The sequence below is a fragment of the Scyliorhinus torazame genome, chromosome 25 (genome assembly GCF_047496885.1).
Source record: "Scyliorhinus torazame isolate Kashiwa2021f chromosome 25, sScyTor2.1, whole genome shotgun sequence".
NCBI classification, from domain to species: Eukaryota; Metazoa; Chordata; class Chondrichthyes; order Carcharhiniformes; family Scyliorhinidae; genus Scyliorhinus; species Scyliorhinus torazame.
The window spans coordinates 2,052,330-2,190,741 of NC_092731.1; the positions used below are offsets into that span (position 1 = coordinate 2,052,330).

General features: G+C 54.1%; 1 protein-coding gene across 2 annotated transcripts; it reads left to right on the top strand.

Annotated features, from left to right (window-relative positions):
* The first annotated feature begins 40,532 nt into the window (after window positions 1-40,532).
* On the top strand, window positions 40,533-104,111 carry shkbp1 (SH3KBP1 binding protein 1). 2 transcript variants are annotated; one of them, XM_072489890.1, is made up of 18 exons: window positions 40,533-40,679; window positions 53,647-53,700; window positions 57,216-57,261; window positions 57,369-57,442; window positions 68,263-68,321; window positions 69,505-69,585; window positions 70,548-70,712; window positions 72,883-72,976; window positions 73,162-73,352; window positions 83,172-83,287; window positions 83,369-83,456; window positions 85,831-85,947; window positions 92,013-92,183; window positions 92,662-92,817; window positions 99,432-99,528; window positions 101,412-101,596; window positions 102,488-102,620; window positions 103,032-104,111. In XM_072489890.1, exons 1-18 carry the CDS (start codon window positions 40,624-40,626, stop codon window positions 103,612-103,614), a joined length of 2,466 nt encoding a protein of 821 aa, XP_072345991.1. In that variant the 5' UTR covers window positions 40,533-40,623; the 3' UTR covers window positions 103,615-104,111. The 2 variants fall into 2 exon arrangements, with proteins under 2 accessions (XP_072345991.1, XP_072345992.1); XM_072489891.1 differs by having other exon boundaries at window positions 72,886-72,976.
* Window positions 104,112-138,412: the final 34,301 nt, after the last annotated feature.

A 138,412-nucleotide genomic window follows, 5' to 3' on the forward strand; every position in this document is an offset into this window, starting at 1 on the left:
CCTCCTTCGCCTCGTTTCGCTCTCTTTCACCCTCCTTCGTCTCGTTGCACTCTCCCTCACCCTCCTGCCTCTCGTTTCGCTCTCTTCCACCCTCCTTCGTCTCGTTTCACCCTCTTTCACCCTCCTTCGTCTCGTTTCGCCCACTTTCACCCTCCTTCATCTCGGTTCCCTCTCTTTCACCTTCGTTCGTCTAGTTTCGCTCTCTTTAACCCTCCTTTGTCTCGATTCGCACTCTTTCACATTCCTTCGCCTCATTTCACTCTCTTTCACCCTACTTCGTCTTGTTTCGCTCTCTTTCACCCTCCTTCGTCTCGCTTCGCTCGCTTTCACCCTCCTTCGCCTCGTTTCACTCTCTTTCACCCTCCTTCAACTCGTTTCGCTCTCTTTCACCCTTCTTCGCCTCGTTTCGCTCTCTTTCACCCTCCTTCGTCTCGTTTCGCTCTCTTTCACCCACCTTCCTCTCGTTTCGCTCTCTTCCACCCTCCTTCGTCTCGTCTCGCCCTCTTTCACCCTCCTTTGTCTCGTTTCGCTCTCTTTCACCCTCCTTCGTCTCGTTTCACTCTCTTTCACCCTCGTTCATCTCGTTTCGCTCTCTTTCACCCTCCTTTGACTCGATTCGCACTCTTTCACATTCCTTCGCCTCGTTTCACTCTCTTTCACCCTCCTTCGTCTTGTTTCGCTCTCTTTCACCCTCCTTCGTCTCGCTTCGCTCGCTTTCACCCTCCTTCGCCTCGTTTCGCTCTCTTTCACCCTCCTTCGTCTCGTTGCGCTCTCCCTCACCCTCCTGCCTCTCGTTTCACTCACTACTACCCTCCTTCGTCTCGTTTCACCCTCCTTTGACTCGTTTCGCTGTCTTTCACCTTCCTTCGCCTCGTTTCACTCTCTTTCACCCTCCTTCGTCTCATTTCGCTCTCTTTCACCCTCCTTCGTCTCGTTTCGCTCTCTTTCACCCTCCTTCGTCTCGTTTCGCTCTCTTTCACCCTCCTTCGCCTCGTTTCGCTCTCTTTCACCCTCCTTCGTCTCGTTTCGCTCTCTTTCACCCAACTTCCTCTCGTTTCGCCATCTTCCACCCTCCTTCGTCTCGTCTCGCCCTCTTTCACCCTCCTTTGTCTCGTTTCGCTCTCTTTCACCCTCCTTCGTCTCGTTTCACTCTCTTTCACCCTCGTTCATCTCGTTTCGCTCTCTTTCACCCTCTTTTGACTCGTTTCGCTGTCTTTCACCTTCCTTCGCCTCGTTTCACTCTCTTTCACCCTCCTTCGTCTCGTTTAGCTGTCTTTCACCCTCCTTCGTCACGTTTCGCTCTCTTTGACCCTCCTTCGTCGCGTTTCGCTCTCTATCACCCTCCTTCACCTCGTTTCGCTCTCTTTCAAACTCCTTCGTCTCGTTTTGCTCTCTTTCACCCTCCTTCGTCTCGTTTAGCTGTCTTTCACCCTCCTTCGTCACGTTTCGCTCTCTTTGACCCTCCTTCGTCGCGTTTCGCTCTCTTTCACCCTCCTTCACCTCGTTTCGCTCTCTTTCAAACTCCTTCGTCTCGTTTCGCTCTCTTTCACCCTCCTTCGTCCCGTTTCGCTCTCTTCCACCCTCCTTCGTCTCGTTTCGCTCTCTTCAACCTCCTTCATCTCGTTTCGCCCTCTCTCACCCTCCTTCGTCTTGTTTCGCTCTCTTTCACCCTCCTTCGTCTCGTTTCGCTCGCTTTCACCCTCCTTCGCCTCGTTTCGCTCTCTTTCACCCTCCTTCGTCTCGTTGCACTCTCCCTCACCCTCCTGCCTCTCGTTTCACTCTCTTCCACCCTCCTTCGTCTCGTTTCACCCTCTTTCACCCTCCTTCGTCTCGTTTCGCTCTCTTTCACCCTCATTCGTCTCGTTTCACTCTCTTTCACCCTCGTTCATCTCGTTTAGCTCTCTTTCACCCTCCTTTGACTCGTTTCGCTGTCTTTCACCTTCCTTCGCCTCGTTTCACTCTCTTTCACCCTCCTTCATGTCGTTTAGCTGTCTTTCACCCTCGTACGTCACGTTTCGCTCTCTTTGACCCTCCTTCTTCGCGTTTCGCTCTCTTTCACCCTCCTTCACCTCGTTTCGCTCTCTTTCAAACTCCTTCGTCTCGTTTCGCTCTCTTTCACCCTCCTTCGTCTCGTTTCGCTCTCTTCCACCCTCCTTCGTCTCGTTTCGCTCTCTTCAACCTCCTTCATCTCGTTTCGCTCTCTCTCACACTCCTTCGTCTTGTTACGCTCTCTTTCACCCTCCTTCGTCTCGTTTTGCTCGCTTTCACCCTCCTTCGCCTCGTTTCGCTCTCTTTCACCCTCCTTCGTCTCGTTGCACTCTCCCTCACCCTCCTGCCTCTCGTTTCGCTCTCTTCCACCCTCCTTCGTCTCGTTTCACCCTCTTTCACCCTCCTTCGTCTCGTTTTGCCCACTTTCACCCTCCTTCGCCTCATTTCACTCTCTTTCACCCTCCTTCGTCTTGTTTCGCTCTCTTTCACCCTCCTTCGTCTCGCTTCGCTCGCTTTCACCCTCCTTCGCCTCGTTTCACTCTCTTTCACCCTCCTTCATCTCGTTTCGCTCTCTTTCACCCTTCTTCGCCTCGTTTCGCTCTCTTTCACCCTCCTTCGTCTCGTTTCGCTCTCTTTCACCCACCTTCCTCTCGTTTCGCTCTCTTCCACCCTCCTTCGTCTCGTCTCGCCCTCTTTCACCCTCCTTTGTCTCGTTTCGCTCTCTTTCACCCTCCTTCGTCTCGTTTCACTCTCTTTCACCCTCGTTCATCTCGTTTCGCTCTCTTTCACCCTCCTTTGACTCGATTCGCACTCTTTCACATTCCTTCGCCTCGTTTCACTCTCTTTCACCCTCCTTCGTCTTGTTTCGCTCTCTTTCACCCTCCTTCGTCTCGCTTCGCTCGCTTTCACCCTCCTTCGCCTCGTTTCGCTCTCTTTCACCCTCCTTCGTCTCGTTGCGCTCTCCCTCACCCTCCTGCCTCTCGTTTCACTCACTACTACCCTCCTTCGTCTCGTTTCACCCTCCTTTGACTCGTTTCGCTGTCTTTCACCTTCCTTCGCCTCGTTTCACTCTCTTTCACCCTCCTTCGTCTCATTTCGCTCTCTTTCACCCTCCTTCGTCTCGTTTTGCTCTCTTTCACCCTCCTTCGTCTCGTTTCGCTCTCTTTCACCCTCCTTCGCCTCGTTTCGCTCTCTTTCACCCTCCTTCGTCTCGTTTCGCTCTCTTTCACCCACCTTCCTCTCGTTTCGCTCTCTTCCACCCTCCTTCGTCTCGTCTCGCCCTCTTTCACCCTCCTTTGTCTCGTTTCGCTCTCTTTCACCCTCCTTCGTCTCGTTTCACTCTCTTTCACCCTCGTTCATCTCGTTTCGCTCTCTTTCACCCTCTTTTGACTCGTTTCGCTGTCTTTCACCTTCCTTCGCCTCGTTTCACTCTCTTTCACCCTCCTTCGTCTCGTTTAGCTGTCTTTCACCCTCCTTCGTCACGTTTCGCTCTCTTTGACCCTCCTTCGTCGCGTTTCGCTCTCTATCACCCTCCTTCACCTCGTTTCGCTCTCTTTCAAACTCCTTCGTCTCGTTTTGCTCTCTTTCACCCTCCTTCGTCTCGTTTAGCTGTCTTTCACCCTCCTTCGTCACGTTTCGCTCTCTTTGACCCTCCTTCGTCGCGTTTCGCTCTCTTTCACCCTCCTTCACCTCGTTTCGCTCTCTTTCAAACTCCTTCGTCTCGTTTCGCTCTCTTTCACCCTCCTTCGTCCCGTTTCGCTCTCTTCCACCCTCCTTCGTCTCGTTTCGCTCTCTTCAACCTCCTTCATCTCGTTTCGCCCTCTCTCACCCTCCTTCGTCTTGTTTCGCTCTCTTTCACCCTCCTTCGTCTCGTTTCGCTCACTTTCACCCTCCTTCGCCTCGTTTCGCTCTCTTTCACCCTCCTTCGTCTCGTTGCACTCTCCCTCACCCTCCTGCCTCTCGTTTCACTCTCTTCCACCCTCCTTCGTCTCGTTTCACCCTCTTTCACCCTCCTTCGTCTCGTTTCGCTCTCTTTCACCCTCATTCGTCTCGTTTCACTCTCTTTCACCCTCGTTCATCTCGTTTAGCTCTCTTTCACCCTCCTTTGACTCGTTTCGCTGTCTTTCACCTTCCTTCGCCTCGTTTCACTCTCTTTCACCCTCCTTCATGTCGTTTAGCTGTCTTTCACCCTCGTACGTCACGTTTCGCTCTCTTTGACCCTCCTTCTTCGCGTTTCGCTCTCTTTCACCCTCCTTCACCTCGTTTCGCTCTCTTTCAAACTCCTTCGTCTCGTTTCGCTCTCTTTCACCCTCCTTCGTCTCGTTTCGCTCTCTTCCACCCTCCTTCGTCTCGTTTCGCTCTCTTCAACCTCCTTCATCTCGTTTCGCTCTCTCTCACCCTCCTTCGTCTTGTTTCGCTCTCTTTCACCCTCCTTCGTCTCGTTTTGCTCGCTTTCACCCTCCTTCGCCTCGTTTCGCTCTCTTTCACCCTCCTTCGTCTCGTTGCACTCTCCCTCACCCTCCTGCCTCTCGTTTCGCTCTCTTCCACCCTCCTTCGTCTCGTTTCACCCTCTTTCACCCTCCTTCGTCTCGTTTTGCCCACTTTCACCCTCCTTCATCTCGGTTCCCTCTCTTTCACCTTCGTTCGTCTAGTTTAGCTCTCTTTAACCCTCCTTTGTCTCGATTCGCACTCTTTCACATTCCTTCGCCTCATTTCACTCTCTTTCACCCTCCTTCGTCTTGTTTCGCTCTCTTTCACCCTCCTTCGTCTCGCTTCGCTCGCTTTCACCCTCCTTCGCCTCGTTTCACTCTCTTTCACCCTCCTTCATCTCGTTTCGCTCTCTTTCACCCTTCTTCGCCTCGTTTCGCTCTCTTTCACCCTCCTTCGTCTCGTTTCGCTCTCTTTCACCCACCTTCCTCTCGTTTCGCTCTCTTCCACCCTCCTTCGTCTCGTCTCGCCCTCTTTCACCCTCCTTTGTCTCGTTTCGCTCTCTTTCACCCTCCTTCGTCTCGTTTCACTCTCTTTCACCCTCGTTCATCTCGTTTCGCTCTCTTTCACCCTCCTTTGACTCGATTCGCACTCTTTCACATTCCTTCGCCTCGTTTCACTCTCTTTCACCCTCCTTCGTCTTGTTTCGCTCTCTTTCACCCTCCTTCGTCTCGCTTCGCTCGCTTTCACCCTCCTTCGCCTCGTTTCGCTCTCTTTCACCCTCCTTCGTCTCGTTGCGCTCTCCCTCACCCTCCTGCCTCTCGTTTCACTCACTACTACCCTCCTTCGTCTCGTTTCACCCTCCTTTGACTCGTTTCGCTGTCTTTCACCTTCCTTCGCCTCGTTTCACTCTCTTTCACCCTCCTTCGTCTCATTTCGCTCTCTTTCACCCTCCTTCGTCTCGTTTCGCTCTCTTTCACCCTCCTTCGTCTCGTTTCGCTCTCTTTCACCCTCCTTCGCCTCGTTTCGCTCTCTTTCACCCTCCTTCGTCTCGTTTCGCTCTCTTTCACCCACCTTCCTCTCGTTTCGCTCTCTTCCACCCTCCTTCGTCTCGTCTCGCCCTCTTTCACCCTCCTTTGTCTCGTTTCGCTCTCTTTCACCCTCCTTCGTCTCGTTTCACTCTCTTTCACCCTCGTTCATCTCGTTTCGCTCTCTTTCACCCTCTTTTGACTCGTTTCGCTGTCTTTCACCTTCCTTCGCCTCGTTTCACTCTCTTTCACCCTCCTTCGTCTCGTTTAGCTGTCTTTCACCCTCCTTCGTCACGTTTCGCTCTCTTTGACCCTCCTTCGTCGCGTTTCGCTCTCTATCACCCTCCTTCACCTCGTTTCGCTCTCTTTCAAACTCCTTCGTCTCGTTTTGCTCTCTTTCACCCTCCTTCGTCTCGTTTAGCTGTCTTTCACCCTCCTTCGTCACGTTTCGCTCTCTTTGACCCTCCTTCGTCGCGTTTCGCTCTCTTTCACCCTCCTTCACCTCGTTTCGCTCTCTTTCAAACTCCTTCGTCTCGTTTCGCTCTCTTTCACCCTCCTTCGTCCCGTTTCGCTCTCTTCCACCCTCCTTCGTCTCGTTTCGCTCTCTTCAACCTCCTTCATCTCGTTTCGCCCTCTCTCACCCTCCTTCGTCTTGTTTCGCTCTCTTTCACCCTCCTTCGTCTCGTTTCGCTCGCTTTCACCCTCCTTCGCCTCGTTTCGCTCTCTTTCACCCTCCTTCGTCTCGTTGCACTCTCCCTCACCCTCCTGCCTCTCGTTTCACTCTCTTCCACCCTCCTTCGTCTCGTTTCACCCTCTTTCACCCTCCTTCGTCTCGTTTCGCTCTCTTTCACCCTCATTCGTCTCGTTTCACTCTCTTTCACCCTCCTACTTCTCGTTTCACTCTCTTTCACCCTCCTTCGTCACGTTTCGCTCTCTTCCACCCTCCTTCGTCTCGTTTCGCCCTCTTTCACCCTCCTTCATCTCGGTTCCCTCTCTTTCACCTTTGTTCGTCTAGTTTCGCTCTCTTTCACCCTCCTTTGTCTCGATTCGCACTCTTTCACATTCCTTCGCCTCGTTTCACTCTCTTTCACCCTCCTTCGTCTTGTTTCGCTCTCTTTCACCCTCCTTCATCTCGCTTCGCTCGCTTTCACCCTCCTTCGCCTCGTTTCGCTCTCTTTCACCCTCCTTCGTCTCGTTGCGCTCTCCCTCACCCTCCTGCCTCTCGTTTCACTCATTACTACCCTCCTTCGTCTCGTTTCACCCTCTTTCACCCTCCTTTGACTCGTTTCCCTGTCTTTCACCTTCCTTCGCCTCGTTTCACTCTCTTTCACCCTCCTTCGTCTCATTTTGCTCTCTTTCACCCTCCTTTGTCTCGTTTCGCTCTCTTTCACCCTCCTTCATCTCGTTTCGCTCTCTTCCACCCTCGTTCGTCTCGTTCCGCCCTCCTTCACCCTCGTTCGTCTGGTTTCGCTCTCTTTCACCCTCCTTCGTCTTGTTTCGCTCTCTTTCACCCTCCTTTGTCTCATTTCGCTCTCTTTCACCCTCCTTCATTTCGTTTCGCTCTCTTTCACCCTCCTTCGCCTCGTTTCGCTCTCCCTCACCCACCTTCCTCGCGTTGCGCTCTCTTTCACCCTCCTTCGTCTCGTTTCACTCTCTTTCACCCTCCTTCATCTCGTTCCGCTCTCTTTCACCCTCCTTTGACTCGTTTTGCTGTCTTTCACCTTCCTTCGCCTCGGTTCACTCTCTTTCACCCTCCTTCGTCTCGTTTAGCTGTCTTTCACCCTCCTTCGTCTCGTTTCGCTCTCTTTGACCCTCCTTCGTCTCGTTTCGCTCTCTTTAGCCCTCCTTCATCTCGTGTCGCCCTCACTCACCCTTCTTCGTCTCGTTTCACTCTCTTTCACCCTCCTTCATCTCGTTTCGTTCTCTTTCACCCACCTTCGTCTCGTTTCGCTCTCTCTCACCCACCTTCGTCTCGTTTCGCTCTCTTCCACCCTCCTTCATCTCGTTTCGCCTTCTTTCACCCTCCTTCGTCTCGTTTCGCTCTCTTTCCCCCTCCTTCGTCTCGTTTCGATCTCTTTCACCCTCCTTCGTCTCGTTTCACTCTCTTCCACCTTCCTACTTCTCGTTTCACTCTCTTTCACCCTCCTTCGTCTCGTTTCGCTCTCTTTCACCCTCCTTCGTCTCGTTTCGCCCTCTTTCACCCTCCTTCGACTCGTTTCGCTCTCTTTCACCCTCATTCGTCTCGTTTCACTCTCTTTCACCCTCCTACTTCTCGTTTCACTCTCTTTCACCCTCCTTCGTCACGTTTCGCTCTCTTCCACCCTCCTTCGTCTCGTTTCGCCCTCGTTCACCCTCCTTCATCTCGGTTCCCTCTCTTTCACCTTTGTTCGTCTAGTTTCGCTCTCTTTCACCCTCCTTTGTCTCGATTCGCACTCTTTCACATTCCTTCGCCTCGTTTCACTCTCTTTCACCCTCCTTCGTCTTGTTTCGCTCTCTTTCACCCTCCTTCATCTCGCTTCGCTCGCTTTCACCCTCCTTCGCCTCGTTTCGCTCTCTTTCACCCTCCTTCGTCTCGTTGCGCTCTCCCTCACCCTCCTGCCTCTCGTTTCACTCATTACTACCCTCCTTCGTCTCGTTTCACCCTCTTTCACCCTCCTTTGACTCGTTTCGCTGTCTTTCACCTTCCTTCGCCTCGTTTCACTCTCTTTCACCCTCCTTCGTCTCATTTTGCTCTCTTTCACCCTCCTTTGTCTCGTTTCGCTCTCTTTCACCCTCCTTCATCTCGTTTCGCTCTCTTCCACCCTCCTTCGTCTCGTTCCGCCCTCCTTCACCCTCGTTCGTCTCGTTTCGCTCTCTTTCACCCTCCTTCGTCTAGTTTCGCTCTCTTTCACCCTCCTTTGTCTCATTTCGCTCTCTTTCACCCTCCTTCATTTCGTTTCGCTCTCTTTCACCCTCCTTCGCCTCGTTTCGCTCTCCCTCACCCACCTTCCTCTCGTTTCGCTCTCTTTCACCCTCCTTCGTCTCGTTTCGCTCTCCCTCACCCACCTTCCTCTCGTTGCGCTCTCTTTCACCCTCCTTCGTCTCGTTTCACTCTCTTTCACCCTCCTTCATCTCGTTCCGCTCTCTTTCACCCTCCTTTGACTCGTTTCGCTCTCTTTCACACTCCTTCGTCGCGTTTCGCTCTCTTTCACCCTCCTTCGCCTCGTTTCGCTCTCCCTCACCCACCTTCCTCTCGTTTCGCTCTCTTTCACCCTCCTTCGTCTCGTTTCGCTCTCCCTCACCCACCTTCCTCTCGTTGCGCTCTCTTTCACCCTCCTTCGTCTCGTTTCACTCTCTTTCACCCTCCTTCATCTCGTTCCGCTCTCTTTCACCCTCCTTTGACTCGTTTTGCTGTCTTTCACCTTCCTTCGCCTCGGTTCACTCTCTTTCACCCTCCTTCGTCTCGTTTAGCTGTCTTTCACCCTCCTTCGTCTCGTTTCGCTCTCTTTGACCCTCCTTCGTCTCGTTTCGCTCTCTTTCGCCCTCCTTCATCTCGTGTCGCCCTCACTCACCCTTCTTCGTCTCGTTTCACTCTCTTTCACCCTCCTTCATCTCGTTTCGTTCTCTTTCACCCACCTTCGTCTCGTTTCGCTCTCTCTCACCCACCTTCGTCTCGTTTCGCTCTCTTCCACCCTCCTTCATCTCGTTTCGCCTTCTTTCACCCTCCTTCGTCTCGTTTCGCTCTCTTTCCCCCTCCTTCGTCTCGTTTCGATCTCTTTCACCCTCCTTCGTCTCGTTTCACTCTCTTCCACCTTCCTACTTCTCGTTTCACTCTCTTTCACCCTCCTTCGTCTCGTTTCGCTCTCTTTCACCCTCCTTCGTCTCGTTTCGCCCTCTTTCACCCTCCTTCGTCTCGTTTCGCTCTCTTTCACCCTCATTCGTCTCGTTTCACTCTCTTTCACCCTCCTACTTCTCGTTTCACTCTCTTTCACCCTCCTTCGTCACGTTTCGCTCTCTTCCACCCTCCTTCGTCTCGTTTCGCCCTCTTTCACCCTCCTTCATCTCGGTTCCCTCTCTTTCACATTCCTTCGCCTCGTTTCACACTCTTTCACCCTCCTTCGTCTTGTTTCGCTCTCTTCCACCCTCCTTCGTCTCGTTTCGCCCTCTTTCACCCTCCTTTGTCTCGATTCGCACTCTTTCACATTCCTTCGCCTCGTTTCACTCTCTTTCACCCTCCTTCGTCTTGTTTCGCTCTCCCTCACCCACCTTCCTCTCGTTGCGCTCTCTTTCACCCTCCTTCGTCTCGTTTCGCTCTCTTTCACCCTCATTCGTCTCGTTTCACTCTCTTTCACCCTCCTACTTCTCGTTTCACTCTCTTTCACCCTCCTTCGTCACGTTTCGCTCTCTTCCACCCTCCTTCGTCTCGTTTCGCCCTCTTTCACCCTCCTTCATCTCGGTTCCCTCTCTTTCACCTTTGTTCGTCTAGTTTCGCTCTCTTTCACCCTCCTTTGTCTCGATTCGCACTCTTTCACATTCCTTCGCCTCGTTTCACTCTCTTTCACCCTCCTTCGTCTTGTTTCGCTCTCTTTCACCCTCCTTCATCTCGCTTCGCTCGCTTTCACCCTCCTTCGCCTCGTTTCGCTCTCTTTCACCCTCCTTCGTCTCGTTGCGCTCTCCCTCACCCTCCTGCCTCTCGTTTCACTCATTACTACCCTCCTTCGTCTCGTTTCACCCTCTTTCACCCTCCTTTGACTCGTTTCCCTGTCTTTCACCTTCCTTCGCCTCGTTTCACTCTCTTTCACCCTCCTTCGTCTCATTTTGCTCTCTTTCACCCTCCTTTGTCTCGTTTCGCTCTCTTTCACCCTCCTTCATCTCGTTTCGCTCTCTTCCACCCTCGTTCGTCTCGTTCCGCCCTCCTTCACCCTCGTTCGTCTGGTTTCGCTCTCTTTCACCCTCCTTCGTCTTGTTTCGCTCTCTTTCACCCTCCTTTGTCTCATTTCGCTCTCTTTCACCCTCCTTCATTTCGTTTCGCTCTCTTTCACCCTCCTTCGCCTCGTTTCGCTCTCCCTCACCCACCTTCCTCTCGTTTCGCTCTCTTTCACCCTCCTTCGTCTCGTTTCGCTCTCCCTCACCCACCTTCCTCGCGTTGCGCTCTCTTTCACCCTCCTTCGTCTCGTTTCACTCTCTTTCACCCTCCTTCATCTCGTTCCGCTCTCTTTCACCCTCCTTTGACTCGTTTTGCTGTCTTTCACCTTCCTTCGCCTCGGTTCACTCTCTTTCACCCTCCTTCGTCTCGTTTAGCTGTCTTTCACCCTCCTTCGTCTCGTTTCGCTCTCTTTGACCCTCCTTCGTCTCGTTTCGCTCTCTTTAGCCCTCCTTCATCTCGTGTCGCCCTCACTCACCCTTCTTCGTCTCGTTTCACTCTCTTTCACCCTCCTTCATCTCGTTTCGTTCTCTTTCACCCACCTTCGTCTCGTTTCGCTCTCTCTCACCCACCTTCGTCTCGTTTCGCTCTCTTCCACCCTCCTTCATCTCGTTTCGCCTTCTTTCACCCTCCTTCGTCTCGTTTCGCTCTCTTTCCCCCTCCTTCGTCTCGTTTCGATCTCTTTCACCCTCCTTCGTCTCGTTTCACTCTCTTCCACCTTCCTACTTCTCGTTTCACTCTCTTTCACCCTCCTTCGTCTCGTTTCGCTCTCTTTCACCCTCCTTCGTCTCGTTTCGCCCTCTTTCACCCTCCTTCGACTCGTTTCGCTCTCTTTCACCCTCATTCGTCTCGTTTCACTCTCTTTCACCCTCCTACTTCTCGTTTCACTCTCTTTCACCCTCCTTCGTCACGTTTCGCTCTCTTCCACCCTCCTTCGTCTCGTTTCGCCCTCGTTCACCCTCCTTCATCTCGGTTCCCTCTCTTTCACCTTTGTTCGTCTAGTTTCGCTCTCTTTCACCCTCCTTTGTCTCGATTCGCACTCTTTCACATTCCTTCGCCTCGTTTCACTCTCTTTCACCCTCCTTCGTCTTGTTTCGCTCTCTTTCACCCTCCTTCATCTCGCTTCGCTCGCTTTCACCCTCCTTCGCCTCGTTTCGCTCTCTTTCACCCTCCTTCGTCTCGTTGCGCTCTCCCTCACCCTCCTGCCTCTCGTTTCACTCATTACTACCCTCCTTCGTCTCGTTTCACCCTCTTTCACCCTCCTTTGACTCGTTTCGCTGTCTTTCACCTTCCTTCGCCTCGTTTCACTCTCTTTCACCCTCCTTCGTCTCATTTTGCTCTCTTTCACCCTCCTTTGTCTCGTTTCGCTCTCTTTCACCCTCCTTCATCTCGTTTCGCTCTCTTCCACCCTCCTTCGTCTCGTTCCGCCCTCCTTCACCCTCGTTCGTCTCGTTTCGCTCTCTTTCACCCTCCTTCGTCTTGTTTCGCTCTCTTTCACCCTCCTTTGTCTCATTTCGCTCTCTTTCACCCTCCTTCATTTCGTTTCGCTCTCTTTCACCCTCCTTCGCCTCGTTTCGCTCTCCCTCACCCACCTTCCTCTCGTTTCGCTCTCTTTCACCCTCCTTCGTCTCGTTTCGCTCTCCCTCACCCACCTTCCTCTCGTTGCGCTCTCTTTCACCCTCCTTCGTCTCGTTTCACTCTCTTTCACCCTCCTTCATCTCGTTCCGCTCTCTTTCACCCTCCTTTGACTCGTTTCGCTCTCTTTCACACTCCTTCGTCTCGTTTCGCTCTCTTTCACCCTCCTTCGCCTCGTTTCGCTCTCCCTCACCCACCTTCCTCTCGTTTCGCTCTCTTTCACCCTCCTTCGTCTCGTTTCGCTCTCCCTCACCCACCTTCCTCTCGTTGCGCTCTCTTTCACCCTCCTTCGTCTCGTTTCACTCTCTTTCACCCTCCTTCATCTCGTTCCGCTCTCTTTCACCCTCCTTTGACTCGTTTTGCTGTCTTTCACCTTCCTTCGCCTCGGTTCACTCTCTTTCACCCTCCTTCGTCTCGTTTAGCTGTCTTTCACCCTCCTTCGTCTCGTTTCGCTCTCTTTGACCCTCCTTCGTCTCGTTTCGCTCTCTTTCGCCCTCCTTCATCTCGTGTCGCCCTCACTCACCCTTCTTCGTCTCGTTTCACTCTCTTTCACCCTCCTTCATCTCGTTTCGTTCTCTTTCACCCACCTTCGTCTCGTTTCGCTCTCTCTCACCCACCTTCGTCTCGTTTCGCTCTCTTCCACCCTCCTTCATCTCGTTTCGCCTTCTTTCACCCTCCTTCGTCTCGTTTCGCTCTCTTTCCCCCTCCTTCGTCTCGTTTCGATCTCTTTCACCCTCCTTCGTCTCGTTTCACTCTCTTCCACCTTCCTACTTCTCGTTTCACTCTCTTTCACCCTCCTTCGTCTCGTTTCGCTCTCTTTCACCCTCCTTCGTCTCGTTTCGCCCTCTTTCACCCTCCTTCGTCTCGTTTCGCTCTCTTTCACCCTCATTCGTCTCGTTTCACTCTCTTTCACCCTCCTACTTCTCGTTTCACTCTCTTTCACCCTCCTTCGTCACGTTTCGCTCTCTTCCACCCTCCTTCGTCTCGTTTCGCCCTCTTTCACCCTCCTTCATCTCGGTTCCCTCTCTTTCACATTCCTTCGCCTCGTTTCACACTCTTTCACCCTCCTTCGTCTTGTTTCGCTCTCTTCCACCCTCCTTCGTCTCGTTTCGCCCTCTTTCACCCTCCTTTGTCTCGATTCGCACTCTTTCACATTCCTTCGCCTCGTTTCACTCTCTTTCACCCTCCTTCGTCTTGTTTCGCTCTCTTTCACCCTCCTTCATCTCGCTTCGCTCGCTTTCACCCTCCTTCGCCTCGTTTCGCTCTCTTTCACCCTCCTTCGTCTCGTTGCGCTCTCCCTCACCCTCCTGCCTCTCGTTTCACTCATTACTACCCTCCTTCGTCTCGTTTCACCCTCTTTCACCCTCCTTTGACTCGTTTCGCTGTCTTTCACCTTCCTTCGCCTCGTTTCACTCTCTTTCACCCTCCTTCGTCTCATTTTGCTCTCTTTCACCCTCCTTTGTCTCGTTTCGCTCTCTTTCACCCTCCTTCGTCTCGTTCCGCCCTCCTTCACCCTTGTTCGTCTCGTTTCGCTCTCTTTCACCCTCCTTCGTCTTGTTTCGCTCTCTTTCACCCTCCTTTGTCTCATTTCGCTCTCTTTCACCCTCCTTCATTTCGTTTCGCTCTCTTTCACCCTCCTTCGCCTCGTTTCGCTCTCCCTCACCCACCTTCCTCTCGTTTCGCTCTCTTTCACCCTCCTTCGTCTCGTTTCGCTCTCCCTCACCCACCTTCCTCTCGTTGCGCTCTCTTTCACCCTCCTTCGTCTCGTTTCACTCTCTTTCACCCTCCTTCATCTCGTTCCGCTCTCTTTCACCCTCCTTTGACTCGTTTCGCTGTCTTTCACCTTCCTTCGCCTCGGTTCACTCTCTTTCACCCTACTTCGTCTCGTTTCGCTCTCTTCCACCCTCCTTCGTCTCGTTTCGCTCTCTTCAACCTCCTTCATCTCGTTTCGCCCTCTCTCACCCTCCTTCGTCTTGTTTCGCTCTCTTTCACCCTCCTTCGTCTCGGTTCGCTCGCTTTCACCCTCCTTCGCCTCGTTTCGTTCTCTTTCACCCTCCATCGTCTTGTTGCACTCTCCCTCACCCTCCTGCCTCTCGTTTCGCTCTCTTCCTCCCTCCTTCGTCTCGTTTCACCCTCTTTCACCCTCCTTCGTCTCGTTTCGCTCTCTTTCACCCTCATTCGTCTCGTTTCACTCTCTTTCACCCTCCTTCTTCTCGTTTCACTCTCTTTCACCCTCCTTCGTCTCGTTTCGCTCTCTTCCACCCTCCTTCGTCTCGTTTCGCCCTCTTTCACCCTCCTTCATCTCGGTTCCCTCTCTTTCACCTTCGTTCGTCTAGTTTTGCTCTCTTTCACCCTCCTTTGTCTCGATTCGCACTCTTTCACATTCCTTCGCCTCGTTTCACTCTCTTTCGCTCTCCTTCGTCTTGTTTCGCTCTCCATCACCCTCCTTCGTCTCGCTTCGCTCGCTTTCACACTCCTTCGCCTCGTTTCGCTCTCTTTCAACCTCCTTCGTCTCGTTGCGCTGTCCCTCACCCTCCTGCCTCTCGTTTCAATCACTACTACCCTCCTTCGTCTCGTTTCGCTCTCCCTCACCCACCTTCCTCTCGTTGCGCTCTCTTTCACCCTCCTTCGTCTCGTTTCACTCTCTTTCACCCTCCTTCATCTCGTTCCGCTCTCTTTCACCCTCCTTTGACTCGTTTCGCTGTCTTTCACCTTCCTTCGCCTCGGTTCACTCTCTTTCACCCTCCTTCGTCTCGTTTAGCTGTCTTTCACCCTCCTTCGTCTCATTTCGCTCTCTTAGACCCTCCTTCGTCTCGTTACGCTCTCTTTCGCCCTCCTTCATCTCGTGTCGCCCTCACTCACCCTTCTTCGTCTCGTTTCACTCTCTTTCACCCTCCTTCGTCTCGTTTCGCTCTCTTTCACCCACCTTCGTCTCGTTTCGCTCTCTCTCACCCACCTTCGTCTCGTTTCGCCTTCTTTCACCCTCCTTCGTCTCGTTTCGCTCTCTTTCCCCCTCCTTCGTCTCGTTTCGATCTCTTTCACCCTCCTTCGTCTCGTTTCGCTCTCTTTCACCTTCCTTCGCCTCATTACGCTCTCTTTCACCCTCCTTCGTCTCGTTTAGCTCTCTTTTACCCTCCTTCGTCTCGTTTCACTCTCTTTGACCCTTCTTCATCTCGGTTCCCTCTCTTTCACCTTCGTTCGTCTAGTTTTGCTCTCTTTCACCCTCCTTTGTCTCAATTCGCACTCTTTCACATTCCTTCGCCTCGTTTCACTCTCTTTCACTCTCCTTCGTCTTGTTTCGCTCTCCATCACCCTCCTTCGTCTCGCTTCGCTCGCTTTCACCCTCCTTCGCCTCGTTTCGCTCTCTTTCAACCTCCTTCGTCTCGTTGCGCTGTCCCTCACCCTCCTGCCTCTCGTTTCAATCACTACTACCCTCCTTCGTCTCGTTTCACCCTCTTTCACCCTCCTTTGACTCGTTTCGCTGTCTTTCACCTTCCTTCGCCTCGTTTCACTCTCTTTCACCCTCCTTCGTCTCATTTCGCTCTCTTTCATCCTCCTTCGTCTCGTTTCTCTCTCTTTCACTCTCCTTCGTCTCGTTTCGCTCTCTTTCACCCTCCTTCGCCTCGTTTCGCTCTCTCTCACCCACCTTCGTCTCGTTTCGCCTTCTTTCACCCTCCTTCGTCTCGTTTCGCTCTCTTTCCCCCTCCTTCGTCTCGTTTCGATCTCTTTCACCCTCCTTCGTCTCGTTTCGCTCTCTTTCACCTTCCTTCGCCTCATTACGCTCTCTTTCACCCTCCTTCGTCTCGTTTAGCTCTCTTTTACCCTCCTTCGTCTCGTTTCACTCTCTTTGACCCTTCTTCATCTCGGTTCCCTCTCTTTCACCTTCGTTCGTCTAGTTTTGCTCTCTTTCACCCTCCTTTGTCTCAATTCGCACTCTTTCACATTCCTTCGCCTCGTTTCACTCTCTTTCACTCTCCTTCGTCTTGTTTCGCTCTCCATCACCCTCCTTCGTCTCGCTTCGCTCGCTTTCACCCTCCTTCGCCTCGTTTCGCTCTCTTTCAACCTCCTTCGTCTCGTTGCGCTGTCCCTCACCCTCCTGCCTCTCGTTTCAATCACTACTACCCTCCTTCGTCTCGTTTCACCCTCTTTCACCCTCCTTTGACTCGTTTCGCTGTCTTTCACCTTCCTTCGCCTCGTTTCACTCTCTTTCACCCTCCTTCGTCTCATTTCGCTCTCTTTCATCCTCCTTCGTCTCGTTTCTCTCTCTTTCACTCTCCTTCGTCTCGTTTCGCTCTCTTTCACCCTCCTTCGCCTCGTTTCGCTCTCTTTCACCCTCCTTCGTCTCGTTTCGCTCTCTTTCACCCTCCTTCATCTCGTTTCGCTCTCTTCTACCCTCCTTCGTCTCGTTCCGCCCTCCTTCACCCTCGTTGGTCTCATTTCGCTTTCTTTCACCCTCCTTCGTCTCGTTTCGCTCTCTTTCACCCTCCTTTGTCTCGTTTCGCTTTCTTTCACCCTCCTTCATTTCGTTTCGCTCTCTTTCACCCTCCTTCGCCTCGTTTCGCTCTCCCTCACCCACCTCCCTCTCGTTTCGCTCTCGTTCACCCTCCTTCATCTCGTTTCACTCTCTTTCACCCTCCTTCATGTCGTATCGCTCTCTTTCACCCTCCTTTGACTCGTTTAGCTGTCTTTCACCTTCCTTCGCCTCGTTTCACTCTCTTTCACCCTCCTTCGTCTCGTTTAGCTGTCTTTCACCCTCCTTCGTCTCGTTTCGCTCTCTTTGACCCTCCTTCGTCTCGTTTCGCTCTCTTTCGCCCTCCTTCGCCTCGTTTCGCTCTCTTTCACCCTCCTTCGTCTCGTTTCTCTCTCTTTCACCCTCCTTTGTCTCGTTTCGCTCTCTTCCACCCTCCTTCGTCTCGTTTCGCCCTCCTTCACCCTCCTTCATCTCGTTTCGCTCTCTTTCACCCTCCTTCGTCTCGTTTCGCTCTCTTTCAGCCTCCTTTGTCTTGTTTCGCTCTCTTTCACCCTCCTTCATCTCGTTTCGCTCTCTCTCACCCTCCTTCGTCTCGTTTCGCTCTCTTCCACCCTCCTCCGTCTCGTTTCGCCCTCTTTCACCCTCCTTCGTCTCGATTCGCTCTCTTTCACCCTCCTTTGTCTCGTTTCGCTCTCTTTCACCCTCCTTCGTCTCGTTTCGCTCTCTTTCACCATCCTTTGTCTCGTTTCGCTCTCTTTCACCCTCCTTCGTTTCTTTTCGCTCTCTTTCATCCTCCTTCGTCTCGTTTCGCTCTCCCTCACCCACCTTCCTCTCGTTTCGCTCTCTTCCACCCTCCTTCGTCTCGTCTCGCCCTCTTTCACCCTCCTTTGTCTCGTTTCGCTCTCTTTCACCCTCCTTCGTCTCGTTTCACTCTCTTTCACCCTCGTTCATCTCGTTTCGCTCTCTTTCACCCTCCTTTGACTCGTTTCGCTGTCTTTCACCTTCCTTCGCCTCGTTTCACTCTCTTTCACCCTCCTTCGTCTCGTTTAGCTGTCTTTCACCCTCCTTCGTCTCGTTTAGCTCTCTTTCACCCTCCTTCACCTCGTTTCGCTCTCTTTCAAACTCCTTCGTCTCGTTTCGCTCTCTTTCACCCTACTTCGTCTCATTTCGCTCTCTTCCACCCTCCTTCGTCTCGTTTCGCTCTCTTCAACCTCCTTCATCTCGTTTCGCCCTCTCTCACCCTCCTTCGTCTTGTTTCGCTCTCTTTCACCCTCCTTCGTCTCGGTTCGCTCGCTTTCACCCTCCTTCGCCTCGTTTCGTTCTCTTTCACCCTCCTTCGTCTTGTTGCACTCACCCTCACCCTCCTGCCTCTCGTTTCGCTCTCTTCCTCCCTCCTTCGTCTCGTTTCACCCTCTTTCACCCTCCATCGTCTCGTTTCACTCTCTTTCACCCTCATTCGTCTCGTTTCACTCTCTTTCACCCTCCTTCTTCTCGTTTCACTCTCTTTCACCCTCCTTCGTCTCGTTTCGCTCTCTTCCACCCTCCTTCGTCTCGTTTCGCCCTCTTTCACCCTCCTTCATCTCGGTTCCCTCTCTTTCACCTTCGTTCGTCTAGTTTTGCTCTCTTTCACCCTCCTTTGTCTCGATTCGCACTCTTTCACATTCCTTCGCCTCGTTTCACTCTCTTTCACTCTCCTTCGTCTTGTTTCGCTCTCCATCACCCTCCTTCGTCTCGCTTCGCTCGCTTTCACCCTCCTTCGCCTCGTTTCGCTCTCTTTCAACCTCCTTCGTCTCGTTGCGCTGTCCCTCACCCTCCTGCCTCTCGTTTCAATCACTACTACCCTCCTTCGTCTCGTTTCGCTCTCCCTCACCCACCTTCCTCTCGTTCCGCTCTCTTTCACCCTCCTTCGTCTCGTTTCACTCTCTTTCACCCTCCTTCATCTCGCTCCGCTCTCTTTCACCCTCCTTTGACTCGTTTCGCTGTCTTTCACCTTCCTTCGCCTCGGTTCACTCTCTTTCACCCTCCTTCGTCTCGTTTAGCTGTCTTTCACCCTCCTTCGTCTCGTTTCGCTCTCTTTGACCCTCCTTCGTCTCGATTCGCTCTCTTTCGCCCTCCTTCATCTCGTGTCGCCCTCACTAACCCTTCTTCGTCTTTTTTCTCTCTCTTTCACCCTCCTTCGTCTCGTTTCGCTCTCTTTCACCCACCTTCGTCTCGTTTCGCTCTCTCTCACCCACCTTCGTCTCGTTTCGCTCTCTTCCACCCTCCTTCATCTCGTTTCGCCTTCTTTCACCCTCCTTCGTCTCGTTTCGCTCTCTTTCCCCCTCCTTCGTCTCGTTTCGATCTCTTTCACCCTCCTTCGTCTCGTTTAGCTCTCTTTCACCCTCCTTCACCTCGTTTCGCTCTCTTTCAATCTCCTTCGTCTCGTTTCGCTCTCTTTCACCCTCCTTCGTCTCGTTTCGCTCTCTTCCACCCTCCTTCGTCTCGTTTCGCTCTCTTCAACCTCCTTCATCTCGTTTCGCCCTCTCTCACCCTCCTTCGTCTTGTTTCGCTCTCTTTCACCCTCCTTCGTCTCGGTTCGCTCGCTTTCACCCTCCTTCGCCTCGTTTCGTTCTCTTTCACCCTCCTTCGTCTTGTTGCACTCTCCCTCACCCTCCTGCCTCTCGTTTCGCTCTCTTCCTCCCTCCTTCGTCTCGTTTCACCCTCTTTCACCCTCCTTCGTCTCGTTTCGCTCTCTTTCACCCTCATTCGTCTCGTTTCACTCTCTTTCACCCTCCTTCATCTCGGTTCCCTCTCTTTCACCTTCGTTCGTCTAGTTTTGCTCTCTTTCACCCTCCTTTGTCTCGATTCGCACTCTTTCACATTCCTTCGCCTCGTTTCACTCTCTTTCACTCTCCTTCGTCTTGTTTCGCTCTCCATCACCCTCCTTCGTCTCGCTTCGCTCGCTTTCACCCTCCTTCGCCTCGTTTCGCGCTCTTTCAACCTCCTACATCTCGTTGCGCTGTCCCTCACCCTCCTGCCTCTCGTTTCAATCACTACTACCCTCCTTCGTCTCGTTTCACCCTCTTTCACCCTCCTTTGACTCGTTTCGCTGTCTTTCACCTTCCTTCGCCTCGTTTCACTCTCTTTCACCCTCCTTCGTCTCATTTCGCTCTCTTTCACCCTCCTTCGTCTCGTTTTGCTCTCTTTCACTCTCCTTCGTCTCGTTTCGCTCTCTTTCACCCTCCTTCGCCTCGTTTCGCTCTCTTTCACCCTCCTTCGTCTCGTTTCGCTCTCTTTCACCCTCCTTCATCTCGTTTCGCTCTCTTCTACCCTCCTTCGTCTCGTTCCGCCCTCCTTCACCCTCGTTGGTCTCGTTTCGCTCTCTTTTACCCTCCTTCGTCTCGTTTCACTCTCTTTGACCCTTCTTCGTCTCGTTTAGCTATCTTTCACCCTCCTTCGTCTCATTTCACTCTCTTTCACTCTCCTTCATTTCGTTTCGCTCTCTTTCACCCTCCTTCGTCTCGTTTTGCTCTCTTTCACCCTCAATTGTCTCGATTCGCTCTCTTCCACCCTACTTAGTCTCGTTTCGCTCCCATTCACTCTCCTTCAGCTCATTTCACTCTCTTTGACCCTCCTTCATCTCGTTTCGCTCTCTTTCACGCTCCTTTGTCTCGTTTCGCTCTCTTTCACCCTCCTTCGTCTCGTTTCGCTCTCTTTCACCATCCTTTGTCTCGTTTCGCTCTCTTTCACCCTCCTTCGTTTCTTTTCGCTCTCTTTCATCCTCCTTCGTCTCGTTTCGCTCTCCCTCACCCACCTTCCTCTCGTTTCGCTCTCTTCCACCCTCCTTCGTCTCGTCTCGCCCTCTTTCACCCTCCTTTGTCTCGTTTCGCTCTCTTTCACCCTCCTTCGTCTCGTTTCACTCTCTTTCACCCTCGTTCATCTCGTTTCGCTCTCTTTCACCCTCCTTTGACTCGTTTCGCTGTCTTTCACCTTCCTTTGCCTCGTTTCACTCTCTTTCACCCTCCTTCGTCTCGTTTAGCTGTCTTTCACCCTCCTTCGTCTCGTTTAGCTCTCTTTCACCCTCCTTCACCTCGTTTCGCTCTCTTTCAATCTCCTTCGTCTCGATTCGCTCTCTTTCACCCTCCTTCGTCTCGTTTCGCTCTCTTCCACCCTCCTTCGTCTCGTTTCGCTCTCTTCAACCTCCTTCATCTCGTTTCGCCCTCTCTCACCCTCCTTCGTCTTGTTTCGCTCTCTTTCACCCTCCTTCGTCTCGGTTCGCTCGCTTTCACCCTCCTTCGCCTCGTTTCGTTCTCTTTCACCCTCCTTCGTCTTGTTGCACTCTCCCTCACCCTCCTGCCTCTCGTTTCGCTCTCTTCCTCCCTCCTTCGTCTCGTTTCACCCTCTTTCACCCTCCTTCGTCTCGTTTCGCTCTCTTTCACCCTCATTCGACTCGTTTCACTCTCTTTCACCCTCCTTCATCTCGGTTCCCTCTCTTTCACCTTCGTTCGTCTAGTTTTGCTCTCTTTCACCCTCCTTTGTCTCGATTCGCACTCTTTCACATTCCTTCGCCTCGTTTCACTCTCTTTTACTCTCCTTCGTCTTGTTTCGCTCTCCATCACCCTCCTTCGTCTCGCTTCGCTCGCTTTCACCCTCCTTCGCCTCGTTTCGCTCTCTTTCAACCTCCTTCGTCTCGTTGCGCTGTCCCTCACCCTCCTGCCTCTCGTTTCAATCACTACTACCCTCCTTCGTCTCGTTTCACCCTCTTTCACCCTCCTTTGACTCGTTTCGCTGTCTTTCACCTTCCTTCGCCTCGTTTCACTCTCTTTCACCCTCCTTCGTCTCATTTCGCTCTCTTTCACCCTCCTTCGTCTCGTTTCGCTCTCTTTCACTCTCCTTCGTCTCGTTTCGCTCTCTTTCACCCTCCTTCGCCTCGTTTCGCTCTCTTTCACCCTCCTTCGTCTCGTTTCGCTCTCTTTCACCCTCCTTCATCTCGTTTCGCTCTCTTCTACCCTCCTTCGTCTCGTTCCGCCCTCCTTCACCCTCGTTGGTCTCATTTCGCTTTCTTTCACCCTCCTTCGTCTCGTTTCGCTCTCTTTCACCCTCCTTTGTCTCGTTTCGCTCTCTTTCCCCCTCCTTCATTTCGTTTCGCTCTCTTTCACCCTCCTTCGCCTCGTTTCGCTCTCCCTCACACACCTCCCTCTCGTTTCGCTCTCGTTCACCCTCCTTCATCTCGTTTCACTCTCTTTCACCCTCCTTCATGTCGTTTCGCTCTCTTTCACCCTCCTTTGACTCGTTTAGCTGTCTTTCACCTTCCTTCGCCTCGTTTCACTCTCTTTCACCCTCCTTCGTCTCGTTTAGCTGTCTTTCACCCTCCTTCGTCTCGTTTCGCTCTCTTTGACCCTCCTTCGTCTCGTTTCGCTCTCTTTCGCCCTCCTTCGCCTCGTTTCGCTCTCTTTCACCCTCCTTCGTCTCGTTTCGCTCTCTTTCAGCCTCCTTCGTCTTGTTTCGCTCTCTTTCACCCTCCTTCATCTCGTTTCGCTCTCTCTCACCCTCCTTCGCCTCGTTTCGCTCTCTTTCACCCTCAATTGTCTCGATTCGCTCTCTTCCACCCTACTTAGTCTCGTTTCGCTCCCATTCACTCTCCTTCAGCTCGTTTCACTCTCTTTGACCCTCCTTCAACTCGTTTCGCTCTCTTTCACCCTCCTTTGTCTCGTTTCGCTCACTTTCACCCTCCTTCATCTCGTTTCGCTCTCTTTCACCATCCTTTGTCTCGTTTCGCTCTCTTTCACCCTCCTTCGTTTCTTTTCGCTCTCTTTCATCCTCCTTCGTCTCGTTTCGCTCTCCCTCACCCACCTTCCTCTCGTTTCGCTCTCTTCCACCCTCCTTCGTCTCGTCTCGCCCTCTTTCACCCTCCTTTGTCTCGTTTCGCTCTCTTTCACCCTCCTTCGTCTAGTTTCACTCTCTTTCACCCTCGTTCATCTCGTTTCGCTCTCTTTCACCCTCCTTTGACTCGTTTCGCTGTCTTTCACCTTCCTTCGCCTCGTTTCACTCTCTTTCACCCTCCTTCGTCTCGTTTAGCTGTCTTTCACCCTCCTTCGTCTCGTTTAGCTGTCTTTCACCCTCCTTCACCTCGTTTCGCTCTCTTTCAATCGCCTTCGTCTCGTTTCGCTCTCTTTCACCCTCCTTCGTCTCGTTTCGCTCTCTTCCACCCTCCTTCGTCTCGTTTCGCTCTCTTCAACCTCCTTCATCTCGTTTCGCTCTCTTCAACCTCCTTCGTCTCGTTTCGCTCTCTTTCACCCTCCTTCGTCTCGTTTCGCTCTCTCTCACCCTCCTTCGTCTTGTTTCGCTCTCTTTCACCCTCCTTCGTCTCGGTTCGCTCGCTTTCACCCTCCTTCGCCTCGTTTCGTTCTCTTTCACCCTCCTTCGTCTTGTTGCACTCTCCCTCACCCTCCTGCCTCTCGTTTCGCTCTCTTCCTCCCTCCTTCGTCTCGTTTCACCCTCTTTCACCCTCCTTCGTCTCGTTTCGCTCTCTTTCACCCTCATTCGTCTCGTTTCACTCTCTTTCACCCTCCTTCTTCTCGTTTCACTCTCTTACACCCTCCTTCGTCTTGTTTTGCTCTCTTCCACCCTCCTTCATCTCGTTTCGCCCTCTTTCACCCTCCTTCATCTCGGTTCCCTCTCTTTCACCTTCGTTCGTCTAGTTTTGCTCTCTTTCACCCTCCTTTGTCTCGATTCGCACTCTTTCACATTCCTTCGCCTCGTTTCACTCTCTTTCACTCTCCTTCGTCTTGTTTCGCTCTCCATCACCCTCCTTCGTCTCGCTTCGCTCGCTTTCACCCTCCTTCGCCTCGTTTCGCTCTCTTTCAACCTCCTTCGTCTCGTTGCGCTGTCCCTCACCCTCCTGCCTCTCGTTTCAATCACTACTACCCTCCTTCGTCTCGTTTCACCCTCTTTCACCCTCCTTTGACTCGTTTCGCTGTCTTTCACCTTCCTTCGCCTCGTTTCACTCTCTTTCACCCTCCTTCGTCTCATTTCGCTCTCTTTCACCCTCCTTTGTCTCGTTTCGCTCTCTTTCACTCTCCTTCGTCTCGTTTCGCTCTCTTTCACCCTCCTTCGCCTCGTTTCGCTCTCTTTCACCCTCCTTCGTCTCGTTTCGCTCTCTTTGACCCTCCTTCGTCTCGTTTCGCTCTCTTTCGCCCTCCTTCGCCTCGTTTCGCTCACTTTCACCCTCCTTCGTCTCGTTTCTCTCTCTTTCACCCTCCTTTGTCTCGTTTCGCTCTCTTCCACCCTCCTTCGTCTCGTTTCGCCCTCCTTCACCCTCCTTCATCTCGTTTTGCTCTCTTTCACCCTCCTTCGTCTCGTTTCGCTCTCTTTCAGCCTCCTTCGTCTTGTTTCGCTCTCTTTCACCCTCCTTTATCTCGTTTCGCTCTCTCTCACCCTCCTTCGCCTCGTTTCGCTCTCTTTCACCCTCAATTGTCTCGATTCGCTCTCTTCCACCCTACTTAGTCTCGTTTCGCTCCCATTCACTCTCCTTCAGCTCGTTTCACTCTCTTTGACCCTCCTTCATCTCGTTTCGCTCTCTTTCACCCTCCTTTGTCTCGTTTCGCTCTCTTTCACCCTCCTTCATCTCGTTTCGCTCTCTTTCACCATCCTTTGTCTCGTTTCGCTCTCTTTCACCCTCCTTCGTTTCTTTTCGCTCTCTTTCATCCTCCTTCGTCTCGTTTCGCTCTCCCTCACCCACCTTCCTCTCGTTTCGCTCTCTTCCACCCTCCTTCGTCTCGTCTCGCCCTCTTTCACCCTCCTTTGTCTCGTTTCGCTCTCTTTCACCCTCCTTCGTCTCGTTTCACTCTCTTTCACCCTCGTTCATCTCGTTTCGCTCTCTTTCACCCTCCTTTGACTCGTTTCGCTGTCTTTCACCTTCCTTCGCCTCGTTTCACTCTCTTTCACCCTCCTTCGTCTCGTTTAGCTGTCTTTCACCCTCCTTCACCTCGTTTCGCTCTCTTTCAATCGCCTTCGTCTCGTTTCGCTCTCTTTCACCCTCCTTCGTCTCGTTTCGCTCTCTTCCACCCTCCTTCGTCTCGTTTCGCTCTCTTCAACCTCCTTCATCTCGTTTCGCTCTCTTCAACCTCCTTCGTCTCGTTTCGCTCTCTTTCACCCTCCTTCGTCTTGTTTCGCTCTCTCTCACCCTCCTTCGTCTTGTTTCCCTCTCTTTCACCCTCCTTCGTCTCGGTTCGCTCGCTTTCACCCTCCTTCGCCTCGTTTCGTTCTCTTTCACCCTCCTTCGTCTTGTTGCACTCTCCCTCACCCTCCTGCCTCTCGTTTCGCTCTCTTCCTCCCTTCTTCGTCTCGTTTCACCCTCTTTCACCCTCCTTCGTCTCGTTTCGCTCTCTTTCACCCTCATTCGTCTCGTTTCACTCTCTTTCACCCTCCTTCTTCTCGTTTCACTCTCTTACACCCTCCTTCGTCTCGTTTTGCTCTCTTCCACCCTCCTTCATCTCGTTTCGCCCTCTTTCACCCTCCTTCATCTCGGTTCCCTCTCTTTCACCTTCGTTCGTCCAATTTTGCTCTCTTTCACCCTCCTTTGTCTCGATTCGCACTCTTTCACATTCCTTCGCCTCGTTTCACTCTCTTTCACTCTCCTTCGTCTTGTTTCGCTCTCCATCACCCTCCTTCGTCTCGCTTCGCTCGCTTTCACCCTCCTTCGCCTCGTTTCGCTCTCTTTCAACCTCCTCCGTCTCGTTGCGCTGTCCCTCACCCTCCTGCCTCTCGTTTCAATCACTACTACCCTCCTTCGTCTCGTTTCACCCTCTTTCACCCTCCTTTGACTCGTTTCGCTGTCTTTCACCTTCCTTCGCCTCGTTTCACTCTCTTTCACCCTCCTTCGTCTCATTTCGCTCTCTTTCACCCTCCTTCGTCTCGTTTCGCTCTCTTTCACTCTCCTTCGTCTCGTTTCGCTCTCTTTCACCCTCCTTCGCCTCGTTTCGCTCTCTTTCACCCTCCTTCGTCTCGTTTCGCTCTCTTTCACCCTCCTTCATCTCGTTTCGCTCTCTTCTACCCTCCTTCGTCTCGTTCCGCCCTCCTTCACCCTCGTTGGTCTCATTTCGCTTTCTTTCACCCTCCTTCGTCTCGTTTCGCTCTCTTTCACCCTCCTTTGTCTTGTTTCGCTCTCTTTCACCCTCCTTCATTTCGTTTCGCTCTCTTTCACCCTCCTTCGCCTCGTTTCGCTCTCCCTCACCCACCTCCCTCTCGTTTCGCTCTCGTTCACCCTCCTTCATCTCGTTTCACTCTCTTTCACCCTCCTTCATGTCGTATCGCTCTCTTTCACCCTCCTTTGACTCGTTTAGCTGTCTTTCACCTTCCTTCGCCTCGTTTCACTCTCTTTCACCCTCCTTCGTCTCGTTTAGCTGTCTTTCACCCTCCTTCGTCTCGTTTCGCTCTCTTTGACCCTCCTTCATCTCGTTTCGCTCTCTTTCGCCCTCCTTCGCCTCGTTTCGCTCTCTTTCACCCTCCTTCGTCTCGTTTCTCTCTCTTTCACCCTCCTTTGTCTCGTTTCGCTCTCTTCCACCCTCCTTCGTCTCGTTTCGCCATCCTTCACCCTCCTTCATCTCGTTTCGCTCTCTTTCACCCTCCTTCGTCTCGTTTCGCTCTCTTTCAGCCTCCTTCGTCTTGTTTCGCTCTCTTTCACCCTCCTTCATCTCGTTTCGCTCTCTCTCACCCTCCTTCGTCTCGTTTCGCTCTCTTCCACCCTCCTCCGTCTCGTTTCGCCCTCTTTCACCCTCCTTCGTCTCGATTCGCTCTCTTTCACCCTCCTTTGTCTCGTTTCGCTCTCTTTCACCCTCCTTCGTCTCGTTTCGCTCTCTTTCACCATCCTTTGTCTCGTTTCGCTCTCTTTCACCCTCCTTCGTTTCTTTTCGCTCTCTTTCATCCTCCTTCGTCTCGTTTCGCTCTCCCTCACCCACCTTCCTCTCGTTTCGCTCTCTTCCACCCTCCTTCGTCTCGTCTCGCCCTCTTTCACCCTCTTTTGTCTCGTTTCGCTCTCTTTCACCCTCCTTCGTCTCGTTTCACTCTCTTTCACCCTCGTTCATCTCGTTTCGCTCTCTTTCACCCTCCTTTGACTCGTTTCGCTGTCTTTCACCTTCCTTCGCCTCGTTTCACTCTCTTTCACCCTCCTTCGTCTCGTTTAGCTGTCTTTCACCCTCCTTCGTCTCGTTTAGCTCTCTTTCACCCTCCTTCACCTCGTTTCCCTCTCTTTCAAACTCCTTCGTCTCGTTTCGCTCTCTTCCACCCTCCTTCGTCTCGTTTCGCTCTCTTCAACCTCCTTCATCTCGTTTCGCCCTCTCTCACCCTCCTTCGTCTTGTTTCGCTCTCTTTCACCCTCCTTCGTCTCGGTTCGCTCGCTTTCACCCTCCTTCGCCTCGTTTCGTTCTCTTTCACCCTCCTTCGTCTTGTTGCACTCACCCTCACCCTCCTGCCTCTCGTTTCGCTCTCTTCCTCCCTCCTTCGTCTCGTTTCACCCTCTTTCACCCTCCTTCGTCTCGTTTCGCTCTCTTTCACCCTCATTCGTCTCGTTTCACTCTCTTTCACCCTCCTTCTTCTCGTTTCACTCTCTTTCACCCTCCTTCGTCTCGTTTCGCTCTCTTCCACCCTCCTTCGTCTCGTTTCGCCCTCTTTCACCCTCCTTCATCTCGGTTCCCTCTCTTTCACCTTCGTTCGTCTAGTTTTGCTCTCTTTCACCCTCCTTTGTCTCGATTCGCACTCTTTCACATTCCTTCGCCTCGTTTCACTCTCTTTCACTCTCCTTCGTCTTGTTTCGCTCTCCATCACCCTCCTTCGTCTCGCTTCGCTCGCTTTCACCCTCCTTCGCCTCGTTTCGCTCTCTTTCAACCTCCTTCGTCTCGTTGCGCTGTCCCTCACCCTCCTGCCTCTCGTTTCAATCACTACTACCCTCCTTCGTCTCGTTTCGCTCTCCCTCACCCACCTTCCTCTCGTTCCGCTCTCTTTCACCCTCCTTCGTCTCGTTTCACTCTCTTTCACCCTCGTTCATCTCGTTTCGCTCTCTTTCACCCTCCTTTGACTCGTTTCGCTGTCTTTCACCTTCCTTCGCCTCGTTTCACTCTCTTTCACCCTCCTTCGTCTCGTTTAGCTGTCTTTCACCCTCCTTCGTCTCGTTTAGCTCTCTTTCACCCTCCTTCACCTCGTTTCGCTCTCTTTCAATCTCCATCGTCTCGTTTCGCTCTCTTTCACCCTCCTTCGTCTCGTTTCGCTCTCTTCCACCCTCCTTCGTCTCGTTTCGCTCTCTTCAACCTCCTTCATCTCGTTTCGCCCTCTCTCACCCTCCTTCGTCTTGTTTCGCTCTCTTTCACCCTCCTTCGTCTCGGTTCGCTCGCTTTCACCCTCCTTCGCCTCGTTTCGTTCTCTTTCACCCTCCTTCGTCTTGTTGCACTCTCCGTCACCCTCCTGCCTCTCGTTTCGCTCTCTTCCTCCCTCCTTCGTCTCGTTTCACCCTCTTTCACCCTCCTTCGTCTCGTTTCGCTCTCTTTCACCCTCATTCATCTCGTTTCACTCTCTTTCACCCTCCTTCGTCTCGTTTCGCTCTCTTCCACCCTCCTTCGTCTCGTTTCGCCCTCTTTCACCCTCCTTCATCTCGGTTCCCTCTCTTTCACCTTCGTTCGTCTAGTTTTGCTCTCTTTCACCCTCCTTTGTCTCGATTCGCACTCTTTCACATTCCTTCGCCTCGTTTCACTCTCTTTCACTCTCCTTCGTCTTGTTTCGCTCTCCATCACCCTCCTTCGTCTCGCTTCGCTCGCTTTCACCCTCCTTCGCCTCGTTTCGCTCTCTTTCAACCTCCTTCGTCTCGTTGCGCTGTCCCTCACCCTCCTGCCTCTCGTTTCAATCACTACTACCCTCCTTCGTCTCGTTTCACCCTCTTTCACCCTCCTTTGACTCGTTTCGCTGTCTTTCACCTTCCTTCGCCTCGTTTCACTCTCTTTCACCCTCCTTCGTCTCATTTCGCTCTCTTTCACCCTCCTTCGTCTCGTTTCGCTCTCTTTCACTCTCCTTCGTCTCGTTTCGCTCTCTTTCACCCTCCTTCGCCTCGTTTCGCTCTCTTTCACCCTCCTTCGTCTCGTTTCGCTCTCTTTCACCCTCCTTCATCTCGTTTCGCTCTCTTCTACCCTCCTTCGTCTCGTTCCGCCCTCCTTCACCCTCGTTGGTCTCATTTCGCTTTCTTTCACCCTCCTTCGTCTCGTTTCGCTCTCTTTCACCCTCCTTTGTCTCGTTTCGCTCTCTTTCCCCCTCCTTCATTTCGTTTCGCTCTCTTTCACCCTCCTTCGCCTCGTTTCGCTCTCCCTCACACACCTCCCTCTCGTTTCGCTCTCGTTCACCCTCCTTCATCTCGTTTCACTCTCTTTCACCCTCCTTCATGTCGTTTCGCTCTCTTTCACCCTCCTTTGACTCGTTTAGCTGTCTTTCACCTTCCTTCGCCTCGTTTCACTCTCTTTCACCCTCCTTCGTCTCGTTTAGCTGTCTTTCACCCTCCTTCGTCTCGTTTCGCTCTCTTTGACCCTCCTTCGTCTCGTTTCGCTCTCTTTCGCCCTCCTTCGCCTCGTTTCGCTCTCTTTCACCCTCCTTCGTCTCGTTTCTCTCTCTTTCACCCTCCTTTGTCTCGTTTCGCTCTCTTCCACCCTCCTTCATCTCGTTTCGCCCTCCTTCACCCTCCTTCATCTCGTTTCGCTCTCTTTCACCCTCCTTCGTCTCGTTTCGCTCTCTTTCAGCCTCCTTCGTCTTGTTTCGCTCTCTTTCACCCTCCTTCATCTCGTTTCGCTCTCTCTCACCCTCCTTCGTCTCATTTTGCTCTCTTCCACCCTCCTCCGTCTCGTTTCGCCCTCTTTCACCCTCCTTCGTCTCGATTCGCTCTCTTTTACCCTTCTTCGTCTCTTTTCGCTCTCTTTCAACCTCCTTCGTCTCGTTTCGCTCTCTTTCACCCTCCTTCATCTCGTTTCGCTCTCTTCTACCCTCCTTCGTCGCGTTCCGCCCCCCCTTCACCCTCGTTGGTCTCATTTCGCTTTCTTTCACCCTCCTTCGCCTCGTTTCGCTCTCTTTCACCCTCCTTTGTCTCGTTTCGCTCTCTTTCACCCTCCTTCATTTCGTTTCGCTCTCTTTCACCCTCCTTCGCCTCGTTTCGCTCTCCCTCACCCACCTCCCTCTCGTTTCGCTCTCGTTCACCCTCCTTCGTCTCGTTTCACTCTCTTTCACCCTCCTTCATGTCGTTTCGCTCTCTTTCACCCTCCTTTGACTCGTTTAGCTGTCTTTCACCTTCCTTCGCCTCGTTTCACTCTCTTTCACCCTCCTTCGTCTCGTTTCACTCGTCAAAAAGAAAAAGGAGGCATTTGTCAGGGCTAAAAGGCTGGGAACAGACGAAGCCTGTGTGGCATATAAGGAAAGTAGGAAGGAACTTAAGCAGGGAGTCAGGAGGGCTAGAAGGGGTCATGAAAAGTCATTGGCAAATAGGGTTAAGGAAAATCCCAAGGCTTTTTACACTTACATAAAAAGCAAGAGGGTAGTCAGGGAAAGGGTTGGCCCACTGAAGGATAGGCAAGGGAATCTATGTGTGGAGCCACAGGAAATGGGCGAGGTACTAAATGAATACTTTGCATCAGTATTCACCAAAGAGAAGGAATTGGTAGATGTTGAGTCTGGAGAAGGGGGTGTAGATAGCCTGGGTCACATTGTGATCCAAAAAGATGAGGTGTTGGGTGTCTTAAAAAATATTAAGGTAGATAAGTCCCCAGGGCCGGATGGGATCTACCCCAGAATACTGAAGGAGGCTGGAGAGGAAATTGCTGAGGCCTTGACAGAAATCTTTGGATCCTCGCTGTCTTCAGGGGATGTCCCGGAGGACTGGAGAATAGCCAATGTTGTTCCTCTGTTTAAGAAGGGTGGCAGGGATAATCCCGGGAACTACAGGCCGGTGAGCCTTACTTCAGTGGTAGGGAAATTACTGGAGAGAATTCTTCGAGACAGGATCTACTCCCATTTGGAAGCAAATGGACGTATTAGTGAGAGGCAGCACGGTTTTGTGAAGGGGAGGTCGTGTCTCACTAACTTGATCGAGTTTTTCGAGGAGGTCACTAAGATGATTGATGCAGGTAGGGCAGTAGATGTTGTCTATATGGACTTCAGTAAGGCCTTTGACAAGGTCCCTCATGGTAGACTAGTACAAAAGGTGAAGTCACACGGGATCAGGGGTGAACTGGCAAGGTGGATACAGAACTGGCTAGGCCATAGAAGGCAGAGGGTAGCAATGGAGGGATGCTTTTCTAATTGGAGGGCTGTGACCAGTGGTGTTCCACAGGGATCAGTGCTGGGACCTTTGCTCTTTGTAGTATATATAAATGATTTGGAGGAAAATGTAACTGGTCTGATTAGTAAGTTTGCAGACGACACAAAGGTTGGTGGAATTGCGGATAGCGATGAGGACTGTCTGAGGATACAGCAGGATTTAGATTGTCTGGAGACTTGGGCGGAGAGATGGCAGATGGAGTTTAACCTGGACAAATGTGAGGTAATGCATTTTGGAAGGGCTAATGCAGGTAGGGAATATACAGTGAATGGTAGAACCCTCAAGAGTATTGAAAGTCAAAGAGATCTAGGAGTACAGGTCCACAGATCACTGAAAGGGGCTACACAGGTGGAGAAGGTAGTCAAGAAGGCATACGGCATGCTTGCCTTCATTGGCCGGGGCATTGAGTATAAGAATTGGCAAGTCATGTTGCAGCTGTATAGAACCTTAGTTCGGCCACACTTGGAGTATAGTGTTCAATTCTGGTCGCCACACTACCAGAAGGATGTGGAGGCTTTAGAGAGGGTGCAGAAGAGATTTACCAGAATGTTGCCTGGTATGGAGGGCATAAGCTATGAGGAGCGATTGAATAAACTCGGTTTGTTCTCACTGGAACGAAGGAGGTTGAGGGGCGACCTGATAGAGGTATACAAAATTATGAGGGGCATAGACAGAGTGGATAGTCAGAGGCTTTTCCCCAGGGTAGAGGGGTCAATTACTAGGGGGCATAGGTTTAAGGTGAGAGGGGCAAAGTTTAGAGTAGATGTACGAGGCAAGTTTTTTACGCAGAGGGTAGTGGGTGCCTGGAACTCACTACCGGAGGAGGTAGTGGAGGCAGGGACGATAGGGACATTTAAGGGGCATCTTGACAAATATATGAATAGGATGGGAATAGAAGGATACGGACCCAGGAAGTGTAGAAGATTGTAGTTTAGTCGGGCAGTATGGTCGGCACGGGCTTGGAGGGCCGAAGGGCCTGTTCCTGTGCTGTACTTCTGTTTAAGAAGGGTGGCAGGGATAATCCCGGGAACTACAGGCCGGTGAGCCTTACTTCAGTGGTAGGGAAATTACTGGAGAGAATTCTTCGAGACAGGATCTACTCCCATTTGGAAGCAAATGGACGTATTAGTGAGAGGCAGCACGGTTTTGTGAAGGGGAGGTCGTGTCTCACTAACTTGATCGAGTTTTTCGAGGAGGTCACTAAGATGATTGATGCAGGTAGGGCAGTAGATGTTGTCTATATGGACTTCAGTAAGGCCTTTGACAAGGTCCCTCATGGTAGACTAGTACAAAAGGTGAAGTCACACGGGATCAGGGGTGAACTGGCAAGGTGGATACAGAACTGGCTAGGCCATAGAAGGCAGAGGGTAGCAATGGAGGGATGCTTTTCTAATTGGAGGGCTGTGACCAGTGGTGTTCCACAGGGATCAGTGCTGGGACCTTTGCTCTTTGTAGTATATATAAATGATTTGGAGGAAAATGTAACTGGTCTGATTAGTAAGTTTGCAGACGACACAAAGGTTGGTGGAATTGCGGATAGCGATGAGGACTGTCTGAGGATACAGCAGGATTTAGATTGTCTGGAGACTTGGGCGGAGAGATGGCAGATGGAGTTTAACCTGGACAAATGTGAGGTAATGCATTTTGGAAGGGCTAATGCAGGTAGGGAATATACAGTGAATGGTAGAACCCTCAAGAGTATAGAAAGTCAAAGAGATCTAGGAGTACAGGTCCACAGATCACTGAAAGGGGCTACACAGGTGGAGAAGGTAGTCAAGAAGGCATACGGCATGCTTGCCTTCATTGGCCGGGGCATTGAGTATAAGAATTGGCAAGTCATGTTGCAGCTGTATAGAACCTTAGTTAGGCCACACTTGGAGTATAGTGTTCAATTCTGGTCGCCACACTACCAGAAGGATGTGGAGGCTTTAGAGAGGGTGCAGAAGAGATTTACCAGAATGTTGCCTGGTATGGAGGGCATAAGCTATGAGGAGCGATTGAATAAACTCGGTTTGTTCTCACTGGAACGAAGGAGGTTGAGAGGCGACCTGATAGAGGTATACAAAATTATGAGGGGCATAGACAGAGTGGATAGTCAGAGGCTTTTCCCCAGGGTAGAGGGGTCAATTACTAGGGGGCATAGGTTTAAGGTGAGAGGGGCAAAGTTTAGAGTAGATGTACGAGGCAAGTTTTTTACGCAGAGGGTAGTGGGTGCCTGGAACTCACTACCGGAGGAGGTAGTGGAGGCAGGGACGATAGGGACATTTAAGGGGCATCTTGACAAATATATGAATAGGATGGGAATAGAAGGATACGGACCCAGGAAGTGTAGAAGATTGTAGTTTAGTCGGGCAGTATGGTCGGCACGGGCTTGGAGGGCCGAAGGGCCTGTTCCTGTGCTGTACATTTCTTTGTTCTTTTGTTCTTTGTTCTTTGTTCTTTGTTTGTTTAGCTGTCTTTCACCCTCCTTCGTCTCGTTTCGCTCTCTTTGACCCTCCTTCGTCTCGTTTCGCTCTCTTTCGCCCTCCTTCGCCTCGTTTCGCTCTCTTTCACCCTCCTTCGTCTCGTTTCTCTCTCTTTCACCCTCCTTTGTCTCGTTTCGCTCTCTTCCACCCTCCTTCGTCTCGTTTCGCCCTCCTTCACCCTCCTTCATCTCGTTTCGCTCTCTTTCTTCCTCCTTCGTTTCGTTTCACTCTCTTTCACCCTCCTTCGTCTCGTTTCGCTCTCTTTTACCCTCCTTCGTCTCGTTTCGCTCTCTTTCACCCTCCTTATTCTCGTTTCGCTCTCTTCCACCCTCCTTCATCTCGTTTCGCCTTCTTTCACCCTCTTACGTCTCGTTTCGCTCTCTTTCACCTTCCTTCGCCCGGTTTCACTCTCTTTCACCTTCCTTCGCCCGGTTTCGCTCTCTTTCAGCCTCCTTCGTCTCCTTTCGCTCTCTTCCACCCTCCTTCATCTCGTTTCGCTCTCTTTGACCCTCCTTCGTCTCGTTTCGCTCTCTTCAACCTCATTCATCTCGTTTTGCCCTCTCTCACCCTTCTTCGTCTCGTTTCGCTCTCTTTCACCCTCCTTCGTCTCCTTTTACTCTCTTTCACCCTCCTTCGTCTCGTTTCGCTCTCTTTCGCCCTCCTTCGTCTCGTTTCGCTCTCTTCCACCCTCCTTCGTCTCGTTTCGCTCTCTTTCACCCTCCTTCGGCTCGTTTCGCTCTCTTTCAGCCACCTTCGTCTCGTTTCGCTCTCTTTCACCCTCCTTCGTCTCGTTTTGCTCTCTTTCACCCTCCTTCATCTCATTTCGCTCTCTTTCACCCTCCTTCGGCTCGTTTTGCCCTCTTCCACCCTCCTTCGTCTCGTTACGCTCTCTTTCACCCTCCTTCGTCTCGATTCGCTCTCTTTCACCTTCCTTCGTCTCATATCGCTCTCTTCCAATCTCCTTCATCTCGTTTCGCCCTCTCTCACATTTCTTCGTCTCGTTTCACTCTCTTTCACCCTCCTTCGTCTTGTTTCGCTCACTTTCACCCTCCTTCGTCTCGTTTCGCTCTCTCTCAACCTCCTTCGTCTCGTTTCGCTCTCTTCCACCATCCTTCATCTCGTTTCGCCTTCTTTCACCCTCCTTCGTCTCGTTTCGCTCTCTTTCACCCTCCTTCGTCTCGTTTCGCTCTCTTTCACCCTCCTTCGTCTCGTTTCGCTCTCTTCCACCCTCCTTCGTCTCGTTCCGCCCTCCTTCACCCTCGTTCTTCTCGTTTCGCTCTCTTTCACCCTCCTTCGTCTCGTTTCGCTCTCTTTCACCCTCCTTTGTCTCGTTTCGCTCTCTTTCACCCTCCTTCATTTCGTTTCGCTCTCTTTCACCCTCCTTCGTCTCGTTTCGCTCTCTTTCACCCTCCTTCGCCTCGTTTTGCTCTCCCTCACCCACCTTCCTCTCGTTTCGCTCTTTCACCCTCCTTCATCTCGTTTCGCTCTCCCTCACCCACCTTCCTCTCGTTGCGCTCTCTTTCACCCTCCTTCGTCTCGTTTCACTCTCTTTCACCCTCCTTCATCTCGTTCCGCTCTCTTTCACCCTCCTTTGACTCGTTTCGCTGTCTTTCACCTTCCTTCGCCTCGTTTCACTCTCTTTCACCCTCCTTCGTCTCGTTTAGCTGTCTTTCACCCTCCTTCGTCTCGTTTCGCTCTCTTTGACCCTCCTTCGTCTCGTTTCGCTCTCTTTCGCCCTCTTTCGCCTCGTTTCGCTCTCTTTCACCCTCCTTCGTCTCGATTCGCTCTCTTTCACCTTCGTTCGTCTCATTTCGCTCTCTTCCACCCTCCTTCATCTCGTGTCTCCCTCACTCACCCTTCTTCGTCTCGTTTCACTCTCTTTCACCCTCCTTCGTCTCGTTTCGCTCTCTTTCACCCACCTTCGTCTCGTTTCGCTCTCTCTCACCCTCCTTCGTCTCGTTTCGCTCTCTTCCACCCTCCTTCATCTCATTTCGCCTTCTTTCACCCTCCTTCGTCTCGTTTCGCTCTCTTTCCCCCTCCTTCGTCTCGTTTCGATCTCTTTCACCCTCCTTCGTCTCGTTTCGCTCTCTTTCACCTTCCTTCGCCTCATTTCGCTCTCTTTCACCCTCCTTCGTCTCGTTTCGCTCTCTTTTACCCTCCTTCGTCTCGTTTCACTCTCTTTGACCCTTCTTCGTCTCGTTTAGCTATCTTTCACCCTCCTTCGTCTCATTTCACTCTCTTTCACTCTCCTTCATTTCGTTTCGCTCTCTTTCACCCTCCTTCGTCTCGTTTCGCTCTCTTTCACCCTCATTTGTCTCGATTCGCTCTCTTCCACCCTACTTAGTCTCGTTTCGCTCCCATTCACTCTCCTTCAGCTCGTTTCACTCTCTTTGACCCTCCTTCATCTCGTTTCGCTCTCTTTCACCCTCCTTTGTCTCGTTTCGCTCTCTTTCACCCTCCTTCGTCTCGTTTCGCTCTTTTTCACCCTCCTTCATCTCGTTTCGCTCTCTTTGACCCTCCTTCATCTCGTTTCGCTCTCTTTCTTCCTCCTTCGTTTTGTTTCACTCTCTTTCACCCTCCTTCGTCTCGTTTCGCTCTCTTTTACCCTCTTTCGTCTCGTTTCGCTCTCTTTCACCCTCCTTATTCTCGTTTCGCTCTCTTCCACCCTCCTTCGCCCGGTTTCACTCTCTTTCACCTTCCTTCGCCCGGTTTCGCACTCTTTCAGCCTCCTTCGTCTCCTTTCGCTCTCTTCCACCCTCCTTCATCTCGTTTCGCTCTCTTTGACCCTCCTTCGTCTCGTTTCGCTCTCTTCAACCTCATTCATCTCGTTTTGCCCTCTCTCACCCTTCTTCACCCGGCATCAGCAGCCTTGCAGAGGAGCCTCTTTACGATGTGGAATCCCTTTTCTGCTTTGCCATTTGACTGGGGGTGCAGGGGTCTGGACGTCACGTGTACAAAGTTGTACCTGCTGGTGAAGCTAGACCATTCCTGGCTCGCGAAGCAGGGGCCATTGTCCGACATCACAGTGAGTAGCATGCCGTGACGAGCAAAGGTCTCTTTGCAGGCACGGATAACAGCCGATGACGTGATGTCGTGCAGGCATACAACCTCGGGATAGCTGGAAAAATAATCAACTATGAGAACATAGTCCCAGCCGAGTGCATGGAACAGGTCCACACCTACCTTAGACCAAGGGGACGTGACCAACTCATGGGGCTGAAGGGTCTCCGTGGTTGGGCCGGCTGGAACCGCTGACAGGTGGGGCACTTGAGCACTGTGTTGGCAATGTCCTCATTTATGCCAGGCCAGTAGACAGCCTCTCGGGCCCTCGTCGGCACTTCTCAACACCGAGATGGCTCTCATGCAGCTGCTCTAAAACCAGGTGATGCATGCTGTGTGGGATCACGATGCGGTCCAGCTTCAGGAGGACGCCATCAACGACTGCCAGATCGTCTCGAATATTATAGAACTGCGGGCATTGTCCCTTGAGCCATCCGTCAGTAATGTGGTGCATCACACGTTGTGGAAGGGGGTCAGCCGCAGTCTCACGGCGAATGTGGGTTAGGCGTTCATCCGTGGCCGACAGATTGGCGGCAGTGAAGGCCACATGGGCGTCGACTTGGCAAACGAACCCCTCTGGGTCGGACGGAGTGGTGACTGCCCTGGACAGAGCATCGGCCATGATCAGGTCCTTACCCGGGGTGTACACGAGCTGGAAATCGTATCTCCGGAGCTTGAGCAGAATTCGTTGTAGGCGAGGGGTCATGTCATTGAGGTTTTTTTGGATGATGCTGACCAGCGGGCGATAGTCGGTCTCCACAGTGAACTGAGAAGGCCATACACGTAGTCATGGAACTTGTAGACACCGGTCAACAGGCCTAGGCACTCCTTCTCGATTTGCGCATAGTGCTGCTCTGTGGGGGTCATGGCCCGTGATGCATAGGCAACAGGGGCCCATGACGAGGTGTCATCTCGTTGCAGGAGCACCGCCCCTATGCCAGATTGGCTAGCGTCCGTCGATATTTTAGTCTCCCTTGCAGGATCGAAAAACGCCAATACCGGGGCGGTGGTCAGCTTGACCTTGAGGTCCTCCCATTCACGCGTGGAATTCACGCATGGTGCGTGGGAAGCCACTGGAAGTCCATCGTCTTCCTAAGTAGGTTGCAGAGAGCCGTGGTGTGGGAAGCGAGGTTAGGGATGAACTTTCCTAGGAAGTTGACCATTCCTAAGAACCGGAGCACTGCCTTCTTATCCGCCGGCTTCTGCATGGCCGTGATGGCTGCCACCTTGTCCGCATCCGGCCGCACACCCAACCGGGAGATGTGGTCTCCTAAAAACTTGAGTTCGGTCTGTCCGAAAGAACATTTGGCTCTGTTGAGGCGCAGGCCTTGGTCCCGTATTCGCTTAAAAATGCGTTGGAGGCGACTGATATGCTCCTGCGGGGTGGTGGACCAGATGATGATGTTGTCCACATAGACGCGCACACCCTCGATGCCCTCCATCATCTGCTCCATGATGCGGTGGATCACTTCAGATGCTGATATGATTCCAAATGGCATCCTATTGTAGCAGTACCTGCCAAATAGAGTGTTGAAGGTACACAGCTTCCTGCTGGACTGATCCAATTGAATCTGTCAGAAGCCCTTCGATGCATCCAGCTTGGTGAATATGTTGGCTCGAGCCATCTCGCACGGGATCTCCTCACGCTTGGGGATAGGGTAATGCTCCCGCATGATGTTACGATTTAAATCCTTCGGGTCGATACAGATCTGGAGCTCGCCGGAAGGCTTCTTGACGCACACCATGGAACTGACCCAGTCGGTTGGTTCCGTTACTCTGGAGATCACTCCTTGGTCCTGGAGGTCCTGCAGCTGCTGCTTGAGGCGGTCCTTGAGGGGTGCTGGGACTCTGCGAGGTGCATGAACCACAGGCGTGGCGTCCTGTTTGAGCAGGATTATGTATGTGTAGGGCAGTGTACCCATGCCTTTGAAGACATCTCGGTGTTGAGTGATGATGGCACTTAGTTGCGCCCTGAAGTCCGCATCTTGGAAGTCAGACGTGTCCTGTGGAGAGAGGGAATGTACGCGCTGCACGAGGTTGAGGAGCTTGCACGCCTGTGCGCCTAGCAGGGAGTCCTTTGAGGAGCCCACGATCTCGAAGGGTAGGGTGACTTTTCGCGAGTTGTGCGTCACCTCGAGTTGGCATGACCCGGTGGCAGGGATGACGTTACCATTATAGTCGACCAGTTGGCAATTGGATGGAAGAATTGTTGGTTTGACCCCCAGGGTTTGAAATACTGACCATGCGAGGAGATTGGCGGAAGCACCAGTGTCCAGACGGAATCTGATCTGGAATCGGTTGACCGTCAGGGTGGCACACCACTCGTTGTCCGGATCAATGCTGTGCACCGACAGCGGCTGGTGTTTTCGATTCGGGGACAGCCTGTTCTTGGTTATGACAGCGACTCGAAAAGGCCTCCTGTCCTCGGTGTCACTGGTCTGAATGAAGTCAGGATCGGACTCGGTGATGGTGGGTTGGATTGCCCGAACATTCCTGCGAGGCTGGTTAAATCATTGCGAGTTGGCAGGCTGGGCTGCTCGACAGCAGGCAGCATCATGGCCAAGCCTGCCACAGCGTAGGCACTGTCGCGATTTTGCAGGGTATTGCCGCTTTAAGTGGGCGGAGCCACAGTTGCCGCACGTCGTGACGTCAGTGCGTTCGTTGCGCCGCCACGCATGTGTGGTACGGTCTTGCGTGGTGCCGGCCTGCGCATCGCGTTCCTCCACGTCACCGTCCCCTCGTTCATCACGTGAGGCCTGGGAAAGCGCGGAAAATGGCCGCCCTCCTCCATACTGCGGCCCGGGAGATGTTCGATCGTTTGAACCCGTTCCGCCTCATGGGTCCCTTGCCAGTTCAGCTGCCTGTATGTAGGAGTACCGGCTGGTGGCATTCTCATGCAGGACACAGGTCTCGATGGCAGTCGCCAGGGTGAGTTGCTTAACTTTAAGGAGCTGCTGACGCAGGGTGTCCGACAATCTGGTCGCGTATATTGGAGTCGGAGGTGGGCCCATAGCTGCAGGATTGCACGAGGATGCGGAGGTGTGTTAAATAGGATTGGAAAGGCTCGTCCTTACCCTGCAAGCGCTGCTGGAACAGGTAACTTTCGAAGCTTTCGTTGACTTCAACACTGAAGTGTGTGTCGAGTTTGAGGAGCACCTTCTTGTACTTGGTCTTGTCCTCGTCGTCCTCGAATGTCAGGGAGTTAAAGATGTGGATGGCATGTTGCCCCGCCGTGGAGAGAAGAAGGGTTATCTTCCTGGTGTCCGATGCATTCTCCCTGTCCGTGGCCTCGAGGAAATGCTGGAAACGCTGTTTCAATATCTCCCAATTTACCCCGAGATTGCCAGCGATGCGGAGCGGAGGCGGCGGGTTGATGTTCTCCATGCTGTGGGATGCCGGAATGCTGAGAAGTTGCAGGTCTCACAAGTGCTAGATTGCGGCCACTCTTTGTACCATGCCGTGTTGGGTGTTCTGGTTTACAAACAAGCCAACAATGCTGGAAGTGGTGTAACGCTATTTCATTAACTGTTCAACTTTGCTAACATACTGTAAACGTGGGTATAAGCAATACCAGCTTAACTGTGGACCCTTTCCTATCACTAGGTATGTGAGGCACTCAGCACATGGTGAATGTCTGTGTTACAGGCTATGAGCTCTGTGCTCTGAGCTGGCTGCTGCTAGAATGAGCGGGAACTCTCCTGTCCCCTGTCTTTATAGTGCGTGTGCTCTCACTGGTGATTGGCTGCGGTGTTCTGTATGCTGGTTGGTCCCACTGCATGTCCATCAGTGTGTGTGTGTATCTGCACCATAATGTACTAATGTATATTATGACAGGACCCAGGCGCTGTGAAGCAACAGTGCTAACCACTGTGGACCGTGCCGCCCATCTTTCTGTTTATTGACGAGGTGTATCATTGCGAACTCAAAATCAATTATCTTCAGACCATATCCTGTTCATTCAAGACATTTTGTTTTGTCTTGAATACCTTTGAAGGAACCTATCCCTTTGGGATTCAAACTGCTTGTTTCTCTCAGATTTGTTCGGTGAATTCTCAATGTCCTGTTGCTTTAAGAAATTCCGTCAGTCCGAGGGAGATGTCCCTTTAAAATGCAGACATTGCTGCTTGTGCAAAGTACTCTGGGAGTAAGGAAGTGGTTTGAATGACACCTAATCTGACCAATCAACTAGTAAACCTGAAAGATTTGAGCAGTTTAAAGCCAATCAGGGGCTGGTTACAAAACACCCGAAGTTTGCTGAGCTCGTTTGAAGACAAAGTTTGAGGAAGTTGGATAATTGGCCCTCTGTTTGCTGGGATGGTGTGAATATGGCAAATTTAACACAAACTGGAGAAATTATACATCTGAATGTGGGAGGAAAGAGGTGGGTAAAGCTGAGCATTCTAAACCCCTCTGATATCAGCTTGTCACTGGTGTAGATTCTGAGTCAGTGCCTGGAGTTGTTCAAATGTAAACTGCTTCGAAACAACTCCGTTCAGGATCTCATTCTTTCCGTTTGCTGTTTAATGGCTTCATGCTGGTCAGTAATGTCTGCGGCATTGCTTGGACAGCGACTGAGATTCACTCCCTGGAAGCAGTTACACTTCAGGAAACGGCTAAAATGGCAAAAGAAAGATTTGCATTTCCAGCATCATTCACAACCTCGCGATGTCATCAATGTGCTTTACAGAAAATCCGCACACAGCTGGATGTGAGAAATGATGTTGATGGAGTGGCTGGAATTCACTCCCTGCACCTCTTACAACATGAAGCTTGTATTTAATTCTCCGGCTGTGACATTCACGTATCCATTTTAAGAGTGTCACCAATAACCCTGTGACAGTGCGGCACTCCCTCAGTACTGACCCTCTGACAGTGCGGCACTCCCTCAGTACTGACCCTCTGACAGTGCGGCACTCCCTCAGTACTGACCCTCTGACAGTGCGGCACTCCCTCAGTACTGACCCTCTGACAGTGCGGCACTCCCTCAGTACTGACCCTCTGATAGTGCAGCACTCCCTCAGTACTGACCCTCTGACAGTGCGGCTCCCTCAGTACTGACCCTCTGATAGTGCAGCACTCCCTCAGTACTGACCCACTGACAGTGCAGCACTCCCTCAGTACTGACCCTCTGACAGTGCGGCACTCGCTCAGTACTGACCCTCTGACAGTGCGGCACTCGCTCAGTACAGACCATCTGACAGTGCGGCACTCCCTCAGTACTGACCCTCTGACAGTGCGGCACTCCCTCAGTACTGACCCTCTGACAGTGCGGCACTCCCTCAGTACTGACCCTCTGACAGTGCGGCACTCCCTCAGTACTGACCCTCTGACAGTGCAGCACTCCCTCAGTACTGACTCTCTGACAGTGCAGCACTCCCTCAGTACTGACCCTCTGACAGTGCAGCACTCCCTCAGTACTGACCCTCTGACAGTGCAGCACTCCCTCAGTACTGACCTTCTGACAGTGCAGCACTCCCTCAGTACTGACTCTCTGACAGTGCAGCACTCCCTCAGTGCTGACCCTCTGGCAATTCAGCACTCTCTCAGTACTGACCCTCTGACAGTGCAGCACTCCCTCAGTACTGACTCTCTGACAGTGCAGCACTCCCTCAGTGCTGACCCTCTGGCAATTCAGCACTCCCTCAGTACTGACCCTCTGACAGTGCGTCACTCCCTCAGTACTGACCCTCTGACAGTGCAGCACTCCCTCAGTACTGACCCTCTGACAGTGCAGCACTCCCTCAGTACTGATCCTCTGACAGTGCAGCACTCCCTCAGAACTGACCCTCTGGCAATTCAGCACTCTCTCAGTACTGACCCTCTGACAGTGCGTCACTCCCTCAGTACTGACCCTCTGACAGTGCAGCACTCCCTCAGTACTGATCCTCTGACAGTGCGGCACTCCCTCAGTACTGACCCTCTGACAGTGCAGCACTCCCTCAGTACTGACCCTCTGAGAGTGCGGCACTCCCTCAGTACTGACCCTCTGACAGTGCGGCACTCCCTCAGTACTGTCCCTCTGACAGTGCGGCACTCCCTCAGTACTGACCCTCTGACAGTGCGGCACTCCCTCAGTACTGACCCTCTGACAGTGCAGCACTGCCTCAGTACTGACCCTCTGACAAGGCAGCACTCCCTCAGTACTGACCCTCTGACAGTGCGGCACTCCCTCAGTACTGTCCCTCTGACAGTGCGGCACTCTCTCAGTACTGACCCCCTGACAGTGCGGCACTCCCTCAGTACTGACCCTCTGACAGTGCAGCACTCCCTCAGTACTGACCCTCTGACAGTGCAGCACTCCCTCAGTACTGACCCTCTGACAGTGCAGCACTCCCTCAGTGGTTTGGAGTGTCAGCATAGAATCATAGAATTTACAGTTCAGGAGGCCATTCGGCCCATCGAGTCTGCACCGGCCCTTGAAATGATCACCCCACCCAAGTCCACAACTCCACCCCATCCCCCGAACCCAGTAACCCCACCTAATCTTTTTGGACACTAAGCGCAATTTATCATGGCCAATCCACCTAACCTGCACATCTTTGGACTGCGGGAGGAAACCGGAGCAGCCGGAGAAAACCCACGCAGACATGGGGAGGGAACATGCAGATTCCACACAGACACACTGACTCAAGCCGGGAATCCAACCCGGGTCCCAGGAGCTGTGAAGCAACAGTGCTAACCACTGAGCTACCGTGCCGCCCCACATAGGATGTGTTGCAATCCTGCAGTGATGGCTGAACATAAACTCTGACTGGGGGCGGACTGCATGTGGAAATGTGGGGGGGGGACTGCATGTGAAAATGTGGGGGACGGGGACGGGACTGCATGTGAAAATGTGGGGGGGGGACTGCATGTGAAAATGTGTGGGGGGGGGGGGACTGCATGTGAAAATGTGGGGGGGGGGGGACTGCATGTGGAAATGTGGGGGGGGGACTGCTTGTGAAAATGACGGGGACGGGACCGCATGTGAAAATGTGGACTCCATTTTCACCACCGGCATTAACCCAAACATTAAGAACAAATGTAACTTTTACTTTTCAAATGTTGTGATGAAAACAGCATAATTAATTAGAAAAAGTGCAAGTCATGTTGGAGGGATATTTCCCACCTTGGATGGAAAGGAGGGTAAAAGGACGGGTCTTGTATCCCGTTTCTTTCAGTGGAAGGTGTTGAGGGGAAGGGGTGGGAGGGATGTTATGGGAATGGGTGTCAGAGAGGGAGATTGAAAAATAGCTTGGCATCTGGGTGGAGCTGTAGATGGACTCAACATTTTGTTGAAAATCAGGTGGGGCAGTGGTTTTCACTGTTGCCTAGGGCGCCGAGGACTCAGGTTCGATCCCGGCCCCGGGTCACTGTCCATGTGGAGTTTGCACATTCTCCCCGTGTTTGCGTGGGATTCTCCCCCACAACCCAAAGATGTGCAGGGCAGGTGGATTGGCCACGCTAAATTGCCCCTTAATTGGGGAAAAAAATAATTTGGAACTCAAAAAAAACACATGTTGGTGAAAAATACGTTTGGCTCAGGAGACTGTTAAAGTGTTTGAGGGGTCAGACGCACCACAGGTAAAGGTGGGAGCAGACTGGTCACAGGTTTGATGACAATGTTTAGTCCACCTGAGAGAAAAGAGTTTGGAATTTCCGAAGGGGGCAGGTTAGTGTGAGTGAGGGCAGCAGAGAAATACAGATTGTCAATGTCATGATGACAGTTCTCGATGAAAAGATCTGGAGAGAGTAAGAGTCCAGAGAGAGAGGTCCAAGTGAAAGAGAAATTCTGATGAAAGGTTTGAGGGGAAAGTCTTGTGGCCAGAAAGTGCGTTCGCAGTGACGATGAAGAAGAGGAGCTCAGCTTCCTATCGAGCTTGAAATTCACTAAAGCTATTGGCGAGGACGAGAGTTCAGGGTCAGGCAGTGAAAAGAGATCTAAAGGAGAGATGGGGTCAGAAATAGTGAAGGGAAAGAAAGATCCGGACGGTTTTGTTATCGCATTGGATGTGATGAAGCATGAAATGAAAGACAGAATGGGACAGCTTTGAGATAGAGCTGTAGAGAGTGGTCCAGAATGTGGATGTGATGGTCCAGAATGTGGATTACATAGATTACATAGAACATACAGTGCAGAAGGAGGCCATTCGGCCCATCGAGTCTGCACCGACCCACATTAATCCCTCACTTCCACCCAATAACCCCTCCCAACCCTTATGGACACTACGGGTAATTTAGCATGGCCAATCCACCTAACCTGCACGTCTTTGGACTGTGGGAGGAAACCGGAGCACCCGGAGGAAACCCACGCGGACACGGGGAGAACGTGCAAACTCCGCACAGACAGTGACCCAGCGGGGAATCGAACCTGGGACCCTGGCGCTGTGAAGCCACAGTGCTAATCACTTGTGCTACCGTGCTGCCCAAGATTGTGAATCTTGGGAAAAGGCAAGAAGAATGGTGAAGGGACACTGAATACCTTGGAGCCATCTGTAACAGTTGGTAGATATTAAATCCGAGGGATGAAATTTCAGTTGAGATACATGTGGAATAAGTGAGGCTGGAAAGGAGATGAGGAAAGGATTTGGCTTTGCAGAGATCCTGGCTGAGTATTTCCCCACGCTAGGATCACTGAGTGGTCGCTTGTGTTCCAACTTCTCTCTGGCTACATTCCAACAATCCTGGGATCTTCCTATTCTGTTTAAAACCTAATACTTTCATTGGCTGTTTGTGTGATCTGGATCAGAGGGAGGGGAGATTAAGCTTCAGTCACAATCCCAATGATTTACTTATAGTCTGAGGCCATTCAGAAACATCTCCTTCGCCTCTAGCCCCTTAAAACCTGAATAACTTCAAAATAAACAGAGGCACTAACCGTAACCCTAACAGAGGCACTAATAGATTAAAATTTGTTGGCTTGAAAGTTCAGAATTTCTTGAGTCCGTGTTCCTCGTGACCTCCAGCGTCCGTGTTCCTCGTGACCTCCAGGGTCCGTGTTCCTCGTGACCTCCAGCGTCCGTGTTCCTCGTGACCTCCAGGGTATAGTATAAAGATTGGAGCTGAGTCAGAGAGAGAGAGAGATGGTGCATGAGTATGTTCCTGTCCCTTAGCCTGGGTCAGAGAGTGTTTACAAATCCGCTCCCACTCCCACACAAATCCACCTCCTTGGGCCAGAATGTGCAATGGGGGGGGGGGGGGATGTCAAAATATATTTTACTCTTGAGGGCTACTATTTGAGTTTAGTGGTTACTCTTTGGTTTTCTGAGGCTGCTTAGATGTAAAGATTTAAGTTTGAACACAGGTGCTGCAATGTGCCGACTCGCGGCTTTTCGCAGTAAATTCATTGCAGTGTCATTTCGCAGTAAATTCATTGCAGTGTCATGTGAGAGTACTTTTAAGACATGGATGTTTAAGCAATGTACCTTTAAGAAAACAGTGATGTCAGAGAGTGGGTGGGGCTGAGGTCAGGTCAGCCATTTTGCAGTTTAATTTGGCAGGTTTTTAGTTTCAGTTTTGAAAAGAGCTGGGTGTGTGCCTGGCTGTTTTGCTGTGAGCTGATTAAAAGGAGAAAGCCAGTTTGAGACAGCAGCTTCAGAAGTTCTGGTTTGCTGGGAGTTGCCTGAAGGGAGAAGCCAGTTTTGAAAAGAGCTGGGTGTGTGTCTGTGTTTTGCAGTTTGCAGGGAGAAAGCAAGGTGTTGGAGCTGAAGTCAACCAAGCTAATATATCTCTGCCATTCTACAGAAAATATATATATCCTTTAACCTGATGTGATTTTGTTTAAAGGTGTCAAGTCTCTTGGAAGTTTGAAGGAACATTTTAAGGAATCATTTACTGTTGCAATATTTTCTGAGTTATCTTTGAAGTAAGGGGTGTTAAGAGATCCAATGTTTATTTAAGATGTTAAGTTGAGTTCATGGAATAAACAGTGTTTTGTGTTTTAAAAATCCACATGTCCATAATTGTAATCCCACACCTCGGGAAAAAGCCGTGTGCTCAGAAAAGCAACAAATCCATTAAAGGGGGAGGTTGGTTGAACTCCATGATACATTTTGGGGTTCTGAAAACGCCTCGCCCATAACAATTGGGGGCTCGAGGGGGATAAAAGTCTATCTATTGGATTGACTTTTGTGAACTTAAAGACAGTGAAGGATTGTTGCTTTTCCGGTGTGGTATTTTAGCAGGTGGGATATATTTCCAACTCGGGAGTGTGAGTGACTTGGAGGGGAACCTCCAGGTGGTGGGGTTCCCATGTCTCTGCTGCTCTTGTCCTTCTAGATGTAGCGGTTGTGGGTTTGGAAGGTGTTGTCTAAAGACCCTCCGTGACATCCTGCAGTGCATCTTGTAGATGGTACACACGGCTGCCACTGTTCGTCGATGGTGGAGGGATTCAGTGACGTGATGAGGCTTCTGGCGAGATTTGTGATGCTCGGAACGCCTCGCAATGTCTAACAAGATCTCAGAAGACTTCGCAACCTGGATGTCTCCCTCACTGAGTGAGATCCTGATTTACATATTTAAGTGAGCCACCCTGAGGCCAGGGAACAGACACCCGTGCCTGGGATACTCGCCAGGGTGCCGTTTACCCCTGCTCCACACAAACCTGGACCAGGATACCTCGCCAGAGCGCCGTTTAGCACTGCTCCACACAAACCTGGACCAGGCGTAACGATATCTGCAGAGGTCTCCCAGACCACTGGAGGCCCCCGGGTGGTCAAGCTCTGGGCAGGGTTGTACCCGGGAACCTTGGCACTGCCAGGCTGGTAGGGGCACTGCCAGCCTGGCAGTGCCCGAGTGCCAGGATTCCTGTGCCAGGGATTGGGCCCGGGGTGCCCTGCTCTTAAGAGGTGGGCAAGGGGGGGGGGGGGGGGGTGTCTGGAGGCCATGGTGTGTTTGAGGAGGGTGTCGAGAGATCGGAACGGCATTTAAAATGGCGCCCGGTCTCTGTTTTTTGCGGGTTAAATCGTGGCCACAGTATTAGAGTGGCTGGGTCCAGTTCAGTTTCTGTCAGTGGTAACCCCCAGGATGTTGATAGTGGGGATTCAGTGTTGGTAATACCATTGAATGTCAGGGGGTGATGGTTAGATCCTCTCTTTCTTTCTGGTCCCAGCAATGTGCCAGTTCCTGGAATTATTCATTCCCTGACAGTGGAGGAACCATAATGTAACTGGATAATATATGTTGGTGGACTGGCTGGTGACAACCTTTCTTGAATTTGTTGCTTTTTCATGAGCTGTTTGTGAAGTTTTGAAAGTTAATTTGCGAATCAGACCAACGTATTTTGACCTCTGGCATGACACAGGCTTGCTCACTTGCCCTGGGTCCGGGGTGGTGCGGCCTGGGTCCGGGGGGTGCGGCCTGGGTCCGGGGGGGGGCGGCCTGGGTCCGGGGGGGGGGGCGGCCTGGGTCCGGGGGGGGGGCGGCCTGGGTCCGGGGGGGGGGGCGGCCTGGGTCCGGGGGGGGGGGGGGGGGGCGGCCTGGGTCCGGGGGGGGGGGGCGGCGGCCTGGGTCCGGGGGGGGGGGCGGCGGCCTGGGTCCGGGGGGGGGGGGGGGGGCGGCCTGGGTCCGGGGGGGGGGAAAGGGGGCGGCCTGGGTCCCGGGGGGGGGGGGGGGCGGCCTGGGTCCGGGGGGGGGGGGGCGGCCTGGGTCCAGGGGGGGGGGGGGGCGGCCTGGGTCCGGGGGGGGCGGCGGCCTGGGTCCGGGGGGGCGGCCTGGGTCCGAGGGTGCAGGGGGGTGGGCACAGGAGCAATAGGTCAGAAGTTGTGATCATTGAGGGAGAACTATGGAATAGGGACAGTGGGGCTCTGAGGCAGAGCAGACAGGGAGAAGTTGCTGGACACAGCGGGTCTGGTGGCCTGAAGTGCATATGTTTTAATGCAAGAAGTATTACGGGTAAGGCAGATGAACTTAGAGCTTGGAACTATGATGTTGTTGCCATTACAGAGACCTGGTTGAGGGAAGGGCAGGATTGGCAGCTAAACGTTCCAGGATTTAGATGTTTCAGGCGTGATAGAGGGGGATGTAAAAGGGGAGGCGGAGTTGCGCGACTGGTTCGGGAGAATATCACAGCTGTACTGCGGGAGGACACCTCAGAGGGCAGTGAGGCTATATGGGTAGAGATCAGGAATAAGAAGGGTGCAGTCACAATGTTGGGGGTTTACTACAGGCCTCCCAACAGCCAGCGGGAGATAGAGGAGCAGATAGGTAGACAGATTTTGGAAAAGAGTAAAAACAACAGGGTTGTGGTGATGGGAGACTTTAACTTCCCCAATATTGACTGGGACTCACTTAGTGCCAGGGGCTTAGACGGGGCGGAGTTTGTAAGGGACATCCAGGAGGGCTTCTTAAAACAATATGTAGACAGTCCAACTAGGGAAGGGGCGGTACTGGACCTGGTATTGGGGAATGAGCCCGGCCAGGTGGTAGATGTTTCAAAGAACAAAGAACAAAGAAATGTACAGCACAGGAACAGGCCCTTCGGCCCTCCAAGCCCGTGCCGACCATACTGCCCGACTAAACTACAATCTTCTACACTTCCTGGGTCCGTATCCTTCTATTCCCATCCTATTCATATATTTGTCAAGATGCCCCTTAAATGTCCCTATCGTCCCTGCCTCCACTACCTCCTCCGGTAGTGAGTTCCAGGCACCCACTACCCTCTGCGTAAAAAACTTGCCTCGTACATCTACTCTAAACTTTGCCCCTCTCACCTTAAACCTATGCCCCCTAGTAATTGACCCCTCTACCCTGGGAAAAGCCTCTGACTATCCACTCTGTCTATGCCCCTCATAATTTTGTATACCTCTATCAGGTCGCCCCTCAACCTCCTTCGTTCCAGTGAGAACAAACCGAGTTTATTCAATCGCTCCTCATAGCTTATGCCCTCCATACCAGGCAACATTCTGGTAAATCTCTTCTGCACCCTCTCTAAAGCCTCCACATCCTTCTGGTAGTGTGGCGACCAGAATTGAACACTATACTCCAAGTGTGGCCTAACTAAGGTTCTATACAGCTGCAACATGACTTGCCAATTCTTATACTCAATGCCCCGGCCAATGAAGGCAAGCATGCCGTATGCCTTCTTGACTACCTTCTCCACCTGTGTAGCCCCTTTCAGTGATCTGTGGACCTGTACTCCTAGATCTCTTTGACTTTCAATACTCTTGAGGGTTCTACCATTCACTGTATATTCCCTACCTGCATTAGCCCTTCCAAAATGCATTACCTCACATTTGTCCAGGTTAAACTCCATCTGCCATCTCTCCGCCCAAGTCTCCAGACAATCTAAATCCTGCTGTATCCTCAGACAGTCCTCATCGCTATCCGCAATTCCACCAACCTTTGTGTCGTCTGCAAACTTACTAATCAGACCAGTTACATTTTCCTCCAAATCATTTATATATACTACAAAGAGCAAAGGTCCCAGCACTGATCCCTGTGGAACACCACTGGTCACAGCCCTCCAATTAGAAAAGCATCCCTCCATTGCTACCCTCTGCCTTCTATGGCCTAGCCAGTTCTGTATCCACCTTGCCAGTTCACCCCTGATCCCGTGTGACTTCACCTTTTGTACTAGTCTACCATGAGGGACCTTGTCAAAGGCCTTACTGAAGTCCATATAGACAACATCTACTGCCCTACCTGCATCAATCATCTTAGTGACCTCCTCGAAAAACTCTATCAAGTTAGTGAGACACGACCTCCCCTTCACAAAACCGTGCTGCCTCTCACTAATACGTCCATTTGCTTCCAAATGGGAGTAGATCCTGTCTCGAAGAATTCTCTCCAGTAATTTCCCTACCACTGAAGTAAGGCTCACCGGCCTGTAGTTCCCGGGATTATCCCTGCCACCCTTCTTAAACAGAGGAACAACATTGGCTATTCTCCAGTCCTCCGGGACATCCCCTGAAGACAGCGAGGATCCAAAGATTTCTGTCAAGGCCTCAGCAATTTCCTCTCCAGCCTCCTTCAGTATTCTGGGGTAGATCCCATCCGGCCCTGGGGACTTATCTACCTTAATATTTTTTAAGACACCCAACACCTCGTCTTTTTGGATCACAATGTGACCCAGGCTATCTACACCCCCTACTCCAGACTTTCAGTAGGGGAGCATTTCGGTAACAGTGACCACAATTCAGTAAGTTTTAAAGTACTGGTGATCAAGGATAAGAGTGGTCCTAGGATGAATGTGCTAAATTGGGGGAAGGCTAATTATAACAATATTAGGCGGGAACTGAAGAACATAGATTGGGGGCGGATGTTTGAGGGCAAATCAACATCTGAAATGTGGGAGGCTTTCAAGTGTCAGTTGAAAGGAATTCAGGACCGGCATGTTCCTGTGAGGAAGAAGGATAAATATGGCAATTTTTGGGAACCTTTGATAACGAGAGATATTGTAGGCCTCGTCAAAAAGAAAAAGGAGGCATTTGTCAGGGCTAAAAGGCTGGGAACAGACAAAGCCTGCGTGGAATATAAGGAAAGTAGGAAGGAACTTAAGCAAGGAGTCAGGAGGGCTAGAAGGGGTCACGAAAAGTCATTGGCAAATAGGGTTAAGGAAAATCCCAAGGCTTTTTACACGTACATAAAAAGCAAGAGGGTAGCCAGGGAAAGGGTTGGCCCACTGAAGGATAGGCAAGGGAATCTATGTGTGGAGCCAGAGGAAATGGGTGAGGTACTAAATGAATACTTTGCATCAGTATTCACCAAAGAGAAGAAATTGGTAGATGTTGAGTCTGGAGAAGGGTGTGTAGATCGCCTGGGTCACATTGAGATCCAAAAAGACGAGGGAACTACAGGCCGGTGAGCCTTACTTCAGTGGTAGGGAAATTACTGGAGAGAATTCTTCGAGACAGGATCTACTCCCATTTGGAAGCAAATGGACGTATTAGTGAGAGGCAGCACGGTTTTGTGAAGGGGAGGTCGTGTCTCACTAACTTGATAGAGTTTTTCGAGGAGGTCACTAAGATGATTGATGCAGGTAGGGCAGTAGATGTTGTCTATATGGACTTCAGTAAGGCCTTTGACAAGGTCCCTCATGGTAGACTAGTACAAAAGGTGAAGTCACACGGGATCAGGGGTGAACTGGCAAGGTGGATACAGAACTGGCTAGGCCATAGAAGGCAGAGGGTAGCAATGGAGGGATGCTTTTCTAATTGGAGGGCTGTGACCAGTGGTGTTCCACAGGGATCAGTGCTGGGACCTTTGCTCTTTGTAGTATATATAAATGATTTGGAGGAAAATGTAACTGGTCTGATTAGTAAGTTTGCAGACGACACAAAGGTTGGTGGAATTGCGGATAGCAATGAGGACTGTCAGAGGATACAGCAGGATTTAGATTGTTTGGAGACTTGGGCGGAGAGATGGCAGATAGAGTTTAATCCGGACAAATGTGAGGTAATGCATTTTGGAAGGTCTAATGCAGGTAGGGAATATACAGTGAATGGTAGAACCCTCAAGAGTATTGAAAGTCAAAGAGATCTAGGAGTACAGGTCCACAGGTCATTGAAAGGGGCAACACAGGTGGAGAAGGTAGTCAAGAAGGCATACGGCATGCTTGCCTTCATTGGCCAGGGCATTGAGTATAAGAATTGGCAAATCGTGTTGCAGCTGTCTCGACCCTTAGTTAGGCCACACTTGGAGTATAGTGTTCAATTCTGGTCGCCACACTACCAGAAGGATGTGGAGGCCTTAGAGAGGGTGCAGAACAGATTTACCAGAATGTTGCCTGGTATGGAGGGCATTAGCTATGAGGAGCAATTGAATAAACTCGGTTTGTTCTCACTGGAACGAAGGAGGTTGAGGGGAGACCTGATAGAGGTGTACAAAATTATGAGGGGCATAGACAGAGTGGATAGTCAGAGGCTTTTCCCAGGGTAGAGGGGTCAATTACTAGGGGGCATAGGTTTAAGGTGCGAGGGGCAAGGTTTCGAGTAGATGTACGAGGCAAGTTTTTTACGCAGAGGGTAGTGGGTGCCTGGAACTCGCTACCGGAGGAGGTGGTGGAAGCAGGGACGATAGTGACATTTAAGGGGCATCTTGACAAATACATGAATAGGATGGGAATAGAGGGATACAGACCCAGAAAGTGTAGAAGATTGTAGTTTAGTCAGGCAGCATGGTCGGCACGGACTTGGAGGGCAGAAGGGCCTGTTCCTATGCTGTACATTTCTTTGTTCTTTGTTTGTTCTTTGGTGTGGCCTGGGTCCGAGGGTGTGGCCTGGGTCCGAGGGTGTGGCCTGGGTCCGAGGGTGTGGCCTGGGTCCGAGGGTGTGGCCTGGGTCCGAGGGTGTGCCCTGGGTCCGAGGGTGTGCCTGGGTCCGAGGGTGTGCCCTGGGTCCGAGGGTGTGGCCTGGGTCCGAGGGTGTGGCCTGGGTCCGAGGGTGTGGCCTGGGTCCGAGGGTGTGGCCTGGGTCCGAGGGTGTGGCCTGGGTCCGAGGGTGTGGCCTGGGTCCGAGGGTGTGGCCTGGGTCCGAGGGTGTGGCCTGGGTCCGAGGGTGTGGCCTGGGTCCGAGGGTGTGGCCTGGGTCCGAGGGTGTGGCCTGGGTCCGAGGGTGTGGCCTGGGTCCGAGGGTGTGGCCTGGGTCCGAGGGTGTGGCCTGGGTCCGAGGGTGTGGCCTGGGTCCGGGGGGGCGGCCTGGGTCCGGGGGGGCGGCCTGGGTCCGAGGGGGCGGCCTGGGTCCGAGGGGGGGGGGCCTGGGTCCGGGGGGGGGGCGGCCTGGGTCCGGGGGGGGGGCGGCCTGGGTCCGGGGGGGGGGCGGCCTGGGTCCGGGGGGGGGGGGGCGGCCTGGGTCCGGGGGGGGGGCGGCCTGGGTCCGGGGGGGGGGGCGGCCTGGGTCCGGGGGGGGAGGCGGCCTGGGTCCGGGGGGGGGGGCGGACAGGGTCCGGGGGGGCGGCCTGGGTCCGGGGGGGGGGGCGGCCTGGGTCAGAGGGGGGGGCGGCCTGGGTCAGAGGGGGGGGCGGCCTGGGTCCGGGGGGGGGGCGGCCTGGGTCCGGGGGGGCGGCCTGGGTCCGGGGGGGCAGCCTGGGTCAGAGGGGGGGGCAGCCTGGGTCAGAGGGGGGGGGGCCCTGGGTCAGAGGGGGGGGGGCTGGGTCCGGGGGGGCGGCCTGGGTCCGGGGGGGCGGCGCGGGTCCGAGCGGGGGGGCCCTGGGTCAGAGGGGGGGGGGCCCTGGGTCAGAGGGGGGGCGGCCCTGGGTCAGAGGGGGGGGCTGGGTCCGGGGGGGCTGGGTCCGAGGGGACGGCCTGGGTCCGGGGGGGGGGCGGCCTGGGTCCGGGGGGGGGGCGGCCTGGGTCCGGGGGGGGGGCGGCCTGGGTCCGGGGGGGGGCCACTCTGGCTGACATTTGCTGATACTGTTTCTTTGAAAACCTTCAGGTTCAGTTCGTCACGACAGACTCTGACCTGGATCACAGACTCTTTCTTCTCGAGGTAAGACACTGGCCATGATTAAAGGCATCTCCTTTTCCAGTTTCAGTACAAACGACACTCCGCAACAGGGTTTTGTGATTGGTCATTTAGGACTCGCTTCTCCGGCCTCGTTACGACCTTGCTCGAGCAAAACAAGGCTGGTGAATAGCAGGCGAGGCCGAAATCGAGAACCGCACCAGGCGCCAAACAGTTCACGATGCAACTAGGCCACTCCCATTAGCGAAATCGGGATCTCGCCGGAGCGTGGCAAGAAACCAATTCTCACCACTAAAGACCTATTCTATTTCCATACAACTAATGGGAGCGACCTCCATATCCAGCGGCCTCCCGTCATTCAGCGGCCTCCCCAGCGAGTGATCACGCTGGCATCGATTAGAACTCCTTTTGAAAAACATGAACCTGACAGATGGGCTTCTGCGGGGAGCCGAGGAGGTGAGCAGCCATTATTACTCACAGGCAAAGAGCCCAGGGGCGCGGGGCTTGCTGCCCCTGTGCTCGGCAGGGGGTGGGTGGACCTCTGCAGGATTGGGGCGCTGGGCAGGAAACCCTTCACAGCACCACCATGCCAATCCCTGGATCATGTGAACCTGTTCTGGGGGAACTCCTGTCCCTGCCCGTCTGGCCCATGAACCACCCATATCCCCCGCTGACTGCCGAGGCCTCTGCCCGTGCGGCTGAAGGCTATCACTAATAGGGAATTAGCAATCGTGGTTAATTGAGCACTTCACGCACCCCAAGTGGATCCCCGTGGGTGGGCCATGCAGCATGTGGGGGTCATTGCCCAGCATCCCAATCACACCCAGATGCCTGGACACTGTGGGAGACAACACCACACACGCAACATCCGAACCCCCAGGAGATGGGACACAGCTCCGGGGACATGTCCATGGCCGGAGGGTGGGTGAGTACCACGGGGAGGGGGGATATGTCTGGGGAGATGGGCATGTGGTCAGCGGGAGGCGTTTGTCAGTCAGTAAGACAATAATAACTCCGGGTCCTCCGGGTGGAGGCCGGTGGTTCCTCACCTCTGCGGCGTCCACCAGCCTCCACGTGGGTGACCGCCCTGCCCACGGCCACACCGGTCTCCTCCAGGGCCCGCTCCTCGAAGGAGATGAGGATCCTGATGTCTGGCATACGACCGCCAGTCTGAGCCCTCTCCCGGCGATTGTGGGAGAGCTTTTCCTGAGGAGATGCACAGAGCATTGTTAGCCACACATGTGGTGGGGGAGGGGGTGAAGAAGGGTTTGGGGGGGGGGGGGGGGGGTTGAAGGGGGAGAGGGTAGAGGAAGGGTTGGAGGGGTTGAAGGGAGGGGGTAGACGCTCCTGTGGGGGGTGGAGGGTTGGAGGCCGGGGGTGGGGGGGGGGGGGAATACGGGGCAACTCACTTGTGCTGCCCAGTGTAGAACAGTGACCTTCACACTCCTTGAGCTGACTCCCACTGCCACCTCATCCCAGGCAGCACTGACTGCCGTGTGGCCCACCCTGCGGGACCTTCGGGGGAACAGGACTTCCCTCCTGGCCTCCACAGAATCTAGCAGCCTCCCCGGGTCAGCATACCCGAATCTTGGGGCCGGTCTCCTGGGCAGATTGATGTGAGCTGGCTGGGTTTAGCTGAGCGAGTGCAGCTTAAGTGCTGCTCGACCTTGTTAGCGGGGGGCTGGCGAGTGCGGTCCCGGTGAATCGGCCGACGAACCATAATTTTCGCGAGAAGCCCGTGCGGCCTCGGTAAGTGGACCAATTAATGTTGAATCATGTTGCCGGCCTCGCTGGACCGAGTACCAGGAAGCTCGCAGCAATTCCTGCTTGCTACAGCACTTTTTCAAATAATCTTTATTGCCACAAGTAGGTTTACCTTAACACCGCAATGAAGTTACTGTGAAAAATCCCTAGTCGCCACATTCCGGCGCCTGTTCGGGTACACAGAGGGAGAATTCAGAATGTCCAAATTACCTAACAGCTCGTCTTTCGGGACTTCGAAATCCTTCCAGAGAATCACCCCACTTCTTTTCCCCATTTGTTTCCTGCGTTTTAACATGGAGAGTTTTACTAATCCAGGTTTGCCATGTATTTCATCAAACTTCACCAAAGCAAGTCTTTGAATTCGAGTCCATCCGGTTCAGAATTGCTTGTGGATTAAGTTTGAAGTGAATGGGGCGTGTTTGTGTGCAAGAGGTGTGGCTGCTTGTGGGCCCTGAGACCGGGAGTGGTTGGGGCTGGGCGAGGGGAGCTGGGGCCGGGCGAGGGAGCTGGGGCCGGGCGAGGGGAGATTGGGGCCGGGCGAGGGGAGATTGGGGCCGGGCGAGGGGAGATTGGGGCCGGGCGAGGGGAGATTGGGGCTGGGCGAGGGGAGATTGGGGCCGGGCGAGGGGAGATTGGGGCCCGGGCGAGGGGAGATTGGGGCCCGGGCGAGGGGAGATTGGGGCCCGGGCGAGGGGAGATTGGGGCCCGGGCGAGGGGAGATTGGGGCCCGGGCGAGGGGAGATTGGGGCCCGGGCGAGGGGAGATTGGGGGCCGGGCGAGGGGAGATTGGGGGCCGGGCGAGGGGAGATTGGGGGCCGGGCGAGGGGAGATTGGGGGCCGGGCGAGGGGAGATTGGGGGCCGGGCGAGGGGAGATTGGGGGCCGGGCGAGGGGAGATTGGGGGCCGGGCGAGGGGAGATTGGGGGCCGGGCGAGGGGAGATTGGGGGCCGGGCGAGGGGAGATTGGGGGCCGGGCGAGGGGAGATTGGGGGCCGGGCGAGGGGAGATTGGGGGCCGGGCGAGGGGAGATTGGGGGCCGGGCGAGGGGAGATTGGGGGCCGGGCGAGGGGAGATTGGGGGCCGGGCGAGGGGAGATTGGGGGCCGGGCGAGGGGAGATTGGGGGCCGGGCGAGGGGAGATTGGGGGCCGGGCGAGGGGAGATTGGGGGCCGGGCGAGGGGAGATTGGGGGCCGGGCGAGGGGAGATTGGGGGCCGGGCGAGGGGAGATTGGGGGCCGGGCGAGGGGAGATTGGGGGCCGGGCGAGGGGAGATTGGGGGCCGGGCGAGGGGAGATTGGGGGCCGGGCGAGGGGAGATTGGGGGCCGGGCGAGGGGAGATTGGGGGCCGGGCGAGGGGAGATTGGGGGCCGGGCGAGGGGAGATTGGGGGCCGGGCGAGGGGAGATTGGGGGCCGGGCGAGGGGAGATTGGGGGCCGGGCGAGGGGAGATTGGGGGCCGGGCGAGGGGAGATTGGGGGCCGGGCGAGGGGAGATTGGGGGCCGGGCGAGGGGAGATTGGGGGCCGGGCGAGGGGAGATTGGGGGCCGGGCGAGGGGAGATTGGGGGCCGGGCGAGGGGAGATTGGGGGCCGGGCGAGGGGAGATTGGGGGCCGGGCGAGGGGAGATTGGGGGCCGGGCGAGGGGCGCTGGGGGCCGGGCGAGGGCAATGTGGTTGGTGGTGAGGTGTGGGACTGGTTGTGAGGCCGATGAGGCTCTCAGTTGTCCTCCAGTGAGTCTGGGTAATTGATCTGATGCTGTTGTGGTTTGCTATGTTTCAGCTTGCTGAGCGGACGAATCTCCACATTGAAGGATGAAACAGGAGCCGTGAGTAACACATATTCATAGAAACCTCAATACGCCGTAGATATTGATCCTGTGCACAGAATCGAACGATGCTTCAGGCTGAACCTCCTCTCTGCCATTTATTTTAGATATTCATCGATCGGGATCCAACTGTCTTTGCATCCATTTTGAATTTTCTCCGCACAAAAGATCTGGATGCCAGGTATGTTGCCAACGGGAGACGGGGGTAACAGTGGGCTAAACAGCTGGCTTGTAATGCAAAACAAGGCCAACAACGTGGGTTCAATTCCCGTACCAGCCTCCACGAACAGGTGCCGGAATGTGGCGACTAGGGGCTTTTCACAGTAACTTCATTGAAGCCTACTCGTGACAATAAGCTATTATTATTATTAACTGTTTGTAGGAAGGGTCCGAAACACAAGGGCCAAAACTCATCTCCATTTACCTGGGCAGCATTGTTATCTCATTCAAGATGGGTGTTAGTGGCAATTAACTAGCTAGTGAGTACCCCCTCCTCAAAGCAGAACAACCAATAAAGTGTAACTTCAACAATAATTTTTGAGGAAACTTTGTAATTGGATTCTCAGGGCAGCACGCTAACGCAGTGGTTAGCACTGTTGCCTCATGGCGCCGAGGTCCCAGGTTCGATCCGGCTCTGGGTCACTGTCCGTGTGGAGTTTGCACATTCTCCCCGTGTTTACGTGAGTTTCGCCCCCACAACCCAAAGTTGTGCAAAATGGATGGATTGATAACGCTAAATTGCCGCTTAATTGGAAAAAGTGAATCGGGTATTCTAAATTTATAATTTTAAAAAATTGGATTCTTGTTGTCGAAGATACTCTGGTACCCCAGTGAACCGTTCTGTACCTGTCCTGGGAGTGTTTGTTTTGGACAGTGTAGAGGGAGCTTTACTCTGTATCTAACCCCGTGCTGTACCAGTCCTGGGAGTGTTTGATGGGGACAGTGTAGAGGGAGCTTTACTCTGTATCTAACCCCGTGCTGTACCTGTCCTGGGAGTGTTTGATGGGGACACTGTAGAGGGAGCTTGACTCTGTATCTAACCCCGTGCTGTACCTGTCCTGGGAGTGTTTGATGGGGACAGTGTAGAGGGAGCTTTACTCTGTATCTAACCCTGTGCTGTACCTGTCCTGGGAGTGTTTGATGGGGACAGGGTAGAGGGAGCTTTACTCTGTATCTAACCCCGTGCTGTACCTGTCCTGGGAGTGTTTGATGGGGACAGGGTAGAGGGAGCTTTACTCTGTACCTAACCCCGTGCTGTACCTGTCCTGGGGGGGTTTGATGAGGACAGTGTAGAGGGAGCTTTACTCTGTATCTAACCCCGTGCTGTACCTGTCCTGGGAGTGTTTGATGGGGACAGTGTAGAGGGATCTTTACTCTGTATCTAACTCCGTGCTGTACCGGTCCTGGGAGTGTTTGATGGGGACACTGTAGAGGGAGCTTTACTCTGTATCTAACCCCGTGCTATACCTGTCCTGGGAGTGTTTGATGGGGACACTGTAGAGGGAGCTTTACTCTGTATCTAACCCCGTGCTGTACCTGGCCTGGGAGTGTTTGATGGGGACAGTGTCGAGGGATCTTTACTCTGTATCTAACTCCGTGCTGTACCGGTCCTGGGAGTGTTTGATGAGGACACTGTAGAGGGAGCTTTACTCTGTATCTTACCCAATGCTGTACCTGTCCTGGAAGCGTTTGATGGGGACACTTTTGAATTCATAGAATTCATCGAATTTACAGTGCAGAAGGAGGCCATTCGGCCCATCGAGTCTGCACCGGCTCTTGGAAAGAGCACCCTACCCAAGGTCAACACCTCCACCCTATCCCCACAACCCAGTAACCCCACCCAACACTAAGGTCAATTTTGGACACTAAGGGCAATTTATCATGGCCAATCCGCCTAACCTGTACATCTTTGGACTGTGGGAGGAAACCGGAGCACTCGGAGGAAACCCACGCACACACGGGGAGGATGTGCAGACTCCGCACAGCCAGTGAAACCAGCCGGAATCGAACCTGGGACCCTGGAGCTGTGAAGCAATTGTGCTATCCACAATGTTACGGTGCTGCCCCTAGAGAGGGAGCTTTACTCTGTATCTAACTGCATGCTCTCCCTGTCCTGGGAGTGATTTGATGGGGACAGTGTAGAGGGAGCTTTACTCTGTATCTAACCCCGTGCTGTACCTGTCCTGGGGGTGAACAGACAAAATAGGAAGGAGGTATTAATTCTTTGAACTAACATGTCTCCTCAATAACTTCATTGCCTTTCCTTCAGCCTCGATTATTGCGGCATGGTTTCTCGAAAGTGTTGTGATTATTGTCACAAGGGAGGGGTAACTGTTGTTTGGAAATTTAGATAGTTTAAGTAATTTTTATTGTGTTTGTTAGAGATGAGGCATAAGTGTGTTTAATATTTGTGTTCCTGTATTAATATGGTAAGAATGGCTTAAAGTTTCAGTTTAGCTTCATGTTAAATAAAGGTGCCCGCAAGTCTGTATGTTTAGTATCACTTTAAACTTTACCTACATTGGAATGAAGGTTTAAATGTTGCTTAGCAACTAGAGGTCCGCATCGAAAAGCAGAAGTACTTGAGTCAGTTTGGAGCCAGGTAACCCAGAGGCAAAAATGTTTCCACAGAAGCTGCTGGTAAAGGCAGAGACATACTGAGGGACAGTAAGCAAGTCCCAACAGAGCCCCAGAAACAAGGCAATGTGAGTTCCAGGAAGTTAAAGGAACAAACAGAAATCTGGAAAAAGGGTTTTGTTCAGTGAAGTCAGGAGCAAAGGAAGAGGTTTCCAGTTAAAAAGAGGCTGCAAGGTGCAGACGTGGACACGTCAGCCAACGAGAAGCCAGACATCTGAGGGGAAAAATGTTATTGACACCTTAATGCAGTCTGTGAAGCAGTTGTTCTTTTGGTGAGTCTGGGTATCTGAGCGATTATGTGCAAACTTGAATGCTCATGACGATCCAGGACACAGGAATGCTGAAAGGAGAGGTTGAAATTCTGGATGGGGCTCCTCGGTGAAGATATCCGAGAGAGAGAGAGCATTTTCTGGGACTAACATCCATTCTGATGGGTTTGCTGGTGCTGCTGGGAAGAGTTTAAACTACTTTGGCACAGGGGCGGCACAGTGGTTAGCACTGGGACTGCAGCACTGAGGACCTGGGTCACTGTCCGTGTGGTGTTTGCGTGGGTTTCACCCCCACAACACAAAGGTGTGTAGGGTAGGTGGATTGAACACGCTAAATTGTCCCTTAATTCGAAAAAATGAATTGGGTACTCTAAATTTATTTTAAAAAAGAATAGGGACACAGATTAACATAGAAAAGCAATCAGGCCAGAGGGATTACAGCAGTAGTAAGTTTCAAGGGAGTAAAACCAGGCTGGATGGCCTCTTCTTTTAATACCAGGAGTATTACTGCAGAGGGTGAAAGTTGAATTCAATAAAAATCTGGAATTACAAGTCTAATGATGACCATGAAACTATTGTTGATTGTCGTAAAAATCCATCTGGTTCACTAATGTCCTTCCGGGAAGTAAATCTGCCGTCCTTACCTGGTCTGGCCTACATGTGACTCCAGACCCCACAGCAATTTGGTTGACTCTTAACTGCCCTCTCAAGGGCAATTGGGGATGAGAAATAAATGCTGGCACAGCCTGCGACGCCCAAATTCCATGAAAAAATATATATATTTAAGGTGAAATGGATGTGTTAAGGGCGGTGATTGACACGTGTAATTATAATATAACTATCATAGACACGTGGCTGACTGAGGGCAGGATTGGCAGCTCAACATAGAATTATGTTAGGGTTATAGAATCTTCAGGCAAGACAGAATTATGTTAGGGTTATAGAATCTTCAGGCGGTAAAAGAGGAGAAGGCATTGCATTATTAGTTAAGGCGGCAGTAAGGAGAGATGATATCTTGGAGGGGTTATCAAATGAAACTTTGTGGGTAGAGTTTAGGAGTAAAAAAGGGACAGCTACATTGCTAGGTGTTTATTAAAGAGTTCAGCAAAGCCTTTGACAAGGTCCCACATGGGAGACTTATTAAGAAGGCAAATGCACAATGGATGCAGGGTGATTTGATAATGTGGATTTGAAGCTGGCTGAGCTGTAGGAGACAGAGGGTGATGACAGACGGCTGCGTTAGTGACTGGAAGCCAGTGAGCAGTGGGGTACCACAAGGATCTGTAAAGATTTAATCACCTGCTAATGCTCTCATTCCAAGCATTGTCTGGCATCTTTGAATCTGTCTATATATATATATGTTTCTGGAACAGACCTCTTCATTCACCTGAGGAAGGAGCAGCGCTCCAAAAGCTAGTGATATCGAAACGGACCGGTTGAACTTTAAGCTGGTGTTGTAAGACTTCTTACTAGATTACAAAAGCAGGTCATGTTGGAGTTGTATAGAACTTTGGGAGGCCACAGCTGGAGCACTGTGTGTAATTCTGGTCGCCACATTATAGGAAGGATGTGATTGCACTGGAGGGGGTGCAGAGAAGATTCACCAGGATGTTGCCTGGGATGGAACATTAAAGTTATAAAGAGATAAAGCCAGCAGGGTGGTGCACTGGTTAGCACTGCTGCCTCACGGCGCCGAGGTCCCAGGTTCGATCCCGGCCCTGGGTCACTGTCCGTGTGGAGTTTGCACATTCTCCCCGTGTCTGCGTGGGTTTCACCCCCACAACCCAAAGATGTGCAGGGTAGGTGGATTGGCCGTGCTAAATTGCCCCTTAATTGGAAAAAATGAATTGGGTACCCTAAATTTATTTTAAAAAATTATAAAGAGAGGTTAAATAGGCTTGGGTTGTTTTCTCTGGAGCAGAGAAGACTGAGGGGCGACCTGATCGAGGTGGACAAGATTACGAGGGGCATGGACAGGGTGGATAGGGAGCAGCTGTTCCCCTTAGTTGACGAGTCAGTTACGAGGGGGACACAGGTTCAAGGTGAGGGGCAGGAGGTTTAGGGGGAATTTGAGGAAAACCTTTTTACCCAGAGGGTGGTGACGGTCTGGAACGCACGGCCTGGGAGGGGGGGAGAGGCGGGTTGCCTCACATCCTTTAAAAAGTACCTGGATGAGCACTCGGCCGTCACAACATTCAAGGCTATGGGCCAAGTGCTGGCCAATGGGATTAGGTAGGCAGGTCAGGTGTATTTCATGTATCGGTGCAGACTCGATGGGCTGAAGGGCCTCTGCTGTACTATTGTCCCGTGATCCTGTGAAAGTTCTAAGTGTGTTAAGACAGTGGAGTTTTGAAATCCTCGTGTGAAAGTCCGAGTTCCAGGGAGATCAGATGATTTACGATGCGACAAGCACCTTGATGGGATGTGATGCGAAATTCACAGAGAACAAACAAAAGAACAAAGAAATGTACAGCACAGGAACAGGCCCTTCGGCCCTCCAAGCCCGTGCCGACCATACTGCCCGACTAAACTACAATCTTCTACACTTCCTGGGTCCGTATCCTTCTATTCCCATCCTATTCATATATTTGTCAAGATGCCCCTTAAATGTCCCTATCGTCCCTGCTTCCACCACCTCTTCCGGTAGCGAGTTCCAGGCACCCACTACCCTCTGCGTAAAAAACTTGCCTCGTACATCTACTCTAAACCTTGCCCCTCTCACCTTAAACCTATGCCCCCTAGTAATTGACCCCTCTACCCTGGGGAAAAGCCTCTGACTATCCACTCTGTCTATGCCCCTCATAATTTTGTATACCTCTATCAGGTCGCCCCTCAACCTCCTTCGTTCCAGTGAGAACAAACCGAGTTTATTCAATCGCTCCTCATAGCTTATGCCCTCCATACCAGGCAACATTCTGGTAAATCTCTTCTGCACCCTCTCTAAAGCCTCCACATCCTTCTGGTAGTGTGGCGACCAGAATTGAACACTATACTCCAAGTGTGGCCTAACTAAGGTTCTATACAGTTGCAACATGACTTGCCAATTCTTATACTCAATGCCCCGGCCAATGAAGGCAAGCATGCCGTATGCCTTCTTGACTACCTTCTCCACCTGTGTTGCCCCTTTCAATGACCTGTGGACCTGTACTCCTAGATCTCTTTGACTTTCAATACTCTTGAGGGTTCTACCATTCACTGTATATTCCCTACCTGCATTAGACCTTCCAAAATGCATTACCTCACATTTGTCCGGATTAAACTCCATCTGCCATCTCTCCGCCCAAGTCTCCAGACAATCTAAATCCTGCTGTATCCTCAGACAGTCCTCATCGCTATCCGCAATTCCACCAACCTTTGTGTCGTCTGCAAACTTACTAATCAGACCAGTTACATTTTCCTCCAAATCATTTATATATACTACAAACAGCAAAGGTCCCAGCACTGATCCCTGTGGAACACCACTGGTCACAGCCCTCCAATTAGAAAAGCATCCCTCCATTGCTACCCTCTGCCTTCTATGGCCTAGCCAGTTCTGTATCCACCTTGCCAGTTCACCCCTGATCCCGTGTGACTTCACCTTTTGTACTAGTCTACCATGAGGGATCTTGTCAAAGGCCTTACTGAAGTCCATATAGACAACATCTACTGCCCTACCTGCATCAATCATCTTAGTGACCTCCTCGAAAAACTCGATCAAGTTAGTGAGACACGACCTCCCCTTCACAAAACCGTGCTGCCTCTCATTAATACGTCCATTTGCTTCCAAATGGGAGTAGATCCTGTCTCGAAGAATTCTCTCCAGTAATTTCCCTACCACTGAAGTAAGGCTCACCGGCCTGTAGTTCCCGGGATTATCCTTGCTACCCTTCTTAAACAGAGGAACAACATTGGCTATTCTCCAGTCCTCCGGGACATCCCCTGAAGACAGCGAGGATCCAAAGATTTCTGTCAAGGCCTCAGCAATTTCCTCTCCAGCCTCCTTCAGTATTCTGGGGTAGATCCCATCCGGCCCTGGGGACTTATCTACCTTAATATTTTTTAAGACACCCAACACCTCGTCTTTTTGGATCACAATGTGACCCAGGCTATCTACACCCCCTTCTCCAGACTCAACATCTACCAATTCCTTCTCTTTGGTGAATACTGATGCAAAGTATTCATTTAGTACCTCGCCCATTTCCTCTGGCTCCACACATAGATTCCCTTGCCTATCCTTCAGTGGGCCAACCCTTTCCCTGGCTACCCTCTTGCTTTTTATGTACGTGTAAAAAGCCTTGGGATTTTCCTTAACCCTATTTGCTAATTACTTTTCGTGACCCCTTCTAGCCCTCCTGACTCCTTGCTTAAGTTCCTTCCTACTTTCCTTATATGCCACACAGGCTTCGTCTGTTCCCAGCCTTTTAACCCTGACAAATGCCTCCTTTTTCTTTTTGACGAGGCCTACAATATCACTCGTCATCCAAGGTTCCCGAAAATTGCCGTATTTATCTTTCTTCCTCACAGGAACATGCCGGTCCTGTATTCCTTTCAACTGACACTTGAAAGCCTCCCACATGTCAGATGTTGATTTGCCCTCAAACATCCGCCCCCTATGTTCTTCAGTTCCCGCCTAATATTGTTATAATTAGCCTTCCCCCAATTTAGCACATTCATCCTCGGACCACTCTTATCCTTGTCCACCAGTACTTTAAAACTTATTGAATTGTGGTCACTGTTACCGAAATGCTCCCCTACTGAAACATCTACCACCTGGCCGGGCTCATTCCCCAATACCAGGTCCAGTACCGCCCCTTCCCTAGTTGGACTGTCTAAATATTGTTTTAAGAAGCCCTCCTGGATGCTCCTTACAAACTCTGCCCCGTCTAAGCCCCTGGCACTAAGTGAGTCCCAGTCAATATTGGGGAAGTTGAAGTCTCCCATCACCACAACCCTGTTGTTTTTACTCTTTTCCAAAATCTGTCTACCTATCTGCTCCTCTATCTCCCGCTGGCTGTTGGGAGGCCTGTAGTATACCCCCAACATTGTGACTGCACCCTTCTTATTCCTGATCTCTACCCATATAGCCTCACTGCCCTCTGAGGTGTCCTCCCGTAGTACAGCTGTGATATTCTCCCGAACAAGTAGCGCAACTCCGCCTCCCCTTTTACATCCCCCTCTGAAACATCTAAATCCTGGAACGTTTAGCTGCCAATCCTGCCCTTCCCTCAACCAGGTCTCTGTAATGGCAACAACATCATAGTTCCAAGTACTAATCCAAGCTCTAAGTTCATCTGCCTTACCCGTAATGCTCCTTGCATTAAAACATATGCACTTCAGGCCACCAGACCCGCTGTGTTCAGCAACTTCTCCCCGTCTGCTCTGCCTCAGAGCCACACTGTCCCTATTCCCTAGTTCTCCCTCAATGCTCTCACCTTCTGACCTATTGCTCCCGTGCCCACCCCCCTGCCATACTAGTTGTATAGAGGTTGTATAAAGTGACATCTGTCATTTGGTTTCAGAGTGTGGGGTGTCTGCCCACGTTTCGATGATTGCTTTCCCTGGACTGTGTACTTACTGAGAATATTAGAATCCAAGATATATTTTGAAACTTTGTTATCCTTACAAATAGGTATAGATCTGAAAAGGTATAATTGGGGGAGGGAGGACTGTATTAGTACTAATATTTTCTTGTCTAATAAATGTTTTATTCTTTTTTAAAAAGTTAATCTGCTCCTGTGACTGTTCATCCATGTTCCTAAACACAAGATGAAAGTTAGGGGGCTGGATTCTCCGATTCTGGCGCTATGTCGCACTCCAGCGTGGGAACGGTGGGGTTTTACGCCAGGAAAAGTGGCGACCGACCGTCGGTGTAGCTGGGGGCTAGCATGCTTCAGCGGAGAGCACCCGGTTCTAGCTGCCAATACGCTCTGGAGAATTGCCGGGTCCGTGGCACGCATGCACACGGCGGCTGCGCCATGCTACATGGCGGAGGCCGCTCACGGACCCAGCCCGTGATATAGTGCTCCCCCCCTTCGGCCGGCTCAGGCTGTCCAGACACCCCCTCCCCACAGTGCCCTCAGCCCTGAATAATGTGCCCCCTGCCCGAGGAGCGGCCCTCCCTCGACTGTAGCGGCACTGGACTGAGTCCGCAGCCGCCACGCCGAGTTCCCGATGGATGAGACCATGAGTGACCCATGCCGTCGGGAACTTGGCTGGTCGGGAGTGGAGCATTGGGGGTCGGCGGCCCTCAGGCAATGTCCTGAGGCCATCGATACATCGCAAGGCGCATTCAGAGATTACGCAGCTTTGGAGGGGGTGGAGCATCGCGAAAGTGGCGCCGCCCTCGATTCTGTCGTAAACATTGTTTCTCCGGCCGAACGTCAGCGGCTGCAGAATCCTGCCCAGGATCTGTGAAGGAAGGTTCCATTTGGGTCCTGATTGCCCATTAGCAACACCAGCTGGGATTGCAACACTGTCATTTAACTCCATTTTGACGATTTATTGATATCATCATATCTCTTTAAGAAGCCCCCAGGACCTGATGGGATTTATCCTAGGATTCTATGGGAAGCCAGGGAAGAGATTGCTGGACCTTTGGCTTTGATTTTTATGTCATCATTGGCTACAGGAATAGTGCCAGAGGACTGGAGGACAGCAAATGTGGTCCCTTTGTTCAAAAAGGGGAGCAGAGACAACCCCGGCAACTATAGACCGGTGAGCCTCACGTCTGTAGTGGGTGAAGTCTTGGAGGGGATTATAAGAGACAAGATTTATAATCATCCAGATAGGAATAATATGATCAGGGATAGTCAGCATGGCTTTGTGAAGGGTAGGTCATGCCTCACAAACCTTATTGAGTTCTTTGAGAAGGTGACTGAACAGGTAGACGAGGGTAGAGCAGTTGATGTGGTGTATATGGATTTCAGCAAAGCGTTTGATAAGGTTCCCCACGGTAGGCTATTGCAAAAAATACGGAGGCTGGGGATTGAGGGTGATTTAGAGATGTGGATCAGAAATTGACTAGCTGAAAGAAGACAGAGGGTGGTGGTTGATGGGAAATGTTCAGAATGGAGTACAGTCACAAGTGGAGTACCACAAGGATCTGTTCTGGGGCCGTTGCTGTTTGTCATTTTTATCAATGACCTAGAGGAAGGCGCAGAAGGGTGGGTGAGTAAATTTGCAGACGATACTAAAGTCGGTGGTGTTGTCGATAGTGTGGAAGGATGTAGCAGGTTACAGAGGGATATAGATAAGCTGCAGAGCTGGGCTGAGAGGTGGCAAATGGAGTTTAATGTAGAGAAGTGTGAGGTGATTCACTTTGGAAGGAATAACAGGAATGTGGAATATTTGGCTAATGGTAAAGTTCTTGAAAGTGTGGATGAGCAGAGGGATCTAGGTGTCCATGTACATAGATCCCTGAAAGTTGCCACCCAGGTTGATAGGGTTGTGAAGAAGGCCTATGGAGTGTTGGCCTTTATTGGTAGAGGGATTGAGTTCCGGAGTCGGGAGGTCATGTTGCAGCTGTACAGAACTCTGGTACGGCCGCATTTGGAGTATTGCGTACAGTTCTGGTCACCGCATTATAGGAAGGACGTGGAGGCTTTGGAGCGGGTGCAGAGGAGATTTACCAGGATGTTGCCTGGTATGGAGGGAAAATCTTATGAGGAAAGGCTGATGGACTTGAGGTTGTTTTCGTTGGAGAGAAGAAGGTGAAGAGGAGACTTAATAGAGGCATACAAAATGATCAGGGGGTTGGATAGGGTGGACAGTGAGAGCCTTCTCACTGGATGGATATGGCTGGCACGAGGGGACGTAACTTTAAACTGAGGGGTAATAGATATAGGACAGAGGTCAGAGGTAGGTTCTTTACGCAAAGAGTAGTGAGGCCGTGGAATGCCCTACCTGCTACAGTAGTGAACTCGCTAACATTGAGGGCATTTAAAAGTTTATTGGATAAACATATGGATGATAATGGCATAGTGTAGGTTAGATGGCTTTTGTTTCGGTGCAACATCGTGGGCCGAAGGGCCTGTACTGCGCTGTATTGTTCTATGTTCTATGTTCTCAGCTGTAGAATTCTCTAGAATTGAAGGATTGAATTTTCTTTCCCCCTCAGAGACATAAACATTGCAACACTTCGGCATGAAGCTGAATTCTATGGAATCTCTCCGCTGGGTAAGTGCAGAATAGACCCGGGAATAACTACCAACATCCTTATTCACCTCTTGTTTTAAATAACTTGCATCCCAAAATTGTTCCAGATATCAGCTGCTATGTTATGTTGTCGAAGATGCTGAGGGGATGTTTCTCTTTGTGGGTGAGGCAACAACTATTTTTACAGTAAAAATAAAGCGATGATGAGAAATCTTTATCTCGGGTTCGTGAGTCTGAAATTCTCTTTCCCCAGAGAGTGGTGGCAGTACGGTCAGGAAATGTTTTGAAGGACAGAATTGGAAATCTTTTGACTCCTTTGTTCCTGATCGGTGATCGGTGGGCTAGTGGCATTGAGGCCACAGTCAAATCAACCATGATCTGATTTAATGGCGGAGCAGATTTCTGGGACAAATGTCTTACTCCCAGTTTGTAGGTCCCATTCCCAACTCTATTCCCAATGTTTTCAGTCTTGTAATCTCTCTTTAACTTGCTCCGCCAGTGTTCTTAACCCACAGAACCATCCTGCCTGACACCTTGCTGCCTCCATCCCGATCATCTCTTTAAAACTCTATATTCCAAGGCTTCTTGCTGACCGTTTCCATGTGCACAGCAGGACCCCACAATCAGCAATGGTATAAAGATCCAATTTATCTGTTTCAGTGATGTTGGCTCAGAAATATATATCAGTCAGGGCTCTGGATAGCATTCCCCTGCTCCTCGTCAAATAACCAAATTGCACATTGCTCAATTTAATGTCCCACCCAATCATGGCCCCTCCCTCAGTGCAGCACTGGAAGTATCAGCTTGGATTACATGCTCATATCTCATGGACTCAGTGAGGAAAGAGCGATCACTGAACCTGGCTGACAGAAATTCAAATATGGAATGTCGCATTAATTCCAAACAATAACTGCTCAGCAAGATGGTCTAATCACCTCCCCTCGACAGGAGCAACCTCATCAAATCTTCACCATCAAAATTTTGGGGTTGTCATTGGCCAGAATTTCAACATGTCCAATTGCATCAATGCCCTGGAGACGGGAGCTCTGTTCTGCATCATTCTCATCACCTCCATATTGTGTGGAAGAATCCCACTGACCCCTATCCCCTCAAACACCTGTGGAGGAGCCACACTCTCACCATTCCTCATTCTGGGAGCTGGGCCTGTGATGGAACTTCATGTTGTGTTTGTTCCTGTTCCCAGTTCGTCGCCTGGAATTGTGTGAGGATTTGGAACGCTCATCTTGTGGGAACGTCCTATTCCATGGATACCTGCCTCCTCCAGGTCAGTTCAGTAATCCTGTCTCTTTCCCGTTTTGCACGGCTAAGGACTGTGTGTCTCGTCAGATGTGTTACAGACAGAAATTGTGTGGTCACTTTCAGTCCGTACAGAGGATGTGTGAGTGGACATGCTTACCCTCTGACTTCCAAAATGAAAATAAATGTCAGAATTTTTGGTGATTTGTATTTAAATAAAGATGATTATTTATTGTCAAACACTCGCCCAGATGTTTAAAATATCACGGGCTGCATTCTCCAGTGGAGATAGTGGAGTTACTGACGTGGCGGAGAATCCAGTATTGTCAGATTGACCCATCAGCATCCTATTGACGGGCTGACACCACATTCTCCAAACCCGCCGGATTCGGTGGCCAGCTGGGCCGGGATGCACCTGAGCGAGAATTAGTTACAATACTTCCCAGCGGGACCCTGACTCGGTGAACCACAGGATGGGCTTAGGGGACAACCTTTTAAGGGAGTTGTTGCCAAAGTCCATTAGAGGGTCTCTTCCCTCCCATGAGAGACCCCCCCAATGAGAGACCCCCCCTAATGAGAGGCCCCCCCAATGAGAGACCCCCCCAATGAGAGACCCCCCCAATGAGAGACCCCCCCAATGAGAGACCCCCCCCAATGAGAGACCCCCCCCCATTTCCACTGCGGAAGTCTGTTTGTTTTAATTCAGTCCTTTTTAAGTCACCCTTCCAGTTTTACGGCTCTCGGCATTTCGTGGTCACAATCGCCCTGGGCAAGATTGTTCTTGGATGTGATGCCGTTGAAAGTTGAATAGTCCCTGTCCATTCTTACATGCAGAAATTAGCCACTGGCAGAGGAGAGGGTGGGAAAGATGCGAGTTATTAGAATGCGGTTGATGCCTTCTGGCCTTTCGCCATGGATGTGAGGTGGGGACTAATCATCACAACCTCTGGCTTCTTGACCTTTTATTTTGATGTGCGTCTTTGTCCGCAGTGATCCCAACAATGAGACAGAATCGGCACAGCCTTGCTGGGCCCCAGTTTGTTGGGACTCGGCAGGAAGCCACAGATCGAGTGCCCGTACGAAGGAGCAACACTATGCCACCCAATCTGGGTAATGCTGGCATTCTGGGGAAGCTCCTGGAGCAACGAGGAAATGGTTCGTACCTTGTCTCTGAAATGTTGAACTCCCTGATTCAGAACTCAGCCAATGAGTTTGCGGTTCACCTGCCCCCAAAATGTCAGTCCTTCATCTGAGGTCAAGAAGGCAGCAGATTTGAACCTTGGTCCATTGTGACTGAGTTGGTGTCAGCCACAGGAGCTGAACCACGTACCAGAATTGGGTTCAGGGCCCTGGATGATGGGTACTAATAAAGTCCCCCCTTGATCATCATCTGATGACATTTGCTGGAAGTTGTAGAAACATGAAGGACGAGTATTGGGTGAGGGATTGGTGAGGGTCCAAGAGGTGGGATTGAGGATCAGGCACTGTCACTGAGAAGGTAGTCAAGACGCATACAGCATGCTTGCCTTCATTGGCCGGGGCATTGAGTATAAGAATTGGCAAGTCATGTTGCAGCTGTATAGAACCTTAGTTAGGCCACACTTGGAGTATAGTGTTCAATTCTGGTCGCCACACTACCAGAAGGATGTGGAGGCTTTAGAGAGGGTGCAGAAGAGATTTACCAGAATGTTCCCTGGTATGGAGGGCATTAGCTATGAGGAGCGGTTGAATAAACTCGGTTTGTTCTCACTGGAACGAAGGAGGTTGAGGGGCGACCGGATAGAGGTCTACAAAATTATGAGGGGCATAGACAGAGTGGATAGAGACTGTTGCCCAGGGTAGAGGGGTCAATTACTAGGGGGCATAGGTGTACGGTGCGAGGGGCAAGGTTTAGAGGAGATGTACGATGCAAGTTTTTTTTTTTTTTTTTTACACAGCGGGTAGTGGGTGGCTGGAACTCGCTACCGGAGGAGGTGGTGGAAGCAGGGACGATAGTGACGTTTAAGGGGCAGCACGGTAGCATTGTGGATAGCACAATTGCTTCACAGCTCCAGGGTCCCAGGTTCGATTCCAGCTTGGGTCACTGTCTGTGCGTAGTCTGCACATCCTCCCCGTGTGTGCGTGGGTTTCCTCCGGGTGCTCCGGGTTCCTCCCACAGTCCAAAGATGTGCAGGTTAGGTGGATTGGCCGTGATAAATTGCCCTTAGTGTTCAAAATTGCCCTTAGTGTTGGGTGGAGGTGTTGACCTTGGGTAGGGTGCTCTTTCCAAGAGCCGGTGCAGTCTCGCTGGGCCGAATGGCCTCCTTCTGCACTGTAAATTCTATGTTAATCTATGTTAATCTTGACAAATACATGAATAGGATGGGAATAGAGGGATACGGACCCAGGAAGTGTAGAAGATTGTAGTTTAGTCGGGCAGCATGGTCGGCACGGGCTTGGAGGGCCGAAGGGCCTGTTCCTGTGCTGTACATTTTTTCGTTCTTTGTTTTGCCATCATGATTGCTACGGTTAGCAGCCATGAAGCTGTTTGTACTCCAACTTCAAGAAAGAAGCATCAACTGGGCAAAGTACCAGGAGCCTGTCTCTCTGGGAAAGTTGGGCAGGACACTGACCCAAAGTACTGGTGCCTGCTTGCTCTTTATTTACTAACTCACAATATTGAGTGAGGCTGCGGCCCACGTGGTGTAGGTACACCCACTGTGCTGTGAGGGAGGGAGTTCCAGTATTTTTACCCAGCCACAGTGAAGGAACGGTGATGTAATTCCAAATCAGGACGATGAGTGACATGAAGAGAAAGGTCCAGGTGGTGGGGTTCCCAGGAATCTGCTGCCCTTGTCCTTCAACATGGCAGAGATCATGGGATCGGGCGGTGCTGTCGAAGGAGCCTTGATGAGTTGCTGCAGAGCATCCTGTAGGTGGTGCACACGGCTGCCACTGTGCATTAGCTGTGGAGGAAGTGAATGTTTAGGGTGGTGGATGGAGTGCTCTTCCTGTTAGAGGGCATTAAATTTGGATTTGAATCTTTGAGTAGCATGGCATTGTAGCGTGTCCAAGACTTGCCCAGTCGTCACCCAGGACCCTGAGACCAGTTGGCATTCTCGTGCTTCTGCTGGCAAAGAGGCTGAGTGAAGTTGATGGATGGGAGCAGGAATTCGCCTGGTCTGTGAAGCAGCTGCTCACTTTTCCTAAATGCCGAAATAGTAATTAATTAGGATTGAAATCAAGAGAAACATTTGGTCAGCGAAAGTGTAGGTACTCAACAGGTCTGTAAAACTGAAGTAGTGAATTTGCTTGTGTCATTCTAACCTCCTTCCCCCTCCCGAAGCAGGTTTGACGGCCCACCCTGGGATGGTACGGATTATTCGCGGGCATCACAACTGGATTGCAGTAGTTTACACGCAGTTTGTGGTGTGTTACAGGTGAGTGTGCAAAACTCAAACTTCATGGCATCTCACTCTTCCTCATTCGTCTATTTTTTTTCTCCTTTCCTTTTCCATCCTGTTGCACTCTCTGGACCTGGGGTTGAGCCTCTGACATCAGGAGATTACAGACATTTCTCTCAATGCTTGTTGGTTCTCACCCTTTTCTGTTTTTCACCACACAGATTGAAGGAGTCATCGGGCTGGCAGCAAGTCTTCTCCAGCCCCCGTCTAGACTGGGTCATTGAGAGGGTGGCACTGAATGCTAAAGTCATGGGCGGTTCCCTGGGCGACAATGACAAGATGGTGGCCGTGGCCTCTTGCAGCGAGATTATCCTGTGGGCCATTCATGAAGGCGGCAGTGGAAACGAGATCGGTACAGTGACTGCTTCAATTTACTGCTTCACAAGAGAATTTGCAACGGGGTCTGGTATCCTGCATGTTGCTATTTTAATCGTGAAATATGGTCACTATACCAACCCTTGGGCTATAGAACCTGTTACCCATACCCAACTACAAAGCCATCAGCAGAAACTGGTTTTGCTCTGATACTGAGTCACAGGTCAGATAGAGACTCTGGCCGTGATCAATGTACAGCCCCCCCCCCCCTGCCCATCTGTTGTGAAGAGGGAAACCAAATCAACATTTCAAGTCCAATATGACTTTTCAGAACTGAGGAGAGATATAAATGTCCCGGGTTTTCATGCATTGAATAAGGGATGGGATGGGAGGTGGAGCAGATGGGGGGAAAGGGAAGGTCACAGTTAGGTTAGAGGCTACGGGAGGTTAAAAACTGAAGGTATTCTAGAACATTAGGCTAAGAGGGTGATAATGGCAATAATAAAAAAACAAATCATTGGTCCAAAGAAGGTGTTAAAAGCAGAATAAAGGTCAGCTCTGAAAACACAAAAAATGGGCAGCACGGTAGCATAGTGGTTAGCACAGTGGTTAGCACTGCTGTCTCACAGCTCCAGGGCCCCAGGTTCGATTCACGACTTGGGTCACTGTCTGTGTGGAGTTTGCGCGTTCTCCCCGTGTGTGCGTGGGTTTCCTCCGGGTGCTCCGGTTTCCTCCCACAGTCCAAAGATGTGCAGGTTAGATGGATTGACCACCATAAATTGCCCTTAGTGTCCAAAAAGGTTGGGTGGGGTTACTGAGTTGTGGGGATAGGGTAGGGTGGGGGTGTGGGGGTAGGGTGGGGGTGTGGAGGTGTGGGGTAGGGTGGTGGGGTGGGAGTAGGGTGGGGGTAAGGTGGAGGTGTAGGTGGGGTGGGGGTGTGGGGGTAGGGTGGGGGTGGGGGAAGTGTGGTGGGGTGGGGGTATTGTGGGGGTGTGGAAGTAGGGTGGGGGTAGAGTAGGGGGGTGGGGGTATTGTGGTGGGGTGGGGGAAGGGTGGTGGGGTGGGGGTAGGGTGGGGGTAAGGGTGTGGGGGTAAGGGTGTGGGGGTAGGGTGGAGGTGTGGGGGTAGGGTGGAGGTGTGGGGGTAGGGTGGAGGTGTGGGGGTAGGGTGGAGGTGTGGGGGTAGGGTGGAGGTGTGGGGGTAGGGTGGAGGTGTGGGGGTAGGGTGGAGGTGTGGGGGTAGGGTGGAGGTGTGGGGGTAGGGTGGAGGTGTGGGGGTAGGGTGGAGGTGTGGGGGTAGGGTGGAGGTGTGGGGGTAGGGTGGAGGTGTGGGGGTAGGGTGGAGGTGTGGGGGTAGGGTGGAGGTGTGGGGGTAGGGTGGAGGTGTGGGGGTAGGGTGGAGGTGTGGGGGTAGGGTGGAGGTGTGGGGGTAGGGTGGAGGTGTGGGGGTAGGGTGGAGGTGTGGGGGCAGGGTGGAGGTGTGGGGGCAGGGTGGAGGTGTGGGGGCAGGGTGGAGGTGTGGGGGTAGGGTGGAGGTGTGGGGGTAGGGTGGAGGTGTGGGGGTAGGGTGGAGGTGTGGGGGTAGGGTGGAGGTGTGGGGGTAGGGTGGAGGTGTGGGGGTAGGGTGGAGGTGTGGGGGTAGGGTGGAGGTGTGGGGGTAGGGTGGAGGTGTGGGGGTAGGGTGGAGGTGTGGGGGTAGGGTGGAGGTGTGGGGGTAGGGTGGAGGTGTGGGGGTAGGGTGGAGGTGTGGGGGTAGGGTGGAGGTGTGGGGGTAGGGTGGAGGTGTGGGGGTAGGGTGGAGGTGTGGGGGTAGGGTGGAGGTGTGGGGGTAGGGTGGAGGTGTGGGGGTAGGGTGGAGGTGTGGGGGTAGGGTGGAGGTGTGGGGGTAGGGTGGAGGTGTGGGGGTGGGGGTTGGGGTGTGGAGGTAGGGGGTTGGGGTGTGGAGGTAGGGGGTAGGGTGGTGGGGTGGGGGGTGTGGAGGTGTGGGGGTAGGGTGGAGGTGTGGGGGTAGGGTGTGGGGGTGTGGAGGTAGGGTGTGGGGGAAGGGTGGTGGGGTGTGGGGGTAGGGTGGAGGTGTGGGGGTTGGTGGGGTGGGAGGGGTGGGGTGTGGGGGTAGGGTGGTGGGGTAGGGTGGTGGGTTGGGGCAGGGTGGGGGTGTGGAGGTAGGGTGGGGTGTGGGGGTAGGGTGGGGGAAGGGTGGTGGGGTGGGGGTAAGGGTGGGGTGTGGGGGTAGGGTGGAGGTGTGGGGGTTGGTGGTGGGGTGGGGGTGTGGGCTCTGGGTGGGTGGGGGTGTGGGGGTAGGGTGTGGGGGTAGGGTGGTGGGGTGGGGGTTGGGGCAGGGTGGGGGTGTGGAGGTAGGGTGGGGTGTGGGGGTTGGTGGTGGGGTGGGGGTGGGGTGGGGTAGGGTAGGGTGTGGGCTCTGGGTGGGTGGGGGTGTGGGCTTGGCAGCGTGCTCTTTCCAAAGACCGATGCAGACCCGATGGGCTGAATGGCCTCCTGCACTGTAAATTCTAAATTCTATGATTCTGTCAGTCAATGAGAATAAGATTCAAACTGGCTCATGTAGGACAGGGTTCACAAGGCTGAAGTTGTTGATCTCAATGTTAAGGCTGTAAAGTGCCTAATCGGACGATGAGGTGCTGATCCTCCAGTTTACACTGGGCCTTCACTGGAACATTGCAGCAGGACAAGGACAGATATAACAATAATCTTTATTATTGTCACAAGTAGGTTTACATTAACACCGCAATGAAGTTACTGAGAAAGTCCCCTCGTCACCACATTCCGGTGCCTGTTCGGGTACACTGAGGGAGAATTCAGAATGTCCAATTCACCTAACAGCACATCTTTCAGGACTTGTGGGGGGAAACCGGAGCACCCGGAGGAAACCCACGCAGACACTGGGAGAACGTACAGACTCCGCCAGTGAGCCAAGCTGGGAATCGAACAGCGCTAACCACTGTGCTATCGTGGGTGATTGGACTGTCTAGGTTTGTTTCCACTGGAGTTTAGAAGGGTGAGGGGTGACTCGATTGAAGTTATAAGATCCTGAAAGTCTTGAGAAGGTGGACATGGAAATGACGTTTCCTCTTTTGGGTGAGCCCATAACTCGGGAGCACTGTTTATAAATTAGGGATCACCCTTATGGGACAGAGGTGAGGAGAATTATTTTCTCTTGAGTTTTGTGTGACTTTGGAATCTCTGCCGGTGGGGTGATTGACATTTTTAAGGCACAAGTAGATACATTGTGGTTGGGTAAGAGAATCCAGGGCCAGAATTTTCTGTTGCTTGGGCAGACGTATGTTTGACCTGGAAGTTGAAGTTTAAAAACTCACCACTATTCTTAGAAATCCCCCTATACCAAGAAGGGTCAACATTCTAAATAGTGAACAGGGATTCTCACTCCCTGACTCCTATGCAGACTCAGGTGGGTGCTATTCAGGTCAAACTATGTTTTCAAGTTACCCCCGGTATAACCCATACCTTCACAGAAGATTTCATTTACTTACCACTTAGTAGCATCGATCCTGGGTCCCGCGTTGAAAAGTAAGTAAAGTAGACTTTGTAATAACCACTGTTTCAGGTTAAAACTTTAAAGTTATTTTATTGTATTTTTTCTTTTAAAAGATGCAATCACTGTCTTTACAGAAAAGTAAAAAGATCTTGTTTCTGGATTCTCTTCGTTGGTTGGAGAGACCTTCAGGTCCACCTTGACAATCTCTCTTCTTTAGCTTTTGGTCTTTCTCAGATGGATTCGCTGTTCTGCTCGGTTGCTACGCTCTATCTTTCCCATGTACCGAGCTACGAGAGCTGGCTCTCTCTCTTCTTTCGCTTTTGGTCTTTCTCCGATGGATTCGCTGTTCTGCTCGGTTGCTATGCTCTTATCTTTCCCATGACCGAGCTAACTCTGCTGGTTGTCCCCTTTCTTAGGGTTTATATCCCCCTTCTATATCCCAGGGTATAGATGCTTCAGGAGGGATAGAGAGGGAGGTAAAAGGGGTGGAGGAGTTGGATTACTGGTCAGAGATGATATCACAGCTATGATTAAGGAGGGCACGATGGAGGATTCGAGCACTGAGGCAATATGGGTAGAGCTAAGAAATAGGAAGGGTGCAGTAACATTGTTGGGACTTTACTACAGGCCTCCCAAAAGCGAGCGTGAAGTAGAGGTACAAATATGTAGACAGATTATAGAAAAATGTAGGAGCAATAGGGTGGTCGTGATGAGAGATTTTAACTTCCCCAACATTGAATGGGACTCGTGTAGTGTTGGAGGCGTAGATGGAGCAGAATTTGTAAGGAGCATCCAGGAGAGCTTTTTAGAGCAGTATGTAAATAGTCCAACTCTGGAAGGGCCCATACTGTACCTGGTATTGGGGAATGATCCCGGCCAGGTGGTTGAAGTTTCAGTCGGTGATTACTTTCGGAATAGCGATCACAATTCCGTAAGTTTTAGAATACTCGTGGACAAAGACCAGAGTGGTCCTAAAGGAAGAGTGCTAAATTGGGGAAAGGCCAAGTTTAACAAAATTTGGCAGGAGCTAGGGATATGGATTGGGAGCAGCTCTTTAAGGGTAAATCCACATTTGAAATGTGGGAGTCTTTTAAGGAAAGGTTGATTAGAGTGCAGGACAGACATGTCCCTGTGAAAATGAGGGGAAAAAATGGCAAGATTAGGGAACCATTGGTGACGGGTGGAATTGTGAGACTAGCTAAGATGAAAAAGGAAGCATACATAAGATCTAGGCGACTTAAAACTGATGAAGCTTTGGAGGAATATCGGGAAGGTAGGACAAATTTCAAACGCGCAATAAAGAGGGCTAAAAGGCGTCATGAAATACCTTTGGCTAACAGGGTTAAGGAAAATCCCAAAGCCTTTTATTCGTATAGAAGGAGCAAGAGGGTAACTAGAGAAAGGATTGGCCCACTCAAAGACAAAACAGGGAATTTATGCGTGGAGTCAGAGGAAATGGGTGAGATTCTTAATGAATACTTTGCATCGTTATTCACCAAGGAGAGGGACATGGCGGATGTTGAGGCTAGGGATAGATATTTAAATAATCTAGGTCAAGTTGGCATAAGGAAGGGAGAAGTTTTGGGTATTCTAAGAGGCATTAAGGTGGACAAGTCCCCAGGTCCGGATGGGATCTATCCCAGGTTACTGAGGGATGCGAGGGACGAAATAGCTGGGGCCTTTCCAGATATCTTTGCAGCATTCTTGAGCACGGGTGAGGTCCCGGAGGACTGGAGAATTGCTAATGTTGTCCCTTTGTTTAAGAAGGGTAGCAGGGATAATCCAGGGAATTATAGACCTATGAGCTTGACATCAGTGGTAGGCAAACTGTTGAAGATACTGAGGGATAGGATCTATTCACATTTGGAAGAAAATAGACTTATCAGTGATAGGCAGCATGGTTTTGTGCAGGGAAGGTCATGTCTTACAAACCTAATAGAATTCTTTGAGGAAGTGACAACGTTAATTGATGAGGGAAGGGCTGTAGATGTCATATACATGGACTTCAATAAGGCATTTGATAAAGTTTCCCATGGCAGGTTGATGGAAAAAGTGAAGTCGTATGGGGTTCAGAGTGTACTAGCTAGATGGATAAAGAACTGGCTTGGTAACAGGAGACAGAGAGTAGTGGTGGAAGGGAGTGTCTCAAAATGGAGAAAGGTGACTAGTGGTGGTCCACAGGGATCCATGCTCGGACCACTGTTGTTTGTGATATACATAAATGATCTGGACGATAGTATAGGTGGTCTGATTAGCAAGTTTGCAGATGATACTAAGATTAGTGGAGTTGCAGATAGCGAGGAGGACTGTCAGAGAATACAGCAAAATATAGATAAATTGGAGAGTTGGGCAGAGAAATGGCAGATGGAGTTCAATCCAGGCAAATGCGAGGTGATGCATTTTGGAAGATTTAATTCCAGAGCGGACTATACGGTCAATGGAAGAGTCTTGGGGAAAATTGATGTACAGAGAGATCTGGGAGTTCAGGTCCATTGTACCCTGAAGGTGGCAACACAGGTCGATAGAGTGGTCAAGAAGGCATACAGCATGCTTGCCTTCATCGGACGGGGTATTGAGTACAAGAGTCGACAGGTCATATTACAGTTGTATAGGACTTTGGTTAGGCCACATTTGGAATACTGCGTGCAGTTCTGGTCGCCACATTACCAGAAGGATGTGGATGCTTTAGAGAGGGTGCAGAGGAGGTTCACCAGGATGTTGCCTGGTATGGAGGGTGCTAGCTATGAAGAAAGGTTGAGTAGATTAGGATTGCTTTTGTTGGAAAGACGGAGGTTGAGGGGGTACCTGATTGAGGTCTACAAAATTACGAGAGGTATGGACAGGGTGGATAGCAACCAGCTTTTTCAAGAGTGGGGGTGTCAATTACAAGGGGTCACGATTTCAAGGTGAGGGGGAAAGTTTAAGGGAGATGTGCGTGGTAAGTTTTTTACGCAGAGGGTGGTGGGTGCCTGGAACGCTCTGCCAGCGGAGGTGGTAGAGGCGGGCACAATAGCATCATTTAAGATGCATCTAGACAGATATATGAACGGGCGGGGAACAGATGGAAGTAGATCCCTGGAAAATAGAAGACAGGTTTAGATAAAGGGCCTGGATCGGCGCAGGCTGGTAGGGCCTGTTCCTGTGCTGTCATTTTCTTTGTTCTAGCAGTTATTAAGTTTTTATGACTTTATTGTAAAGTAACTTTTATTTCACTTAGATTGTAAAAAGTACCTTTAATCTAAATTTTTCAAACACGACTAAGTATTCATTTTGAGCATGACCTCATCTCGTGGATCTCTGATTACATTGTATCCTTTGTGATGTTCAAAAATGCTTTGATTTCAAAGTGGTGTGACTTTTGATTCCTGTCATTTCTATTGTTTTATTATTATCAAATTGTGTCCCCAGATCATAATTTAGACTTTGATTTGGGTCTAATATGTGTTCTTGTTGTCTCCAGCTTTCTTTAAATTACCTGATGTCAGCAGAACTTCACACCTATACATTTGTCACCTAATTCAACTGAAAACCTCATCCATTCTTTTCCATCTGCTTACTTAACTTCAATGAAGGTGTGAAATATTGCTTTTAGCTTTATACTAAAAATTCAGTCGGTTGTGAGTTCAAAGACTTGCCTCACATTTAAACATTTGTCACCTAATTCAACTGAAAACCTTATCCATTCTTTTCCATCTGCTTACCTAACTTCAAAAGGAGGTGCAAAACATTGCTTTTAGCTGTATACTAAAATTCACTTGATTGTGTCTTGAAAGACCTTGTTTTGTTTGCTAAGCCTGCTTGACTAAGGCTATCTGCATTTTACAATCCTCTCCTCCGACTGCTGTTAACCCTTTGTGGGATTTTCCCCGACATTCTCTCATGTTTCTTAGATCAGGTATTGCCAGACTTCCATGTTTCAAATTACATATCTTTCCATATTTTCAATTACAAAGTGCATGCGAAGGCACCGGGTGTGTGCCCTGACATCATTGCACCCTCGCGTGATATTCTAGTGTTGGACGCACACGTGAGTCAGACACGTGCTTGCTGACAATCAAGAAGCCAGTTTGAATTGAACAAACAGCAGTTGCAAGTCTGTCTTTATGGTCGGTGGGTGGGCGGGTCATATGGCCGGGAGACCTTTATGTTTAAGACTCATGTTTCACATCCACCCCTGCTCATGCCAACTTCGGGCAGACTCCAAACATAAAATTCAGGCCCACGGTTATTGGGGGTAGATGGGAACGTGGAATTCAAAACTCTAACAGACCAACCATGATCTTCTATCGGAGCAGGTCCAATGGGCTGAATGGCCTCCCTCTAGAACTTAGAACAGTACAGCACAGAACAGGCCCTTCGGCCCTCGATGTTGTCCGAAACCAAGATCAAGCTATCCCACTCCCTGTCATTCTGGTGTCCTCCATGTGCCTATCCAATAATCGCTTGAAAGTTCCTAAAGTGTCCGACTCCACTATCACAGCAGGCAGTCCATTCCACACCCTAACCACTCTCTGAGTAAAGAACCTACCTCGGACATCCCTCCTATATCTCCCACCCCGAACCTTATAGTTATGCCCCCTTGTAACAGCTACATCCACCCGAGGAAATAGTCTCTGAACGTCCACTCTATCTATCCCCCTCATCATCTTATACACCTCTATTAAGTCGTCTCTCATCCTCCTCCGCTCCAAAGAGAAAAGCCCTCGCTCCCTCAGCCTTTCCTAATAAGACCTACCCTCCAAACCAGGCAGCATCCTGGTAAATCTCCTTGGCACCCTTTCCAATGCTTCCACACCCTTCCTATAGTGAGGTGACCAGAACTGCACACACTACTCCAAATGTGGTCTCACCAGGGTCATGTACAGTTGCAGCATAACCCCGCAGCTCTTAAACTCAAGCCCCCTGTTAATAAACGCTAACACACTATCGGCCTTCTTCAAGGCTCTATCTACTTGGGTGGCAACTTTCAGAGATCTGTGGACATGAACCCCAAGATCTCTCTGTTCCTCCACATTTCTCAGAACCCTGCCGTTGACCCTGTAATCCGCATTCAAATTTTTCCTACCGAAATGAATCACCTCGCACTTATCAGGGTTAAACTCCATCTGCCATTTTTCGGCCCAGCTCTGCATCCTATCAATGCCTCTTTGCAGCCTACAACAGCCCTCCACCTCATCCACTACTCCACCAATCTTGGTGTCGTCGGCAAATTTACTGACCCACCCTTCAGCCCCCTCCTCCAAGTCATTGATAAAAATCACAAATAGCAGAGGACCCAGCACTGATCCCTGTGGTACACCGCTGGTAACTGGTCTCCAGTCTGAAAATTTTCCATCCACCACCACCCTCTGTCTTCTATGTGATAGCCAGTTACTCATCCAATTGGCCAAATTTCCCTCGATCCCACACCTCCTTACTTTCTTCATGAGCCGTCCATGGGGAACCTTATCAAACGCCTTCCTAAAATTCATGTATACGGACTGCTCCCATTTTGTGTGTCTTCATTTCTCAGATGGGCTAAGAAGTCAAGGAAGGGAAGGAAAGTATTGGAGATGGACTGTGAGGGTGACAGGTGTGGAAATTGAAAGTAAAATTGCTGAATGGCTCCAGTTCACGCTCCCCGCCACCTGGACGCCTGCTCGGTCAGCGTGACATCAGTATCTTCATTTCTCTGCCCTCTCACCCACTCCATCTTATCTCCCTTTGAACTTGCTTCACTCTTCCCTTCTCTCCGGTCTAACACTGACTTTGTAATCAAACCCACTGATAAAGATGGTGCTATTTGTGTCTGGCATAATGACCTCTACCTTACAGAGGCTTTGTGCCAACTCTCAGACACTCCCACCTACCCCAGATTATGACCTCAAACAAACATCAAACCATTGTTTCCAGGACAGTCATTTACCATCATCCCAACCCCCTCTCAACAACACAGGATTCAAAATGTTAACTAGTTTCTCTCTCCACAGATGCTGCCAAAGCTGCTGAGTTTTTTCTGTACTTTCTGGTGTCCAACATCTGCAATGATTTATTTTTGTGGTTGTCGTTATTTCAGCAAACATGCAAACAATGGTGAATTGGAACAGGTGGCAAGTATTTGGGGCCCATACCCCCGTGAGAATCAGTGCCTGTGGGAACAGTACTTGCAATCTACTAGCAAAGATAAAAATGTTTCATCTTTTTATTCCTACTGCATTCAAATTCCGCTCTGGGAGAATCTGAAGGAAATGGAACAAAGTTAATGTTTCAGACCAATGAACTTTCGTCAGAAGATCGAAGTTGCTGATATCCTGATTTGTGACCTCTTCTCCTCTTCTTTTCCACCATCCCCGTCTCCCTGCAGGAATCTTTAGCCTTGGAGTCCCAGTGGAATCTTTGTTCTTTGTGGGTAATCAACTGATTGCAACAAGTCACACTGGTAAAGTTGGTGTGTGGAACGCAGTCACCAAACACTGGCAGGTAGTAACTCTCTAACTCTCTAACTCTATCTCCCCCTTTGCTGCTCACTCTCTCTTGCCTCACAGTTCGTTTCTCACACAGATTCAGGATGTAGTTCCAATAAACAGTTACGACACAGCTGGGTCATTGCTCATCCTTGGGTGTAATAATGGATCCATTTACTATATTGGTAAGTGAAACATTTCTCTTTTGATCCCTTACCCACTCTGCCTGCCCCAGATTTCTGGGTGCTATCATTCAGTGATTCTTTCTTCTTTGTGCAATGAAACATTGGGGTTTTCTGTAATCCTGACAACATCAGATAATCGTGTTGGGACAAAGTGAGAAGGTTTGAAATTCCTTGCCCATGCAGTGGAGGTGCTGCTTGACATCTTTAGAACATGTAGTGGTTCCTACATGTCAATGTTTAATTTAAATAAAGTAATTAATTAAATGCAAAGTGTAAAGTGAGCAGGAACTTGAGCAGCAGCTGGTGTGACTGATTTAAAAGGTTGCAGATTTAATGGGTAGCATGTTTATAGATGTCATCCTGCAGCATAGGGTATGCAGGGAGTCACAACTAGACTGTCGAAGGACTAAGCAGGTAGTGCAGGAGTCACCCGAGTGCATCTGACTCTCCAACCTGGATTTAGTTGTGAACAATAATGAGAATGACAGTTCCTCTCAGGGATGCAGAGTCACATCCACAGCATCATGGGGGTTCAGCTGCACAGGAAGTGGGGGCGGGGACGAAGTTTCGGAAAGAAATAAGAATAGCAGATTTGATAGTTCCTGCAATGACACATGTGATTCAAGGATGTCACTGCAGGACATGAGGGGGCCGAGGTTGTGGTCCTTGTATTGATATCAATTACATAAGGAGAAAGAGGAATGAGGTTCTGCAGGCAGATTTTAGGTAGCTAAGAAAGGAATTAAAATGTTTGACCTCAAAGTTGGTAATCGCTGGAGTGCTTTTGGGGTCACATGTTGGAGTCTAGAAAGAGGAGAATAGTTCTGATGGACGTGTGGCTGCAGAGATAATGCAGGCAGGAGGCCTTTAGATTCCTGGAGAATTAGGACTGAGTTTGGGGCAGGTGGGTTTTGTATAAGGTGAATAGCTTTCTGTTAAAATGGTTGGAGAGGTGTGAGTGTTATTGGGGAGGGTTTAAACTTGCTCCGCACAGGAGTGGAGAGCAGAACATCGATTCAGAACAGAAGCAGAACCTTCAATTGAAGGCAGAAGATTTAAAGCTTTGAAAATAACCTAAAAAAGGGTTGTTCATTGATTTGATGAAAAATAATTAAATGCAAGAGTGAATAAGGCAGGTGAGCTGCGGCAGACACTCCGAATTATGATGTAGCTATTGTTGAAATGTGGCTCCAAGAAGGGAAAGGGAGGCAGCTGAACATTCCCAGTAACAGGGTTTTCAGACAGGGGATTAGAAAAAGCTGCTGCTCACAATATTTGGCAATTGGTCAGAAAAGGAAAAGTCTATGCAACCCAGGGAAATTGGCAGGATGGATTCAAAATTGGCTTATTGGGATGAAGCACGGTAATGGTTGGCTGATGTTTTTGTGCCCGAAAGGCTGTTTCCAGTCAGGTCCCTTGCTGTTCATGGTTCAATGGTTTAGAATAGACTTAATTGCAGGAACATTGATTGAGGTGTGAAGACGATGCAAAAACTTGTGTCGTTGATTGTGGGGAAGAAATTTGTAGATTTTATGACAGTATCAAAGGACTGGCCAGGTCAGAAACACATAGCAAATGGAGTTCAGTCTGGAGAATGTGAGGTGATGTGTTTGAAGAAGGCAAACAAGACAATACATAAACGCTGGATATTGAGAAGTGTAGGGAAACAAAGGGACCTTGGAATGAATGTCCACAGATCCCTGAAGGTAGAGAAGGTGGTTAACAGATCATATGGGATACTTCCTTCTATTAGGAACAGAATCAAATGGGAGTAATGCCAAAAGTGTACATGTTTTAAAAACATATTTTAACAAATAGGTTACTGCATAGAATTCTGACCACCACGTTACAGGAAGGATGTGACCATACTAACGAGGTTACAGAGGTGATATACGAAACTGTTCCCAGGAATGGAGATTTTTAGCTCTGAGGAAAGATTAAACAGCCTGAGAATGTTTATTTGGGACAGATGAGACTGAAGGAAGGTTAAGTTGAGCTGTATAAAATTGGGGAGCCTGAATAGAGAAGATTGGAAGGCCAAATTTCTCCAGTAGAGAGGTTAGTAGCTGGGGCAGAGAATTTAAGTCATTGGTGGAGGGATTAGAAACAATTCTGGTTGAGGGTGTCTGAAACTCTGCCTCAAACGTCGCAAAAATCTCATCACATTTGTAAAGTAGCTAGATCTTCCCTTGAAATGTTATTGCCTACAGGATGCAGGAAGAGCTGCAATGTGGGATTAGGCTGAAAGGCTCTTGATGGCCTCACAGATGCAATGGATAGAATAATCCCCTTGCTGTACATTTTCTACGAGAATGATCCTGTGACAATCTCTCCCTCTATGGAGTCTCAAATTGGAGTGACATTTGTTTTGCAGATGTACAGAAGTTTCCCCTGAGGATAAAGGACAATGATTTACTTGTTACAGAACTTTACTGTGATCCCTATGAAGATGCCATCACAGCTCTCAGTGTCTATCTCACCCCAAAAACCAGTGAGTGATAATTTATCCTGCTATTCGAATGCTGCTTTACAATGTCTAAATCTTCCATTTTGGCTGAAATATATCAGCTTGGCTTATTGAAATAATCCATAGAATCCCTAGCGTGCAGAAGGAGACCATTTGTACATCGGGTCAACACCGAGCCTCTGAAAGAGCATCCTACCTTGGCCCACTCCTCCACCTTATCCCTGAAACCCCACCAAACCTGCACATCTTTGGACACTAAGGGGCAATTTAGCATGGTCAATCTACCTAACTTGCACATCTTTGGACTGTGGGAGGAAACCCACGCAGACACAGGGAGAACGTGCAGACTCCACACAGACAGTGACCCAAACCGGGAATTGAACCTGGGACCCTGTCGCTGTGAGACACCAGTGCGAACCACCGTGCCGCCTTGGTGGAGCTCTGTGACAGCACAGCCTGACTGAGTGAGTGCTGAACTGTCAGAGGCACCATTATAAACTAAAGCTTTGTTTGCCTACTCTATGTCACTGTCCAAAGAGCAAAAATGCTTTGGTTCCAAACTGATACCTCCCAATAGCCCATCTCTTGGCTGTTTCCGGGATTTTGCTGAGTGGAAAACGCCTTGCTATGATTTCCAAGATGTGTTGGTCTTCACAGTGGAAGACACAAATAACGTGCCAATAATTGTTGGAAAGGAGGCTATGGCAGGTGAAGACCTAGAAACGATCATTATCACTAAGGAGATAGTGTTGGGCAAGCTAATGGGGCTAAAGGTCGACAAGTCTCCTGGCCCTGATGGAATGCATCCCAGGGTGCGTAAAAGAGATGGCAAGGGAAATAGCAAATGCGCTCGTGGTAATTTACCAAAATTCGTTGGACTCTGGGATGTTTCCAGCAGATTGGAAAACAGCAAATGTGACGCCACTGTTTAAAAAAGGAGGTATACAAAAGGTGTGTAACTATAGGCCGGTTAACTTAACTTCTGGAGTGGGGAAAACGCTTGAATTTATCATCAAGGAAGAAATAGCGAGACATCAGGATAGAAATTGTCCCATTGGGCAGATGCAGCATGGGTTCATGAAGGGCAAGTCATGTTTAACTAATTTACTGGAATTTTTGAGGACATTACTAGCGTGGTGGACAAAGGGGAACCGGTGGATGTGGTGTATCTGGATTTCCAGAAGGCATTCGACAAGGTACAGCACAAAAGGCTGCTACATAAGATAAAGGTGAACAGCAATATGGGTAATGTATTCGCATAGGTAGAGGATTGGTTAATTAGAGGAAAGCAAAGATTGGGGATAAATGGGTGTTTTTCTGGTTGGCGATAAATGGCTAGTGGTGTGCCTCAGGGATCAGTGTTGGGACTGCAGTTGTTTACAATTTACATAGATGATTTGGAGTTGGGGACCAAGTATTATGTGTGAAAGTTCGCAGGTGACACTAAGATGAATGGTAGAGTAAAGTGTGCAGAGGACACAAAGTCTGCAAAAGGATATAGATAGTTTAGGTGAGTGGGCAAGGGTTTGGCAGAGGGAGTACAATGTTGGTAAAATATGAGGTCATCCATTTTGGTAGGAGTAACAGCAAAATGGACTATTATTATTGCAGCATGCCTGCCGTGCAGAGGGACCTGGGTATCCTTGTGCATGAATCACAAAATGTTGGTTTGCAGGTGCAGCAGGTAATTTAAAAATAAATAAATTTAGAGTGCCCAATTATTTTTTTTCCAATTAAGGTGCAATTTAGCGTGGCCAATCCACCTACCCTGCACATCTTTGGGTTGTGGGGGTGAGACCCACTGAGACACAGGGAGAATGTGCAAACTCCACACAGACAGTCACCCGGGGCTGAGATCGAACCTGGGATCTCAGCACTGTGAGGCAGCAGTGCTAACCACTGCGCCATCATGCCGCTTAGTGCAGCATGTAATTAAGGCGGCAAATGGAATTTTGTCCCTCATTGATGGAGTTTAAAAGCAGGGAGTTTATGTTGCAGCTGTATATGGTGTGGGTGAGGCCACACCTGGAGTACTGTGTACAGTTTTGGTCTCCTTACTTGAGAAAGGATGTACTGGCACTGGAGGGGGTGCAGAGGAGGTTCACTAGGTTGATTCCGGAGTTGAAAGGATTGGCTTATGAGGGTAGACTGGGACGAGACTCATTGGAATTTAGAAGAATGAAGGGGGATCGAAAAGAAACATATAAAAATTATGAAGGGAATAGATTGGATAGAAGCAGGAAGGTTGTTTCCACTGGCGGGAAAAACTAGAACCAGGGGGCACAGCCTCAACATAAGGGGGAGTAGATTTAGGACCAAGTTGAGGAGGAACTTCTTCACCCAAAGGGTGATGAATCTGTGGAATTCCCTGCCCAAGGAGGCAGTTGAGGTGACCTCGTTAAATGTTTCTGAGGCAAAGATAGATTTTTGAACAGTAATGGAATTAAGGGTTATGGTGTTCGGGCGGAAAGTGGAGCTGAGTCCACCAGAAGGTCAGCCATGATCTTATTGAATGGCGGAGCAGGCTCGAGGGGCCGAATGGCCCACTCCTGCTCCTAGTTCTTATGAATAAATGAGAGAGAATTCTGGTGATCTGATAATTTGCCACCTGTAAATTTAAATCTTTTTCACAAGTGGATGCAGTTGTTACAGCAAAGTCAGATCAGCAGCTGGTGGTCGTGTTGACCAGCGACCAGAAACAAGGTGCCAACGAGCAAAGAAAAATTACAGCACAGGAACAGGCCCTTCGGCCCTCCCAGCCTGCGCCGATCCAGATCCTCTATCTAAAACTGTCACCTAATTTCTAAGGATCTGTATCCCTCTGCTCCCTGCCCATTCATGTATCTGTCTAGAAACATCTTAAATGACGCTATCGTGCCCGCCTCTACCACCTCCGCCGGCAATGCATTCCAGGCACCCACCACCCTCTGCGTAAAGAACTTTCCACGATATCTCCCTTAAACTTTTCCCCTCTCACCTTGAACTCGTGAACCCAGTAATTGAATCCCCCACTCTGAGAAAAAGCTTGTTGCTATCCACCCTGTCCATACCTCATGATTTTGTAGACCAATGAGGTCCCCCCTCAACCTTTCTCTTACTAATGAAAATAATCCTAATCTACTCAACCTCTCTTCATAGCTAGCGCCCTCCATACCAGGCAACATCCTGGTGAACCTCCTCTGCACCTTCTCCAAAGCATCCACATCCTTTTGGTAATGTGGCGACCAGAACTGTATGCAGTATTCCAAATGTGGCTGAACCAAAGTCTTATACAACTGTAACATGACCTGCCAACTCTTGTACTCAATACCCTTCTTGACCACTATCGACCTGCATTGCCACCTTCAGGGTACAATGGACCTGAACACCCAGATATCTCTGTACATCAATTTTCCCAGGGCTTTTTCATTTACCGTATAGTTCACTCTTGAATTGGATCTTCCAAAATGCATCACCTCGCATTTGCCCGGATTGAACTCCATCTGCCATTTCTCCGCCCAACTCTCCAATATATCTATATTCTGCTGTATTCTCTGATGGTCCCCTTCACTATCTGCTACTCCACCAATCTTAGTGTCATCTGCAAACTTGCTAATCAGACCACCTATACCTTCCGCCAGATCATTTATGTATATCATAAACAACAGTGGTCCGAGCACGGATCCCTGTGGAACACCACTGGTCACAGTTCTCCATTTTGAGACACTCCCTTCCACTACTACTCTCTGTCTCCTGTTGCCCAGCCAGTTTTTTATCCATCTAGCTTGTACACCCTGGACCCCATGACACTTCACTTTCTCCATCAGCCTACCATGGGGAACCTTATCAAACGCCTTACTGAAGTCCATGTATATGACATCTACAGCCATTCCCTCATCAATCAACTTTGTCACTTCCTCAAAGAATTCTATTAAGTTTGTAAGACATGACCTTCCCTGCACAAAACCATGTTGCCTATCACTGACAAGCCCATTTTCTTCCAAATGGGAATAGATCCTATCCCTCAGTATCTTCTCCAGCAGCTTCCCTACCACTGACGTCAGGTTCACTGGTCTATAATTACCTGGATTATCCCTGCTACCCTTCTTAAACAAGGGGACAACATTAGCAATTCTCCAGTCCTCCGGTACCTCATCCGTGTTCAAGGATGCTGCAAAGATATCTGTTAAGGCCCCAGCTGCTCCCTCTCTCACTTCCTTCAGTAACCTGGGATAGATCCCATCCGGACCTGGGGACTTGTCCACCTTAATGCCTTTTAGAATACCCAACACACCCACCCTCCTGATGTCGACTTGACCTAGAGTAATCAAACATCTATGCCTAACCTCAACATCCATCATGTCCCTCTCCTCGGTGAATACCGATGCAAAATACTCGTTAATAATCTCACCCATTTTCTCTGACTCCACACATAACTTTCCTCCTTTGTCCTTGAGTGGGCCAACCCTTTCTCTAGTTACCCTCTTGCTCCTTGTATATGAATAAAAGGCTTTGGGATTTTCCTTAACCCTGTTTGCTAAAGATATTTCATGACCTCTTTTAACCCTCTTAATTCCTCGTTTCAGATTGGTCCTATATTCCTTATATTCTTCCAAAGCTTTGTCTGTCTTCAGTCGCCTAGACCGATTAAATGGATCAAATAAATGGATATCTCAATGTAGAGAACAGCAATCAATCACAAGACAGTCATTCTCACCTGTTTCGTTTTGATCTTCGGGCAATCTGAAGAGATGGTTAATAAGAATCAATTAGCCGTCCCTGAAGGAGAGTAGAAACAATCTGGGTTTTTTAGCTAGCATTGTTTTTTTCATTCAAGGACTTTGGGGTCACTGGGAAGGCCAACATTTATTGCCCTTGAGAAAGTGGTGGTGAACCCCTTCTTGAACCATGTGGTGTAGGTACACCCACAGTGCTGTTAGGAAGGGAGTTTCCGGATTTTGAAATAGCGACAACGAAGGATCGGTGATATATTTTCAAATTAGGGCGGTGTGTGGCTCGGAGGGGAACTTCCTTGTGATGGTGGTGTTCTCAAGTGTTTGCTATCCTTGTCTTTGAGATGATAGTGGTAGTAAGTTTGGAAGGTGCTGTTGAATGAGCCTTAATGAGTTGCTACTGTGCATCAGTGGTGTAGGGAATGAATGTCGAAGGTGGTGGATGGGGTGCCAATCAAGCGGGGCTGTTGGATGGTGTCAAACTTCTTGAACATTCTTGGGGCTGCACTCGTCCAGGCATGTGGGAGTATTCCATTGCACTCCTGACTTGTGCCGTCTAGAGATGATGGATAAGCTTTGGGTCTTGGGAGGTGAACTATCCGCAGGATCCTAGTCTCTGACCTGCTCTTGTTGCCACAGTATTTAATGGCCATTCCATTTCAGATTCTCGTTCACCAGACTGATTCCTGGAATGGCAGGATAGCGTTGAGGAGATACTGAGTTGACTAGGTCCTCCTCCATTGGAATTTAGAAGAATGAGAGGGAATCTCATTCAAATATATAAAATTCTGACGAGGCTGGACAAACTGGTACAGCTGGGATGTTTACCGTGGGAGGGGGTCTAGAATAAGGGTCACAGGCGCTGGATTCAAATAGGTCCGTCACGATTGAGATGAGAAAAATGTTGGTTAATCCTGAAACAATAGGATGTGTTAATTTCATTGATGGTTATAAAATTTCCTTTTTTCAGGTCCATGTTAAAATAGATATTGATGACAGAATTAAATACTGTCCACAGTTTAAATGTCCACAATCACATCTTAAGCTGCATCCATCTTAACACGTTTTGTGGCCAATTTCACAAAAATGTCATCTCACTTTGTAATATCCAACGTCCTCATGGTTATTCTGAAAATGACGATCCTTGATTGACGAGGGCGGCAAAGGATATTGGGGCAGACATGAAAGTAGGGTTGAGGCCACAATCCGATTAGCCACAATCTTATCAAATGGCAGAGCAGGTTTGTGGAATGCTCCTAAAAATAAAAAAATGATAAAGCGACTAGACTTCAAAAATGATGAAGCGACTCGACTTCAGTGGTGTATCCTTCAGCGCTGGGCTCAGAGTTCTAATAATTCAAATTTTGTTTCTACTAGGCGACACTGGAAACTGGATTGAGATTGCATATGGGACAAGTTCTGGAATGGTCCGTGTGATTGTGCAGCACCCTGAGACAGTGGGATCTGGTCCGCAACTCTTTCAGACGTTTAGTGTTCATCGCAGCCCAATCACAAAGATCACTCTCTCTGAGAAAAACCTCATTTCAGGTAGTAAACCATTATTAATCTTTGTCCATTTACCATCATCTCCTCAACCGTTCCTCATAAATTAGACCCCTTAACCCTGAACGGCCAACTTGTTACTTGGCTGTGTTCTGTGGCTCACTTCCTACCCGGCCCTCACTGCCAGGATGGGAAGGATTTCCCATGAACGGTGATCTCTGGAGATTATTGGGATCAGAATCGGATACAGTGTGCAGATACTGTCATTCCCCCAACCACAATCTCTGCAATGACGAATATAATTGGTCCACTGTATTCTCTGGCTGCTGGGTTGATTCGGTTACTGCTATCAATCACTGCGCAGCCGCTGCCATTTGTTTATATTTTAGCTGACAGTGGGCTTAGGTTAAAGCCGTGAAGCCTTCCACAGATGAATAGCTTGGAATTCATGAAGCACATGGTCACTTCAGCCACATGGCAATCAGCACTTTCATGCCATGATGTGATTTGTGTTTTTATTCAGTCTGTGCCGATAATAACCACGTGCGGACATGGACTGTAACCAGATTCCGTGGGATGATCTCCACACAGCCAGGTTCAACCCCACTGGCGTCATTCAAAATCCTTTCCCTGGAAGACTTGGATGGACATGGAGGCTGTTCAGCGGGTTTGGAGATCGGTAAGAGGCAGCAAGATTGGTGTTGGTGTGTGGAACACAAAATATTACAGAATTGGGCTTTCCCCTCATTTACTAGTGTGTGAATCTCACTGCGATCTGTACTCGTCTCTGCTGTCTCCCATCGAGGAAAGATAGATTGTTTTTAAAAAATATATATATTTTTAAAAGTTTTTTAACACAATTTTTCTCCCTTACAAACAATAACCCCCCCCCCCCGTAACAAAAAAAAAGAAAAATCGCGCAGAGCAAGATATATACATGGCAAAATGATATATTTACACAGCTTTGTACACTGGCCCTCACCCGTACGTGCCAGTTTCCCCAACCCTTCATGTTATCTCTTGCTCATCCACCCTCCCAGGCAGTCCCCCCTTCTCCCCCCCCCCCCCCCCCCCCCCCCCCAGGACAACCCCTCCACCGCCCGCCCCCCCCCCCCCCCCCCCCCCCCCCCCCCAAGGTTGCTGCTGCTGCTGACCGACCTTCCTCTAACGCTCCGCGAGATAGTCTAGGAACGGTTGCCACCGCCTGTAGAACCCCTGCGCAGACCCTCTCAAGGCGAACTTGATCCTCTCCAACATTATGAACCCAGCCATACCATTTATTCAGGCCTCCAGGCTGGGGGGCTTCGCCTCCTTCCACATTAGCAAGATCCTTCGCCGGGCTACTAGGGACGCAAAGGCCAGGATACCGGCCTCTTTCGCCTCCTGCACTCCCGGCTCGTCCACTACGACAAATATTGCTAGCCCCCAGCTTGGCTTGACCCGGACTTTCACCACCTGAGATATTGCTCCCGCCACTCCTCTCCAGAACCCCTCCAGTGCCGGGCATGACCAAAACATATGGACATGGTTCGCCGGGCTCCCTGAGCACCTTCCACATCTGTCCTCTACCCCAAAGAACCTACTCAGCCTCGCCCCCGTCAAATGCGCTCTGTGGACCACCTTAAATTGTATCAGGCTGAGCCTGGCACACGAGGAGGAGGAATTAATCTTTCCCAGGGCACCAGCCCACAGACCTTCCTCGATCTCCTCCCCCAGCTCCTCCTCCCATTTGCCCTTCAACTCTTCTACCAGCGCTTCCCCCTCTTCTTTCAACTCCTGGTGTATTTCCGACACCTTGCCCTCCCCGAACCATACACCCGAGATCACCCTATCTTGAACTTCTTGTGCCGGGAGCAACGGGAATTCCCTCACCTGTCGCCTCACAAAAGCCCTCACCTGCATATATCTAAAGGCATTTCCTGGGGGTAACTCGAACTTCTCCTCCAGTGCCCCTAGGCTCGCAAATCCGGAGTCAGGAGGTCATGTTGCAGCTGTACAAAACACTGGTACGGCCGCATTTGGCGTATTGCGTACAGTTCTGGTCACCGCATTATAGGAAGGTCGTGGAGGCTTTGGAGCGGGTGCAGAGGAGATTTACCAGGATGTTGCCTGGTATGGAGGGAAAATCTTATGAGGAAAGGCTGATGGACTTGAGGTTGTTTTCGTTGGAGAGAAGAAGGTTAAGAGGAGACTTAATTGAGGCATACAAAATGATCAGGGGGTTAGATAGGGTGGAAAGTGAGAGCCTTCTCCCGCGGATGGAAATGGCTGGCACGAGGGGACATAGCTTTAAACTGAAGGGTAATAGATATAGGACAGAGGTCAGAGGTAGGTTCTTTATGCAAAGAGTGGTGAGGCCGTGGAATGCCCTACCTGCTACAGTAGTGAACTCGCCAACATTGAGGCCATTTAAAAGTTTATTGGATAAGCATATGGATGATAATGGCATAGTGTAGGTTAGATGGCTTTTGTTTCGGTGCAACATCGTGGGCTGAAGGGCCTGTACTGCGCTGTATCATTCTATATTCTATGTTCTAAATCCCGGTTCTTCCAATCCCCGCCCGATGCCAGCTCTGGAACCCCCCGTCCATCTTCCCCGGGACAAACCGGTGGTTACCCCTGATCAGGGACCACACCGATGCTCCCATTGCACCCCGGTGCCGTCTCCACTGGCCCCAGATCCTTAGCGTTGCCGCCACCACCGGGCTCGTGGTATACTTTGTCGGCGAGAGCGGCAGTAGTGCCGTCACCAATGCCCCCAGGCTTGTTCCTTTACAGGACGCCATCTCCATCCTCTTCCATGCCGCCTCCTCTCCCTCCATAACCCACTTGCGGATCATCGCCACATTTGCTGCCCAGTAGTAGCTCCCCAGGTTTGGCAGCGCCAACCCTCCTCGGTCCCTACTGCGTTCCAGGAAACCTCTCCTTACTCTCGGGGTCTTATTCGCCCACACAAACCCCATAATACTCCTGCCTACTCTCTTAAAAAAGGCCTTAGTGATCACGATGGGAAGGCACTGAAACACAAACAGAAACCTCGGAAGGACCACCATTTTGACCGACTGCACTCTACCCGCCAGCGAGAGCGGTAACATGTCCCATCTTTTGAAATCCTCCTCCATTTGCTCCACCAACCTTGTCAGATTCAGTTTATGTAGGGCCCCCCAACTCCTGGCTATTTGGATCCCTAGATACCGAAAGCTCCCCTCCGCCCTCCTCAGCGGTAGGTCCCCTGTCCCTCTTTCTTGGTCCCCTGCCTGTAATACAAAGAGCTCACTCTTCCCTACATTGAGCTTATAGCCCGAAAACTCCCCAAACTCCCTTAGAGTCTGCATGACCTCCACCATCCCCTCCATTGGATCCGCCACGTACAGCAACAGGTCATCCGCATGTAGTGAAACCCGATGCTCTTCTCCCCCTCGGACCACCCCCCTCCATTTATTAGACTCCCTCAACGACATGGCCAGTGGTTCGATCGCCAATGCGAACAACAGGGGGGACAGGGGGCACCCCTGCCTCGTCCCTCGGTACAGCCGAAAGTACTCCGACCTCCGCCGGTTCGTCACTACACTCGCCATCGGGGCTCTGTAAAGGAGCTTAACCCAATTGATAAACCCTCCCCCGAACCCAAACCTACGCAGCACCTCCCAGAGGTACTCCCACTCTACTCGGTCAAAGGCCTTCTCCGCGTCCATAGCTGCCACTATCTCCGCCTCTCCCTCCTCCGATGGCATCATTATCACATTTAAGAGCCGCCGCACATTGGTGTTTAGTTGCCTGCCCTTTACAAATCCCGTCTGATCCTCATGGATCACCCCCGGGACACAGTCCTCGATCCTCGTGGCCAGCACTTTTGCCAGCAACTTAGCATCCACATTGAGGAGCGAGATCGGCCTGTACGATCCACATTGCAGTGGGTCCTTGTCCCGCTTTAGGATCAAGGAAATTGTCGCTTCCGACATTGTCGGGGGCAGGGTCCCCTCCTCTCTTGCCTGATTAAAGGTCCTCACCAATAGCGGGGCCAACAGGTCTGCGTACTTCCTGTAGAACTCCACCGGGAATCCATCCGGCCCCGGGGCCTTCCCCGCCTGCATGCTCCCTAAACCCTTGCTCAGCTCCTCCAACCCAATTGGTGCCCCCAAACCAGCCACCTCTTGCTCCTCCACCCTCGGGAATCTAAGCTGATCTAGGAATCGTCTCTTCCCCCGCTGGGGGCTGGGATCTGTACAGCTCTTCATAAAAGGCCTTGAATAGCTCGTTTATTTTCGTCGCATTCCAAACCGTGGCTCCCCTTCCATCTTTGACTCCCCCTATTTCCCTCGCTGCCATCCTCTTACGGAGCTGGTGTGCCAGCATCCGATTAGCCTTTTCCCCATACTCGTAGGTCGCCCCCTGCGCTTTCCTCCACTGTGCCTCCGCCTTCCCTGTGGTCAACAGGTCAAACTCCGTCTGGAGCCGTCGTCTTTCCCCAAGTAATCTTTCCTCCGGGGCCTCTGCGTATCTCCTGTCCACTCTCAAAATCTCCCCCACTAACCTCTCCCTTTCCATGCCCTCTGTCTTCTCCCTATGAGCCCTGTTGGAGATTAGCTCTCTCCTGATCACCGCCTCCCATACCACCCCCACTCGCACCTCCCCGTTGTTGTTGGCCTCCAAGTACCTTTCGATACACCCCCTCACCTTCCCACACACCACCTCATCTGCCAGCAGTCCCACATCCAGCCGCCACAGCGGGCGTTGGTCCCTCTCCTCTCCCAGCTCCAGTTCCACCCAGTGCGGGGCGTGGTCCGAAACGGCTGTGGCCGAATACTCCGGAAAGATAGATTGTTGAGGACATTTGATCATTTGAATTGATCCCTTGTGGCGGTTGTCTCAGCAGCTGTCAGAAGTCCTTCAAGACTTGGTCAGTTCGGCCATCCTTTGGGATGGACATTGAAGTCCCCAGCCAGAGGACATTGTGAGCAATTGGTACCTCCTCCCAAATGGTGTTCAACATGGAGGAGCACTGATTCACCAGCTGAGGGAAGGCCAGGTGGAAATCAAAAGGAGGTTTCATTGCTCATGTTTGACCTGATTCCATGACCTCCTGGATTCCAGAGTCGATATTGAGGATTCCCGGGGAAACTCTCTCCACTGGATCTGGCAGAGGGAGGTGAGAATCGGGAATTGGATTGGATTTGTTTATTGTCACGTGTACCGAGGTACAGTGAAAAGTATTTTTCTGCGAGCAGCTCAACAGATCATTTAGTACATGGGGAGAAAAGGAAATAAAAGAAAATACATAATAGGGCAACACAACATATACAATGTAACTACATAAGCACTGGCATCGGATGAAGCATACAGGGTGTAGTGTTAATGAGGTCAGTCCATAAGAGGGTCATTTAGGAGTCTGGTAACAGTGGGGAAGAAGCTGCTTGAGTCTGTTCGTGCGTGTTCTCAGACTTCTGTATCTCCTGCCCGATGGAAGAAGTTGGAAGAGTGAGTAAGCTGGGTGGGAGGGGTCTTTGATCATGCTGCCCGCTTTCCCCAGGCAGCGGGAGGTGTAGATGGAGTCAATGGATGGGAGGCAGGTTCGTGTGATGGACTGGGCGGTGTTCACGACTCTCTGAAGTTTCTTGCGGTCCTGGGCCGAGCAGTTGCCATACCAGGCTGTGATGCAGCCAGATAGGATGCTTTCTATGGTGCACCTGTAAAAGTTTGTAAGGGTTAATGTGGACATGCCGAATTTCCTTAGTTTCCTGAGGAAGTATAGGCGCTGTTGTGCTTTCTTGGTGGTAGCGTCGATGTGGGTGGACCAGGACAGATTTTTGGTGATGTGCACCCCTAGGAATTTGAAACTGCTAACCTTCTCCACCTCAGCCCCGTTGATGCTGACAGGGGTGTGTACAGTACTTTGCTTCCTGAAGTCAATGACCAGCTCTTTAGTTTTGCTGGCATTGAGGGAGAGATTGTTGTCGCTACACCACTCCACTAGGTTCTCTATCTCCCTCCTGTATTCTGACTCGTCGTTATTCGAGACCCGGCCCACTATGGTCGTGTCGTCAGCAAACTTGTAGATGGAGTTGGAACCAAATTTTGCCACGCAGTCGTGTGTGTACAGGGAGTAGAGTAGCTAAGTAGGCAGCTTTGCGGGGCCCCGGTGTTGAGGACAATTGTGGAAGAGGTATTGTTGTTCTTTCTTACTGATTGTGGTCTGTTGGTCAGTGATGCTCGATCAATGACTCCAGAAGCGAGATTGGAGACAATTGAAGGCTTTATTGGACTAGATGTTTCCCCCAGCAGCGCAGGTACAGAATGCAGCTGCTGGGGAGACACAGACTCTTATACTCCGCCTTACTGGGCGGAACCAGCAGGCAGGCTTCACCAATGATCTTCCTGTCTCGGGTACCTCCCACACCAATGATCTTACAGCCTCAACCTAGGTACCGTAATATCCCTAATACAGACTACCACAGTCAGAAAATCGAGGATCCAGTTGCAGCGTGGGGAGCCAAGTCCTAGGTTTTGGAATGCACAGTCTGGGAAGGTAGTGGAGGCTGGAAACCTCACAACCTCTAAAAAGCACTTGGATCAGCACCTGAAATATTATCACATTGAAGGATATGGGACACAAGTGCTGGTAAGTGGGGTTAGTGCTGGATTAGGGTAGTTATTATGGGTGCTGACTCAATGGGCTGCAGAGTCTTTCCTGCGGTGTGTGTCTCTAAGACTGTGTCGCCACGTCTGGTGGGCCGAACCTGCCAGTGGGACAGGAAATCGGGACCCAGGGACGGTGATGGAAGTAAAGAAGCAAAATACTGCAGATGCTAGAAATCGGAAATAAAACAGAAAATGCGAGAAATATTCAGCAGGTCAGCCAGCATCAGGTGGGAAGAAAGGGCTGACGTGTCAGATTGTGATGACACCGTGGATGAGCCTGGATATTGTAATGTCTGATTCAGTCAGAATGACTGACGGGCTGTTGTTTGAATCTTGTGGGACAGTTCCCCCAATTTGGGCACCAGTCTTAAGACAATCGTAAGACAATCATGATATGGCTTTGCTTTTTCTGGAGCCTTGGTTGACATCGAATGATAAATGCGGCTTCATTCCTTTTCAACTTTTCTGTGGCAGTTTGGTACAACTGAGTGGTTTTCCAGACCATGTCACAGAGCAGTTCCGAGTGAACCACATTGCTGTGGGTAAGGGTGGCAGATTTCCTTCCCTCCAACCCACTCATTTCACTCTCACCATTACTGAGACGAGCTTTCTATTGTAACCATCTCTCTCTCTCTCTCTCTCTCTCTCTTTCAGGCCCATTTGGGGAGCGAGATGATGAGCAGGTTTTCATTCAGAAAGTTGTTCCTGACACAAATCAGATCTTTGTGCGTCTGTCCTCCACAGGCAAGAGGTAATCACGCACCATGAAAACCTGGCCAATTCTTCATCGTTAGTGCGAGCAAGCTCAGAAATACGTCCAGAGTTTGGTCAAAGTGGTCAGTTTTTAAAGAGCGCCTGAAAGGAAGAGCGATCCAGGTGCATAGGGTGAGGGAGGACATCCTGGAGCTTTGCAGGCAGCTGGAGGAGGTTACAGAGATAGGGAGGGGTGTGGGGGGCTGGAGGAGGTTACAGAGGTAGGGAGGGGCGTGGGGGTCTGGAGGAGGTTACAGAGATAGGGAGGGGATGTGGGGCTGGAGGAGGTTACAGAGATAGGGAGGGGTGTGGGGCTGGAGGAGGTTACAGAGATAGGGAGGGGTGTGGGGCAGGAGGAGGTTACAGAGATAGGGAGGGGGTGTGGGGCTGGAGGAGGTTACAGAGATAGGGAGGGGGTGTGGGGCTGGAGGAGGTTACAGAGATAGGGGGGGGTGTGGGGTTGGAGGAGGTTACAGAGATAGGGAGGGGTGTGTGGGGCTGGAGGAGGTTACAGAGATAGGAATGAGAGATGGGGAGGTTACAGAGAGCGAGAGAGAGAGACAGTGAGTTGAGGGCCTGGAAAACAGCTGAGGATTTAATATCAAGGTGTGACTTTACTGGGAGCCAATGTATGTCAGTGAACATGGGTGATAGGCTATTCGAAATTAGGGCATGTTCAGACTTGGAAAGAAGCCTCCTGTTCATAGGAGGTAGAAGGTTCCCATCATGGCCAAGGGAATGTTGGGATAAGTCAATTCTGGCGATAGCAGAGTGTGCGTGAGCTGAGGTTCTTTAGATGTTTTGAAGATATGTCTGATCCCATTGCAGTAAATTTGGAGGCTCGAGGGGTTCATGAATGAGCAAGCATACAGCCTAATGCAGTAATTAGAAAGTGCTGCATTGCCCAAGACACCATTATTCAGATAGGCTGTTAAACTGACGTTCCATTTGATGGGCAGAAAAACGACCAGTGAATTCAGAGATGTGCTGTGGTGATACATTTGGGAAGGTAAACCAAGGCAAAGGATCAGACTATAAAAAGAAGGATAGTGAGGGGTATTGGAGTGAATGACCACATGTTCCTATTGGTCACAAGGCAGTTTGATAAGTTGGTTAAGAAGGCAAATGGAATCCTTTCATTTATTAGTCAAGGCACAGATTGTACCGGCTGGAAGGTTGTTATTTTAGCTAGTTTTCAGCCAGAGTGTTGTGGGGGAGGTGAAACTTTCCACTCCTTGAAAAGGGTGTTTGGATTTGCACCTGAATTGCTGGAACCCGATGGGCTGGAAGTCAATTGCTGGAAAGTGGCATAGGGCTGGGTTTCCAAAGGCAAGTCCACACTTTCTATCATTCTAAAGATATAAATTATTGAAGGACACTGTTTTGAAAGCAAAAGGAGATTCCCCTGGGATCCTGGCCAATGTTTATATCTCAATCTACGTCACAAAAAAACCGCGATGACATTGCTGTTGTCGGAGCTTGCTGTGCTGTTTGATTACCTGCGTGGCAACAGTGACAACACTGCAGTTGTACCTACGTGGCTGCACTATACTTTGAGACATCCTGAAATAGCAAAAGGTGCAATAGAAATGCAAGTTTGCCTTTCTTTACAAGAGGCAAGGTTGATGCACCCCAAGTGGACCAGTCACTGAGCTAATAGGACAGGGTTGTGAAGTCGGGGTCAGTGGTAACGACCCTTCCTGTAGTCAACCAACTGCTTGGGCTGAACAATTGAGTCAGATTCAGGAGTAAAAATGGATGCTATCAGTTGGTGTTGGCAAAATCACCTCAAAATGAGCAGATCAAGCACATTTAATCCCCCCTCTGTCTCCCCCTCTCCCTGTCCTCTCTCCACCCCTCCCACCCCTCTGCCTTGCACAGGATCTGTGAGATTAGTTCAGTGGATGGCACTGCTGTCACAGCTTTCACTGTGCACGAATGCGAGGGAGCCAGTCGAATCAGCTCCCGTGCCCGTCGCTACCTGTTCACCGGACACTCTGATGGCAGCATCCAGATGTGGGATCTAACCACAGCCATGGAGGCAACTGGCAAGGCGGCAAATCGAGGTCAGAGGGGGGGGGGTGTATGGAGGGTTATGGGATGTGCAGCAAATCAGGGGACTGGATGGGTCAGGGGGCAAACAGAGTCGGGGTGCACAGGAGATCGTGGGTACCTGGGAGACCAAGTGCAAAGGAACTTGTGAGCAGATAAAGTAATATTTATTAGTGTCACAAGTAGGCTTACATTAACACTGCAATGAAGTTACTGTGAAAATCCCCGAGTCACCACATTCCGGCACCTGTTCGGGTACACCGAGGGAGAATTCAGAATGTCCAATTCACCTAACAGCACGTCTTTCATGATTGTGGGAGGAAACTGGAGCACCCGGAGGAAACCCACACAGACACTGGGAGAACGTGCAGACTCCACACAGACAGTGACCCAAGCTGGGAATCGAACCTGGGACCCTGGCACTGTGACGCAACAGTGCTAACCACTGTGCTACCGTCCTGCCCAAGTCTGCGGAATCTGTGGATGTCTATTTGGGTTCAAAGGGCACACCCAATCCCTCAATTTGTTTTCTGTCCAAACAAAAAAGTCTTAAAGCACAAGGGACACTCCACCGGGTCTGGCCTCTACCCTTGCCAGGTCGATAGGGGTATGGGTTGCAGTTCGGGGTGGGTGTGAGGAGGGATATGTGTGGGGTGGGAGTACTGAATCTTACTGGTTCAATCCTTGCTCTGTGGAATTATTACAATTTGTCTGGATATGATGAATTATTGTAGCATTCAGTGTTTGTGAGGATAGGCTGTGATGTGATGTGATGCCTACTGCAGTCAGTTAGCTGATAATTGGCTCACATGAGAAATGCTCGAATCAAAGCAGGAGGGGAAAGTTGAAAAGGAGAAAGAAAATCCTTTTTTCATTTATTTTAGTTTTGTTTTTAATGTTCTCAGATCCCGGTGGCCCCACAGAACAGGAGCTCCTGCAGCAGCTGGAGCAATGCGATCTCACACTGACCAGAACACCAGATATCAGTTCTGCAGAGTCACTGACACACCCTGTCATGCTGCGGGTGTCATCGTCCAGGTAATTCCCTGATTTATAAGTTAATTCATGAAATGTAAAGAATGATAGTGTAGAAAATCACTGTGGACCCAGCCCAGAACTAAAAACTAAATGTTTCAGCATCCAGTGCCATAGGGAACTGAGTTTAACCGGTCTTGTCCTAAACTGAGCTGCAATCTCAGTCCAATTCTATGTAACAAGTGAAGTCTGATTTTGGCACCACATTGTTTATTTTACTCAAGGTTACAGTAGAATGGGAGAATAAACTATCTTTATAACTAGTGCAGAAGATAACTAGAATATTCACAGTGAGTAAGTATGAGAGAAACTAAATGTTACACCAACTTAGTGTTGCTCTTTGCCTGTAGCTACAGTGTGACAGGGCATCTATGTTCAGATGGAGACTGATTCTTTTCTTTTTTGTTAAAACAGCCAATTTCAAACGGTGGATGGATTCCGTGAGAAATGGACCCGGAGTGGGACTGGAGGGATTTGGAGAGACAGTCCTATGGTGATCAGACAGCGGGAAAAATTTCCCAGTGCCTGCAGCCTACAATCACATGTTGCCAGTCGAAGCTCATTGGATAAAAGTGATGCTGCCAGTGGGAGCCCGCGGCTGCTGAGATTGCATCATTCGCCTCTCCGAGCGGAGTGCCCAAGTGGTGAAAATAGTGCGTTGGACAGTGATGGTAGAGCAGGAAAACGAGGCAGCTTTGTTGAGCGCTGTCAGGAGTTAGCACGTGGCACTGAATTTGGTGCCACTGACCTGCGCCGATTTAGCTGTGAATCTGAAAGCAGACTATTGATGAGAAATAGACCTCTGGCTCCGTCGGGTTCAGTCCAGGCATTGAAAGCTGTGCCTCCTAGTCCGACGCTCTCTATCAAAACCCTCCCTCCCAGTGTACCGTTAATAAGAGCCACTGCAGAGGCACAAGTGTCAGTAGCGAGTCCCCTCGATCCAGCCACTGAATCAACTGCTGCTACCAGACCCAGAATGAATGAGACCTCGTTTTGACCATCACTGCCCCATATTAATGTCCAGCGATAATTGGACAAAACCCAAGCGATGGGTTTTTATCGCTGTTGTGAAATGAGCTTTTGAAGACTGGGTGCTTGCTGCAGACAATTCGTCAGACTTCTTCAAACCCATCTTCCTGTTTGCTTCAGATTCTGACTGAGTCGTCACCGCCCGTAACCACATTTGAAATCCTGTCATAAAAGAACAAAGAAATCAACCGAACCAAATCAGCTGCTTTTCCAGTTGTGAGAATTTCCACAGCCCTGAATCCCAGCCCAAAAGTTGAATCTTGAGTTATCCACAGATCAGATTAAAAATTCCACCTTGAAATTGTTTGCATTTGAAAACACTGAAGTGTTCATTTTTAAAGATTAAAATGTCAGAATCCAGTTAGTCTTGTCTCCGAGGCAGCTCATGACTCGCAATATTTTTAAAGTTGCTTAATGTGCTAATGGAATTTCTACAATGAAATAAACAATGAAGGATTTCTGTCACTGTTATTCACAATATTTGTTCTTAACGTGTTGCACTTGCAACTGCTTAACACTCTCTACTGATGGAACAAACCCCCTTCCTATTAGCTCTCCTTGTACAGACTCCACAGGAACCAAACCTCTTCCTGTTCACTCCCCTCGAATATAACCCCATTTCTATTTCTAATATATTCCCCAGTCTATTCCTGATTTTAGTAAAATCCAGGATGCCCAAGAGACCATAAGATGTAGGAGCAGAATCAGGCCATTTGGCCCATCGAGTCTGCTCCATTCAATGAGGTCATGACTAATCTGATGTGAAAATCCTCAACTCCACTTTCCCACCTTATCCCCATAACCCTCGATTCCCTCACTGAGTAACAATCTGTCTCAGCCTTGAACATACTTAACGACCCAGCCTCTACAGCTCTCTGCGGTAAAGAATTCCACAGATTCACTCCCCTCTGAAAAGAAAGATGCTGTGAACACAACCCTGGGACATACACCAAGCTTTGTATTTTCAGTTAGTTTGATGTTGGTCCACACTCAACGTCTCAGCTTTGACATGACAGCTGTAACTTTGGCAATTCTGTTGCCGATTTCAACATTGGGACAAGTTGCTGGTAATTGTTGATGTGAGATATGTGTGGCTGTGAACAACTTCCCAAGTAAGAACCATATGGCACAGGAAGAGGCCACTTGGCCATTGCATCTGCACCGGTCAAAAAAAAGCCCCCCCCCCAGCCTGATCCCACTTTCTGGTCTGTAGTGTCGCACGTTCCGGCACTGAAGGTGCCAAGCCAAACACCTTCTAAATTAATTGAAAGTTTTTATATCTATTACCCTTCCAGGCAGAGAGTTCCGACCCCCACAGCCCTCTGGGTGAAAATATGTTTCCTCATCTCCCGATTAATCTTTCTACCAATCACTTTGCTCCCCCCCCCCCCCCCCCCCCTGTCACTGGTCTCTCTGCTGAAATTGGCCCTGCCCATCTACTTTATCCACGCCCCTCAATTTTGTACATCTCAATAAAATCTCGACTCGACCTCCTCCATTCCAAGAAGGACAACCTCAGCTCATCCAATCTTTCCAATCCTGGTAAATCTCCTCTGGATCCTCTCTAATGCAATTACATCCTTTCTGTAATGAGGTGATCAGAGATTTGTTATGTTGTAGGTGTAACATAAGCAGCTTCCTTGTGGTGCACTTGACAAAGGAAGGTTCAGACATGGAGATAACTTCAACACGTTTATTAAACTATTTACACTTCTATTACTCGGGTTTGACACTACTGCTAATCCTACTATAGCTACCCAGACTGACTAACCAGCTGCTGCAATCCACGTGGTGGGTGTAATATTGAATCAACCCTGTGTCTGTTCTCACTGACTGTCTCCACTGGAAAGAGGCAGATCATGTGTGTGGTGTCCTTTATATATGGGTTGGTGTAATGCCCTCCTGTGGTCGTGTCACCTCTTGTGTGTATCGTGAATGTCTATTGGTCCTGTCCTATCTAACTGATCTATTGGTTGATGTCTGTGTGTCATGTCTCTGGTGCTCCCTCTAGTGTCTAACTAGTCTACATGTATTTACATTAACCCCTTGTGTCTTTACAGTGATGCACATCACCACATCCCCCCCTTTTTTACATGTTACATATTTTCTGTACACTTAAAGAAAATTGAACAAAAAACAGGTAAATAAGTTATGGTATGTACAAGTCCTGAGAACAGTGATTAACCAATAAGTCCAAATCAAATGTGCGAGTCCAAAACCCTTCAATCATCATGGTCAAATGTCTCTCTTGGTGGGGTGGTGAGTTTGATGGTGGCATGTCCTTGTGAACGCCATCGGTGTCCCTGTGTATCAGGAACCAAGAAGTGGTCTTTTACACATATGTGAGAAATATGAGAATGACTAGAGCGAGGGTAGGTCCGATCAAGGACAGTAGCGGGAGATTGTGTATTGAGTCTGAAGAGATAGGAGAGGTCTTGAATGAGTATTTTTCTTCTGTATTTACAAATGAGAGGGGCGATATTGTTGGAGAGGACAGTGTGAAACAGATTGGTAAGCTCGAGGAAATACTTGTCAGGAAGGAAGATGTGTTGGGCATTTTGAAAAACTTGAGGATAGACAAGTCCCCCGGGCCTGATGGGATATATCCAAGGATTCTATGGGAAGCAAGAGATGAAATTGCAGAGCCGTTGGCAATGATCTTTTCGTCCTCACTGTCAACAGGGGTGGTACCAGGGGATTGGAGAGTGGCGAATGTCGTGCCCCTGTTCAAAAAAGGAACTAGGGATAACCCTGGGAATTACAGGCCAGTTAGTCTTACTTCGGTGGTAGGCAAAGTAATGGTAAGGGTACTGAAGGATAGGATTTCTGAGCATCTGGAAAGACACTGCTTGATTAGGGATAGTCAGCACGGATTTGTGAGGGGTAGGTCTTGCCTTACAAATCTTATTGAATTCTTTGAGGAGGTGACCAAGCATGTGGATGAAGGTAAAGCAGTGGATGTAGTGTACATGGATTTTAGTAAGGCATTTGATAAAGTTCCCCATGGTAGGCTTGTGCAGAAAGTAAGGAGGCATGGGATAGTGGGAAATTTGGCCAGTTGGATAACGAACTGGCTAACCGATAGAAGTCAGAGAGTGGTGGTGGATGGCAAATATTCAGCCTGGATCCCAGTTACCAGTGGCGTACCGCAGGGATCAGTTCTGGGTCCTCTGCTGTTTGTGATTTTCATTAATGACTTGGATGAGGGAGTTGAAGGGTGGGTCAGTAAATTTGCAGACGATACGAAGATTGGTGGAGTTGTGGATAGTAAGGAGGGCTGTTGTCGGCTGCAAAGAGACATAGATAGGATGCAGAGCTGGGCTGAGAAGTGGCAGATGGAGTTTAACCCTGAAAAGTGTGAGGTTGTCCATTTTGGAAGGACAAATATGAATGCGGAATATAGGGTTAACGGTAGAGTTCTTGGCAATGTGGAGGAGCAGAGAGATCTTGGGGTCTATGTTCATACATCTTTGAAAGTTGCCACTCAAGTGGATAGAGCTGTGAAGAAGGCCTATGGTGTGCTCGCGTTCATTAACAGAGGGATTGAATTTAAGAGCCGTGAGGTGATGATGCAGCTGTACAAAACTTTGGTAAGGCCACATTTGGAGTACTGTGTACAGTTCTGGTCGCCTCATTTTAGGAAGGATGTGGAAGCTCTGGAAAAGGTGCAAAGAAGATTTACCAGGATGTTGCCTGGAATGGAGAGTAGGTCTTACGAGGAAAGGTTGAGGGTGCTAGGCCTTTTCTCATTAGAGCGGAGAAGGATGAGTGGCGACTTGATAGAGGTTTATAAGATGATCAGGGGAATAGATAGAGTAGACAGTCAGAGACTTTTTCCCCGGGTGGAACAAACCATTACAAGGGGACATAAATTTAAGGTGAAAGGTGGAAGATATAGGAGGGATATCAGAGGTAGGTTCTTTACCCAGAGAGTAGTGGGGGCATGGAATGCACTGCCTGTGGAAGTAGTTGAGTCGGAAACATTAGGGACCTTCAAGCAGCTATTGGATAGGTACATGGATGACGGTAAAATGATATAGTGTAGATTTATTTGTTCTTAAGGGCAGCACGGTAGCATTGTGGATAGCACAATTGCTTCACAGCTCCATGGTCCCAGGTTCGATTCCGGCTTGGGTCATTGTCTGTGCGGAGTCTGCACGTCCTCCCCGTGTCTGCGTGGGTTTCCTCCGGGTGCTCCGGTTTCCTCCCACAGTCCAAAGATGTGCGGGTTAGGTGAATTGGCCAATGATAAATTGCCCTTAATGTCCAAATTGCCCTTGGTGTTGGGTGGAGGTGTTGAGTTTGGGTAGGGTGCTCTTTCCAAGAGCCGGTGCAGACTCAGGGGGCCGAATGGCCTCCTTCTGCACTGTAAATTCAATGATAATCTATGATTAATCTAGGACAAAGGTTCGGCACAACATCGTGGGCCGAAGGGCCTGTTCTGTGCTGTATTTTCTATGTTCTATGTTCTATGGTCAAATCACTTCGCTGTCTGATTTGGAGTCTTTTTTTTCCGATGTTTGTGATGATGCTGTCGGATGGCATCTTGTAGCTGATAAGGTGTTGACATTGAAGAGGTACCATCAACAGTATCATTCGAGGTCATGGATGTGCCATATGTTGAGGTTGGATAAGACAGTACATACTGGTTCTGGCCACGTGCTGTGCAGGAAGGGTGATCCTGCTGAGAACCGTTGAAGCTTGTCGAGTTGGAAACAGAATTGCTGCTCGCATAAATACCTGGTGATGGTGTGAAACTAGAACCTTGCATCTGATAGGAATATGCCGTCTGGCCAGGCTGGGGTGCAGCAAATCCTGGGCTGTAACTAAGGCATCCAGTCTGTAGTGCAGATTGCGCTGGCGGTAGTCCTCCTTCGGTCTTGATTCCATTAGTGGGCAATCCGTAGTGCTGGCCTGTTTGAGAATATGCTGCATAAACTGCTGGCTGCTGCATGCCTGAATACTGGGTTTGTCCAGCATGAGCTTTCATTGGCCGCACTGCTGGTGTGGAAAAAATGTGTGGGTATAGCTGTGGTGAATATTGGTGTATTCCTCTTGGACTGTAGCCGCTGCTTGTTATTACTGACCCAGTGTAATTGTTAAGTGATCCATCTCCTGTCGTTGTGGCATCTGCTGTCACCCTGAGCGTGCCATCACTGAGGTTGTGGCACTCCCTGTCTGGAGTAAAGTCCGGCTTACGTGAATCAGAGTCGGCGTTTGGTTGCTCCCATCTGGAGTCTGGTCTGTTTTAACTGAGTCAGTGTTGGTTTGTTGATGCCACAGACACAGTCGATTTCGGCGGGAGAACAGTTGGTGAGTCAGTTTCAGCGGAAGCAGTACGGAAGTGGCTGCTGGGAGGTAAGTCTGTCCTTTAAAAGCACTTATCTTTGCAGGGGCAGGCCAGTCGATTTCGGCGTGAGAATCAGCTGGTGAGTCAGTTTCAGCGGGAGCAGTGCGGAAGTGGCTGCTGGGAGGTAAATCTGTCCTTTAAAAGCACTTGTCTTTGCAGGGGCAGGCCAGTCGATTTCGGCGGGAGTGGAGCTGGCTGGTTAGTCAATTTCAGCAGGAGCTGAGAATTTTTAAAAACATTTTAAAATTAGTGTTTTAGGCGGGAACAGGAAGTCGACCCGTGGACGTCTGGGAAGACCCTCACCAATAAATTCTGGTGGAGAGGAAACCCGAGACACTACACGTGTAGTGTCTCCCACCCGCCCTCCTCCTCTAACCTAATAATAAAACCCATTGGTCTGAGGTAAGTACCATATTTTATTATATTATATTATTATTTTTTATTAAAAATTTAATTTAGTTGTTAGCCAGATCTTGGTAGAAAGTTAGAGGAATGGCAGGGAAGGGAGTGCAATCTTCCTCCTGCAGGATGTTTGAGGTGAGGGATGCCGTTAGTGTCCCTGCTGATTTTACCTGCAGGAAGTGCTGCCATCTCCAGCTCCTCCAAGACCGAGTTAGGGAACTGGAGCTGGAGTTGGAAGAACTTCGGATCATTCGGGAGGCAGAAGGGGTCATAGATAGCAGCTTCAGGGAATTAGTTACACCAAAGATTGGAGATAGGTGGGTAACTGTAAGAGGGACTGGGAAAAAGCAGTCAGTGCAGGGATCCCCTGCGGTCATTCCCCTGAGAAACAAGTATACCGCTTTGGATACTTGTTGGGGGGGGGGGGACTTACCAGGGGTAAGCCATGGGGTACGGGCCTCTGGCACGGAGTCTGTCCCTGTTGCTCAGAAGGGAAGGGGGGAGAGGAGCAGAGCATTAGTAATTGGGGACTCTATAGTCAGGGGCACAGATAGGAGATTTTGTGGGAGCGTGAGAGACTCACGTTTGGTATGTTGCCTCCCAGGTGCAAGGGTACGTGATGTCTCGGATCGTGTTTTCCGGGTCCTTAGGGGAGGGGGGAGCAGCCCCAAGTCGTGGTCCACATTGGCACTAACGACATAGGTAGGAAAGGGGACAAGGATGTCAGGCAGGCTTTCAGGGAGCTAGGATGGAAGCTCAGAACTAAAACAAACAGAGTTGTTATCTCTGGGTTGTTGCCCGTGCCACGTGATAGTGAGATGAGGAATAGGGAGAGAGAGCATTTAAACACGTGGCTACAGGGATGGTGCAGGCGGGAGGGATTCAGATTTCTGGATAACTGGGGCTCTTTCTGGGGAAGGTGGGACCTCTACAGACAGGATGGTCTACATCTGAACCTGAGGGGCACAAATATCCTGGGGGGGAGATTTGTTAGTGCTCTTTGGGGGGGGTTTAAACTAATGCAGCAGGGGCATGGGAACCTGGATTGTATTTTTAGGGTAAGGGAGAATGAGAGTATAGAGGTCAGGAGCACAGATTTGACGTCGCAGGAGGGGGCCAGTGTTCAGGTAGGTGGTTTGAAGTGTGTCTACTTCAATGCCAGGAGTATACGAAACAAGGTAGGGGAACTGGCAGCATGGGTTGGTACCTGGGACTTCGATGTTGGCCATTGCGGAGACATGGATACAGCAGGGACAGGAATGGATGTTGCAGGTTCCGGGGTTTAGGTGTTTTAGTAAGCTCAGAGAAGGAGGCAAAAGAGGGGGAGGTGTGGCGCTGCTAGTCAAGAGCAGTATTACGGTGGCGGAGAGGATGCTAGATGGGGACTCTTCTTCCGAGGTAGTATGGGCTGAAGTTAGAAACAGGAAAGGAGAGGTCACCGTGTTGGGAGTTTTTTATAGGCCTCCTAATAGTTCTAGGGATGTAGAGGAAAGGATGGCGAAGATGATTCTGGATAAGAGCGAAAGTAACAGGGTAGTTATTATGGGAGACTTTAACTTTCCAAATATTGACTGGAAAAGATATAGTTCGAGTACAATAGATGGGTCGTTTTTTGTACAGTGTGTGCAGGAGGGTTTCCTGAAACAATTTGTTGACAGGCCAACAAGAGGCGAGGCCACGTTGGATTTGGTTTTGGGTAATGAACCAGGCCAGGTGTTGGATTTGGAGGTAGGAGAGCACTTTGGGGACAGTGACCACAATTCGGTGACGTTTACGTTAATGATGGAAAGGGATAAGTATACACCGGAGGGCAAGAGTTATAGCTGGGGGAAGGGCAATTATGATGCCATTAGACGTGACTTGGGGGGGATAAGGTGGAGAAGTAGGCTGCAAATGTTGGGCACACTGGATAAGTGGGGCTTGTTCAAGGATCAGCTACTGTGTGTTCTTGATAAGTATGTACCGGTCAGGCAGGGAGGAAGGCGTCGAGTGAGGGAACCGTGGTTTACCAAGGAAGTGGAATCTCTTGTTAAGAGGAAGAAGGAGGCCTATGTGAAGATGAAGTGTGAAGTTTCGGTTGGGGCGATGGATAGTTACAAGGTAGCGAGGAAGGATCTAAAGAGAGAGCTAAGACGAGCAAGGAGGGGACATGAGAAGTATTTGGCAGGAAGGATCAAGGAAAACCCAAAAGCTTTCTATAGGTATGTCAGGAATAAGCAAATGACGAGGGAAAGAGTAGGACCAGTCAAGGACAGGGATGGGAAATTGTGTGTGGAGTCTGAAGAGATAGGCGAGATACTAAATGAATATTTTTCGTCAGTATTCACTCAGGAAAAAGATAATGTTGTGGAGGAGAATGCTGAGCCCCAGGCTAATAGAATAGATGACATTGAGGTACGTAGGGAAGAGGTGTTGGCAATTCTGGACAGGCTGAAAATAGATAAGTCCCCGGGACCTGATGGGATTTATCCTAGGATTCTCTGGGAGGCCAGGGAAGAGATTGCTGGACCTTTGGCTTTGATTTTTATGTCATCATTGGCTACAGGAATAGTGCCAGAGGACTGGAGGACAGCAAATGTGGTCCCTTTGTTCAAAAAAGGGAGCAGAGACAACCCCGGCAACGAGAGACCGGTGAGCCTCACGTCTGTAGTGGGTAAAGTCTTGGAGGGGATTATAAGGGACAAGATTTATAATCATCTAGATAGGAATAATATGATCAGGGATAGTCAGCATGGCTTTGTGAAGGGTAGGTCATGCCTCACAAACCTTATTGAGTTCTTTGAGAAGGTGACTGAACAGGTAGACGAGGGTAGAGCAGTTGATGTGGTGTATATGGATTTCAGCAAAGCGTTTGATAAGGTTCCCCACGGTAGGCTATTGCAAAAATACGGAGGCTGGGGATTGAGGGTGATTTAGAGATGTGGATCAGAAATTGGCTAGCTGAAAGAAGACAGAGGGTGGTGGTTGATGGGAAATGTTCAGAATGGAGTACAGTCACAAGTGGAGTACCACAAGGATCTGTTCTGGGGCCGTTGCTGTTTGTCATTTTTATCAATGACCTAGAGGAAGGCGCAGAAGGGTGGGTGAGTAAATTTGCAGACGATACTAAAGTCGGTGGTGTTGTCGAAAGTGTGGAAGGATGTAGCAGGTTACAGAGGGATATAGATAAGCTGCAGAGCTGGGCTGAGAGGTGGCAAATGGAGTTTAATGTAGAGAAGTGTGAGGTGATTCACTTTGGAAGGAATAACAGGAATGTGGAATATTTGGCTAATGGTAAAGTTCTTGAAAGTGTGGATGAGCAGAGGGATCTAGGTGTCCATGTATATAGATCCCTGAAAGTTGCCACCCAGGTTGATAGGGTTGTGAAGAAGGCCTATGGAGTGTTGGCCTTTATTGGTTGAGGGATTGAGTTCCGGAGTCGGGAGGTCATGTTGCAGCTGTACAGAACTCTGGTCCGGCCGCATTTGGAGTATTGCGTACAGTTCTGGTCACCGCATTATAGGAAGGATGTGGAGGCTTTGGAGCGGGTGCAGAGGAGATTTACCAGGATGTTGCCTGGTATGGAGGGAAAATCTTATGAGGAAAGGCTGATGGACTTGAGGTTGTTTTCGTTGGAGAGAAGAAGGTTAAGAGGAGACTTAATAGAGGCATACAAAATGATCAGGGGGTTGGATAGGGTGGACAGTGAGAGCCTTCTCCCGCGGATGGAAATGGCTGGCACGAGGGGACATAGCTTTAAACTGAGGGGTAATAGATATAGGACAGAGGTCCGAGGTAGGTTCTTTACGCAAAGAGTGGTGAGGCCGTGGAATGCCCTACCTGCTACAGTAGTGAACTCGCCAACATTGAGGGCATTTAAAAGTTTATTGGATAAACATATGGATGATAATGGCATAGTGTAGGTTAGATGGCTTTTGTTTCGGTGCAACATCGTGGGCCGAAGGGCCTGTACTGCGCTGTATTGTTCTATGTTCTATGATGCTCCCCGTCCGGAGTCTTAGCAGGTTCACTGGAGTCAGCTGAGATTTCTTGAAGCTGCACGTCTGGAGTCGGAACATGCAGGAATGCATTGACTTGTGGAGAGGTTCGAGCGAATGAGGGTGGAAGTATTGTGGTGTCACCGGAGTCACCAGTGGTCTCACAGTGATCGTCGAGTGCCTCTGTACACACTAGCTGAGGTCTGTCACTTTGCACATCTTGCATGGGAAGTGGGATGCTGTCGTCCCTCGTCTCACATACCGTGGGTAGAGCCTCAGTAGCTGCTTGTTGTTCACTTGGGTTAGGTAAATTGTCAGAGTCTTCATCTGGTGGTGCAAACAATGTGGGTGGACTGTCATTGCCTTGCTGTTGTCCTGCATTTGGGCTTGGACTGTCATTGTTGCTTTGTTCTTCACTGTAGCATGATAGACCGTCATGGTCGTCCTGCTGTGCACTGGAGCGTGGTAGACTGTCACAGCCTTCTTGCTGTTTACTTGAGCATGGCCGACTTGCATCGTCTGCTGCTAGTTGGTCAGAGGAGGTTGCTAGACCCTCATGGTCTTGTTCCTGCAAGGACTGCGCGTCGGAGTCTTGCGTTGCTTCTATCATGGAGGCTGTCCACGAGCTCGCTGTGGAGGCTTGTGACACTGGAGTCACGTCTTGTTCATGCAAGGACTGCGATGTGGAGTCTTGCGTGTCTTCTTTCGTAGAGTCGGGAACCCTGAGCGGTGCGTGGACCGCTCTCTGTGTGGCGGCAGGCCGCTCTCTGTGTGTGGCGGCAGGCTGCTCTCTGTGTGGCGGCAGGCCGCTCTCTGTGTGTGGCGGCAGGCTGCTCTCTGTGTGGCGGCAGGCTGCTCTCTGTGCGGCGGCAGGCCGCTCTGTGTGTGGCGGCAGGCCGCTCTGTGTGTGGCGGCAGGCCGCTCTGTGTGTGGCGGCAGGCCGCTCTCTGTGGGGCGGCAGGCCGCTCTGTGTGTGTGGCGGCAGGCCTCTCTCTCTGTGTGGCGGCAGGCCGCTCTGTGTGTGGCGGCAGGCTGCTCTCTGTGTGGCGGCAGGCTGCTCTCTGTGTGTGGCGGCAGGCCGCTCTCTGTGTGGCGGCAGGCCGCTCTGTGTGTGGCGGCAGGCTGCTCTCTGTGTGTGGCGGCAGGCCGCTCTCTGTGTGGCGGCAGGCCGCTCTGTGTGTGGCGGCAGGCCGCTCTCTGTGTGGCGGCAGGCCTCTCTCTGTGTGTGGCGGCAGGCCTCTCTCTGTGTGTGGCGGCAGGCCTCTCTCTGTGTGTGGCGGCAGGCCGCTCTCTGTGTGTGGCGGCAGGCTGCTCTGTGTGTGGCGGCAGGCCGCTCTCTGTGTGGCGGCAGGCTGCTCTCTGTGTGTGGCGGCAGGCCTCTCTCTGTGTGTGGCGGCAGGCCGCTCTCTGTGTGTGGTGGCAGGCCTCTCTCTCTGTGTGGCGGCAGGCCGCTCTCTGTGTGGCGGCAGGCCGCTCTCTGTGTGTGGCGGCAGGCCTCTCTCTCTGTGTGGCGGCAGGCCGCTCTCTGTGTGGTGGCAGGCTGCTCTCTGTGTGGCGGCAGGCCGCTCTCTGTGTGGCGGCAGGCCGCTCTCTGTGTGGCGGCAGGCCTCTCTCTGTGTGTGGCGGCAGGCCTCTCTCTCTGTGTGGCGGCAGGCCGCTCTCTGTGTGGTGGCAGGCCGCTCTGTGTGTGGCGGCAGGCCGCTCTCTGTGTGGCGGCAGGCCGCTCTGTGTGTGGCGGCAGGCCGCTCTGTGTGTGGCGGCAGGCTGCTCTCTGTGTGTGGCGGCAGGCTGCTCTCTGTGTGTGGCGGCAGGCCGCTCTGTGTGTGGCGGCAGGCCGCTCTCTCTGTGTGGCGGCAGGCTGCTCTCTGTGTGTGGCGGCAGGCTGCTCTCTGTGTGTGGCGGCAGGCCGCTCTCTCTGTGTGGCGGCAGGCCGCTCTGTGTGTGGCGGCAGGCCGCTCTCTGTGGGGCGGCAGGCCGCGCTCTGTGTGTGGCGGCAGGCTGCTCTCTGTGTGTGGCGGCAGGCCGCTCTCTCTGTGTGGCGGCAGGCTGCTCTCTGTGTGTGGCGGCAGGCTGCTCTCTGTGTGTGGCGGCAGGCCGCTCTGTGTGTGGCGGCAGGCCGCTCTCTCTGTGTGGCGGCAGGCTGCTCTCTGTGTGTGGCGGCAGGCTGCTCTCTGTGTGGGGCGGCAGGCCGCTCTCTCTGTGTGGCGGCAGGCCGCTCTCTGTGTGGCGGCAGGCCGCTCTGTGTGTGTGGCGGCAGGCTGCTCTCTGTGTGTGGCGGCAGGCCGCTCTGTGTGTGGCGGCAGGCCGCTCTCTGTGTGGCGGCAGGCTGCTCTCTGTGTGTGGCGGCAGGCTGCTCTCTGTGTGGCGGCAGGCCGCTCTCTGTGTGGTGGCAGGCTGCTCTCTGTGTGTGGCGGCAGGCCGCTCTCTGTGTGGCGGCAGGCTGCTCTCTGTGTGTGGCGGCAGGCCGCTCTCTGTGTGGCGGCAGGCCGCTCTCTGTGTGTGGCGGCAGGCTGCTCTCTGTGTGGCGGCAGGCCGCTCTCTCTGTGTGGCGGCAGGCCGCTCTGTGTGTGGCGGCAGGCCGCTCTCTCTGTGTGGCGGCAGGCCGCTCTGTGTGTGGCGGCAGGCCGCTCTGTGTGTGGCGGCAGGCCGCTCTCTGTGTGGCGGCAGGCCGCTCTCTCTGTGTGGCGGCAGGCCGCTCTGTGTGTGGCGGCAGGCCGCTCTCTGTGTGGCGGCAGGCCGCTCTCTCTGTGTGTGGCGGCAGGCCGCTCTGTGTGTGGCGGCAGGCCGCTCTGTGTGTGGCGGCAGGCCGCTCTCTCTGTGTGGCGGCAGGCTGCTCTCTGTGTGTGGCGGCAGGCTGCTCTCTGTGTGGGGCGGCAGGCCGCTCTCTCTGTGTGGCGGCAGGCCGCTCTCTGTGTGGCGGCAGGCCGCTCTGTGTGTGGCGGCAGGCCGCTCTGTGTGTGGCGGCAGGCCGCTCTCTGTGTGTGGCGGCAGGCTGCTCTCTGTGTGTGGGGTGGCAGGCTGCTCTCTGTGTGGCGGCAGGCCGCTCTCTCTGTGTGTGGCGGCAGGCCGCTCTGTGTGTGGCGGCAGGCCGCTCTCTGTGTGTGGCGGCAGGCCGCTCTCTGTGTGGCGGCAGGCCGCGCTCTCTGTGTGGCGGCAGGCCGCTCTCTGTGTGGCGGCAGGCCGCTCTCTGTGGGGTGGCGGCAGGCTGCTCTCTGTGTGTGGGGCGGCAGACCGCTCTGTGTGGCGGCAGGCCGCTCTCTGTGTGGCGGCAGGCCGCGCTCTGTGTGTGGCGGCAGGCCGCTCTCTGTGTGTGGCGGCAGGCCGCTCTCTGTGTGGTGGCAGGCCGCTCTCTCTGTGTGGTGGCAGGCTGCGCTCTGTGTGGCGGCAGGCCGCTCTCTCTGTGGGGCGACAGGCCGCGCTCTCTGTGTGGCGGCAGGCCGCTCTGTGTGTGGCGGCAGGCTGCTCTCTGTGTGGCGGCAGGCCGCTCTCTCTGTGGGGCGACAGGCCGCTCTCTGTGTGTGGCGGCAGGCCGCTCTCTGTGTGTGGCGGCAGGCCGCTCTCTGTGTGGCGGCAGGCCGCGCTCTGTGTGGTGGCAGGCCGCGCTCTGTGTGGTGGCAGGCCGCTCTCTGTGTGGTGGCAGGCCGCTCTCTGTGTGTGGCGGCAGGCCGCTCTCTGTGTGTGGCGGCAGGCCGCTCTGTGTGGCGGCAGGCCGCGCTCTGTGTGTGGCGGCAGGCCGCTCTCTGTGTGTGGCGGCAGGCCGCTCTCTGTGTGGTGGCAGGCCGCTCTCTCTGTGTGGTGGCAGGCTGCGCTCTGTGTGGCGGCAGGCCGCTCTCTCTGTGGGGCGACAGGCCGCGCTCTCTGTGTGGCGGCAGGCCGCTCTGTGTGTGGCGGCAGGCTGCTCTCTGTGTGGCGGCAGGCCGCTCTCTCTGTGGGGCGACAGGCCGCGCTCTCTGTGTGGCGGCAGGCCGCTCTGTGTGTGGCGGCAGGCCGCTCTCTGTGTGTGGCGGCAGGCCGCTCTCTGTGTGTGGCGGCAGGCCGCTCTGTGTGTGGCGGCAGGCCGCTCTCTGTGTGTGGCGGCAGGCCGCTCTCTGTGTGGCGGCAGGCCGCTCTCTGTGTGGCGGCAGGCCGCTCTCTGTGTGGTGGCAGGCCGCTCTCTGTGTGGCGGCAGGCCGCTCTCTGTGTGGCGGCAGGCCGCTCTCTGTGTGGTGGCAGGCCGCTCTGTGTGTGGTGGCAGGCCGCGCTCTCTGTGTGGCGGCAGGCTGCTCTCTGTGTGGCGGCAGGCTGCTCTCTCTGTGTGGCGGCAGGCCGCGCTCTGTGTGGTGGCAGGCCGCGCTCTCTGTGTGGCGGCAGGCTGCTCTCTGTGTGGCGGCAGGCCGCGCTCTCTGTGTGGCGGCAGGCCGCTCTCTGTGTGGCGGCAGGCCGCTCTCTCTGTGTGGCGGCAGGCCGCTCTCTCTGTGTGGCGGCAGGCCGCTCTCTCTGTGTGGCGGCAGGCCGCTCTGTGTGGCGGCAGGCCGCTCTCTGTGCGGCGGCAGGCCGCGCTCTGTGTGGCGGCAGGCCGCTCTCTGTGTGGCGGCAGGCCGCTCTCTCTGTGTGGCGGCAGGCCGCTCTCTCTGTGTGGCGGCAGGCCGCGCTCTGTGTGGTGGCAGGCCGCTCTCTCTGTGTGGCGGCAGGCCGCTCTGTGTGTGTGGCGGCAGGCCGCGCTCTGTGTGGTGGCAGGCCGCTCTCTCTGTGTGTGTGGCGGCAGGCCGCGCTCTGTGTGGTGGCAGGCCTCTCTCTGTGTGTGGCGGCAGGCCGCTCTCTGTGTGGTGGCAGGCCGCTCTCTCTGTGTGGCGGCAGGCCGCGCTCTGTGTGGTGGCAGGCCGCTCTCTCTGTGTGGCGGCAGGCCGCTCTCTGTGTGGTGGCAGGCCGCGCTCTCTGTGTGGCGGCAGGCCGCTCTCTGTGTGTGGCGGCAGGCCGCTCTCTCTGTGTGGCGGCAGGCCGCTCTCTGTGTGGCGGCAGGCCTCTCTCTCTGTGTGGCGGCAGGCCGCTCTCTGTGTGGCGGCAGGCCGCTCTGTGTGTGGTGGCAGGCCGCGCTCTGTGTGGTGGCAGGCCGCGCTCTGTGTGGTGGCAGGCCGCGCTCTGTGTGGTGGCAGGCCGCTCTCTCTGTGTGGCGGCAGGCCGCTCTCTGTGTGGTGGCAGGCCGCTCTCTCTGTGTGGCGGCAGGCCGCTCTCTGTGTGGCGGCAGGCCTCTCTCTCTGTGTGGCGGCAGGCCGCTCTCTGTGTGGTGGCAGGCCGCTCTCTGTGTGGTGGCAGGCCGCTCTCTCTGTGTGGTGGCAGGCCGCTCTCTCTGTGTGGCGGCAGGCCGCTCTCTGTGTGGCGGCAGGCCTCTCTCTCTGTGTGGCGGCAGGCCGCTCTCTCTGTGTGGCGGCAGGCCGCTCTCTCTGTGTGGCGGCAGGCCGCTCTCTGTGTGGTGGCAGGCCGCTCTCTCTGTGTGGCGGCAGGCCGCTCTCTGTGTGGCGGCAGGCCTCTCTCTCTGTGTGGCGGCAGGCCGCGCTCTGTGTGGTGGCAGGCCGCTCTCTCTGTGTGGCGGCAGGCCGCTCTGTGTGTGTGGCGGCAGGCCGCTCTGTGTGTGGTGGCAGGCCGCTCTCTCTGTGTGGCGGCAGGCCGCTCTCTGTGTGTGGCGGCAGGCCGCTCTCTGTGTGGCGGCAGGCCGCTCTCTGTGTGTGGCGGCAGGCCGCTCTCTCTGTGTGGCGGCAGGCCGCTCTCTCTGTGTGGCGGCAGGCCGCTCTCTGTGTGGCGGCAGGCCGCTCTCTGTGTGGCGGCAGGCCGCTCTCTGTGTCGCGGCAGGCCGCTCTGTGTGTGGCGGCAGGCCGCTCTCTCTGTGTGGCGGCAGGCCGCTCTGTGTGTGGCGGCAGGCCGCTCTGTGTGTGGCGGCAGGCCGCTCTGTGTGTGGCGGCAGGCCGCTCTCTCTGTGTGGCGGCAGGCCGCTCTGTGTGTGGGCTGGCAGGCCGCTCTCTGTGTGGCGGCAGGCCGCTCTCTGTGTGGCGGCAGGCCGCTCTCTCTGTGTGGCGGCAGGCCGCTCTCTGTGTGGCGGCAGGCCGCTCTCTGTGTGGCGGCAGGCCGCTCTCTGTGTGGCGGCAGGCCGCTCTCTGTGTGGCGGCAGGCCGCGCTCTGTGTGTGGCGGCAGGCCGCTCTGTGTGTGTGGCGGCAGGCCGCTCTCTCTCTGTGTGGCGGCAGGCCGCTCTCTGTGTGTGTGGCGGCAGGCCGCTCTGTGTGGCGGCAGGCCGCTCTCTGTGTGGCGGCAGGCCGCTCTGTGTGTGGCGGCAGGCCGCTCTGTGTGTGTGGCGGCAGGCCGCGCTCTGTGTGGCGGCAGGCCGCTCTGTGTGTGTGGCGGCAGGCCGCTCTCTGTGTGTGGGGCGGCAGGCCGCTCTCTGTGTGGCGGCAGGCCGCTCTCTGTGTGGCGGCAGGCCGCTCTGTGTGTGTGGCGGCAGGCCGCGCTCTGTGTGGCGGCAGGCCGCTCTCTCTGTGGCGGCAGGCCGCTCTGTGTGTGTGGCGGCAGGCCGCTCTCTGTGTGGCGGCAGGCCGCTCTCTGTGTGGCGGCAGGCCGCTCTCTGTGTGGCGGCAGGCCGCTCTCTGTGTGGCGGCAGGCTGCTCTGTGTGTGGGCTGGCACCGCTCTGTGTGTGGCGGCAGGCCGCTCTCTGTGTGTGGCGGCAGGCCGCTCTCTGTGTGGCGGCAGGCTGCTCTCTGTGTGTGGGCTGGCACCGCTCTGTGTGTGGCGGCAGGCCGCGCTCTGTGTGGGCTGGCACCGCTCTCTGTGTGGCGGCAGGCCGCTCTCTGTGTGGGCTGGCACCGCTCTCTGTGTGGCGGCAGGCCGCTCTCTGTGTGGCGGCAGGCCGCTCTCTGTGTGGCGGCAGGCCGCTCTGTGTGTGGGCTGGCACCGCTCTGTGTGTGGCGGCAGGCCGCTCTGTGTGTGGCGGCAGGCTGCTCTGTGTGTGGCGGCAGGCCGCTCTCTGTGGGGCGGCAGGCCGCTCTCTGTGTGGCGGCAGGCTGCTCTCTGTGTGTGGCGACAGGCCGCTCTGTGTGTGGCGGCAGGCCGCTCTGTGTGTGGCGGCAGGCTGCTCTCTGTGTGGCGGCAGGCCGCTCTGTGTCGCGGCAGGCCGCTCTGTGTGTGGCGGCAGGCCGCTCTCTGTGTGGCGGCAGGCCGCTCTGTGTCGCGGCAGGCCGCTCTGTGTGTGGCGGCAGGCCGCTCTCTGTGTGTGGCGGCAGGCCGCTCTCTGTGTGGCGGCAGGCCGCTCTCTGTGTGGCGGCAGGCCGCTCTGTGTGTGGCGGCAGGCCGCTCTCTGTGTGTGGCGGCAGGCCGCTCTCTGTGTGGCGGCAGGCCGCTCTCTGTGTGTGGCGGCAGGCCGCTCTGTGTCGCGGCAGGCCGCTCTGTGTGTGGCGGCAGGCCGCTCTCTCTGTGTGGCGGCAGGCCGCTCTGTGTCGCGGCAGGCCGCTCTGTGTGTGGCGGCAGGCTGCTCTCTCTGTGTGGCGGCAGGCCGCTCTGTGTCGCGGCAGGCCGCTCTCTGTGTGGCGGCAGGCCGCTCTCTGTGTGGCGGCAGGCCGCTCTGTGTGGCGGCAGGCCGCTCTGTGTGTGGCGGCAGGCCGCTCTCTGTGTGGCGGCAGGCCGCTCTCTCTGTGTGGCGGCAGGCCGCTCTGTGTGTGGCGGCAGGCCGCTCTGTGGGGCGGCAGGCTGCTCTGTGTGTGGCGGCAGGCCGCTCTCTGTGGGGCGGCAGGCCGCTCTCTGTGTGGGGTGGCAGGCCGCTCTGTGTGTGGCGGCAGGCCGCTCTCTGTGTGGCGGCAGGCCGCTCTGTGTGTGGCGGCAGGCCGCTCTGTGTGTGGCGGCAGGCCGCTCTCTGTGTGGCGGCAGGCCGCTCTGTGTGTGGTGGCAGGCCGCTCTCTGTGTGGCGGCAGGCCGCTCTCTGTGTGGCGGCAGGCCGCTCTCTGTGTGGCGGCAGGCCGCTCTCTGTGTGGCGGCAGGCCGCTCTCTGTGTGGCGGCAGGCCGCTCTCTGTGTGGCGGCAGGCCGCTCTGTGTGTGGCGGCAGGCTGCTCTGTGTGTGGCGGCAGGCCGCTCTGTGTGTGGCGGCAGGCCGCTCTCTGTGTGGCGGCAGGCCGCTCTGTGTGTGGCGGCAGGCCGCTCTCTGTGTCGCGGCAGGCCGCTCTGTGTCGCGGCAGGCCGCTCTCTGTGTGGCGGCAGGCAGCTCTCTGTGTGGCGGCAGGCCGCTCTCTGTGTCGCGGCAGGCCGCTCTGTGTCGCGGCAGGCCGCTCTCTGTGTGGCGGCAGGCAGCTCTCTGTGTGGCGGCAGGCCGCTCTCTGTGTGGCGGCAGGCCGCTCTCTGTGTGGCGGCAGGCCGCTCTCTGTGTCGCGGCAGGCCGCTCTCTGTGTGGCGGCAGGCCGCTCTCTGTGTGGCGGCAGGCCGCTCTGTGTCGCGGCAGGCCGCTCTGTGTGTGGCGGCAGGCCGCTCTGTGTGTGGCGGCAGGCCGCTCTGTGTGTGGCGGCAGGCCGCTCTGTGTGTGGCGGCAGGCTGCTCTCTGTGTGGCGGCAGGCCGCTCTCTGTGTGTGGCGGCAGGCCGCTCTCTGTGTGGCGGCAGGCCGCGCTCTGTGTGGGCTGGCACCGCTCTCTGTGTGGCGGCAGGCCGCTCTCTGTGGGGCGGCAGGCTGCTCTGTGTGGGGCGGCAGGCCGCTCTCTGTGTGGGGTGGCAGGCCGCTCTGTGTGTGGCGGCAGGCCGCTCTGTGTGTGGCGGCAGGCCGCTCTCTCTGTGTGGCGGCAGGCTGCTCTCTGTGGGGCGGCAGGCCGCTCTCTGTGTGGGGTGGCAGGCCGCTCTGTGTGTGGCGGCAGGCCGCTCTCTGTGTGGGGTGGCAGGCCGCTCTGTGTGTGGCGGCAGGCCGCTCTGTGTGTGGCGGCAGGCCGCTCTGTGTGCGGCGGCAGGCCGCTCTGTGTGTGGCGGCAGGCTGCTCTGTGTGTGGCGGCAGGCCGCTCTCTGTGTGGCGGCAGGCCGCTCTCTGTGTGGCGGCAGGCCGCTCTCTGTGTGGCGGCAGGCTGCTCTGTGTGTGGCGGCAGGCCGCTCTGTGTGGCGGCAGGCTGCTCTCTGTGTGTGTGGCGGCAGGCTGCTCTCTGTGTGTGTGGCGGCAGGCTGCTCTCTGTGTGGCGGCAGGCTGCTCTCTCTGTGTGGCGGCAGGCTGCTCTCTGTGTGGCGGCAGGCCGCTCTCTGTGTGGCGGCAGGCCGCTCTCTGTGTGGCGGCAGGCCGCTCTCTGTGTGGCGGCAGGCCGCTCTCTGTGTGGCGGCAGGCTGCTCTGTGTGTGGGCTGGCACCGCTCTGTGTGTGGCGGCAGGCCGCTCTCTGTGTGTGGCGGCAGGCCGCTCTCTGTGTGGCGGCAGGCTGCTCTCTGTGTGTGGGCTGGCACCGCTCTGTGTGTGGCGGCAGGCCGCTCTCTGTGTGGGGTGGCAGGCCGCTCTGTGTGTGGCGGCAGGCCGCTCTCTGTGTGGGGTGGCAGGCCGCTCTGTGTGTGGCGGCAGGCCGCTCTGTGTGTGGCGGCAGGCCGCTCTGTGTGTGGCGGCAGGCTGCTCTGTGTGTGGCGGCAGGCCGCTCTCTGTGTGGGGTGGCAGGCCGCTCTGTGTGTGGCGGCAGGCCGCTCTCTGTGTGGGGTGGCAGGCCGCTCTGTGTGTGGCGGCAGGCCGCTCTGTGTGTGGCGGCAGGCCGCTCTGTGTGCGGCGGCAGGCCGCTCTGTGTGTGGCGGCAGGCTGCTCTGTGTGTGGCGGCAGGCCGCTCTCTGTGTGGCGGCAGGCCGCTCTCTGTGTGGCGGCAGGCCGCTCTCTGTGTGGCGGCAGGCCGCTCTCTGTGTGGCGGCAGGCTGCTCTCTGTGTGTGTGGCGGCAGGCTGCTCTCTGTGTGGCGGCAGGCTGCTCTCTGTGTGTGTGGCGGCAGGCCGCTCTCTCTGTGTGGCGGCAGGCTGCTCTCTGTGTGTGTGGCGGCAGGCCGCTCTCTCTGTGTGGCGGCAGGCCGCTCTCTGTGTGTGTGGCGGCAGGCCGCTCTCTGTGTGGCGGCAGGCCGCTCTCTGTGTGGCGGCAGGCCGCTCTCTGTGTGGCGGCAGGCTGCTCTCTGTGTGTGGGCTGGCACCGCTCTGTGTGTGGCGGCAGGCCGCTCTCTGTGTGGCGGCAGGCTGCTCTGTGTGTGGGCTGGCACCGCTCTGTGTGTGGCGGCAGGCCGCTCTCTGTGTGTGGCGGCAGGCCGCTCTCTGTGTGGCGGCAGGCTGCTCTCTGTGTGTGGGCTGGCACCGCTCTGTGTGTGGCGGCAGGCCGCGCTCTGTGTGGGCTGGCACCGCTCTCTGTGTGGCGGCAGGCCGCTCTCTGTGTGGGCTGGCACCGCTCTCTGTGTGTGGCGGCAGGCCGCTCTCTGTGTGGCGGCAGGCCGCTCTCTGTGTGGCGGCAGGCTGCTCTGTGTGTGGGCTGGCACCGCTCTGTGTGTGGCGGCAGGCCGCTCTGTGTGTGGCGGCAGGCCGCTCTGTGTGGGGCGGCAGGCCGCTCTCTGTGTGGCGGCAGGCCGCTCTCTGTGGGGCGGCAGGCCGCTCTCTGTGTGGCGGCAGGCCGCTCTCTGTGTGGCGGCAGGCTGCTCTCTGTGTGTGGCGACAGGCCGCTCTGTGTGTGGCGACAGGCCGCTCTGTGTGTGGCGGCAGGCCGCTCTGTGTGTGGGCTGGCACCGCTCTGTGTGTGGCGGCAGGCCGCTCTGTGTGTGGCGGCAGGCTGCTCTGTGTGTGGCGGCAGGCTGCTCTGTGTGTGGCGGCAGGCCGCTCTGTGTGTGGGCTGGCACCGCTCTGTGTGTGGCGGCAGGCCGCTCTGTGTGTGGCGGCAGGCTGCTCTGTGTGTGGCGGCAGGCTGCTCTGTGTGTGGGCTGGCACCGCTCTGTGTGTGGCGGCAGGCTGCTCTGTGTGTGGCGGCAGGCTGCTCTGTGTGTGGCGGCAGGCTGCTCTGTGTGGCGGCAGGCCGCTCTCTGTGTGGCGGCAGGCCGCTCTGTGTCGCGGCAGGCCGCTCTCTGTGTGGCGGCAGGCAGCTCTCTGTGTGGCGGCAGGCCGCTCTCTGTGTCGCGGCAGGCCGCTCTCTGTGTCGCGGCAGGCCGCTCTCTGTGTGGCGGCAGGCCGCTCTCTGTGTCGCGGCAGGCCGCTCTCTGTGTCGCGGCAGGCCGCTCTCTGTGTGGCGGCAGGCCGCTCTCTGTGTGGCGGCAGGCCGCGCTCTGTGTCGCGGCAGGCCGCTCTGTGTGTGGCGGCAGGCCGCTCTGTGTGTGGCGGCAGGCCGCTCTCTGTGTCGCGGCAGGCCGCTCTGTGTGTGGCGGCAGGCCGCTCTCTGTGTCGCGGCAGGCCGCTCTCTGTGTGGCGGCAGGCCGCTCTCTGTGTGGCGGCAGGCCGCTCTGTGTCGCGGCAGGCCGCTCTCTGTGTCGCGGCAGGCCGCTCTCTGTGTGGCGGCAGGCCGCTCTCTGTGTCGCGGCAGGCCGCTCTGTGTCGCGGCAGGCTGCTCTCTGTGTGGCGGCAGGCAGCTCTCTGTGTGGCGGCAGGCCGCTCTCTGTGTGGCGGCAGGCCGCTCTCTGTGTCGCGGCAGGCCGCTCTCTGTGTCGCGGCAGGCCGCTCTCTGTGTGGCGGCAGGCCGCTCTCTGTGTCGCGGCAGGCCGCTCTGTGTCGCGGCAGGCTGCTCTCTGTGTGGCGGCAGGCAGCTCTCTGTGTGGGGGCAGGCCGCTCTCTGTGTGGCGGCAGGCCGCTCTCTGTGTGGCGGCAGGCCGCTCTCTGTGTGGCGGCAGGCCGCTCTCTGTGTCGCGGCAGGCCGCTCTGTGTCGCGGCAGGCTGCTCTCTGTGTGGCGGCAGGCAGCTCTCTGTGTGGCGGCAGGCCGCTCTCTGTGTGGCGGCAGGCCGCTCTCTGTGTGGCGGCAGGCAGCTCTCTGTGTGGCGGCAGGCCGCTCTCTGTGTGGCGGCAGGCCGCTCTCTGTGTCGCGGCAGGCCGCTCTCTGTGTCGCGGCAGGCCGCTCTGTGGGGCGGCAGGCTGCTCTGTGTGTGGCGGCAGGCCGCTCTGTGTGTGGCGGCAGGCCGCTCTGTGGGGCGGCAGGCTGCTCTGTGTGTGGCGGCAGGCCGCTCTCTGTGGGGCGGCAGGCCGCTCTCTGTGTGGGGTGGCAGGCCGCTCTGTGTGTGGCGGCAGGCCGCTCTCTGTGTGGCGGCAGGCCGCTCTCTGTGTGGCGGCAGGCCGCTCTGTGTGTGGCGGCAGGCTGCTCTGTGTGTGGCGGCAGGCCGCTCTGTGTGTGGCGGCAGGCCGCTCTCTGTGTGGCGGCAGGCCGCTCTCTGTGTGGCGGCAGGCCGCTCTGTGTGTGGCGGCAGGCCGCTCTCTGTGTCGCGGCAGGCCGCTCTGTGTGGCGGCAGGCCGCTCTCTGTGTGTGGGCTGGCACCGCTCTGTGTGTGGCGGCAGGCCGCGCTCTGTGTGGGCTGGCACCGCTCTCTGTGTGGCGGCAGGCCGCTCTCTGTGTGGGCTGGCACCGCTCTCTGTGTGTGGCGGCAGGCCGCTCTCTGTGTGGCGGCAGGCCGCTCTCTGTGTGGCGGCAGGCTGCTCTGTGTGTGGGCTGGCACCGCTCTGTGTGTGGCGGCAGGCCGCTCTGTGTGTGGCGGCAGGCCGCTCTGTGTGGGGCGGCAGGCCGCTCTCTGTGTGGCGGCAGGCCGCTCTCTGTGGGGCGGCAGGCCGCTCTCTGTGTGGCGGCAGGCCGCTCTCTGTGTGGCGGCAGGCTGCTCTCTGTGTGTGGCGACAGGCCGCTCTGTGTGTGGCGACAGGCCGCTCTGTGTGTGGCGGCAGGCCGCTCTGTGTGTGGGCTGGCACCGCTCTGTGTGTGGCGGCAGGCCGCTCTGTGTGTGGCGGCAGGCTGCTCTGTGTGTGGCGGCAGGCTGCTCTGTGTGTGGCGGCAGGCCGCTCTGTGTGTGGGCTGGCACCGCTCTGTGTGTGGCGGCAGGCCGCTCTGTGTGTGGCGGCAGGCTGCTCTGTGTGTGGCGGCAGGCTGCTCTGTGTGTGGGCTGGCACCGCTCTGTGTGTGGCGGCAGGCTGCTCTGTGTGTGGCGGCAGGCTGCTCTGTGTGTGGCGGCAGGCTGCTCTGTGTGGCGGCAGGCCGCTCTCTGTGTGGCGGCAGGCCGCTCTGTGTCGCGGCAGGCCGCTCTCTGTGTGGCGGCAGGCAGCTCTCTGTGTGGCGGCAGGCCGCTCTCTGTGTCGCGGCAGGCCGCTCTCTGTGTCGCGGCAGGCCGCTCTCTGTGTGGCGGCAGGCCGCTCTCTGTGTCGCGGCAGGCCGCTCTCTGTGTCGCGGCAGGCCGCTCTCTGTGTGGCGGCAGGCCGCTCTCTGTGTGGCGGCAGGCCGCGCTCTGTGTCGCGGCAGGCCGCTCTGTGTGTGGCGGCAGGCCGCTCTGTGTGTGGCGGCAGGCCGCTCTCTGTGTCGCGGCAGGCCGCTCTGTGTGTGGCGGCAGGCCGCTCTCTGTGTCGCGGCAGGCCGCTCTCTGTGTGGCGGCAGGCCGCTCTCTGTGTGGCGGCAGGCCGCTCTGTGTGTGGCGGCAGGCCGCTCTGTGTGTGGCGGCAGGCCGCTCTGTGGGGCGGCAGGCTGCTCTGTGTGTGGCGGCAGGCCGCTCTGTGTGTGGCGGCAGGCCGCTCTCTGTGTCGCGGCAGGCCGCTCTGTGTGTGGCGGCAGGCCGCTCTCTGTGTCGCGGCAGGCCGCTCTCTGTGTGGCGGCAGGCCGCTCTCTGTGGGGCGGCAGGCTGCTCTGTGTGTGGCGGCAGGCCGCTCTGTGTGTGGCGGCAGGCCGCTCTGTGGGGCGGCAGGCTGCTCTGTGTGTGGCGGCAGGCCGCTCTCTGTGGGGCGGCAGGCCGCTCTCTGTGTGGGGTGGCAGGCCGCTCTGTGTGTGGCGGCAGGCCGCTCTCTGTGTGGCGGCAGGCCGCTCTCTGTGTGGCGGCAGGCCGCTCTGTGTGTGGCGGCAGGCTGCTCTGTGTGTGGCGGCAGGCCGCTCTGTGTGTGGCGGCAGGCCGCTCTCTGTGTGGCGGCAGGCCGCTCTCTGTGTGGCGGCAGGCCGCTCTGTGTGTGGCGGCAGGCCGCTCTCTGTGTCGCGGCAGGCCGCTCTGTGTGGCGGCAGGCCGCTCTCTGTGTGGCGGCAGGCAGCTCTCTGTGTGGCGGCAGGCCGCTCTCTGTGTCGCGGCAGGCCGCTCTGTGTCGCGGCAGGCCGCTCTCTGTGTGGCGGCAGGCAGCTCTCTGTGTGGCGGCAGGCCGCTCTCTGTGTCGCGGCAGGCCGCTCTGTGTGGCGGCAGGCCGCTCTGTGTCGCGGCAGGCCGCTCTCTGTGTGGCGGCAGGCAGCTCTCTGTGTGGCGGCAGGCCGCTCTCTGTGTGGCGGCAGGCCGCTCTCTGTGTGGCGGCAGGCTGCTCTCTGTGCGGCGGCAGGCCGCTCTCTGTGTGGCGGCAGGCCGCTCTCTGTGTGGCGGCAGGCCGCTCTGTGTCGCGGCAGGCCGCTCTGTGTGTGGCGGCAGGCAGCTCTCTGTGTGGCGGCAGGCCGCTCTCTGTGTGTGTGGCGGCAGGCCGCTCTCTCTTTGTGTGGCGGCAGGCCGCTCTCTGTGTGGCGGCAGGCCGCTCTCTGTGTGGCGGCAGGCCGCTCTCTGTGTCGCGGCAGGCCGCTCTGTGTGGCGGCAGGCCGCTCTCTGTGTGGCGGCAGGCCGCTCTCTGTGTGGCGGCAGGCCGCTCTGTGTCGCGGCAGGCCGCTCTGTGTGTGGCGGCAGGCCGCTCTGTGTGTGGCGGCAGGCCGCTCTGTGTGTGGCGGCAGGCCGCTCTGTGTGTGGCGGCAGGCCGCTCTGTGTGTGGCGGCAGGCCGCTCTCTCTGTGTGGCGGCAGGCTGCTCTCTGTGTGGCGGCAGGCCGCTCTCTCTGTGTGGCGGCAGGCCGCTCTCTGTGTGGCGGCAGGCCGCTCTCTGTGTGGCGGCAGGCCGCTCTCTGTGTCGCGGCAGGCCGCTCTGTGTCGCGGCAGGCCGCTCTCTGTGTGGCGGCAGGCCGCTCTCTGTGTGGCGGCAGGCCGCTCTGTGTCGCGGCAGGCCGCTCTGTGTGTGGCGGCAGGCCGCTCTGTGTCGCGGCAGGCTGCTCTCTGTGTGGCGGCAGGCCGCTCTCTGTGTGTGGCGGCAGGCCGCTCTCTGTGTGGCGGCAGGCCGCGCTCTGTGTGGGCTGGCACCGCTCTCTGTGTGGCGGCAGGCCGCTCTCTGTGGGGCGGCAGGCTGCTCTGTGTGTGGCGGCAGGCCGCTCTCTGTGGGGCGGCAGGCCGCTCTCTGTGTGGGGTGGCAGGCCGCTCTGTGTGTGGCGGCAGGCCGCTCTGTGTGTGGCGGCAGGCCGCTCTGTGTGCGGCGGCAGGCCGCTCTGTGTGCGGCGGCAGGCTGCTCTGTGTGTGGCGGCAGGCCGCTCTCTGTGTGGCGGCAGGCCGCTCTCTGTGTGGCGGCAGGCTGCTCTGTGTGTGGCGGCAGGCCGCTCTGTGTGGCGGCAGGCTGCTCTCTGTGTGTGTGGCGGCAGGCTGCTCTCTGTGTGGCGGCAGGCTGCTCTCTGTGTGTGTGGCGGCAGGCCGCTCTCTGTGTGTGTGGCGGCAGGCTGCTCTCTGTGTGGCGGCAGGCCGCTCTCTGTGTGGCGGCAGGCTGCTCTGTGTGGGGCGGCAGGCCGCTCTCTGTGTGTGTGGCGGCAGGCTGCTCTGTGTGTGGCGGCAGGCCGCTCTCTGTGTGGCGGCAGGCCGCTCTCTCTGTGTGGTGGCAGGCTGCTCTCTCTGTGTGGCGGCAGGCTGCTCTGTGTGGGGCGGCAGGCCGCTCTCTGTGTGTGTGGCGGCAGGCTGCTCTGTGTGTGGCGGCAGGCCGCTCTGTGTGTGGCGGCAGGCCGCTCTCTGTGTGGCGGCAGGCCGCGCTCTGTGTGGTGGCAGGCCGCTCTCTGTGTGTGTGGCGGCAGGCCGCTCTCTGTGTTGTGGCAGGCCGCTCTGTGTGTGGCGGCAGGCCGCTCTGTGTGTGGCGGCAGGCCGCTCTGTGTGTGGTGGCAGGCCGCTCTCTCTGTGTGGTGGCAGGCCGCTCTGTGTGTGGCGGCAGGCCGCTCTCTGTGTGGCGGCAGGCCGCTCTCTGTGTGGCGGCAGGCTGCTCTCTCTGTGTGGCGGCAGGCTGCTCTCTCTGTGTGGCGGCAGGCCGCTCTCTGTGTGGCGGCAGGCCGCTCTCTGTGTGGCGGCAGGCCGCGCTCTGTGTGGTGGCAGGCCGCTCTCTGTGTGGTGGCAGGCCGCTCTGTGTGTGGCGGCAGGCCGCTCTGTGTGTGGCGGCAGGCCGCTCTGTGTGTGGTGGCAGGCCGCTCTCTCTGTGTGGCGGCAGGCCGCTCTCTGTGTGGCGGCAGGCTGCTCTCTCTGTGTGGCGGCAGGCCGCTCGCTGTGTGGCGGCAGGCCGCTCTCTCTGTGTGGCGACAGGCTGCTCTCTGTGTGGCGGCAGGCCGCTCTCTGTGTGGCGGCAGGCTGCTCTCTCTGTGGGGCGGCAGGCCGCTCTGTGTGTGGCGGCAGGCCGCTCTGTGTGTGGCGGCAGGCCGCTCTCTCTGTGTGGCGACAGGCTGCTCTCTGTGTGGCGGCAGGCCGCTCTCTGTGTGGCGGCAGGCCGCTCTCTCTGTGTGTGGCGGCAGGCCGCGCTCTGTGTGGTGGCAGGCCGCTCTCTCTGTGTGTGGCGGCAGGCCGCGCTCTGTGTGGCGGCAGGCCGCTCTGTGTGTGTGGCGGCAGGCCGCGCTCTGTGTGGTGGCAGGCCGCGCTCTCTGTGTGTGGCGGCAGGCCGCGCTCTGTGTGGCGGCAGGCCGCTCTGTGTGTGTGGCGGCAGGCCGCGCTCTGTGTGGCGGCAGGCCGCTCTGTGTGTGTGGTGGCAGGCCGCGCTCTGTGTGTGGCGGCAGGCCGCTCTCTCTGTGTGGCGGCAGGCCGCTCTGTGTGGTGGCAGGCCGCTCTCTGTGTGTGGCGGCAGGCCGCTCTCTGTGTGGCGGCAGGCCGCTCTCTGTGTGGTGGCAGGCCGCTCTCTCTGTGTGGCGGCAGGCCGCTCTCTGTGTGTGGCGGCAGGCCGCTCTCTGTGTGTGGCGGCAGGCTGCTCTGTGTGTGGCGGCAGGCCGCTCTCTGTGTGGCGGCAGGCCGCTCTCTGTGTGGCGGCAGGCCGCTCTCTGTGTGGCGGCAGGCCGCTCTCTGTGTGGCGGCAGGCCGCTCTCTGTGTGGCGGCAGGCCGCTCTGTGTGTGTGGCGGCAGGCCGCTCTCTCTGTGTGGCGGCAGGCCGCGCTCTGTGTGGTGGCAGGCCGCTCTCTCTGTGTGGCGGCAGGCCGCTCTGTGTGTGTGGCGGCAGGCCGCTCTGTGTGTGTGGCGGCAGGCCGCTCTCTCTGTGTGGCGGCAGGCCGCTCTCTGTGTGGCGGCAGGCCGCTCTCTCTGTGTGGCGGCAGGCCGCTCTCTGTGTGGCGGCAGGCCGCTCTCTGTGTGGCGGCAGGCCGCTCTCTGTGTGGCGGCAGGCCGCGCTCTGTGTGGTGGCAGGCCTCTCTCTCTGTGGGGCGGCAGGCTGCTCTGTGTGTGGCGGCAGGCCGCTCTGTGTGTGGCGGCAGGCCGCTCTGTGTGTGGCGGCAGGCCGCGCTCTGTGTGGGCTGGCACCGCTCTCTCTGTGTGTGGCGGCAGGCCGCGCTCTGTGTGGCGGCAGGCCGCTCTGTGTGTGTGGCGGCAGGCCGCGCTCTGTGTGGTGGCAGGCTGCTCTCTGTGTGTGGCGGCAGGCCGCTCTCTGTGTGTGGCGGCAGGCCGCTCTCTGTGTGTGGCGGCAGGCCTCTCTCTCTGTGTGGCGGCAGGCCGCGCTCTGTGTGGTGGCAGGCCGCTCTCTGTGTGTGGCGGCAGGCCGCTCTCTGTGTGTGGCGGCAGGCCGCTCTCTGTGTGGCGGCAGGCCGCTCTCTCTGTGTGGCGGCAGGCCGCTCTCTGTGTGGTGGCAGGCCGCTCTCTCTGTGTGGCGGCAGGCCGCTCTCTGTGTGTGGCGGCAGGCCGCTCTCTGTGTGGCGGCAGGCCGCTCTCTGTGTGGCGGCAGGCTGCTCTGTGTGTGGCGGCAGGCTGCTCTGTGTGTGGGCTGGCACCGCTCTGTGTGTGGCGACAGGCCGCTCTCTCTCTGTGTGGCGGCAGGCCGCTCTCTCTGTGTGGCGGCAGGCTGCTCTCTCTGTGTGGCGGCAGGCCGCTCTGTGTGTGGCGGCAGGCCGCTCTCTGTGTGGCGGCAGGCCGCTCTCTCTGTGTGGCGGCAGGCCGCTCTGTGTGTGGCGGCAGGCCGCTCTCTGTGTGGCGGCAGGCCGCTCTCTCTGTGTGTGGCGGCAGGCCGCTCTGTGTGTGGCGGCAGGCCGCTCTGTGTGTGGCGGCAGGCCGCTCTGTGTGTGGCGGCAGGCCGCTCTGTGTGTGGCGGCAGGCCGCTCTCTGTGTGGCGGCAGGCCGCTCTGTGTGGCGGCAGGCCGCTCTCTCTGTGTGGCGGCAGGCCGCTCTGTGTGTGGCGGCAGGCCGCTCTCTCTGTGTGGCGGCAGGCCGCTCTGTGTGGCGGCAGGCCGCTCTGTGTGGCGGCAGGCCGCTCTCTCTGTGTGTGGCGGCAGGCCGCTCTGTGTGTGGCGGCAGGCTGCTCTCTGTGTGTGGCGGCAGGCCGCTCTCTGTGTGGCGGCAGGCCGCTCTGTGTGTGGCGGCAGGCCGCTCTGTGTGTGGCGGCAGGCCGCTCTCTGTGTGGCGGCAGGCCTCTCTCTGTGTGTGGCGGCAGGCCGCTCTCTGTGTGGCGGCAGGCCTCTCTCTGTGTGTGGCGGCAGGCCGCTCTCTGTGTGGCGGCAGGCCGCTCTCTGTGTGGCGGCAGGCCGCTCTGTGTGTGGCGGCAGGCCTCTCTCTGTGTGTGGCGGCAGGCCGCTCTCTGTGTGGCGGCAGGCCGCTCTCTGTGTGGCGGCAGGCCTCTCTCTGTGTGTGGCGGCAGGCCGCTCTCTGTGTGGCGGCAGGCCGCTCTCTGTGTGGCGGCAGGCCGCTCTGTGTGGCGGCAGGCCGCTCTCTGTGTGTGGCGGCAGGCCGCTCTCTGTGTGTGGCGGCAGGCCGCTCTGTGTGTGGCGGCAGGCCGCTCTGTGTGTGGCGGCAGGCCGCTCTCTGTGTGTGGCGGCAGGCCGCTCTGTGTGTGGCGGCAGGCCGCTCTGTGTGTGGCGGCAGGCCGCTCTGTGTGTGGCGGCAGGCCGCTCTGTGTGTGGCGGCAGGCCGCTCTCTGTGTGTGGCGGCAGGCCGCTCTGTGTGTGGCGGCAGGCCGCTCTCTGTGGGGCGGCAGGCCGCTCTCTCTGTGTGGCGGCAGGCCGCTCTGTGTGTGTGGCGGCAGGCCGCTCTCTCTGTGTGGCGGCAGGCCGCTCTCTCTGTGTGGCGGCAGGCTGCTCTCTGTGTGTGGCGGCAGGCTGCTCTCTGTGTGGGGCGGCAGGCCGCTCTCTCTGTGTGGCGGCAGGCCGCTCTCTGTGTGGCGGCAGGCCGCTCTGTGTGTGGCGGCAGGCCGCTCTGTGTGTGGCGGCAGGCTGCTCTCTGTGTGTGGGGTGGCAGGCTGCTCTCTGTGTGGCGGCAGGCCGCTCTCTGTGTGCGGCGGCAGGCCGCTCTCTCTGTGCGGCGGCAGGCCGCTCTCTCTGTGTGTGGCGGCAGGCCGCTCTGTGTGTGGCGGCAGGCCGCTCTCTCTGTGTGGCGGCAGGCCGCTCTCTCTGTGTGGCGGCAGGCTGCTCTCTGTGTGGCGGCAGGCCGCTCTCTCTGTGTGTGGCGGCAGGCCGCTCTCTGTGTGGCGGCAGGCCGCTCTGTGTGGCGGCAGGCCGCTCTCTCTGTGTGTGGCGGCAGGCCGCTCTGTGTGTGGCGGCAGGCCGCTCTCTGTGTGTGGCGGCAGGCCGCTCTGTGTGTGGCGGCAGGCTGCTCTCTGTGTGTGGGGTGGCAGGCTGCTCTCTGTGTGTGGCGGCAGGCCGCTCTCTCTGTGGGGCGACAGGCCGCGCTCTCTGTGTGGAGGCAGGCCGCTCTCTGTGTGGCGGCAGGCCGCTCTCTGTGTGGCGGCAGGCCGCTCTCTGTGTGGAGGCAGGCCGCTCTCTGTGTGGAGGCAGGCCGCTCTCTGTGTGGCGGCAGGCCGCTCTCTGTGTGGAGGCAGGCCGCTCTCTGTGTGGAGGCAGGCCGCTCTCTCTGTGGGGCGACAGGCCGCGCTCTCTGTGTGGAGGCAGGCCGCTCTCTGTGTGGCGGCAGGCCGCTCTCTGTGTGGCGGCAGGCCGCTCTCTGTGTGGAGGCAGGCCGCTCTCTGTGTGTGGCGGCAGGCCGCTCTCTGTGTGGCGGCAGGCCGCGCTCTCTGTGTGGCGGCAGGCCGCTCTGTGTGTGTGGCGGCAGGCCGCTCTCTGTGGGGTGGCGGCAGGCTGCTCTCTGTGTGTGGGGCGGCAGGCCGCTCTGTGTGGCGGCAGGCCGCTCTCTGTGTGGCGGCAGGCCGCGCTCTGTGTGTGGCGGCAGGCCGCTCTCTGTGTGTGGCGGCAGGCCGCTCTCTGTGTGGTGGCAGGCCGCTCTCTCTGTGTGGTGGCAGGCTGCGCTCTGTGTGGCGGCAGGCCGCTCTCTCTGTGGGGCGACAGGCCGCGCTCTCTGTGTGGCGGCAGGCCGCTCTGTGTGTGGCGGCAGGCTGCTCTCTGTGTGGCGGCAGGCCGCTCTCTCTGTGGGGCGACAGGCCGCGCTCTCTGTGTGGCGGCAGGCCGCTCTGTGTGTGGCGGCAGGCTGCTCTCTGTGTGGCGGCAGGCCGCTCTCTGTGTGTGGCGGCAGGCCGCTCTGTGTGTGGCGGCAGGCCGCTCTCTGTGTGTGGCGGCAGGCCGCTCTGTGTGTGGCGGCAGGCCGCTCTCTGTGTGGCGGCAGGCCGCTCTCTGTGTGGAGGCAGGCCGCTCTCTGTGTGGAGGCAGGCCGCTCTCTGTGTGGCGGCAGGCCGCTCTCTGTGTGGCGGCAGGCCGCGCTCTCTGTGTGGCGGCAGGCCGCTCTGTGTGTGTGGCGGCAGGCCGCTCTCTGTGGGGTGGCGGCAGGCTGCTCTCTGTGTGTGGGGCGGCAGGCCGCTCTGTGTGGCGGCAGGCCGCTCTCTGTGTGGCGGCAGGCCGCGCTCTGTGTGTGGCGGCAGGCCGCTCTCTGTGTGTGGCGGCAGGCCGCTCTCTGTGTGGTGGCAGGCCGCTCTCTCTGTGTGGTGGCAGGCTGCGCTCTGTGTGGCGGCAGGCCGCTCTCTCTGTGGGGCGACAGGCCGCGCTCTCTGTGTGGCGGCAGGCCGCTCTGTGTGTGGCGGCAGGCTGCTCTCTGTGTGGCGGCAGGCCGCTCTCTCTGTGGGGCGACAGGCCGCGCTCTCTGTGTGGCGGCAGGCCGCTCTGTGTGTGGCGGCAGGCTGCTCTCTGTGTGGCGGCAGGCCGCTCTCTGTGTGTGGCGGCAGGCCGCTCTGTGTGTGGCGGCAGGCCGCTCTCTGTGTGTGGCGGCAGGCCGCTCTGTGTGTGGCGGCAGGCCGCTCTCTGTGTGGCGGCAGGCCGCTCTCTGTGTGGCGGCAGGCCGCTCTCTGTGTGGTGGCAGGCCGCTCTGTGTGTGGCGGCAGGCTGCTCTGTGTGTGGTGGCAGGCCGCTCTCTGTGTGGCGGCAGGCCGCTCTCTGTGTGGTGGCAGGCCGCTCTGTGTGTGGTGGCAGGCCGCTCTCTGTGTGGCGGCAGGCTGCTCTCTCTGTGTGGCGGCAGGCCGCGCTCTGTGTGGTGGCAGGCCGCTCTCTCTGTGTGGCGGCAGGCCGCTCTGTGTGTGGCGGCAGGCCGCTCTCTGTGTGTGGCGGCAGGCCGCTCTCTCTGTGTGGCGGCAGGCCGCGCTCTGTGTGGTGGCAGGCCGCTCTCTGTGTGGCGGCAGGCCGCTCTCTGTGTGGTGGCAGGCCGCTCTGTGTGTGGTGGCAGGCTGCTCTGTGTGTGGTGGCAGGCCGCTCTCTGTGTGGCGGCAGGCCGCTCTCTGTGTGGCGGCAGGCCGCTCTCTGTGTGGTGGCAGGCCGCTCTGTGTGTGGTGGCAGGCTGCTCTGTGTGTGGTGGCAGGCCGCTCTCTGTGTGGCGGCAGGCCGCTCTCTGTGTGGTGGCAGGCTGCTCTGTGTGTGGCGGCAGGCTGCTCTGTGTGTGGTGGCAGGCCGCTCTCTGTGTGGCGGCAGGCCGCTCTCTGTGTGGCGGCAGGCCGCTCTCTGTGTGGTGGCAGGCCGCTCTGTGTGTGGTGGCAGGCTGCTCTGTGTGTGGTGGCAGGCCGCTCTCTGTGTGGCGGCAGGCCGCTCTCTGTGTGGTGGCAGGCTGCTCTGTGTGTGGCGGCAGGCTGCTCTGTGTGTGGTGGCAGGCCGCTCTCTGTGTGGCGGCAGGCCGCTCTCTGTGTGGTGGCAGGCCGCTCTGTGTGTGGTGGCAGGCCGCTCTCTGTGTGGCGGCAGGCTGCTCTCTCTGTGTGGCGGCAGGCCGCTCTCTCTGTGTGGTGGCAGGCCGCGCTCTGTGTGGTGGCAGGCCGCTCTCTGTGTGGTGGCAGGCCGCTCTCTCTGTGTGGGGCGGCAGGCCGCTCTCTCTGTGTGGTGGCAGGCCGCGCTCTGTGTGGTGGCAGGCCGCTCTCTCTGTGTGGCGGCAGGCCGCTCTCTGTGTGGTGGCAGGCCGCTCTCTCTGTGTGGCGGCAGGCCGCGCTCTGTGTGGTGGCAGGCCGCTCTCTCTGTGCGGCGGCAGGCCGCGCTCTGTGTGGTGGCAGGCCGCTCTGTGTGTGTGGCGGCAGGCCGCGCTCTGTGTGGTGGCAGGCCGCTCTCTCTGTGTGGCGGCAGGCCGCTCTGTGTGTGGTGGCAGGCCGCTCTCTGTGTGTGGCGGCAGGCCGCTCTCTGTGTGGTGGCAGGCCGCTCTCTCTGTGTGGTGGCAGGCCGCTCTCTGTGTGTGGCGGCAGGCCGCTCTCTGTGTGGTGGCAGGCCGCTCTCTCTGTGTGGCGGCAGGCCGCTCTCTGTGTGGTGGCAGGCCGCTCTCTCTGTGTGGCGGCAGGCCGCTCTCTGTGTGTGGCGGCAGGCCGCGCTCTGTGTGGTGGCAGGCCGCTCTCTCTGTGTGGCGGCAGGCCGCTCTCTGTGTGGCGGCAGGCCGCTCTCTGTGTGTGGCGGCAGGCCGCTCTCTCTGTGTGGCGGCAGGCTGCTCTGTGTGTGGCGGCAGGCCGCTCTCTGTGTGGCGGCAGGCCGCTCTGTGTGTGGCGGCAGGCCGCTCTCTCTGTGTGGCGGCAGGCCGCTCTCTCTGTGCGGCGGCAGGCCGCTCTCTCTGTGTGGCGGCAGGCCGCTCTCTCTGTGTGGCGGCAGGCCGCTCTCTCTGTGCGGCGGCAGGCCGCGCTCTGTGTGGTGGCAGGCCGCTCTCTCTGTGTGGCGGCAGGCCGCTCTCTGTGTGGCGGCAGGCCGCTCTCTGTGTGTGGCGGCAGGCCGCTCTCTCTGTGTGGCGGCAGGCTGCTCTGTGTGTGGCGGCAGGCCGCTCTCTGTGTGGCGGCAGGCCGCTCTCTGTGTGGCGGCAGGCCGCTCTGTGTGTGGCGGCAGGCCGCTCTCTCTGTGTGGCGGCAGGCTGCTCTGTGTGTGGCGGCAGGCCGCTCTCTGTGTGGCGGCAGGCCGCTCTCTGTGTGGCGGCAGGCCGCTCTCTGTGTGGCGGCAGGCCGCTCTCTGTGTGGCGGCAGGCCGCTCTGTGTGTGGCGGCAGGCCGCTCTGTGTGTGGCGGCAGGCCGCTCTCTCTGTGTGGCGGCAGGCCGCTCTGTGTGTGGCGGCAGGCCGCTCTGTGTGTGGCGGCAGGCCGCTCTCTGTGTGGCGGCAGGCCGCTCTGTGTGTGGGCTGGCAGGCCGCTCTCTGTGTGGCGGCAGGCTGCTCTCTGTGTGGTGGCAGGCCGCTCTCTCTGTGTGGCGGCAGGCCGCTCTGTGTGTGGGCTGGCAGGCCGCTCTCTGTGTGGCGGCAGGCCGCTCTCTGTGTGGCGGCAGGCCGCTCTCTCTGTGTGGCGGCAGGCCGCTCTGTGTGTGGCGGCAGGCCGCTCTCTCTCTGTGTGGCGGCAGGCCGCTCTCTCTCTGTGGGGCGGCAGGCCGCTCTGTGTGTGGCGGCAGGCCGCTCTCTGTGTGGCGGCAGGCCGCTCTCTGTGTGGCGGCAGGCCGCTCTCTGTGTGGCGGCAGGCCGCTCTCTGTGTGGCGGCAGGCCGCGCTCTGTGTGTGGCGGCAGGCCGCTCTGTGTGTGTGGCGGCAGGCCGCTCTCTCTCTGTGTGGCGGCAGGCCGCTCTCTGTGTGTGTGGCGGCAGGCCGCTCTCTGTGTGGCGGCAGGCCGCTCTGTGTGTGGCGGCAGGCCGCTCTGTGTGTGTGGCGGCAGGCCGCGCTCTGTGTGGCGGCAGGCCGCTCTGTGTGTGTGGCGGCAGGCCGCTCTCTGTGTGTGGGGCGGCAGGCCGCTCTCTGTGTGGCGGCAGGCCGCTCTGTGTGTGGCGGCAGGCCGCTCTGTGTGTGTGGCGGCAGGCCGCGCTCTGTGTGGCGGCAGGCCGCTCTCTGTGTGGCGGCAGGCCGCTCTCTGTGTGGCGGCAGGCCGCTCTCTGTGTGGCGGCAGGCTGCTCTGTGTGTGGGCTGGCACCGCTCTGTGTGTGGCGGCAGGCCGCTCTCTGTGTGGCGGCAGGCCGCTCTCTGTGTGGCGGCAGGCTGCTCTCTGTGTGTGGGCTGGCACCGCTCTGTGTGTGGCGGCAGGCCGCGCTCTGTGTGGGCTGGCACCGCTCTCTGTGTGGCGGCAGGCCGCTCTCTGTGTGGGCTGGCACCGCTCTCTGTGTGGCGGCAGGCCGCTCTCTGTGTGGCGGCAGGCCGCTCTCTGTGTGGCGGCAGGCCGCTCTGTGTGTGGGCTGGCACCGCTCTGTGTGTGGCGGCAGGCCGCTCTGTGTGTGGCGGCAGGCTGCTCTGTGTGTGGCGGCAGGCCGCTCTCTGTGGGGCGGCAGTCCGCTCTCTGTGTGGCGGCAGGCCGCTCTCTGTGTGGCGGCAGGCTGCTCTCTGTGTGTGGC

Bases quoted from the DNA above. Each gene is read 5' to 3' on its own strand.
- shkbp1 (XM_072489890.1), top strand. From the start codon at position 40,624: ATGGCAAATTTAACACAAACTGGAGAAATTATACATCTGAATGTGGGA. The intron at 73,353-83,171 runs GTACAGTGACTG...GTCTCCCTGCAG, and splicing joins CGGCAGTGGAAACGAGATCG to GAATCTTTAGCCTTGGAGTC. The intron at 83,288-83,368 runs GTAGTAACTCTC...TTTCTCACACAG, and splicing joins CAGTCACCAAACACTGGCAG to ATTCAGGATGTAGTTCCAAT.